Source organism: Bubalus bubalis, chromosome 9, assembly GCF_019923935.1.
Source record: "Bubalus bubalis isolate 160015118507 breed Murrah chromosome 9, NDDB_SH_1, whole genome shotgun sequence".
NCBI classification, from domain to species: Eukaryota; Metazoa; Chordata; class Mammalia; order Artiodactyla; family Bovidae; genus Bubalus; species Bubalus bubalis.
The window spans coordinates 107,760,039-107,865,055 of record NC_059165.1 but is presented as its reverse complement, the minus strand read 5'-3'; the positions used below and the strand labels follow the sequence as shown (position 1 = coordinate 107,865,055).

The 105,017-nt window shown below is 42.4% G+C and overlaps 2 protein-coding genes across 21 annotated transcripts; both read right to left on the bottom strand.

Moving 5' to 3' along the window:
• Positions 1-955: 955 nt before the first annotated feature.
• On the bottom strand, positions 956-50,060 carry ZNF454 (zinc finger protein 454). 20 transcript variants are annotated; one of them, XM_044948479.2, is made up of 8 exons: positions 30,423-30,494; positions 28,978-29,048; positions 21,670-27,299; positions 21,277-21,577; positions 20,924-21,025; positions 18,540-18,666; positions 18,049-18,138; positions 956-4,229 (listed from the first exon to the last, which is right to left on the bottom strand). In XM_044948479.2, exons 5-8 carry the CDS (start codon positions 20,954-20,956, stop codon positions 2,896-2,898), a joined length of 1,584 nt encoding a protein of 527 aa, XP_044804414.2. In that variant the 5' UTR covers positions 20,957-21,025; positions 21,277-21,577; positions 21,670-27,299; positions 28,978-29,048; positions 30,423-30,494; the 3' UTR covers positions 956-2,895. The 20 variants fall into 20 exon arrangements, 18 of the variants coding, with proteins under 18 accessions (XP_044804414.2, XP_044804415.2, XP_044804417.2 ...); XM_044948480.2 differs by having other exon boundaries at positions 20,924-21,022; XM_044948482.2 differs by having other exon boundaries at positions 20,924-20,975.
• ZFP2 (ZFP2 zinc finger protein) lies at positions 27,482-28,971 on the bottom strand. Its single transcript, XM_044948489.1, has one exon. The coding sequence runs from the start codon at positions 28,969-28,971 to the stop codon at positions 27,577-27,579; it is 1,395 nt and encodes a 464-aa protein (XP_044804424.1). The 3' UTR covers positions 27,482-27,576.
• Positions 50,061-105,017: the final 54,957 nt, after the last annotated feature.

Sequence of the window (105,017 nt, the reverse complement as noted above, 5' to 3'; positions counted from 1 at the left end):
AGGAAAGCACTGGTATGGGAGATGTTCTAGGTCTGCTTCTGTGTCCTTTTCCTAGAGTCCAGGTGAACGGGATGGGTACACTGGCTCAGCACTTCCTCTGCCACATGTTCAGACTCATTATTTCGAGATGGTATAGACGTGGGTGTGCTGGGAAGTGTCTGTGCCACCAGGGAGTAGTGAGGGATGGGCTGGATGTGCTGAGGATGGAGGGTCTCAGTGATCCTCATCTTCTGCCACAGTGTCTATCAGCAAAACTAGAAAAGCAAGTTGCAGAATGAACTGCTCCGTCTAGGAGGCTTGGGTAAAGAAAAGTCCCTGTCAGTAACTGCTCAACTCTTTTCTAACGCCATGCAGACTGGCTGGCAGAAGTGAAGGTGGCTGAGAGACTCTAAGTCAGAGTTCTCAAAAATGCACTTTTGGGGTTAAGCCAAAGGCCAGACTGCTGGCGTGCAGAGTCAGACTACTTCAGATTTAAAAAGTACAAAATAGCACCCAGGCAACTTTTGGCTCCCTGAGTTGAGAAGGTCATACATAAGGTGTTAATAATGTGGCAGAATAAAGTCACTGCTAATAGTCAGGTCAGATGAAGTATAAATACATCCAAGTCGGTTTGGGAATTTTTAATAGGCCATTTATTTTTGCCTTCCCAGACAAGGGAGTGACCAGTCATCTCAGAGGTCTAATTTCATGAGACCCAAGCCTAACAGGAGCGGTCTCAGGGAAAATGGACTGTCATTGGATGGAGGGCCATCGGACTGCACTAACGCTGGTAGGACAGCTGCTGCCGCTGTCGCTGGGGTGAGCGGCAGCAGGAACCTTAGCCAACACCAAGGGGCAACAGCTCTTATTAAAAACAAAAGGAAGAACTCAGCTGAGAAATGTGTTGCTTGTGAGGGATTCAAGGTAAGGCGGTGACAGGACCAGTGGGACACAGGGATAGTACTGAAAGCAGATGTGAGCAGTTTTCCAAGTTTATTGTTGGATCTGGGGTTGCCAGCCATGAGAAGCTACAGATGAACATGTATGGGCCCAGGGCATGATGGGTTCCAAGCAACCTCTTGAAATGCCGCTTCACCTGCAGCTCATCCAGGGAGAAAGGATGAGTTGTTGATCACCTAACAGGAGATAGCAACCCAAGTAGGTGGCCTTTATTAGGTGGTAGCTGAATTTAGAGAACTTGGGGCTTTAAAGCTACTGGAAGCCTCCAAGTCTATGTTCAACCTGAAGTCCTGATTCCACCATCACAAAGAATATCCTCTCCTGTAACTTGGAGCTGAGGTACAGCTTTCATGGGTGCTGGCATGTCACCCAACTTGATGGAGAGCACTTTCACAGACCAGGAACCTGCCACACTGCTTCCCAGATGACAGCTGACTTGCTCTTCCACCTTCATGCCTTAGCATGCTCCAGCCTGCAGCAGTGTGGGCTCCTCATTCTTTGTGATGGGGAAGGGGAGGTGCCATGAGGGGCTGTGTTTGAAGGCACATGGATGTTATTTTATCTGTGATGTCTACTGACAGCAGTAAAGAATTAAAGATAGTGAGGGAACTGTACCTGCAGGACTAGAGTATCACTCCAACTTCTGGGAGCGGCCCCTGCCAGAGAATGTCACTCCATGGAATTACTCAACATGCTGCTCACTACTGTCAGAATGGGGTAATCTTTACATGGTAGAATACCCAGGTGGTGGAGAGGAAATGGCAACTTTTAAATGCAAAATCAGAAATTCAAAGCTCTCTCCATCTTCCGTGAACAGAGTTGATACCTTCAGAAAAGTAGACAACAGGAAGGCAAGGAACAGGATCCAGCAGTTCAATATTCTGGGAGCAACAAATATACTCTAATGCAGTGGACACAGAGGACTGCCCAGCCAAGGGAAAGGGTGGTTAAGAGCATTCTGACAACCTGCCTGAAGCTCTAACCTCATCAGTTGCACATCATGAAATGGCAAGTCACAGAAGCAGAGGTGGCCCAGAACACCTCTGGGTTTTAGAATCATCACACCCAAAGTTGAGCATGCCCCTGACTGCCATGTGTGGAGTACTACAATGCAGAACAATTGGAAGGAAATGTCTGCATAGACTATGTCCCTAGTTTAGGGATTATCCAAGGGTGAGAGTCAAGCTGAAGCCCAGAGGAACTGGGTAACTGAGGAATTTAGATCAACCTCTGCCTTCCAGACAGGGGTCCCGTGTTCTGAAAGCTGGGTTTAGTGCAATATCCAGAATCATGGGCTGTGTATGAGGTCAAGTCACCAGTCCTCAAGAGCAAACTGGGTGGTAGTAATTGATGTGATGCCACCAATTAGGAGTTGCTAAATCAAAAAAGGACACACCGATCAAATGAATTATCCCAGGAGGAGAATACAAGTAAGAAGCCAGTGGACGTATGAACCAGGGAAGTGTGACAAAAAGTGGTTTGAAGCAGAAAGCAGGAAGCATAGTTTAACTCCTGGGCCAATGCTTAGATAACTGTACTTTCTTTACGCTGGTGTCAGCAGTAGGGGGTGAGGAAAACAAAGGGTTCCATTAAAGGTAGAAATCCTCCTACAAGTAAAGTAAAATGCTTATAGACCATTTTCTTTTTTGTTCCTTTGCTTCTCAACCTTAATTTTTACAATTTTATACTTTCTCTTAATGGTGAACTAATTTCCATGTGGTTAATGAAGGTCCATTCTGGTTCTGATACTTGGTAATTCAGACTAATTACATATCACTGCTATTCAACCAAGATACTTCCTGAAGTATGAAAAGTATTTGCCATTCTTAAGGTCTCAAAACCCATACTAGTGTGAACCTTGACTCTCAGTAAAAAAATGACTATCTTCAAGTAAGCTTTCATGGTTATTCTCCTGCATTCAATAATTAATACACTCAGTCTCAAGGCTCTTCCATGTCACTTTTCTCCTATATGATGTCTCTGATGCTGAATGAGGTTTGCAGTCTGGTTAAAAGCTTTCCCACATTTATTACATTTATAAGGTTTCTCTCCTGTGTGAATCCTCTGATGTTGAGTCAGGTGTGTACTTCGGATAAAGGCTTTCCCACAGATTTTACATTTGTAAGGTTTTTCTCTAGTATGAATTCTCTTATGCTGAGTGAGGGCTGAATGGTCGCTGAAGGCTTTCTCACATATATTACATGTGTAAGGCTTCTCCCCAGTATGAATTCTCTGATGTTGGGCTAGGGCTGATTGGTCCCTGAAGGCTTTCTCACACAAACCACATCTGTAAGGTTTCTCCCCAGTATGAATTTTCCGATGTCGAGCAAAGGATGAATTATCCCTGAACGCTTTTCCACATTCATTACATTTATAAGGTTTCTCTCCGGTATGAATCCTTTGATGTTCGGTAAGGGAAGAGTTCACCCTGAAGGCCTTTCCACATTCATTACATTCAAAAGGCTTCTCTCCAGTGTGAATTCTCTGATGCTGAAGAAAACTTGTACTCTGATTGAAGGCTTTGCCACATTCTTCACATTTGTAGGGTTTCTCTCCACTATGAATATTCTGGTGTTTGGTAAGATGTGCCCTACACACAAAGGCTTTGTCACATATATTACACTTAAAAGGTTTCTCTCCAGTATGTATTCTGTGATGGTGGGCAAGGTGTATGTTTCGGATAAAAGCTTTTCCACATAAGTTGCATTCAAAAGGTTTCTCTCCAGTATGAATTTTCTGATGATAAGTAAGTGAGGAGCTCACTGAGAAGGCCTTGCCACATTCTTTACATTCATATGGCTTCTCACCAGTGTGAATTCTTTGGTGATGGATGAGGTGTGTGCTCTGGTGAAAGGCCTTCCCACATTCTCTACATTCATATCGCTTCTCTTTAATAACAATTTTCTGATTTGCATTAAGTTTTTCACTATGAATCTTCTGATGTTTATTGAGGGTTGAACTCTTAGTGAAGACTTTTCCACACTCACTACACTCAAAGGCTTTTTTGCTAGATTGAAATCCCTGACTTTGAACAAAAGATGAGTTCACGGTGCCGTGTTTCCCAGATTCATCACATTTCTGGTCGCCAACCACAGATGAAGTTTTCTCATGAGCAAGCACTACTTGCTCCAAGTTTATCTCCTGGCCTCCATGCTGCCATTCCAACAGGTCATCATATTTCCAGCAACTATCTCTAGTGAATCTTTCCTTTATCATCCACTGACCCAATTCTCCTTCAGGAATATCTGCCTTGAGAATAGATTTCTTATTCATAGGTGTAATCACCCAGTCTGAAAGACATTAAAAATAAACATGTCTGTTTTATCATAGTAAAACATCTAGTTGGGATAAGAACATGACCTTGTTTATAATGCTAACAAAGAAGTTGCAATTTTGAAGACTTCTTGAAATGAATATAGAAAAAGGGGAGAAGAGATGGATAGAAGACATGGCAGGACCGGATTGATCAAATATACTATGTATGAAGCAGGAAAATTTGGAGATGGCATTCAGAAATCATAGGCCTGAGTAAAATATTTATTTTCTTTGTGATTACAGAGAAGTTACCTGAATTTTAAAGTCTCAAAAAACCTATACAGACTGCAATATGCTAACAGATAAGGAAAGAAAAAAAAAACATGCATCTTATCTATTTTAGTGATATAGGCTTTAAAATAACCTGGATGTGGCCTTAAGAAACCACTGCAACTAGAGGTCAACATCTGGTAGAAAAAAAGTTCAGCTTTCAGAGTAACTACTAAAACCAGCATTTATGTTTTGTAAACTCATTTCAGCATTCAGATGGAAAACAGAAAGTTAGGCTGTGAAACCCTGATATCTACTAATAAAGTTAGGACTTTCTGCTGTGGTAAGGCCTTCCCAGGTGGCACTAGTGGTAAAGAACCTGCCTGCCAATGCAGGAGATAGAAGTGATGCCCGTTTGATCCCTGGGTCGGGAAGACTCCCTGGAGGAGGAAATGGCAACCCACTCCAGTATTCTTGCCTGGGGAATCCCATGGACAGAGAAGCCTGGTGGGCTGCAGTCCATAGGGTTGCAAAGAGTCAGACACGAATTGAAGTGACTTCACACATGCACACTACTGGTAAGGAAGCAAAGTCTTCAAACCTATATGAATGTGACACTGATATGAGGAAAATGTACCATGATGATATATATGTGAGCACAAAAAATTAGGAACAAAGCAGAAAATCTGCCAGGATACATCCAGTATGTCTTGGAGGCAAGGCCCTGAATTTGAGGAAAGACTATACTAGTCATTAGAAATGGGACTCTGCTACTGGGATATAGGCCATGGTCTCATGAGTTGTCTGGTAAGATGATTCCTCTCCCCACAAACAAACTCCACACTTACTCAACAACATTCTCACTTGGTCTCATAGTAGCCTGATATTAACAAGCAGAATTCTGAATGCACATTAGTTTCTGGTACATATTTGTGATTTCTGGTACATATTTGTGGATGTCTTTCTTTTGTCTATTTAAGACTTTGTACCAAGAAATGCAATGATAAGCACCTGATATTAACAAAGATGATACAAAGATTCCTGGGAAAGCCTATCAAGAACAAGCCTCCCTCAACACTTTTTTCTCCTACTCCCTCCAGAAAATCTATTAAGAGCTATAATCATTATCATCATCATCATCTCCTTGTACTCATCTGGAAAAGAAAACAGGTGCACTTCAAGGCTAAAATCCTTGTGAGCTTAGAATAACATATCTTCACTCAAAAGAAAGAATGTTTAAACACCTGTTTTGCCAAATCTCAAAATCTTAAGAACTGACTTTTGCTTCTGGACCTGATAGAGTGGCCCTGTGGCAGACCAATATTATTGCAAAAAAATAACTGAAAAAATCTGCATGGAAAAAAGAATCTGTCTAAAGTCATCAGATATAACTTGAGGCCAAAGTGATAGTCTAACACTTGAGAGAGAACAGAAATGCAGAAAGGTGATCCAGTTTTTTTCCTCACAGAATTTTATGAATTCTTAAGTTTCTCAAGGTAAGAAACTAAGCTAAGTAGAAATTCAGAATTCTCTATAATTCTTAAGTTTCTCAAGGTAAGAAACTAAGCTAAGTAGAAATTCAGAATTCTCTATAGTCTTATAGTACCGTTGAGCCAAAAAACTGGAGTTCAGGACCTTCTTGGGGTGGGATGAGTGGTGGTCACAGTAAACATATAAAGCTCTCAGCTGGGACTCCTGGAGGGCTACAACTCAGTAGCAAGGGTTTCATGAACATTCAACCCAGTCTCCAGCTAAAGAGTCCCTGGATGGATTAGGAAGGTTTGCTTTCACTCCTGCTATCTACCAGAGGGAAGGCAAACTTTCTCTGGAGGGAAAATAACATCATCCAGAGCCTATTCACTCCTTCATACATACTGTCTAGGATTCAGTCTTAAAGTACCAGCAGTACTAAGAAATTATTGAATCAAGATAAAAAGCAAATATTAGACAAAGATCCTCAGAACTCAGATACCAAAGTTATCAGACATGGGTTTTAATAAGTGTGAATACTATGTTCAATAAAACAGATAAGAATGAGAATTTTAACAGTGAACTAGAACAAAAGAATCAAGTGAAAATTCTAGAACTGAAGAATATAATAAATGAAATAAAGAACTCAATAGATGGATTTAACAGTATATTATCGGATATAACAGAAGAGAGGAATGTGTGCTGTGCTTAGTTGCTCAGTCGTGTCCGACTCTTTGTGACCCCATGGACTGCAGCCCGCCAGGCTCCTCTGTCCATGGGGATTCTCCAGGCAAGAATACTGGAGTGAGTTGCCATGCCCTTCTCCAGGGGATCTTCCCAACCCAGGGATCGAACCCAGGTCTCCCTCATTGCAGGTGGATTCTCTACCGTCTGAGCCATCAGGGAAGCCCAGAAGAACCTATGCACCACAACTAAAGAATAGCCCCCACTCCCTGCAACTAGAGAAAAGCCTACACAACAAGGAAGACCCAGCACAGTCAAAATAAAAATAGATAAACAAAATCATTTAAAAAATATTATTGCACAAAATAATACTAGAAATGTCTTGAGAGGTTGAACATATATACATAATTAAAATACTTAAGAAAAGTTAACACAAAAGATGAAAAAAAATAGCATTGTTTCAAGTTATTAGCATTGCCTGGGAATTACTTATTTTGGATAGTAACCTGGTTTTATTTACTAGACTTAGAAATAAAAGACAGTTAAAGAAGATACAAGCTCTTATGGGGGAATATAGAACAATAAAAATAGTTGATTCAAGAGAAGGCAAGGTAGAAGACAAAAAAGGGATTTAAAGCTAGTGAGTAAAATTGAAAATAAATAATAAAATAGCAGACAGCCACTACTATATATATATTAGCAACTGGTCTAAATTATCCTATTAAAAACTAAGGTTATGAAACTGTATTTAAAAAAATAAAATCCAACTATAAGCCACTCATGAGAGTATTACCAGAGATATAGACCCGTAAATAAAAAGAAAGAATAGAAAAGGATGTATCAAGCAAGCACTAACCACAAGTAAGCTGGTGTACCTATACTACTATCAGACAAATCTCATTTAATTAGAGAAAACAGACTTTTAAATTGTTCACATTGACTAAAGGTTTGTTCAATTATCTAGGAATATATAAGAAATCTATAATTTTCATGTAACATAACTTCAAAATGTATAAAGTAAAAACTGGGACAATAAAAGGAAAAAAGAAATCTTAACAATGATAGATGTTTGCACACCATTCTCCAAAACTCAATAATCAAACCATTAAGAATAGGGATGATCTGAGCTATAAGATAAACTTGACCTAAATGATATACTGAATATTCGGAATACCCAACAATGACAGAATATATATATTTAAGTCCATACATAACATTAACCAAAATGGAAAAGGAAATGGCAATCCACTCCAGTATTCTCGCCTGGGAAATCCCACGGACAGAGGAACCTAGTGGGTTACAGTCCACGGGCTCGCAGGAGTAGACACAACTTAAGTGATTAAACCACCACCACCAAAGTAGGATAAACACATTTCACAGGACACAGATCATTCAGAATGTGTACTCTGAACTCAGTGGAGTTACACCAGAAATAAATAGCAAAATACCAAAAAGGTAGTTAGAAAATCCACAGATATTTTAAAACTAGTCCATACATTTTAAAATAACTGATAAAACAAAGAAAAAATCACAACACAACTTGAAAATACTGTAAACTGGTAACAGAAATATGAAACATAACAAAATCCAGCTACAGCATGGTTAGAAAGAAATGTATATCTATCTATCTATATCAATTATAAATCTCAAGAAATCAGAAAAATAGAATATTAAATACAAAAGAGAAAGGAATAACAAAAATAACAGAAATCAATAACTTAATTAAAAATCGAAAGACCTCTATCAAGACTAATGGAGAAAGAAAGAAGGCACATATTACCACTATCACGAATGATATAGCAATAGAGACACAGACATAGAGAACAGACTTGACCCAGTGTGGGAAGGAGAGGGTGGGACGAACTGAGAGAGCAGCATTAAAACACAAACATTCCCATATGTAAAATAGATAGCTGGTGGGAATTTGCTGTATGACGAAGGGGGCTCAACCAGGTGTTCTGTGACAACCTAGAGGGGTGGGATGGGGTGGGAGGTGGGAGGGAAGTTCAAAAGGGAGGGGACATATGTATACCTATGGCTGATTCATGCTGCTATATGGCAGAAACCAACACATCAATGTAAAGCTCCAATTAAAATAAATAAATTTTATTTATTTATTATCCTCCAATTAAAAATAAATTTAACAAAATAATGATAAAGGTGACATCAAAACAGATTCTAAAGAGATTTATAAGATAATAACATAATGAGTAAACTTTATGCCAATAAATTAAAAGACTAAGTTCTAGGAAGGTATAGTATACCAAAACAGACACACACACAAACAGAAGATCTGAACGGTCCTATATCTAATAAATAAATTGAATCTTCAATTTAAAACCTTCTCACAGGGGCTTTCCTGGTAGTCCAGTGGTTAACAATCCTCCAGCCAACGCAGGGTATACAGGTTTGATCTTGGTCTAAGAAAATCCCATATGCCTTCAAGCGACTAAGCCCACGTACCACAACTGCTGAGCCTGTGCTCTAGAGCCTGAGAGCCACAAGAGAGGCCACTGCAATGAGAGGCCCATGCACCACAATGAAGAATAGTCCCCACTGGCCACAACTAGAGAAAGCCCATGTACAGCAGTGAAAACCCAGCGCAGCCAAAAACAAAACAAATAAAAAAAATTCTCATAAAGAAATTTCCAAGCAGATGGCTTACTAGTGAATTCTTCTAATCATTTAAGGAAGTACAGTCTGTATACAAATAGGCCAATGGGACGGATTACAGACCCAGAATCAGACCTGTGCACATGCAGTCCCCATATGTATGACAAAGGTAGGCACACTGCATACAATGGGAAAAAAGATAGTCTTTTCAGTAAATGATCCTGGGTCAACTGAATACCTATATGGAAAATCAGGAAAATAAATCTTCCATAGAGGAAAACACAGACGATCTCCATGACTTTAAATTAAACACATTTACTATAAGGGGAAAATACCCTGATTAACTGGATTATCTTAAAAATTTAGAACTTTGGTTTATCAAGTAACACCATTATTTCAGATGTGAAATAATATTTACAATATACCTATATGACAAAGAAGCAAACCCCAAATATGCAACCCTACAATATATCAATGAGGAAAGATTAGCCAACTAAATAGAAAATAGGGGAAAGACTTAGAGAAATTTTACAAAAGAGAATATTAAATGATTAATAAAAAAGTTAAAAGATGATCAACTTCAGTCATAAGTTGAGATACAATGAGATACTCCATGCATCTTCTGCTGCTGCTGCTGCTGCTAAGTCATCTCAGTCGTGTCCGACTCTGTGCGACCCCATAGATGGCAGCCCACCGGGCTTCCCCGTCCCTGGGATTCTCCAGGCAAGAACACTGGAGTGGGTTGCCATTTCCTTCTCCAGTGCATGAAAGGAAAAGTGAAAGTGAAGTCGCTTAGTCGCGTCCGACTCTTAGCGACCCCGTGAACTACAGTCCACCAGGCTCCTCCGTCCATGGGATTTTCCAGGTGAGAGTACTGGAGTGGGGTGCCATCGCCTTCTCCACATACATCTTCTAGAAGGGTGAAAATATTTATTGACAATACTAAGTATATAAGAGGATATGGAACCCTCATATCCTGCTGGCCAGAGTATAAACTGGTATAACCACTTAAACTATTTGGTTTAAGTATATTAAACTTGCATACTCAAGAACTTAGTACCCCTAGCTATATGCCCAAGAGAAATGTACAATGTATGTTCCCTAAAAGATGTACAAGAATGTTCACAATAGTTTCAGCACTACTGATAGCTCCACGCCGGAAATAAAACAAAGGTCTAGCAGCAGTGGAATGTACAAATGGTGGTAGGTTACGCAGGGAAATATCATACTTCAGTGAGAGCCAACCAACTATTGCTGCATATGACAACATGGGTGAATCTCAAACATACACCATGGAAGGGAAGAAGCCAGACACAAAAGAGTAGAAATGTTTGATTCCATTTATTAAACGTTTTAAAACAGTCAAAGCAAAGCTATGGTCAGGGTAGTAATCATCTTTAGGACAAAAGAAACAGAGAGGATGGGAGGCGGTTTCTGGTATTCAAGTAACATTCTATTTCTTGATATAGATGCTGGTTATACTTATACTTTTTATAGTATTTATATTGTAAAAATTATGCTTATAATTTATGTATTTTCCTGTGTTAGAACTACTTCAACAAAAGCCTACTTTAAAAAATCTGGGAGCAGCTTTCAAAAATAATAATAATTATAAAATAATTATACATATAATTATAATATTTATAAATAGTAATAATAATAATCATCTGGTTCAATAAAAACAATTGTTAACTTTCCTTTGTAGCAGCTATTAGACAGCTATGTCTATTAAAGCCTTTCCTTGATTGTGATCATAAAAACTTCTCACCTATATATATAAGAGAAAATTGGCTTTTTAATGTTTTGTGTTACGGGAAAACACTCATCTAATTGTATATCAACAAGGGGTCAAACACACCCTGGTTCTGGCACACTGAAGATGAACTGAGATGGGGAAAGACTGGATCCTCAAGTCAGTTCTCACTGGGGCCCAGGTCACTTCATGGGGGCTGAATTAGGAGCAATACCCATAGCTGCATTGACCCAAATTAAAAAAACAAAGTATGGTTTTAAACAATTAATATATAACTTGAGGATATTAAGCAAGTCATGCAAGTAGTATGATCCAAACCCTATACAATGTAGTCAAGAGGTCACACCCAGAGAGGGACCAGAAACTGACCCAATTTCCTCCAAATCATCAAGAGTTTTAAGACCTGGCACCATCAGGTACATCTGAGAGTGGCAGTGGGTAAAATAAGGAGTATTGGTCAGTTTGTGTGTGTTAGTTGCTTCAGTCGAGTCCAACTCTTTGCGACCCTGTGGACTATAGCCCACCAGGCTTCTCTGTCCATGGAATTCTCCAGGCAAGAATACTGGAGTAGGTTGCCATTCCCTCCTCCAGGAGATCTTCCCGACCTGGGGATCGAACCCAGGTCTCCTGCACTGAAGGCAGATTCTTTACTGTCTGAGCCACGAGGGAAGCCCAAGGTCAGTTTAGGAAGACTTTATTGCCCCCAGGTCTTCTCCAACTCAGAGAAGCGAGAGAGCTTCTCTCTCCCAACTGAGGAAAACCTCTTAAAAAGAGGTTTTTAAGCAATCAAAGAGAAAATCTGAGAACACAGTGCCTATAAAGGGAGATGAAAGTGTTTTTGAAAAATCATTATATTTAGAGGTAAAATGTTTTAATTGTAAAATGTGAATAAGAGCTTACAAATAACACAAGAGTTCTTGGAAATTAAAAACGATAGCAGAATTTGAAACCTCAACAGAGAATTCCCACCATAAACAACTGGAAAACCAGGGGAGAAAATGAACCAACTATTTTTAGGCAATGGACAAATGACAGGGAAAGACTGATTAAGACATGTTAAAAATGGCAATAGATGAAATGGAAGGCACCTGTCAAAAAGACACCTGTCAAAACGGAAGAAACCTGTCAAAAAGTAGAACAAAAAAATTCATAAAGATGGAAATTTTAATAAAAAGTTAAAATTATAAGACCAGTCCAGGAAGTATCAGGCATACCATCAAGAGCAAATAGAGAAAGCTTAAGGTGGAAATTAAAAAATACTAGAAGAAAATGTCCTAGATCCACAAGGCAGAAATTCAGATGAAAGGCTCACCAGTGCTTAATGGATCCAAGCATAGGACCATAACAGGGTCCAACACTGAGAAACACTGGAGTAAATGAGGAGATCCTGCAAGCTTTCCGAGAGGAAAAATGGATCACAAACGATGAAGAACCTGAATGATTCTGGATTTCTCAATATCAGACTGAGGACTACAAAATACTAGAGCAATGTCTTCAGAATTCTGAAGAAAAAAAGACATCCAATGCTGAATTCTACCAGTGTTATGGGAGAAAAAAAGACATTGACAGATGCTAGGTTACCAAAAACTTGTTCCCATGCATCCTTTCTTTGGAAGCTACTGGAAGATATGTGCCACAAAAGGAAGAAAGAAGCCAAGAAAAAGGATGACATGGGACATGTGGGCCAGGAAAGATGGGATTTGTAGGAGGATGATAGCTAAGGCCCTGCGAGAACAGAGCAGGTCAGATTGCTCCAAAAGAGAATTTTCCAGGAAAATGGAATTGTTAGGATGACTGCTGATCTAAACTTCTTGAGAAGAGATGCAGACAATGAGGCAAGGTCTGAGATTAAATTAAACTAAATGAACCCCATGAAAAACTGCTTAGGAAAGCAAAGGCAAAAGTCAGAATTACTACATGGGTCAGCTGTGAATGTAAACACTGACTATTTCTCTGACCAAAAATATACTATACTGGGAAGACAGGGAATGGAAAAGGTAATAAGATGAACAGCTGGGGAAGTGAGTTTAGTCCTCACTTTTTAGAGGAGGAATTCAGTAAATAATACCTAAAACCGAGGTCAATAGGTAGCAATATAAACACATTCCTTGAAGACACAGAAGCAAATACACCAAATAATCTGCTGAAAGGAGAGAAAATGGTTATTTCTAAAGAGGAGAGAATGGGGATAAACAGGGACAAGAAGCCATCAGTTTTCATAATGAACACTGTAATTTCATTAAACTAAATGTATTATTGTGATGAAATTTAATACTGAAAATAAAGAAAAAGAACAAACTCCAAAAAAGTCAAAGGAAAGAACTAATGAAGAGCACTATTTAATGAAATAAAGATAAAATAGAAAGTATCAATAAAGTTAAAAATGTATTTATTAAATTTATTAAAAAAGGGAAACTTTGATAAGATTTATACAGGGAAAAAATGGAGAAGGAAATGGCAACCCACTCTAGTACTCTTGCCTGGAAAATCCCATGGACGGAGGAGCCTGGTAGGCTGCGGTCCATGGGGTCGCTAAGAGTCGGACACAACAGAGACTTCACTTTCACTTTCACTTTCATGCATTGGAGAAGAAAATGGCAACCCACTCCAGTATTCTTGCCTGGAGAATCCCAGGGACAGAGGAGCCTGGTGGGCTCCTGTCTATGGGGTTGCACAGAGTTGGACACGACTGAAGCGACTTAGCAGCAGCAGCAGCATACAAGGAAAAAAAGACAAAAGTAAATATTATTAGAAAACAATTATGCTTTGATTCAACAAATACATAATGGGACCTGGTGAGCTGAAATACAAGAGCAAACATGATCAAGTCTTTCTCTCATGGATATAAGGGTAGAAAGGATCATTTTAAAAGGACACAGAAAACAGTAAAATAAAGATCATTAAGACTAAGACTGATTAAGAACTTCAGCCAGTAAAGAAAAAGAAAAGATAAGCTATAGACTGGCACACATATTAACTGATAAAGTATTAGATTCCTTAATATCTCCTACAAGCAAATAAGATAAACTAAAAGAGAAGTGGAGAAAGAATATGAATATTTCACAGAACACAAATAATCAACAAATGAGAAGATGTTCAATTCCACTAGGAAACAAGGAAGCGCCAATTAAAATCACAATGAGATAACATTTCTCAGGAAGTTTGGCAAGTTCATGTTACTCTGGCAAGTAACAGAAACTTGCATCAACTATTAGTATAATTAGGACCAATTAATTTAATCAGCAATCTGGAACCATCTAGTAGAGCTGAAAAAGTATATACTCTTAAACCCAGTATTTCTACACCTATGAATACACCTAAAGAAACTCCCAAACAAGGCCCAAATATTTAAGGAAGCATGTACAAGAATATCCAGTCAGCAGTATTCAAAAAGCAGCAAAAAGTCTGGAAACAACCTACAGTCTGTCAACAAAACAGATTAAGGTATAGCCATTGAAGAAGTATCAAGTGCAGTTAAAAATGACTAAAGCTACACATCTCAACAAGGATTTTTAAAATGTAAGCTGTGAGACTTCCCTGGAGGTCCAGCGGTTAAGACTTTGAGCTTCCAATGCAAGTGGCTCGGGTTTGAGCCCTGGTGGGAGAACTAAGATCCCCATACCATATGGCTTGGCCAAAAAGTTTAAAAAAAAAAAAAAATCAAGCTGTGGAAAGGTATCTATAGTACAATACATATATATCAAGCTTTAAAGCATGCAAAGCTAAACAACATTGCTCAGAGCTATGGATAAATGTGGGCTTCCCAGGTGGCGCCAGTGGTAAAGAATCCTCCTGCCAACGCAGGAAACACAAGAGATGCAGGTTCGATCCCTGGGTCGGGTTTGATCCCCTGGAGTATGAAGTGGCAACCCACTCCAGTATTCTTGCCTAGAGAATCCCAAGGACAGAGGAGCCTGGTGGGCTACAGTCCATGGTTTCGCAAAGAGCTGGACACGACTGAAGTGACTTGGCATGCGTGCATGGATGGATAAATGTGGTGAAGGGCATGAAGAGACAGCACTGGAGCTAATGTACAATTCACGCTAGGGGCTCTCTGGTATGAAAGGAGGAAGATTTGATGAGGAGGGACATATCAAACTTCACAGGTACAGCTGTGTTCTGTTTCTTAAGCTGGACCATGGAGTGTGGGGGCTGTTTGTCTATTCTTCAGACTGCTCAAAATACACCAGTATTTTTGGGCTTTCCTTGTGGCTCAGCTGGTAAAGAATCTGCCCACAATGTGGGAGACCTGGGCTTGATCCCTGGGTTGGGAAGATTCCCTGGAGAAGGGTAAGGCTACCCACTCCAGTGTTCTGGCCTGGAGAATTCCATGGACTATAGGGTCGCAAAGAGTTGGACACGACTAAGCAACTTTTACTTTCATGCAGTGTGGGGGCTGTTTACCTATTTTTCAGACTGTTCGAAATAGTACATGTTCTGTTCTGTAGACAGGATTACAGTATCAAAATACATCTGTCTGAAGTTAAAAAAAAAAAAAGGAAATGATAATGCTAAGTGTTAAAATAAAATAATAGAATGAAAGAGAAATAAGAGCTAATTCTCTACAAAATGTCTCAACATATTTTAGAGAAAAAAATGCAGATAAAAATGAGAAAGAGGATATAATATAAAATGTTAAAATTATAGATGAATACCATGCACAGTTGTAAATGAATACATTTTATAGCTCAAAAAAAGGTAATTTAAAGCTAAAGGGAAAAATGTGCAATTTATATAACAAAAAGAAACAAAAGATATAAACAGATAAATAAATAAGGAAAAAATGTAAAAAGTTACTAGCAAACTACTTAAATTAAGGGATGAGGCAGTTTTCTTCAGGTTTACTGAGAGAACAACTTCTGTGTAAGTAAAGCTATTTTGGAGAAGGGTGGAAAATGACACAGTTTGAGTGGCATGCTGATTTAACCCACATCTTGCCTTGCATATGTTGAAATTAACCACACAGAAGCTTGTTTTTCTTTAAGTAGAGTTAATCATCTTTGCCTTACAGGTTGTTAAGGTTGAAATGGGCTAACACATCTCCAGAGATCACCCAGCAAGGTGCTGATCCACAAGGGCTCAAAAGTCAGCTCCCTGTGTGTACTAGCTCAAAGCCCAGGGAAGAGAAAAATTTTAAAGGAAAGCTACCAGAAGGACTTTTTCTTACTATGAAGAAAATTAAGTATCTGTCTAAACCAAGAGTGACTGATGCAACAACAGAAAAGTTCTAGATCCTCTCCCTTGAAAAGTCATAGATAAACCTCTTATCATTGTTCTATATGGTCTTTTAAGTCCTAGCCAGTAATTAAGAAGTGAAACAGAAAGAAGAAAACCTAAAACTAAAAATGATTCATTGAATAAGAATAAGAATTGGAGAGTGACATGAGGGGAATAAATATTTGGAAATGACTACCACTTTCTTATAGCAGCAATTTGCAGTTGAAAAACAAAAGGAAAGAGGTTATATTAAAAAACAAAAATATAACTTTAACAGGAAATTGAAGGAACTTTATTGGGATAATTCTCTGGTGGTCCAGTGGTTTGGTCTCTGCCCTTCCACTGCCGGGAGCCTGGGTTTGATCCCTGGTCAGGGAACTAAAATCCCACAAGCCTCATGGTGCAAAAAACAAACAAACAAACCCCAAAACTATATTGGGAGATATAAAACAAGATTTCTTTCCGTGTCTGACTGGCTGACCACTAATCATCCTTCATGAATCAGGCTCATGGTTTGGGGTGTCGAGGAAATTCAGAAACAAGAGGTGCTGGAGCAGAGGTTTGTGAAATGCACCTGGGAAGGGCTGAATCATGATCCCCTGGATTTTCATGTTATTACTCACACCTGACTCTAAAATCCCTTCTAGGCATAAAAGTCCTCTTCAGTTTCACAATTGCCCCCACAGAAGTACAATAAAGAATTTGTGTCAATGATGAATAATGGAAGAATAAAAAAGAATAAATGATGTTATTATGTCAGAGTACTGGGAGAGTGGATTCATTTCTTTTAATTCCCACCCCATCTTTTTTTGTTATAACACTGCTTGTATAATAGAGTGAAATACTAAAAATGCCTTAGTTTGGCTATAATAAACAGACAAACTCAGAATACTACTGAGGCAAGTTAAAAGATTTTGATAACTGAGTTTTGGAGTTCAGACATTTAAATTCTGTAACAGATTAAATCCTAGACATTCTAGGTAAAGTTATTTACTGTAGGATACAAAGTCCTCCCTACTTCATTGGGTTTCTGTGAAAAATCAATAACAAAAGGTTTTTAAAAATATTTTGCAGTTGGCAAAATGCTGGTAGAAAGTGAAAATGTTGTAATGTCTTAGATAACGCAATAGCTCTCTGGAGTATTCACGGATTTGGGGAGAGGCACCCCTGCTCCTGCTCTTGAGCTGCCACATCCAATGGGTTCCTCAAAACAAGTAACAGCCACTAAACTAGCATGGTCTCTGTATCCCTAGGCAACAAGTCTTTGGCCCTTACTAGGTGCCAAGCACTTTGCTGGGTATGAGCAAAACAAAACATGCAATAAATCTGGCTATGCTTGTGTGGTACTTACAGCCCAGCGCAGCATCAGCAGAAAGTGGAGAATAGTACAGTGCTGGGTGTAGGTACAGGTGGATGAACAAACATGGAGGTGGTGGAAGAAATCTGCGATGTCTGTCTGGAAGAGCTGCCTCAGTGGGCACACAGTGACTGGCCCTGAGGACCAGAAGCTGCTCAGCTGTGTGTAACCCAGTGCTCTCCCTCCTCACTGGAGGAGTCTGAGCAGAGACTGCATGCTCAGGTGCTTAGGGAACACCAGGACACACAAGCACAGTGCCTGGCACAGAGCTGCCCATCTGTGCCAAACAGAGAAAGAAGAAAACTCACAGAAAGGACGGTCCGGAGAGGCACAAACTGCCACAAGAGAGGAGTGCCAAATGCACATGGGGACAAATGTGGCAACAAAGCATTTAGGTGAATGTGAAGGGAAAAGATACTGGTTTCTCAGTCCACAGGCCCGGTGCACATGCTGAGTTGCTCCCAATGCCTCCCACATGCAGGATGCTTACCAAGACAGAAGCCTCCCAAGGAGTCCTCTGGCATCCACTCTTCCCCTTTTCCCAACTGGGAAAACATATCTGGTTTGGGTCCTAAGAGTCCTGTTTTTGAGGGAAAAAAAAAGGGGGGAGCCATTTCTGTTCATACCAGAGATAAAATCACTGCAAGGGTGAGACCTAGAACTTCCTGGAAAAGGTGACGTGATAGGGGCCCAGGGTAGATGAGAGTTCCCAGGAGGAGGAAAAGAAGGTTCAGGGGTGACAAAGGCAATCTGTTCCTGTCCTTCTCCGTGCTGGAAGGGAGGAAGGATTTGACTTCTAGTCGCCTTCGAGATATCTGCACTTAGACTCCAAAGAGCCCTGTGCCCAGGACACAAAGGAAAGGCACAGACATAACATCCTTAGAACAGCTCACTCCCAATCCAAACTGCTGTATGGAACCAGTTCAAGGATTCCAAAGAAACCTCCCATTTGAAGACGAGCCTCCAGAGGCTCCCACTTACCCAGGGACACCAGGTTGCTGTAGTTCTCGAGCATGACATCCCTGTACAGGGCCCTCTGGGCAGGACTCAGCTGCGCCCACTCATCCTGGGTGAAAAGCACGGCCACATCCTTGAAGGTCACTGATTCCTGTAAGGGCAAACCCATCCCCGTTGGCTGGGGGCTTCTCCCTTATGTGGCTCTCTGGGAAAGGCTTCAACCAGGAGCTGGCTGAGACCTGCGGGACTGTTAGCACAGAGGGAGCTGGTTTTCTGTGAGAAGGGAAGCATTTCCTCAGGGTCTCTAAGGGTCGAGCTTTTATCAGACTTTGTTTCCCACTCTGAAGAAAAAGACCTCGTGGAAAAGATACTCTTCCTCTGCCCTGGGATTTCACAGTAGCTGCTCATTTTGTCCAAAACATTTTCTCCCATCTCCATCAAACTGCCACAGCCCTGCCTGTATCCCCACCCCTATGACCAATCATACCCAGGTCTTGGCTTCAGTATTACGTCTTCAGCACCCCTCCTCAACTGTTCCCATATCATCTATGCAGGGTCATTCGGGCACTGCCTCACTTTACTGAGTTTTGGTTTACTTTCTATTTCCCCCACTGGACTGTTAACTCCAAGAAGCTATGGACCATTTCTACTTCTCCCTTGTCTTGCCATCATGTCTTCTAGAGCATGGCCCATGTACCCAGAGCCCACTGTATATGTATTACTCAGCAACTCCTGTTTTTCTTCAGCTGTTCACCTGCTCACCCTCAGTACACACATACCATTCCCATGAAACAGTCCTTCTGAACAATGTGACCTTATTCCCTCTGATCACAACTCATCCCTTCTGTGGAAACTCTGGACAAGAGGCCAAGGGAGCTAGTGTGCACTGAGAAAGAAGAGTTAAGTGGAGGCCCAGAGAAGAAAGCGAAGGGTCCAAGAGAAAGGACTCTCAGATTATTCTAGACCTTCTCTGCAGAGCTGAAGTACAGCTGCATTTTTGCCTTGACTTTGGGTGATATCCAGTATCCTTCCAATAAAGGCCTGCTTTTGCTTAGTCTGAATTGGGTTTCTGTTACCTGTACCCAGAGCCTTGCACAAAGCAGGCTGAACCAAGGAACACTTGTTTGACTGAATCCATGAACCAGTCTGTCAAGACCGTTGTTCACCTTTGTATCCCAGGCATGGGACATAATATTTGGCACATTTTACACCCCTAACATAGGTTTTTTGAAAGGCAACCAAAAGTATAGCAGCCTGTAAACCCAAGACAATTGTGTGACACCAACAACGAATTTGAGGAAAAGTCTAGGGAAGGGAAGTATCACAGTGGAATGGCACCGTGGAGAAAGGTTTCAAAGGAAAACCGGTGCTTGAGATGGGCTCCAAAGGACAAGCTGGAAATCAAGGAGAAGGGTGAACAACCAATAAGCTGGGACTGGGTTGACACAGTACTTTCAGTCAGCGGCTCAACTCTTCCAGTGACTTCTGCCACAGATTCCTTCCCTGGACAGGTTTACATGTGAATGAATTAGAACAAATTCACCAAATTCATCAGAATTTATACACTCAAATGAATGTTGTCTCCTTCAAAGTGGAGTCCATATCCTTATTCTAAAAAAGCTAGCACTGCTGAAAGTTTTTTAATAATTTACTGAAATTGAAAACATACCATTTGAAAGACTTCACTGATAACCAACATTCCTCTGAAGTAAAAAGCCAAATATCATTGGAAAAAAACTGCTACTGTTGCTAAGTCGCTTCAGTCCTGTCTGACTCTGTGCGACTCCATAGACGGCAGCCCACCAGGCTCCCCCGTCCCTGGGATTCTCCAGGCAAGAACACTGGAGTGGGTTGCCATTTGTTTCTCCAATGCATGAAAGTGAAAAGTGAAAGTGAAGTCGCTCAGTCGTGTCCGACTCTTAGCGACCCCACGGACTGCAGCCTACCAGGCTCCTCCATGGGATTTTCCAGGCAAGAGTACTGGAGTGGGGTGCCATTACCTTCTCTGTAGGAAAAAAAAGTGTCCAGTAAATCCTACCTTCCTAAGAAAGCATTCCAATTTCACTCTTCTATCACTGTGTTAGGCATTGCCTTTATCACTTTAGACCCTTAATTTTAGTTGTTAGTGGAAAGAGTGCACGTTTCCCCTCTGGACCAATCTGGGTTTCATGTCCAGTTGTGTCTTTTATATGACCTTTAGCAAGTTCCTGAGCTCTGACAACCACCAGAATGAACCCAGCAAGGAGGGTAGAAAGCATGGGAAAGGAAGCAAGTGGGTCAGGCTCCTGAGTGAGATGGACTGGGAGAAAAGCTTCTGGTGAGGAGAGAAACATGCCCACCCTCTTCAACCATTATATTCAAATCTAAGGCCATTTAGAGGGGGAAGCCCACAGTGAACCCTCACTCACCTGGACCATGGCGGGCAGGCACCTGACTGCCATTCCTTCTTCTCTGATGAGCCTTTTTAGAGACAAGCAGAGTGGAAATCCTCAGGCTGGAAACACCTTCTACTGTTCATGAGGAGAGGACTGGGTCAAAAGATATCACACAGCAGTCCAAAGGGGGGCTTTGAGCATTCACACCCTGGGAATCCTCCAATACCCCAAACAGTGAATTCTTAGTCCCTGTTTGCTCCCAATCCTCTCTCCTCTTCGGGGATATTTCTGCTGGCCTCCACTGTAAAGGGAATAGCTCATCTTGCTGCTACTCCCACTATTCCCCATCAATTTCCCCCTAGCAACTTGAGTCAAATTCTCAGTACCTTTCCTTCAGTATCTTGACTTTTCCTTGAAAAAAGCATCCTCCAGCCCGATTTCACACTTTTTACACACCCTCTGGCCTTTTGCCCTTAAATTATGCTGAGAGATCTCAAGAAACGTGTGACTCCTGCCTGGACACCTGCCTAATCCTGGGAGGGGAGTAGAGGAAGTAAGGAAGGAGGGTCGTCTTCTTTCTCCTCAAAAAAGAAGCTAAGAAGGCTGCATCTTCACTGTCGAGACGTCTCTCAGGCTATGCTGTTCTCTAGCCTCAGGCCTCCTTCTCTGGGACCCGGTTTGGGTGACCTGGAGAGAAAAGGTGGGCGAGAAGCAGTGTATCTGTGGGGGTCGGGTGGGGGTGTTGGGCGCAACGAATTTTAATCGTACAACCGACCCACCGGCCCTCTGCCTCTCAGCTAGGTCCCTTGGGGAGCTGGTGCAGTGGTTGCGCCGCTGCAGACCCGGCCTCAGCGAGTTCCAGATACAGGGAGCCGAACCACACCGGGAGCATCTACCACCGAGCGTAAACGGGATTACCGGAGTTGGTTCCAAATCACAAACCAGTGACCCTGACCGTATCTTTCTCCACATGCACCCGCGGATTCGGACCCTAAACCCGAGCCCACACTTGGCCTTTTTGTCTTTGGAATCTAACCTTGGCCATACATCCAGGGAAGTTTGGGGCGTCAGATCAGCGTCCTTCAGAACGGACCACTACCCAGACCGACTCGGTTTTCAGCCGCCCTTCCCACCAGCTCCACCACCCCAAGGCTGCTCCCGCTCTCCCGATACGGCTTTGGCCACCGTGCCTAGTCACCGCTGGGTTGCCCTTCGAGGAGCCTCTGCCAGCGGTGAGATCCACACCGCCACATCGCAGGCAGAACACAATGAGCTGGGCTGCAGTCGGGGTCGGAACTGCGCTTGCGCGTTGCCGAGGGACCTGCTTCGCCGGATTCTCACAGGTCCGAGAGCTGCCGCGCTCCTGCTTCGCAGACTCCACTTCCCAGAAGGCATATCGGCAGCAAGCGCCGGCCTCCGCGCTGGGCGGAGAAAGTGACGTTGCGCGCCTGCGCAGGTAGGCCCCCCCCACCCCCGAGCCCGGGCCAGAGAGGGTTTGGTGCCGAAACTACATTTCCCAGGGACTCGCCTGGTGGTCACGGTTCCCCAGGCAGGTGACCCCCCAACACGCTGATCCTCACGTGCGGATTTGGTTCCGTTCTGGTCAGCATGACGAAGATAGACACCAGCGAAAAGTTGACAAAGGGACACGGGAGGTCATGCCGGGGGAGCGGCGCCTGATCCGACGAGGAGAGCGGAACCGGGACGCGCCTCAAGTTCTCAGTAGGAGACAAGTCGAAAAGGAGCGTTCCCGAGTGGAGGACCGCGCGATTACTAGCGAAGGCAGTGGGGCCGTGCTTCGGCCACGGGAACGCTCAAGATGCTAACAGTGGGTCCTGGTGTTTGGGCCGGAGCGTGGTTCGGGCGATGAGTGGGACGCGGGAACCAGGTCGACAGAGGTGCGGGCAGATGACTGAGGAGGCTGCTGCGGTAGTTGAGGATTCAGCGGATGCTGGCTGGGAACAGGATGGTGGCCACAGGACAGAGGGCATGGTGCGAGAAACGTCCACGAGGTAGAATAAATTTGGTTCTCCACGTCTTAGCAAGGAGCCTTGATGCCCAGGAGTTTGTATTGTACAATTGGGTGCTGTCTAGAGAGATGGTATTTATTTTTGTGGACAGTATCTTGCAGAGGCGGGCAAGGATGAGATAAAGTATAGAAAACTCCAACTGGAGATATTTAGTTGCCTTTGAATATGTATTTTCTGGGAGCTCGGAAAGTAAACACGAAAGGGTTTTATCTCCCCCCAACCCCACCCCGCCAAAAAAAAAAGTCAATAATGAGACCTGAGATTTGTCAATTAGGGAACTGTTGGCCACATCTTAGAAAGCAGTGTTTACTTACGGCATTCTGTTTATGTTTTTATTGACTATTTCATTCTGTAGACACCTTTGGAGTGTCTGCTTGTGTCAGGCACTGTTCTAAGGACCGGAGAAATAGTGAAACCGTGGCATGCTGCAGTACATGGGGTAGCAAAGAGACACGACTGAGCGACTGAACAACAGCACTGTTGCAGGTTGAATTCTACTAGAGGTAGTACTCAATAAACAGAAAATGTTTTATTAGGCAGTGACGACACACTGAACGACTGATGCCGAAGCCCCAGTACTTGGGCCACCTGATGCGGAGAACTAACTCACTGGAATGATGCTGGGAAAGATCAAAGGCAGGAGGGGACAACGGAGGATGAGACGGTTGGATGGCATCACCGACTCGATGGACGTGAGTCTGAGCAAGCTCCGGGAGTTGGTGATGGACAGGGAAGGCTGGCGTGCTGCAGTCCCTGGGGTCGCAAAGAGTCGGTCACTACTGAGTGACTGAACTGAACGGATGACACACTTAGGCTGTTAGGTTTAGAGTGTGACTGGGTGGGGAAGTGGGGATTATTTTAAGTAGTACTTTGAGTTCTCTTTGAGGAGGTAACATTTGAGCAGAGATCTGAATGCAGTAAGGAAGGAAAACATTTGAATATTGGGAAGAGAACAGAAATGCTGACCAGAGATAGAGGTGTTGTTGGTGAGTCTGTGGTTTAAGAAGGCCAGTATGACAGAAGAGGGCACAGTCAACAAGGGAGAGTGGGAGAGGAGATTAGAAGGGACTAGAGGGCTTGAAGGCCATGGTAAAAAGTTTGGGTTTATTCTATACGTTATAGGAAACCATCAAAGGGGTTTAAGCAAAAGAGTGGTGTGGCTGAATACATTTTGACAGAATCAATGGTCTGCTTTGGGGAGAAAAGGCTGTGGTGGGGCTAGAGCTAATACAGGGAAAGCAGTTAGAAGGCTGTTACAGCAGTGGGGTAATAGAAGGAGGAGAGAGCCTCCTACAATTATATAACCTTCCTACAAGGTATTTGCTTTCAGAGCCCAAGATAATTGAGATAATTAAAGGCTCTGGATACCATGCTAACAAGTTTGGATATTGTTCATATATATGAAAGTGATAATATTTATTTAGCACTAAATATGTGTTGGGCACTAAGCATTTTACATTAGTACTGAATGTAATCCAAAGCTATAAGGTCTGCACTGTTAACAAATAAGAAAATTGAGACAGCGATATATTAAGTGCCTTGCCCAGGGTCTCTCATGTCTAGGGACCAGGAATCCTGCCCCTGCTGGGAAGAAAGGTGCAGAAGTTTCCTCTTTCCTTGTTGCCCAGGATGGCTGAGCACTGACATATGAGGACCCGAAGCTTCCAAAACTCCTGAAAAAGTGAAACCTTCATTTATCTGACCCATTTCTCCTGCTGCTCCCTCTAAAGGTTAACATTTTACCAATTTGGGGTTATCACATCCATCTTATAGGCTTCAGTACATTTTATTCTTCCTCTCCTTCTCATCCTCTGCCTCCCTTTGAGCCTTTAATTTTGCTACTTTTTCATTTTTCATCTATTTTCTGCCTCTCTGCTTCCTTCTTCCATTCATTTCTATCTTTTGAGATCAGGTGGGGAACAAGAAAAACAAATATATAAAGGGAAAGTAAGAAGCTGGTGTAAGGGAGAGACATTATTTAAAATCTAAGTTTCTGAGGTTATAATTAATTCAGTGTTTCATTCCCCCTTAGTCCTTGCCTTTTTTTTTTTAAACTCTGTAGAGGTCCTGTAGCCCATAGAGATCAAAATGATGTAGTTCTAAACACTCAAGAGTCCATGGGAAACCTCCATTGCTATCCAGAAATATCTTCTGTACCCATTGTTTCTTGTTCACCCCTCTCCCAGTGGAAAGTTTCCTTCCTCCTGTTGAAAAAGATCCCTGTGGCCTCTGCCTCTGTCCTAGATCTGATTTCCCCACTTTGAACTGCACATTCCCTCCTCTCTGCACTTTCAGACTCTCCCATGCAGTGATAAACATGCTCAATTCTTCTGCCTTAAATCATACAAATGCTCCTGGCAGATTATTTGTTGGCTAAATCAACACCTTTCTCAATCCCCCCCTTTGCTTGCCTAAACTCCACTATAGAGGCTGGAAGAGCTAAATATTTTTTTCTGATTCCTTTGCTCCTAGCCTCCATGCAACACAGCAGCTATGGTCAATAAGATGTAATCAGAAGTCTGCTGAGGGTTTCTGGGAAAACCCTTTCTGATAAAAGGCACAGATGTTGCTGGTCCTACCCACCCCTTCTTCCTGCTTTGAATGCAGATATTTTACCTGAACTATGGGAGCCATCCTGTGACTTGATGAAAAAGTCATGACACTCAAGGCACTGAATTATTTTGCCTTTGAAACAATGCCAAGCACCTCCAGATTAGTTATGGGAGAAAAACAAATCCCTCTTTGCTTGCAAGCCATTGTTATTTGGGCTTTGTTATTTGTAGCCAAAAGCTTTCCCTCTCTCAACCACAGTCTCCCTCTAGTTACCTTCCTAAATCTCTCCTTTGTCAATCAAGCTATTAAGTCCTTTTCAACCTTTAACTCAGTCTTCAACCCGCTAAAAGTTAGAGATTATAAAAAACCAAAGGCTATTTTCTATTTTTACCTTACTGTAGCATTTGAAAATCTATCTCTATGCTAAAATTCTTTTACTTCTATGCCACCACCTTCTCCTGATTTTTCTGTTTTTCTTTTTTTTTGCCTGTTTTTTTCTCCTCAGCTTCTACTAATTTGACATCTCCCACTTGTGTGTGCTAATTTATGTCTGACTCTTTATGACCCCATGGACTGTAGCCCACCAGGTTCCTCAGTCCATGGGGATTCTCCAGGCAAGAATACTGAAGTGGGTTGCCGTGCCCTCCTCCAGGGGATCTTTCCAACCCAGGGATCAAACTCAGGTCTCCCTCATTGCAGGTGGATTCTTTAACAGCTGAGCTACCAGCAAAGCTTCTTAGTTTAGCCTTCTACTTACTGCATTTAAAGACAGTACTCCCAGAATCCCCTTTTATCACCACCCTTCTACTTATTCAACTGCCTATCAGTAATCTTCATTTGGATACTACTCACTCATAAAATGCCCCCAGACCAAACTCATCATTGCCTCACAAAGTCAGTCAACTTTTTGTGTTAATTATGGCAGCCATCCACCTAAATAAATCTGAGTGCTCACACTTAATTACCACTATACCTAGATTCTGCCTTATCATTGCTTGAATTCTTCCTTTTCTCTCCCATCCCACTGCTAGTTTCTTAGTTTAGCCCTAGGAAAACAAAGACTATCTTTTTCAGTTTGATTTCCTAATCATATTTATCACCTATAAATGAAATTGCTTTAACTACTCTCATAACTATAGATCTATAAAATCTCTCCCTATGACTGTTTTGAATATTTTATGAGTTGTAAAGATTTTGTTAATAACATCAGATATTCATGTCTGTTAGTGTTTAGCTTCCTCTCCTTTCCACTTTGATAGTTAAGAGTACAATCCAAAAATGTGTTTGAATCCTATGTACTCTAAGACTATATTTGTTATATTGTTTTCTAAATAATTAGCTTATTAACAATAGTTTAATGACTGTTATTGGAGAATTAAAACAGCATGCTATTGTGTTAAGATCTGTACAATTATTCTGTCATCTGGTAGCAACCAGCCAATATTTCAGAGGAGAAAGTAAAAGGGTGTAGAGGAGGACATGAAACAATCATAGAAGTTGGTGGAGGTACAAAATTTTGACTGAACAGATTCAGGGAAACCAGATTGTGGAATAGGAGCATCTAGATAACATATATAAGATGGTGAAAAATCAAGGATTTTCAAGCATTCATTATATTTATGGGATTTTAACACTGTAGCAATCTTGGAGCCTTCTAAATCTAAAAATCCCTCATTTACCAAATAAGGACACTGGGACCTGGTGAAACTAAGTGACTTGTCCAAGTTAGTAGCAGATCAGGACTACATACCAGGTCTTTGGGTTGTCCAGTTAAGCACTCTCACATTTTCTCTCCAGTGTGAAGTCTCTGATGTCCAAAGGAGAATCTGCAGTATAATACAATAGAACTTATCTTCAGCATGAATCCTCACTGCTTAGAACATTAGTTATTTAAACGTTCTGGTATAAAGTAAGTTTTACTTTCTGAATCAAGATTTCTCTCCACTTTTATGTGGTTTCTCTGCAGTGGTCTGTATTTTCTGACATGGTATATTATACAACTAAAAAATTACTGGAATCATTACATTTATTAGGTTTCTATATTACATGATTTAACTGATTACCACTGAAGAGTTAATCATGATGAAGGGTCCCATGTTTTCCTCACGTATGAGTTCTCTGATGCCGTGTAAGATTTGTACTCCGACTGAAGGCTTTTCCACATTCATTACACTGATAGGGTTTCTCTCCTGTATGAGTTCTCTGGTGCACTATAAGCGATGAATTCTTAATGAAGGCTTTTCCACACTGATCGCATTCATAGGGCTTCTCACCAGTATGAATTCTTTGATGCTCAATAAGGTATGCACTCTGGCTGAAGGCCTTTCCACATTCACTGCATTCATAAGGCTTCTCTCCAGTATGAATAACCTGATGTACAGTAAGGGATGATCGCCCAGTGAAATGTTTTCCACATACCATACACTCATAAGGTTTCTCTCCAGTATGAATTCTCCGATGTTGAGTAAGAGATGAATTCTTACTGAAAGCTTTCCCACACTGATTACATTCAAAAGGTTTTACTCCAGAATGAAGTCTCTGATGCTCTATAAGGTATGTACTTTGGCTAAAGGATTTCCCACATTTGTTACATTTGTAGGGTTTTTCTCCAGTATGATTTCGCTGATGCAGGGTAAGAGCTGAGCTCTTACTAAAGGCTTTTCCACATTCACTACACTCATAGGGTTTTTCTCCAGTATGACTTCTCTGATGTACAGTAAGATGCATACTTTGACTGAAGGCTTTTCCACATTCATTACATTCATAGGGTTTTTCTCCTGTGTGAGTTCTTTGATGCACTGTGAGATTCATACTTTGGGTAAAAGCTTTACCACATTCATTACATTTGTAGGGTTTCTCTCCAGTATGAATCCTTTCATGTTGAATAAGGGATGAATTCTTGCGGAAAGCTTTTCCACACTCTTTACACTGATATGGTTTCTCTCCAGTATGAGTTCTTTGATGAACAGTAAGGTTCATACTCTGACTGAAGGTTTTCCCACATTCATTACATTTGTAGGGTTTCTCTCCAGTATGGATTCTTTGATGTACAGTAAGTGAGGAACGTTCAATGAAGTGCTTCTCACATACATTACACTTATAGGGTTTCTCCCCCGTATGAATTCTCTGGTGCTTAAGAAGAGACGAACTCTGGCTGAAGGTTTTCCCACACTCATTACATTCATAGACTTTCTCTCCTGCAAATATTCTTTGAGTTTTAATTAATTCAGCATTTTGTTTAGTGTCTTTTCCATGTGAATTCCAGTTGTGAGGACTTTTCCCCACAGGAATAGTTTGTTGTATATCAATGATTGAACCCTGACTGGAACATCTTTCAAGTTCATTACCTCCACATGTCCTTCGCTCAGTGAGGGTTTCCTTATGGGTAATGTGCACTTGGCCCAAATGTCTATCCTGGTTTTCCTGTTGCCCCTCTAACCAATTATCAGGTTCCCAGGTTTCCCCTAAAGAAGAATGCCAGAGACCTTCCCTTTCCATTATTACCCCATAAGATAAATCTTCAATAACTTGGGCTTCGTAGTTGACTCTTTTGTTTCAAGTCTTGGTCTTCCAGTCTGAAAAAAATAAAAATTCAAAATTGTTTCTATACTAGATTGAAAACTGTATAAGATGGGAATAAGAGAATGCAACTGAGAATAACTATATGGCACATTTGAGAGCTTCCAAGGATGTCCCTATAATTAGGAAGAGAATTGGAAGGTAGGGAAAGAACAGTGAGCCACCGATAAATAACAGAGGAACTAGAAGCAGGTAAGTAGAGGAAAGAGTGAGCGTATATGCGGGAGGGACAGATACTGAAATCACCAACTGTTGGACAAGGCTAAAAAAGGAAGATGGAACTAAGAGAAGATATACAGACAAGTTGGGATTAGGAGAGGCAGATCAATAAGCCATAGCAGATTTACCAGCAGTTTCTTCTCTTCTGCAGGCTGCCTATAATTCTGATATTAAATCCTCATAAAACATAGTAGTGTGACATAGTGAAAAGATTGTTTACACTGGAGGCAGACAAACTTGGGTTTAAACACTAGCTGTTAACACTTAGCATCTTAAGTACTTACTTGTTTCTCTGAATCTGAGTTTCACAGATATAAAATGAGGATGCAAATAATCTCATAAGGACTAAGTAAATTAATGTATATAAACTACCCTTAGGGTACATATTTGTCTGGAAGATAAAGTATCAGAACATACTTGAAACTTAAACTCTCAAAGGAGGATGGCACAATCTCAAAGTGCTCCGCCCTTCTGCCCAAGGAGCCTGTGATTTTCTCACTCTGTTTAGGGAAGAGAATCCTAAAGGGCCCTACCCTTTCCTAAATACCCATTCCTTGAAGATAAGAACTAGTGGTAGAGGCAGGTAGGGGAGAATCTGTTGAACTGCTTGAAATGGGGCAGGAGGAAAGGCCTTGTAACCACTCAGACTTTGTTTTCACTGATCCCATTTCTTATCCTAGATAAAATGGCCTGGAAGCAATGAGAGGCAGAGGACAGGAAACTACAGTCTGAGAATCCACTTGTCAGGTTGATCAAAATTACCAGAGCAGAAATAACAGTAAACCAAGAGATCAAAGGCCTATGGGCAGGAAGCTTTACTGTGAAAGCAAAAGATATGCATGAACTGGACTTTATCCTTCTAATCTGACCCAGTTACACAGAAGAAGAGAAAAAGTGGAAAGCCAAGCAGGGTCCACCTGTAAAACACACACACCACCAAGTAACCTCAAAGAAGGCCTATCCAGTCAAGTGTGAAGTACCAACAAGTGCTACCCAGTAACAACACAGAGGACATAGGGTATATATTCACACTGTTAGACAAATACAAACACACAGCAAATGGTACAGGTCTCAAGAGACTCAGGGACCTCTGAAGTGGTTTCTCCCCAAGGTGACACTCATAAAACAAGTATTTGCAGCCTGATCCTTACCTGGGGAGATGCACCCAGGATGTTCTTTTGTCATCAGGTTCAGTTCTCAACCCAGCTGAGAACTCACATTAGGTTTGGAAAGCTGATGTCCTGCTTTGGAAGAAAAACACTACATTTGAGTTCTGAACTGAGCATAAAAATCACTCCCAGTATGTCTTATCCCTTCCTCTTCTGGGCTTCTGAGAGTATGTGGCTTCTGAGATTTCCCATTTTTCCATTCTCTACAGAAAAGACCTTTCACCTTGAGAGGACACCAAGGAACTACCCTAAAATAATGTCCTGTGGTATCAGGATTTCAAGTACAAATTCAAAAATTCCACAGGCTGTACAAGCTGTCAGTGGTAGGAAAGATGGTACTAGGTAGGTTTTGAGTTACAAGGAGAAGTCCTTACCCAGTGAAACCAGGTTCCTATAGTTTCTCAGCATCACTTTCCCATACAGGTTCCTCTGAGGAGAATCTAGATGGACCTGCTCCTCCCAGGTGAAGTCCACAGACACATCCTTGAATCCTGAAACTATAAATTCCTGCTTAAAAAAAAATTATGCCAATAACACCTCTGAGGGAAGTAAAACAAAAATAACAAAAAACAAGCAGCATTAGACAGGATAGGATAAAGAGATCTGTGAGAGAAAATGTTACCTTCCAAAAGAAACTGAATATCTGCAACAAAAACAGACATTATTATGAAACAATCAGGGACAGACATAAGGAGTAATAGGGAGAGACATTGAAGGCTGCTCTAGATTAGCAGTGGAGAAGAGTAGATGGTATTCTGATTGTATCCTATTTACCCCACTGATGAAAGGATGGATTCCCCACCCTAAATAGCGTAAGATGACCAAATATATGACACACAGCACTGGACAGAAGAGACGGACAGCAATTATTAGTCACATATTCTCACAACCTGGGGGAGGACACGCCACACATGCAAGACCATGTGGTGGTCATACTCAGTGAGCCAGCATGGGCTGTGGGAGGCAGGCTTATACTGACAGGAGGGCGATGTGACCCTTGGCTACCATGGGAAGATATGATTGGCTTGTTTAAACATTTTCAAGCTGGTAGGAAGATAAAAAACCATTAGGTTGAGGATTAGTACAAGTGTACCTGGCCAGACTGACGGGAGCCAGTTGGGTGGGGAGCCCTTCCCACTAGGTGGGAGCATATCCAGTGAGAGCAGGGGAACTCACAGCTAGGTCTCTAGAGCTCCCTAAGGCTCAAAGTTGTAGAGACAGCACATGGAATTTTAGGCTTTACAATAACTGGGTGGAAACTCCAGTTAATGGGGGGAAAGCATGTATAAATAGGATAAATCTAGAATGTGGCTGGTCTGTGAGACAACCAACAAAACACCCAGCTTGACTTGAAAATGGCATTTCAAACTTAAAAGCCCATTTGGGCCTTGTTTTCCATCTCTTAGATGAGGAAATAAAACTGTAAGAAATCACTATGTTTGATAAGTGTGATGGTTAATTTCACATGTCAACTTGACTGGGCTAAGGTATGATCCGAGAGTTGGTAAAGCATTATTTCTGAGTATTTCTGTGAGAGTGCTCCCATTTGAATAGGTAGATTGAGTAACAAAAAGGTGGAAGGGCATCATCCAATCCACTGAGGGCCCACACAGAACAAAAAGGCTGAAGAAAGATGAATTTGCTCTCTCTGCTTGAGCTGAGATGACCAACTTCTCCAGCCCTTAAACATAGCTCTCTTAGTTCTTGAGCCTTCAGACTCAGACCAGGACTTGGATCATCAGTCACTGGATCTCACACCCCTTGGTTTGGAGTGGGACTGAAGCACTGGCTTTCCTGGGCCCTCTGCAGTGCAGATGGAAGGTCATGGGAACTCTTCATCCTCCGTAACTGTGTGAGCCAACTCCTCATAACCTCTCTGTATATCGACATATATCCTATTGGTTCTCTTTCTCTGGAGAACCCTAACTAATACAAGAGGGAACACTAACTGAGTGGCAGTTACACTAAATGATAACTCACCTTGTACTCAGTTTTGTACCAAGAGGAGATTCATATGCCTCAGCTCATTTAACCCAAAGGACAACCTGCCAAAGTGATAGAATTAAAGTCATCGTTTTACCGATGAGGAATCTGAGGATCAAAAAGGTTAGTACATTCAAATCATACAGCTTGAACCCAAGGCCATCCAACTCCTCATGTTGTAAGAAGGCCAAGAAAAGATCCCAGCAACTCTCAGCAAGCGTAAGAGCGAGAGAAAGACAGAAAGGGAGATGGAAGGAGACTCAGGACTGAAACTTGGGGGGAAAAGGGTTTCAAGGAAGAGGGGCTAGTCAACACTATTAGAAGTCAGGTGGGTCAAATAGCATGATGGTTGAAAAGAATGTCTGATTTGAAAATTAGCTAATTTCAGAAAAATGATGAAGGAAGAAGTCAGCTTACAGTGGATAAAAGAATAAATGGAAGATAAAAAGAATAAATGGAAGAATCAGAAGAAGCCAGATGAAATTACTTCCAACTTTTTGTGAAGATGAGAAAAAAAAAAAAGACTGTATGAAAAGAAGTAAGGAATAAGTTGTGGAAATAAAGCAATGGAAAAGGTTGCATTTAAGGACAGAGAGCACTGCAATATATGAATAGGCAAAAGAGAGAAAAGGACTGATGAGTTCAGAGATGGAGTGGAACCAATTTCCAAGCAATTTGGATATTTTACATCCTACTGGCTATGAACTCTAGAAAAAGTGTCAACCCTGAGGCACAGAGTTTACTATATTTCTTTCTACCTCATTATTTATTTTCTCCTAGTACTTTTAAATCAACATATCAAAATAACAAAAACATGTTAAAAATTATTGACAAATATTGTCAGAAAAGTAAAAGTAGCTATTTGTTGTTCAGTTGCCAAGTCATGTCGGACTCTTTGCAAACCCATGGACTGTAACATGCCTGGCTTCCCTGTCCTTCACCATCTCCCAGAGTTTGCCCAAGTTCATGTCCACTGAATCAGTGATACCATCCAACCATCTTACCCTCTGTCACCGAAAGTTGCTACTAGTAGTATATAAATACATGGCAGAAATTCCATTTTATGAAAGGAAAAAAAGAAATGAGAAAAATCATCAGTTTGGAAAATGTTCTAAAGAAAGGAGAAGAAACAAGAAAGCATAATAATGATAAATCATTAAATAACAAAAGAATGACTCAATACATGTATAACAACAAATGTAAATGGGTTGGCTTTATCTATTAAAAGAGAAAAGCAGTAAAATTGGCTTAAAATACAATTATATGGCACATACAAAAGACCCTGGATAATTACATGGACAGAGGAGCCTGGCGGGCTATAGTCCATGGGGCTGCAAAGAGTCAGTCGCAACTGAACAACTAACACATACGTACATATAAGAGACACACATAAAACAAAAACTAAAAAGTTTTAAAAAGTGGGGATGCTAGAGAAAAGACATGGGCTTCCCAGGTGGCTCAGTGGTAAAGAATCTGCCTGTAATGCAGGAGATACAGGAGATGCAGGTTCAACCTCTGGATTGGGAAGATCCCCTGGAGGAGGAAATGGCAACCTACTCCAGTATTCTTGCTTAGAGAATCCTATGGACAGAGGAGCCTGGGGGGCTACAGTCCATTGGGTAACAAAGAGTCAGACATAACTGAGCAACTGAGCACGCACACACACAGACAAGATACAGCAGGCAAAAGCAAATAAAAAACAGGGAGGAGACCATATCAATAACAGATAAGGTAGAATATATGTGGAAATAAAATATAAGCCCCTTTGTGAAAAAGGTAATAGATCATAAATACGATACCCTCTTTCTGGGCTTCCCTGGTGGTCCAGTGGTTAAGAATCCACCTATCAATGCAGGGGACACGGGTTCAATCCTTGGTCTGGAAAGATTCCACATGCCGTGGAGCATCTATGCCCACACGCTGTAACTACTGAGCCCAGGCACTGCAACTACTGAAGTCTGCATGCCCTAGAGCCTGTGCATGGCAATGAGAAGCCACCATAATGAGAAGCCCACGCCCCCCACCTAGACAGCAGACTGTGCTCACCACAACTAGAGAAAGCCACGTGCAGCCACAAAGACCCAATCCAGCCAGAAAAAAACAATGCATTAAAAAGCAATAATATGATATTCTTTCCAAAAAATTAACCTACTTTCAATTTTAATAATAAGGCAAAATTAAAAGCCCAAATTTAGACTCTGATGGGTTATGTTGGTCTTCTCTACCTTCCTAGATTCTTCCCATTCCCTAAAGTGCAGAACCTACTACCCCCTCCACTCCTGCCACAGGCCGCAGAGCTTGCCCCTACTATGAAGCATACTATGGAACCCTGGGTAGATTAGTATAGAAAGCCATTTTAAAAAGCTAAAGTGAAACTTAACTGTACCAGTCATAAAATGTATTTGTTGCTAATCTCTTAAGATGTTTTCTCCCTTTCTCCTTTCCACTTATTGGTTTTTTTCTCCCCAGCACTACATTAAGCTCATGGTAAATCATGGTATTTGAAATAAGCAGCTTCATGGGTTTATCTCCTTCATGCAGAGGTTTCCTCAAATATAAAACACTGAGTTTTTTGATATTGTTATTCTTTAAAAAGGCCAAATATCAAATGGAATAAATAGGAATATTTTAATAATGAAAATATACTTTATAAAGAAGACACAATAGTGATAAAGTTTTAGACACCACGGTAGCACCATGTTTTCAGATATAATTCTCAGCAACCCAGTCTTAATTTTTTTTAACCAAGTCATAACTCTGGTTAAATTACAGTCGCCATAGAACAAAAATTGAAACACCTCAGAATACACTTACGAGGAATAAGCAAGATCCTCATGATGAAAGTTAACAAAAACCATAATGAAAGATCTGAATAAAAGGAAAGGTAATTTTTTTTTACTCAATAGGAAGAATAAATATTGTAAAGATGGTAATCTTCCTCAAATTTATATAGTTAGTGAACCCAAATCAAAACTGCATATTTTTTAACAATTTCTGTTGAACTTGAAAATAGTTAATAAAATTTGACCCTAAGGATAAATGCAGATGAACAGTACAGTAACCAAAGGAGGTTGGGATGTTCTTTATAAACTAACAAAGAAAATTCTAAAACAAATAAAATAGAGTGGTACTACAGTAGAACTAGAGCAACAGAACAGAATTCAGAAAAATAAACTCAAGTGTGTATGTAAATGTATCTAAATTTGTTATATGTAAACATTTTATATACATATATAAATTTAGTGTGTTATCTAATTTAGTATATCTAATTTAGTGTAAATTTAGGTAGTATCTCAAATTTTTCAAGAATAAGCAGATTACTCAATATATTATTTCAATAGGTGTACAACAGTTTGAATGCCATCTCCTCAAACATGCCAACCCAGTTCTGCCTAGCTAAAGCAGACACCGTGTCACACTCAGCCAGGCCACCCTAATGTTTGGTGACCACAGCATGTAACAACATCCTCAGTAGTATTTCTTCTTTTTCACTGCTGCCTTCTCTTTCTAGAAGAGAAAATCAAGGAGGAAAGGGCTTTGTCTGTTTCATTCTCTACTACCTTCCCATCATCCAGAACATTGCTTAGCACATGGTAGGCAGGCGTTAAAAATCTGTTTAATGAAAGAATGGATGATGAAATGCCTCACCACACATTAAATGAAGTTAGATTCCAACCTCACATGTGTACAATAAATTCCAGATAGCTCAAGAAACTAAATTTAAAATGATAAAAACCAATAGAAAATGTAAAACAGTATTTCTATAAACTTAGGCTACAGAAAACCTTTCATAGCAATAATTCCAAAGCCAAACAAAGGAAAAGAAATGTTAACTGCATAAAACTTGATTTGTAGCTGAAGATTACAAAAAAATTTTAAAAGAAAGCTGAATGACAGGGAACAAGAATGGCGATTTATGGCAAAGGACTAATATCCACTTCTTTTATATATAAACAACTCAACATAAAAATGGACAAAGGACACAAAAAGGCATCTTAAAAGGCTAGAAGAATGTACATCCACAGTCATTTTTGAGGATTTGAGACCTAGAAGTATATCTTATAACCTTATCACCTTAATTTTTTTTATAACTATATGCTTAATATTTATATTCAAAAAAAGAGGATAAAACTTAAAGGCAAATGCAAGTTATACTTGGGCAATTCAAAGTCACATAACTGGTTAATATAGGACAGATGGATTTATTAGGAAAGATGAAAGAAGGAACACAGCTCTAACACTGCACTGATACATCCTAAATCAATCACTATACTCTTAAAGTGTCAAGGTCATCAAAGACAAAGGCTGAGAAACGGTTCCAGATTCAGGGAGACTAAGGAGACAGGACATTTAGATGCCACGTGAGAAGTGGATTAGTTCCTGGATCAGATAAAGGACATTTGTGGCAAAACAGGACTAAGGTCGGCAGATCAGCTAACAGTATTGTATTACTGTAAGGACATAAAACAGGGTCCTTAACTTTAGGAAACAAATACTTAAGTATTTAGAAATCAAACCAGTGATTGCCTGGGATGGGAGTTTTGTGTAGGAACCTGGGATGGGAGCTGTGGATAGGAAACAGGTGAGGGTACTTTCTGGAGTGATGACAATGTTCTATAGCTTGACTGGGGCACTGGTGATGTTGGCGCACAAATTTGTCAAAACTCAGTGAACTGTATGCTTTAACTGGGTTATTTTATGTAAATGATACCTGAAAAATAAAGTTGACTTAAAAATTTAGTTAGCACTATTAAACTAAATGGGCTTCCCTGACGGCTCAGCAGTAAAGAATCTGCCTGCAACGCAGGAGTCACTGGAGACACAGGTTTAATCCCTGGGTCAGGAAGATCCCCTGGAGGAGGGCATGGCAACTCAATCCAGTATTCTTGCTTGGAGAACCCTATGGACTGAGGAGCCTGGGAGGCTACAGTAGTCCATAGGGTTGCGAAGAGTCAGATATGACTGAAGCAACTTAGCATGCTGCATGCATGCATTTTAACTAAATAAAATCAAATCAAGGCTATTGACAACCAAACTGAAGCCTTTGTCAACTAAAATCTTCTGAGTGCTTCCCCCTTTAAATCTTCCTCCTTTCCAGAAATTCTCTGATAGTACCTATGTTTGTGAATTATGTTTCCTTTTAAAACTGAGCTTGATAACACTGAGGAGAGAAAGTAGTACAAAGAGAAATCATGACAGTCAACGCTTGTCTTCATGAAGTCTTTAGACTGGCTCCTTTTATAAATAACCAAGTGACATATTCAAGAGACTCCTAACATATGACCTTATAACTAGAGAAAACACCACAAGTCCTTTAGGATGGCAGACAAGGTTAACTATACCTAAACTTAAAAAGTAAAACAAAAAAACACCTAAGAACTTAAGAGTTTCCTGGGTCAAATCCTCCTGATGTCTTACTTCCTTTTCCAGAGAAGCAACAACTTCAAGTTCTAGCAAAAGCTAGTAGCATCCAATTCAAGCAATGTCTCACAGCAAAACTAGCCTAGGCTCCTAATTCACCTTTTTCCTCTGATTTTTTCTGCTGCTTCTCAGAAAAGCTTTCATCATGCCAACTCCCTTATTTAAATTCCTCTGACTCCTCCTCTACTCTCAGGCCTACTACCCCACCCAACACACAAACTCCTCCTTCCTGGTATTTGACCCCAACTTTGTCTCTGATGCCCTCTTACTTCCAGTCCCTTGCTACCTTCACTCCACCTGTAAAACTTGTCACCTACAAATTGGTACTTGCCATCTACCACTACACACAAGCTGCTGCAACTGCTGACCTTCAACACCCCCTGAGAAGAGTTCAGGGTGGAGATCAGGAATGAAGCATCTGTCTTCTGGGAAAACTGGCAGAACAGGTCTTTAGACAGGTCTTTATTTTCAGGAGACAATATTATGAGCCCAGTTCTTGCATCCTGTCATATCTAGAAAAGCACTAAAATCCTTCATGGTGACATCTGCTCCTTGTGACTAGCAGTAACCTTCTGCAAAAAAAAAAAAAAAAAAAAAGAGTGCTTGATTGCATGTACTCCCCCTTCCCCAAAATCACATACATATTAACCTTCCCCCCTACCTCTTTGGAGCAGTTTCTAAGAGCTTTATGAAATGCTGCCTTCAGTCCTCATTTGGCCCCAAATAAAACTTAACTCACAATTCTCATGTTGTGCATTTTTTTTCAGTTGACAAACTCTAAAACACCTAGTGTCTGGAATAATGCTAAGAATGCCTACAACTGAGCTAGTACTTTCAACATTCCAGGAACCAATGCTGGGCTCTTTTTACTTTATTTCATTTGAACTTTCACCACACCTATGAAGTAGGTATTACTAAATGAAACAAGTCCAGTGAAATTCTTATCACTGTCAAGTATGTGGCAAGCATGCAGTTAATGCTGTTATTTCCGTCATCACCATGAGGAACTAATGCTTAAGGAAGTCACGTCACTCACCCAACACAGTGCAGCTGTTAAATAATATGTGGAATTTAAACTTCAGATGCTCTGACTTCACTATAGCAAATCCTCTCTACATATCCCTACTCAACCCTTCTTCTGGTCACCACACTGATCTCTTTCTCCTGAACTGTGGAAAACCTGGGTCCTGGAACTCGGACAACCTGGGTACTTAACTGTACTTGTTCTTATTATCATTCAGTTCAGTTCAGTTCAGTCGCTCAGTCGTGTCTGACTCTTTGCGACCCCATGAATCGCAGAACGCCAGGCCTCCCTGTCCATCACCAACTTCTGGAGTTCACTCAAACTCACATCCGAGTCAGTGATGCCATTCAGCCATCTCATCCTCTGTCGTCCCCTTCTCCTCCTGCCCCCAATCCCTCCCAGCATCAGAGTCTTTTCCAATGAGTCAACTCTTCGCATGAGGTGGCCAAAGTACTGGAGTTTTGGCTTTAGCATCATTCCTTCCAGGACTGATCTCCTTTAGAATGGACTGGTTGGATCTCCTTGCAATTCAAGGGACTCCCAAGAGTCTTCTCCAACACCACAGTTCAAAAGCATCAATTCTTCGGCGCTCAGCTTTCTTCACAGTCCACTCTCACATCCATACATGACTACTGGAAAAACCATAGCTAACTAGACGGACCTTTGTTAGCAAAGTAATGTCTCTGCTTTTGAATATGCTATCTAGGTTGGTCGTAACTTTCCTTCCAAGGAGTAAGCATCTTTTAATTTCTTATTATCGTATATATGTGCAATCATCATGACTGTTCCCTGAAGAAATGTGACCTCTTTTATGTTCCTGGAGAGTCCATAGCCCTATAAGCGCCTATAAGGACCATCTCTCACATGATTTCTGTTCCTTTTTTGACCCCTGAACTGCACCAACAAATTAACAGGCCAAGGCATCCAGGTGAATAAGGAACCGGCAGCTGAGAACAGAACTGAGAGACATTGAGGAAGGGTTTTGTAGAAAACATCCAACATTCAGAGATCTCAATCGTTCTGTTTTCTGTGGTGAGGCCTACCTACACTACAGGAGCAAGGAATAAGAGTGAGGTTTGAGAGAAAGCTGAGCTTACCTGAACTCCCCAAAGTAGAGGCCCAGCAGCCATCGCCTTCTCCTTCCTTCCTGTGGTGTCCTTCCCAGGGGATGGGCAGGATCCAGAGAAGATGGAGCTGAGGGAAGGAAAAGACGTGAGAAACAAGACTCCTGCAAATAAAAAAATTACTGAGAAATGGAATATTGCCTGCCGCATCAGTAAACAAAGGATGTTCTAGTAATCAGGGTTGCATCCACCACCAGTGAGCTGGGGAATCCCGAGGGGAACTCAGGAAAGAAAGAATGCCTGGCATCTAGCAGACATCAGACTTCAGCCCCTCCCCACAGTGAGCCTTGAGGAAACTCAGGCTGTGAAAAGACAGGACACTGGCCCCAGGCAGCCGAGGAGCATATCACATCTTCCCATATACAGAAAAGTGCTCAATTCCTTGAGATATCCAGTTTTCTTTAATTAACAATCATCTTTTGACATTCAGACTACCTGCCCTTTGTTGCAAAACTCCTATATAGCCTGGCTCCTCCTCAGCCTCCTCAGAGCAGTCCTCTCAGGGTTACTTGAGATAGACGCTGCCTCCCAGGCTTGAGCTTGAGGTCATAAAAATTTCTGCTGAATAAAACATAACTCCCAACTTTTAGGTTGTGAATTTTTTTTTGTCTACAATATAATACCTACAGATAAGCCAAATAGGAAGTATATGGTATTTATGTGAAGAATACCATAAAAAAATACCATTTTAATTTACTGATTAAACTTAAAGAAAGCTGAACAAAGAGAGCCATACCATCTTCCGGGATAAGATGTCACAATATCCTAAGTTGTCACTTCTTTGAAATTAATTTATGAACTTAACACATTCCCAACCAAGTTATACCTAAATAATAATCTTGTGAGGTTAACTGCGGAAAAGATGATTTTTTTTAAAAGTTAACTGTGTTATTAAACAATAGCCAGGAAATTTCTGAAAGGAAATAGCAAACTTGCCCTCCAAATATTATACAATTCCCTGGAGGAGGAAATGGCAAGCCAATCCAGTATTCTTGCCAGGAAAATCCCATGGACAGAGAAGCCTAGCAGGCTATAGTCCATGGGATCACAAAGAATTGGACCTGACTGACCACATACACAAAATTAGAATACAGTGTTACTTCACAGGGAGAGTCACTCATTCACCAGATATATTGTTGACCACCTACTGTGTACCAGGCACCTGTTCTTAGGGCAAACAAAATAAACTCTCTACCGTCATGGATGTTATAGTCTAACAGGGAAAAGGGCCAATGGAATAAATTAAAATCCTAGCAATACAAACAGTTCAGAAAAAAGTTTATACATAAGAATTCAGGATATGAAAAAATGTGACAGTTCACATCAATGAAGAAAATGTCGTGGTGTGAGCACAGGTTGGAAAAGAATTTCCAGACATGAGACAGAATGAGAGGGAAATAAAGTTTATTAGAGTGGGAGACGCTGTTAGAACAGTGGCCCAGCTCAAGGGAGAACCAACCTTGAACAGGGGTCCTTAGTTCACTTTTATACCCAGGGTGCAAGGTGTGGGACGGGGGTCTTGTGGGTCATTTGCTGATGGGATGAGGCGCATAAACTGGGTGGGTGGGTGGGGGGAGAGTAAGGCAAATACCCTCTCCCTATGGGGTAGGAGGGGAGACAGGTTATACTGCTCAGGAGGACCTGAAATCCATGAATAGTTACAACATGGGAAGGGAAGGACGATGAGGGTCTGGTTTTTCTGTCCCTGCACCCAAGACCCTCCTTGGTTTTATCTGCTCTTTCGTCCCTGGGCCACCACGTTCTCCCTCTCTTTATTTTTAGGGCCAATTCTTTAGCCCCTGTTGATACCCTGCTCCATCTAACTATCTACCTATTTCCCTTCTCAGGCGTTTTGGAAACCAGTCTCAAAGGAAAAGAGGCGATGACCGCTCTGACTTCCTCAGGCTGTACAGGGGCGTCATGGGGCTCTGGGTTCCCTTTTGCCTGCTCTCTGTCAGGGTGCATTCACAGAGGGAGAGGAGCGCCCATGGACTGATAAGGCGGCTTGTTTCAGCATTGTCTGGGTATTGGTCAGGGTATATTCTTGTCATACTATCACTTGGAGATGTCTTGTATTCTAGAATAAACAAACTTAACATGGAAGTTAGAGGTACGTGGCCCAAAGATTAATAGAAGTAGAAACGCTGCTGAGGAGCTAGCCAGGAGAGACAGGACTAGGCACTGGTTTGTGACGTTCGTGTTTCTCTGGGTATGAGAAGATGCAAGAATTGGGGCTCATAGAATCTTTACCTGAAAACATCCGATTATCTGAAGGCCGGGTCTTCTGGGCTTTTCCCAGAGCACAGTGCCTTATTTCTGATCTCCACCCTGAACTCCTTTCAGCGGGTGTTGAAGCCTAGCAGCCTGCAGTGGTCATGATGTGATCTTTGTAGAGGCAGCTGGCAAGTGCCAACTTCCAGTCAGCAGGGTCCCTTCATGGCCACATATTTGACTATGCTTTGGGAGCATTTCATGGCTGTTGTGTCCCGCGGTGCTGGGAAAGCTCATTCTCAAGTCTACCAAAGATTCCATGGACAGTCTGCCGGGAGCCACCACGGGAGATCCCACCCATGACAAAGGTCATGCGGAAGAGACCTGACAGGCAAAGGCGGATCAGGCCTCAAGGGACCCCCTGAATCTGCTCGAGCATCTACCCCAAAATCAGAATCTGTCTGTCTTACTATTTTGTGCCTTTCACCAACTCTTCTGACATTAACAGGGGGCTATCCCAGACCACCTTTCTCTGGAAAAAATCAACTTAGGGCTTTGGTTAATAAGTCTCCTGAGCATGAAAGGAATATTTCTATTTTAACCCCTCTGTTGGCATTCTAGCTTGCCTGACAGGTTTATCCATACTCTTGCAATTAACACACATGATTGTTCACAACTCCCAACCTTGAAAGGCACAGGAAGTCAAAACATTCTAAAAGTCCTAATGAGCATAGAGCCCTTTGAGGGATGAAAAATTATTAGAATAGATAGTACTGGTAAAGGGCTTCATTATTGGGCCAATGCTTGCTGCCAAGTTCCCATATCTCTTATCCATTGTGCACCTGGGAGTGCATTAGTTAACATAGTTGGAATATAAGAAAAACAAGCAGCAGCCTTGGAATTAACCACATCAGACCTTTGAGCTGATTGGTTCTTTCTTTGTTGTAACTCACTGCACCTTTGCTCCGTGAGAATGTAACTCTGTTTAGCACTTTCTGAGGCTGACATAGATTAGAAATATAAAGAAAAAACACTTCAAGGGAAAATAAGTTTTCTGAGTGAGCAGCCTTTATCAAAAAAGGGTCATAAAATGTCCACAGGCCTCCAAGGCCAGAAGATATTGTACACAACATTGTTTATGGGAAAGGTGTGCAGAAAAAATCCTGGTTTTGATAAAGACAAAACATGTAACGTTTGGGCTGACTCTGTATGACTTTGCATCTTTCATTTCCCTCTATGTACAAGTCAAGGTATAAAAGTTCTTTTGAAAATAAAGTTATGAGCCTCGCTCACCGAAGCTTGGTCTCCCCGTGTCATTCTTTTTTTCCTTTTCTCTCCTTTTCTCTCTCTGTTCTTCTTTCAGGGTGACTCCTTGGAACACAGGAGCTTTATTGGCTTTCTGTGTTAATCAAGGAAAATCAAGCCTCTTTTTCTCTCTTTTTACTTTCCTTATCGCCTAGGTCGTCATCCTGAGGGTACCCCTGCATCCTGCTGGGGCTGGACCCTGGCAACAGTCCACTCAAGTGTGCTGTTACAGGACCAGACCTTGCAAGTAGCAAAAGTCTCTGGACCATACCTGTCTTACTAGCCTCTTGGTCCAGGAAATGATTCCCTCGTGTTGCTTCTTCCCATATCTAGAGTTACATTATTATAATCATTGATCTTATATGGAACTGCATATCAGCATTTAATCACAGGCTCAGTCACACATTTAGTAATGTAAGAAACATTCATCTGAAACAAGCAACATAGAAAATAACAAAGCTAGCAGTTATTAGTAAGGTCATAAGTAAGAATTATAAGTCAAGAACTTTCGTTAGGTAGAGTCCAGTATACCACAGGTCATCTGACTTAGTTAAATAATTATAGCCAGGTGTGAATCTCCTGGTTGTACATCATGGAGCATCTGACCTTTATCCAAAGATTGGTTACTGAGATAAGCTTTAGAAACAAACTTAGAGTGTCCTTTTTAATAACTTAATTAATTAAACCTTTTAGCAATATAACATAACAACAAGGAACTATCTCGGAAGTAAACACAGACCTTAATTAACAAAACTAGAACTTAATATTAAGTGAAATATAATTTTTTTTGTCATTGTGAGGGCATTAGCCCTGTAGGCAGGGAAGGCTTTAACCCATCAAATAAAAATGAGACTTGTCAGAGAGCCTCAAAAAGCAGCCGTCTTGGATTTCCCATAGCCCTGACTCTTTGATTTACAGCTACTGTTCACCCATTTTCAATCCCCCGATTTAGGAGTAGACTGTTGCCATGTTTTAAGGACATCCGGATAGCAAAAGTCTAACCGTGAGGGCTTATTTTTTGTAGAAGCAGAATGAGCTTTGTCTACATGCACCGTAATCTTAAATAATGTTTATTTACCAAAGTAACAAAAGATTTTAAAAACAAATATAAACCACTTAAAGGCAAAGAAATTGATAATCTGTTACCAAAAACTTCATTCTAGGAAAACTTTTTTCTCTTAACATAGAGAGTAGACTAAATTCCAGTCTGTTACCAGTTTACCAGATAACAAACAAAATTTGTTTATCGCTTAATCTTAGAAAAGTCTTTTCCATAAATCTTGAAGTAGCAGGATTCTTGCAAAGGCATCAGGATGAAACCATAGAAGGCATGTTTAAAATCTGATTAAATTGCAATTGACAATGGAGCCTGGTCATTGCTGTGACTTGTAACACTTGTAACATGATAACTTGAATTATAATGATACTTTATCAGGACATATCAGATTTTCATGAATTTCACTTAATTTCTAGGATATCTGTATTAGTAACATCAACCATACAATATAACCTGAGATGATTCATCACTCTTCTAGCAATACTTCCCATGTAATTTAACATGTCAAATGAACTCAAGTAGTTTAATATCTCTCTTTGGGATGTCTCAGGGGCCCTCTGAAGCATCCCAAAGTTAGCTAGAGTCAAATGATTTAGGAAGTGTTTTCAATAAATATCATGGGATCATATAAGTCACAGTGAAACAACAGTTATTCACTTAGCCAAAGTTAACAAAAGATTTCAAAGGTAAACATAGAACAGATCACTTCAGGGATAAAGAAACTTAAAATCCATTATCAAAGGCAGTTTAACATCTCAAGAAAACAAAACTCTTCCCTTGGGGTCCACTTTCCATAAAACCTTATCACTTTCTGTACCCATTACTTTGTTCTCCCATCCTGAAACAGTCACCAGTAAGTCAGAACTACTTCCTTTTCCCTTCATAAAATGTAATTTCATTCCTCACACCTTCTTTACTGAAAACACACATCCTACTTTCCTTAAGCAACCAAGAACTGACCTTTATATTAGCATGCTATAGATTGGTGAACATAAATACCAGTGATAAATTCTAAAAAAAATTCTAGAGAACATCTCAGGATGGCATCAAACATTATTCAATAAAAGTCCAAAATCACTAGTTTCTCTGTAAGAGGAAGTTAGTGTTCAGTAATGAATGTTTCAGAATCTTAGTTTATTTGGAAATGACCTAGCTATTCAATAAACTTCCATCACTTAGTTTAGCACAACCCTAGAAATTCAGGTTACCAAAATCTAGAGGGACTACTGTTTAAGACAGACATTTCTAAAGTTTAATTATTCTTACTAGTTTATTTAAAAGCTCATATCTCATTTACATTTTTCAGGATTTTTTTTTTCTACAGGTACTTTTCTTGTTGACAAACTTGTAACAGATACAACAATATAACAATATTTAATTTATAATAAACCTAGGCACAAAGGAAATATTATGCTTAATGTTAATGACTCTTGGATATGTCTATATCAGATTAGCAAACAAACATTAATACTAGATATTTAATATTGCATATTTCCCAGTTCACGTGAATCTGAAATTCATTTAAGTTAATTTCCCTTGTATTTAGAATTGTTTGATTTGTAAGTGCTTACTTTTCTTTAGGCCAATTAAATTAGAACTCATTTACAACTTCAGCAATATTATCAAAAAAACCCCAAAGACACACACTGAGACATACATAAATACAGACAGAGATTGCAGTTTTCCGCTTGAGATTTAAAATGTCTCTTTGACTTCCTCCCCCTGCCCCCCTTTTTTAAAAATTCTAATTTGCCCAAGGTTGAGGTCTCAGGTAAAGTGGGCTGTGTATTTCAAGGACATGGAAAGAGTTAACTTCAAGCTTTTCCCTAGGCAGGCCTTTTAATAAGCTGCTGCTGCTGCTGCTAAGTCACTTCAGTCATGTCCGACTCTGTGTGACCCCCATAGACGGCAGCCCACCAGGCTCCCCCATCCCTGGGATTCTCCAGGCAAGAACACTGGAGTGGGTTGCCATTTCCTTCTCCAATGCATGAAAGTGAAAAGTGAAAGTGAAGTCGCTCAGTCGTGTCCAACTCTTCGTGACCCTATGGACTGCAGCCTACCAGGCTCCTCCATCCATGGGATTTTCCAGGCAAGAGTACTGGAGAGGGTTGCTTAGTCATAGTTTTATAGCTAAAATATAAACCAAATAGTGCTCAAATTGACTTTGATATCAGGGGAGGATCAGATGATAAAAATGTTGGATTGTCCCTCTGATGGGAAGTGAGGTCTTTGTCCCATAGAAGAATCTGAAGGGTTAAGGGAATTTGCAGGGGGGAGGCTTGGTCCTTCCCCATCCTGAGAAACCCGAGTAGTTAGAAGGGAATTCTTTAGGATGTTCAGGAGTTGGGAAGCTTGGTTCCCTCCCCACCTGAGAGATAAGTGTAGTTAGAAGGGGATTCTTTAGAATGTTAGAAGAGTTTTTGATCCTTCAGGCTTTTGAATACAGGGAAAGACCTGGACCAAAGGGAACCTCAGAATCCTTTCCAAGAGGTCATGTGGATATGAAAGGTCGAGTAGGGGTCATCTAGGAAATCTGATGGAGAGAGGCAGAGGGGGACAGGAGACAGGGAGGCAACAGAACATAAGGAAATTCTGAGTCCTTTCCCTGCTTTTGGCAAAAGCTAGTGTGCCATTCAGAGGCCATATTTTTTTTGGGTCCCCCAGTTCGTATTGGGGCCAGGTTTTCTGCAGGGTCAAAATTTTCCAGTTTCTGAGAATGTAGCCAAGGGGTGAGTCTGAGAGAGGATCCCAGATGTACAGAGATTCCTGGGAGCCACCAGGTGACTCACTGGCGATTCCCTGAAACATGGAAGCCACTCTTGGGATAGCTCAGAAGCAACACCTAGGCTCCTGTAAATCAATCTGGACTGAAAGGGAAAGAAGTGAAAGTGACAGGAAGAAGGCTGAGGAGGAATCTGCCTTACAATCCTATTGGGGAGGTGGTGGCCAGGGGACAATGGTCTCTGTTTTCCTTCAATCACTATGTGCCTGACATGGCACATGGAAATTGTCTTGCTGAGGGCGGATGCCCTTGTGGCCTGATCCGTTCCGTGTCCCCCTTATCCTCACATGCGAGTCTTCATGTGACAGGCGCCCTAATGGCTTTTAAGTGCCTGACCCATGCACACAATATTCGTTGGCCTAGTCCTCAGTTGGAAAGAAGACAAAGGAGAGACCCTCACCCATTTGGGCAGCAGCTACTGGGGTGCAGTGAACAGTGGGGCCTTTGTAACACACCAGAGGGTAACCCTGGCCAGAGTTCCTCAGTTGCTTCCACTGCACTTACCTGTTTGCAGAGGGTCCCTATGAGAAAGAAGAGAGGAGGTGGGGGAAGAGGCCCCAAGGTCCACATACGGGCCACCAAAACTGTCATGGGCCAAGCGTGGGTTGGAAAAGAATTTCCAGACATGAGACAGAAAGAGAGGGAAATAAAGTTTATTAGAGTGGGAGACGCTGTTAGAACAGTGGGGCAGCTCAAGGGAGAACTGACCTTGAACAGGGGTCCTGAGTCCACTTTTATACCCAGGGTACAAGGAGTGGAATGGGGTCTTGCGGGTCATTTACTGGGTGGGCGGGGGGATGGAGAGTAAGGCAAATACCCTCTGTCTATGGGGTAGGAGGGGAGACAGGCTATATTGCTCAGGAGGACCTGAAATCCATTATTAGTTACAACATGGGGGAAGGAAGGACGATAAGGGTCCGGATTTTCTGTTCCTGCATTCTAAGACCCTCCTTGGTTTTATCTGCTCTTTTGTCCTTGGGTCACCACAGAAAGGATGAATGATTCAATAACTCAGAACAAGAGCTTACCATTTGGAAAAGAATAAAAATTTGCACATAAAGTGAAACTCAAGTACTAGAAGAAAATGCAGATGAGTATCTTGTGACATATGGAATAAAAGACTCCCTAACAATGATGTCAAAGACCCAAACATGAAGGGAAGGTTTGCACGTCTAAACATATAAAAATGCAACATTTCTGCATAGAAATTGAAAATAGATTTGTGTATCAGACACATGATTTAAAAGCACAATGCAAACTGCATAAAAATATTCACTGGCTTTCAAAATGCAAATAGGTGATCCGTATTGTTTGCACGTCTCCGGAAGTTAGAGAACAGTAACACTGAGACTTAACTGTGTCAGGAAGGTACCCTGACCTTGCAATGTTTATAAACTACTACTGTTCTAGAGAGAACAGGGCAGAAGCGATCAAAAACTTCACAGTATGATTTAGAAATTTCACTTGAGAAGATTTACAGAATGAGATAAGAATGCAAAGATAAATGAAGCCAGATGGCCTCTATTGTTTATAATACTAAACCAACAATCAAAAAAAAGCCCACAACAACCCTGAGAAAGAACACTAAGCCCTACAGAGAGGATTAAGCATGGCACGGACATACTTTTCCTCATATTCATTAATAAGCTGACTTAGCTGTTCTTAAAAACTAGTTTAAGTAGACGGTTTCAAAATATTAAATTAAAAAAACTTTATTTCGCATCTTAAGTTGTACTACACAGATAAAAATACTTACTAAAAAATCGCGGAGCTTAAGATTCGCGCACATGTATTTCATAACTCATTTTGTAAAGTAAACGGAGAAAAGGATACTAATATCCACATATTTGTTTAGAAAGCTTTTCTATGTACATAGACATGCAGATGTTGACAGTTTTCAAATGATTTTTCCCTTTTTGCTCCTCTGAACCTTCTAGTTGTCCTATACTGAACTTTTTTATTTTTGGTGAGAGGAAAAAAAACTGCTTTAAAAGAAAGAAGAAAGAAAAGGATTCCCTCAAGTAGAAATCTGCATAGGATGGCCCTCCCCATTCTTACGGAGAGAGGAGTGAAGCGGGGCCCGCGCCAGCGCCCCAGGAATCCGAAACCACTGAGCGCGGTCCCGAGATGCGGTTTTCACAAAGGGCAGGAACTGGAGCCCCGAGACCCGCACCTTGGTCGAGAATCGCCCGAGATTTTCACGGCGGGTCCCGGGGACAGCTCGCGACGGGGAGGAACCCAGGGTCCGAGCGACTTCCAGAGGCTTCGGCCCCTCACTTGCCCTCCGACGCTGGGCCCCTGAGCCGAGCTCTCTGCCCTCGCCACTCGGGGGGCAGGTGGTCGAAGAACCGCGCCCGACCGCTCGGCTCTTGGTGTTCTCACCGGCTGGGCTCCCAGGGCGAGAGGAGGCACACCTGGAGTTAAAAGCCCGGCGCCGCGCTGGGTCAGAAAGGTCGCGGCCCATCAGCAGCCCGCCCCACCCCTAAGGGGCCTCGCCTGGCTGCGCTGGACGCCTCCCGCCAAGGCCCCGCGCACCCTCCGGAGCGGGCGCTTCCCGCCGCGGCCCCTTCACTCACCCTCTCCCAGAAGGAGCCAAGGCAGCCTGCGGACTGATGACGCCCCTCGCGGCACCGCCACCCCAGGAAGTCGGACTACATTTCCCACAAAGCTTCGGGGAGGCGTAGAGAGGGCGTAGGAATGCGCAGACGCGGCCCGCAGCGGGGCGGGACGATTCCACCCCCTGGGGTGGTGGCTCCCAGAATGGCTGCTTCGATTTGGTGGGTTTGTCGTTTGTCAACCCAGGAGTCAAAGGCGCGGTGGCCTTACCCCCGCTACCCTGAAGAAGCCCCTTCATTAGAACTTCTGGAGTCCTAACCCATGGGTAGGGGAGAAGGGGCAGCCATCCTTTGCTAAGCCTCACTTTTCCTTTTCTGAAATAAAAGGAGCCTAGTGGAGTCCCTCGGAGAAGGCAATGGCAACCCACTCCAGTCCTCTTGCCTGGAAAATCCCATGGACGGGGGAGCCAGGTGGGCTGCAGTCCCTGGGGTCGCGGAGTCAGACAAGACTGAGCGACTTCCCTCTCACTTTTCACTTTCATGCATTGGAGAAGGAAATGGCAACCCACTCCAGTGTTCTTGCCTGGAGAATCCCAGGGACGGAGGATCCTGGTGGGCTGCCGTCTATGGGGTCACACAGAGTCGGACACGACTGAAGTGACTTAGCAGCAGCAGCAGCAGCAGCAGAGGAGTCCCTTGCCAAGTTGTGAGAAGAAAGGGTAGATTGGTAGTTAACAAACCAGAGGCGTTTTTCCACGAACGGGGAGAAGGGATGGTTTCGCGATGATTCAAGTGTATTACATTTGTTGTGCACTTTATTTTTACTAGTATTACATTGTGATATATAATGAGATAATTATAAAACTCGCCGTAATGCAGAGTCAGTGGGAGCCCTGAGCTTGTTTTCCTGCAACTAGATAGTCCCATCTGGGGATGATGGGAGACTCCGCCACCTGAAGTCTGTTGCTTGTGCCCAGTCTCGGTAATCTTGTTTCTGTTGCTGTCACTGAAGAAGACCCTACTTTGCGAAGATATGATGTTGGAAATGGAAGCAGGCTTTTCAGTGCTCTTGTGGCAGTCTCAGGATATTCTGCCTGAACTTTAATCCAGAATGTATGGAGATCTGAAATTCTCCCAAACATACTTTCAAGACCACAGCCATTTGCAACCTCAAGCGGTTGATCCTCTTCTAACATAGACAAAGTTGATTCACAGATGGGTCACCGATCCGTTCTTTCCCCGTTCGGGGGTCTTTTGTGATTAGGAAGTAACACTCATCACAAACTCTTTTGAAAGCTGAGATAGGTGATCATGCACCAACTAGGAGAAAGAAGGCCCTGGTTCTCTCTTTCAAGATCTCTGTTAACGTTTGAAACCTGCCCAAAATCCCAATGTTCATTCATCATCGCCACCATCCCAGTTTGGCTTTGAATCCGGTCACTTTATCTGCTGACCTTAACAGCTGTCATTCTCCCCTGAGGTGAGAGTTGGAGTTCGATGAGCAGGTTGACTATGTCACACAAGTAAGCAAGTTTTGCAACCCATTCTCTGTCACTGAAATATGCTACCAGTAATGACTGTTTTTCTAAAAGAAATATCTGAAACAGCTCTTTTAGCTCAAAAATTCTGGCCAGTGATCTGCCTTTAGAAAGTCATCTCATTCTATATTAGAGGAGACGTGTGCTCTGCTTCCATCTCCTCACAGAGCTTTGTGAACAGACGTGAGTTAAGGGTGTGTACATTAATGTGGTTGATAATTTTAAAACCTTGTTAAGTTCAGGTGACATTTTTTGGCTAATCAGCATTTCTCTGTGGATGACACAGTCCATAGACTCACATTCAGAAGCAACCTCTTTGACTTAAGTCGTGATACCAGGAAGCCATCCAGTCATGGCAGTCACTCCATCTGTGCACATACCAACACAAAAATGACCAATTCAGTTTCCCTGATACGCAATCATTCAGAGACTTGAATAGTTCTGCAGCAGTGGTGTTGATTACCAAAGAAAGTGCTCACAACATATCTTCATGCACATCCTCCTGAAAAATAACTTGCACGAAAACATGCCCTGATGTCTTGTTGTCAACATCAGTAGACTCATCAACCTGGATTGCGTACCATAGTGACTCATTAATCCTCTCTAACAACTGTGCCTCAGTATCCTCTGCTGTTTCATCCATTCGTCTAGTTACGATGCTAGCTAAAAGAGGAACACATGCCACCTTTTGCACTGCTGCTGCTGCTACTGCTGCTAAGTCGCTTCAGTCGTGTCCGACTCTGTGCGACCCCATAGACAGCAGCCCACCAGGCTCCCCTGTCCCTGGGATTCTCCAGGCAAGAACACTGGAGTGGGTTGCCATTTCCTTCTCCAATGCATGAAAGTGAAAAGTGAAAGTGAAGTCGCTCAGTCGTGTCCCACTCCTAGCGACCCCATGGACTGCAGCCTACCAGGCCCCTCCATCCATGGGATTTTCCAGGCAAGAGTACTGGAGTGGGGTGCCATTGCACTGCAGCCTATCCTAAAAGTTCATGACAAATGAACTTTAGCAGCAGACAGGATCAACTCTTCACAAATAGTAAAGGACTTCTTAGATTTAGCAATGCTGTTTGCCACTACAAGTGATCCTCTCAGTACAGACATAGTTGATAACATTGTGGCCTTCAGTAATTGCTTCTGTTCTTCATGTCCACATTTTTATTTTTCTCTTGAAAAACTCTGAAGACTTGTCTTTTAAAGCAGGGTGCCTGGTCTCACTGTGGTGAAGCAGTTTGGAAGGTTTCACAGCTTCATTGGATAGCCAGTTACCACATACTGTACAAAGTAGGCTGGGGGAATGTAAATCACCTGCTGCAACAACACATAAGTAGAACTTTTTTTTTAAAATACAGCTTTCCAGCACTGTTTACAATAGCTAGGACATGGAAGCAACCTAGATGTCCATTGGCAGATGAATGCATAAGGAAGTTGTGCTACATATACACAATGGAATATTACTCAGCTATAAAAAAGAACACATTTGAGTCAGTTCTAATGAGGTGGCTGAAACTGGAGCCTATTATACAGAGTGAAGTAAGTCTGAAAGAGAAACACCAATACTGTATACTAACACATGTATATGGAATTTAGAAAGATGGTAACGACAATCCTATATGCAAGGCAGCAAAAGAGACACAGATGTAAAAAACAGACTTTTGGACTCTGTGAGAGAAGGTAAGGGTGGGATGATTTGAGAGAATAGGCTTGAAATACTTACATTACCATATGTAAAATAGATGACCAGTGCAAGTTTAATGCATGAAGCAGGGCACTCGAACTCAGTGTTCTGGAACAACCCAGAGGGATGGGGTGGGGAGGCAGGTTGTGGGGGGCTCAGGATGGAGGGACACATGTGCACCTGTGACTGATTCATGTTGATGTATAGCAAAAACCATCACAATATTGTAAAGTAATTATCCTTCAATTAAAATTAACTAATTTTTTAAAATGTAGAAGTACAAAAAAAAAAAAAAAGATGCAACTTTCCTTTTGTTGGAAGTCTTAGAGTCTTCTGGTGTCTCATCATTGGGTCTTTTCCCCTTTTTCAAAGAAGCTCTCCAGTGACATTTGGTTTTTACTCATTTTGGCTAGTCTTAGCTTCTGGGCTTACCAAACCTTGACTGAGACAAGTGTGCAGTGCCAGACAAAGGCACGGATGCAAGCGGTAAATAAAATAATGAGCTGGCCACACATGGACTAAATTAGGTGTCAGATTCTGAGTTAAAAACTGCTACCAAATGCAGCTTAATTTTCACTTGCCACTCACTGATAGGGTTTTGATGAGTCTGTAAGCAATTGGTTTATTATGGTCTCAGAGTCATACCTCTCTGCTACTGCTAATCTGTATTCACAGCCACTCCTCAGTGCTAAGCCACTCATCACTGCCTTAGTGCCACCTCAGATCATCAGGCATTAGATTCTCATAAGGAGTGAGCAACCTGGATCCCTCATATGCACAGTTCACAATAGGCTTTGCACGCCTATGAAAATCTAATGCCACTGGTGGTCTGACAGGAAGTGGACCTCAGTAATGTGAGCAATGGAGAGCAGCTATAAGTACAGATTAAGCTTCACTCACTTGTCTGCTGCTCACCTCTGCTGTGTGGCCTGGTTCCTAACAGGCCACAGACTCTACTGGTCCATGGCCCAGTGGTTGGGGACCCCTGCTGTATAGAAGGGCTTCCCTGGTGGCTCAGTGGGCAAAGAATCTGCTGCAATGCAGGAGACCTGGGTTTGAAGATCTTCCTTTCCTGGGTCAAGAAGATCCCCTGGAAAAGAAAAAGGCAACCCTCTCCAGTATTTTTGCCTGAGAAATCCCATAGACAGAGGAGCCTTGTATAGAATTCTACAGTATAGAATGCAGCTGTATAAAATGCAGACAAAATCTCCAGTTTAATTTGTAGGCAGAATAGTCAGTTAAGCTGGATCTGCCACTGGAATCCAGAGAAGTATATGACATTCAGGTCAGATCAACATAGTGGCTTGGACTGTAATATTTGTTTTTCTAAAAATAACTGCTAGCTTCATATGCCTCATTCTGTTGAGGTGACAAAGACTTAACCCAAACTTTAGGAAGGTTCCTTTGAGCCTTCTTTTCTACTAGGCTTCCACCTTGAGCCCTGTCCTTGGCTTGTGGAGCTCAGTTTGAGCAAGAATACTGCTAATTTAGGTACAATCACCCATTCCTGATATCTGATCAAATCCTTCATACCCTACTCTCAATGCCTAAGTCCTTGGCCTGCTTTTACCAAGAATCTCCCAAATTTGCTGTGTGCTTTTTGGCGCCACTGACCCCTTTTACCCTGCTTGTTGGAGCTGTAAATCCCCAGCTGTCTTTGCTGTATTGGGAGTTGAGTTCAGTTTTACTGAAACCCCTATTGCAGTAGTACTGAATAAAATATGTCCTCACTGTGTTTATTAGTGCTCAGCTCTTTCTCTTGAGAGCTGTTTGGACTATATCATAATATTTGATGTTGAAAGTTCAGCTTCTCTGTACACCAGTGCCAAATCAAATCTCAGAGACAAAGTTCTGGGTGAAGTAGAAAGGATAGCTTCATTGCTTTGCCAGGCAAAGGGAGACACAGTGGAATGTGTCATGCCCTCAAAACCATGTGTCCCAACATGGGGAAGATAGTAAGAAGTTTTATAGTAATTATTCAAAGAGGGCATGATCCGTCCATGGACATTCTTCCAATGGGTGGATGGTGAGGTGAGTAGAAGTTAACATCATCAAGCTTCAGGTCCAACTGGTCTGGGGTCTACATCCTTATGGTCAGTGTATCATCATTAATCATTAACTTCTTCCACCTGGAGGGGATTTCAGTATCTGTGAAAGAGCTCAAAGATATTATTGTGTGTAACTGTTGATGGGGAAGCACAAGGCTGCTCTTGACTGTTTCCCCTGGTCTCACATCCTCTTCCTTCCCTAATTAACAATTGCTTGAATCTGCCCATTGGAACTCAGGGAAGTGACCTTATGAAGGAAGCCTGAATGAAGGTTTTTCCTTATAATCAAAGAAATGGGGACAAAGAAATTCTGTGTGCCCAGGAGACTCACAGGGCTCTGCATGGTATCATATTGAAAAACATGGAAATCTTCACAGTTCATTTAATCAAGTTAAGGTAACCCAGATGGCAACAAAGTAAAACTCAACCACTGTATTTTTTTATTCAAATACCTTGAATCAAAGAGTTGCTTCAGAACTACAAAGTCATTCTTACATTAAAAATTGCATGAACATCTTCTGGTAGAGAAATGGCCCTTGATAAAACCCATAACACAGAGTGTGCAGTTTCAAAAAAAGAAAAAAAGCAGACAGAGAATGTAGAATGGGGAGAGGGAAAAGGAACAAAAGAAACCAAACTTCCTTCACACCCAACAGTCCACTAATATAAAAATTCGGATAAATAAAAAAACACATAAGAAGAGGACAGCAATAAATACAAGTCTATTAGTAATTACTGTATTTGCACATGAACTGAACTTTCAATGGAAAGAAAAATACTGTCAGACTTACATTCTTATAAATCTAAGCTACATTTTAAAACATCAGATCAGGTCACTCAGTCATGTCCGACTCTTTGCGACCCCATGAATCACAGCATGCCAGGCCTCCCTGTCCATCACCAACTCCTGGAGTTCACTGAGACTCATGTCCATTGAGTCAGTGATGCCATCCAGCCATCTCATCTTCTGTTGTCCCCTTCTCCTCCCGCCCCCAATCTCTCCCAGCATCAGAGTCTTTTCCAAGAAACGTAAGAATACACAAACTTTGAAAGTGGAAAACTGGCAAAAGATATACCTGGCAAATATTAACCCCCAAAAGTTAATGTGTGTGTGTGTGTGTGTGTGTGTGTGTGTGTGTACTAATGCTCGCGCACGCACACACACACACACATAGAAATTAAACCAAAAAATATCGCCAGAGAAAGAGAAGGTAATTACATAACAATAAAAGAGTTACTTCATCAGGAAAAGAAAATATTCATAAACTCTCATACCCACTCCAGTGCTCTTGCCTGCAGAATCAAAGGGACGGAGGAGCCTGGTGGGCTGCCATCTATGGGGTCACATAGAGTAGGACACGACTGACATGACTTAGCAGCAGCAGCATAAACTTTCATATATTTAATAATGGAGTTTAAAAATAAATACAGCAACAATTGACAGAACAACAAAGAGAATTGACAAATTCACTGAGTTATTTTTAAACTATCTTTTTCTATAATTGATAGGAAAATCTACCCCCACACTCACCAAAATCACTAAAGATATATAATATCCGAAGAGCAAAATTAACCAACTTTGATTTAACTGACAAACGTAAAGAATGTTGCACGCCAAAGTAATGAAAACACATTTTTAATCACACAGTTATGAAAAATGACTTCGAGTTAGTCTACAAAAGTAGCCTCAACACATTTCAAGGAACTGGTTTCATAAATATCACATTCTTTGACAACAATGCAATGAGAGATTTTTTTAAAGACCAGAAACCAGAAAACAAATTTATGGATATCAAAGGGAAGGACAGTAGGAGGAATTGGGAGATTGGTGTTCACATATATACATCACTGTGTATAAAATAGATAACTATAATGAGAACCTTCTACTCCTCCATCTTGGTATAGCACATAAGAAATTATCTAAATCCAGATCAAATTCAAGGGAAGTTGTGATGCTCATTGCCCTTGTAGGAGTCCACATTTATGAAGAAGCACTGTGGAAAGAGTCATAGTAGCCACTATGCCTTGGGTCCTCTGGATGACCTGCAGTGTGCGACCCTCCACTTGGTGCTCCGATGCCACTGGGGTGCCAGAGACCCATGGCTGGGTCTTTCCTAGCCCCCATGTGCTGGCTCCAGGGACTCCCACACGTTGCTGCAGCCCATGGCCATACAAAGATGGGCACAACAAAGGACAGAAACGGTACGGACCTAACAGAAGCAGAAGATATTAAGAAGAGGTGACAAGAATGCACAGAGGAGATATACAAAAAAGATCTTCATGACCCAGATAACCATGATGGTATGATCATTCACCTAGAACCAGACATCCTGGAATGCCAAGTCAAGTCAGCCTTAGGAAGCATCACTATGAACAGAGCTAGTGGAAGTGATGGAATTCCAGTGGAGCTATTTCAAATCCTAAAAGATGATGATGTTAAAGTGATACACTCAATATGCCAACAAATTTGCAAAACTCAGCAGCAGCCACAGGACTGGAAAAGGTCAGTTTTCTTTGCTATCCCAAAGAAGGGCAATGTCAAAAAATGCTCAAACTACCACACAATTGCACTCACTCAATGCTAGCAAAATAATGCTCAAAATTCTCCAAGCCAGGCTTCAACAGAACATGAACCGTGAACTTTCAGAAGTTCAAGCTGGATTTAGAAAAGGCAGAGGAACCAGAGATCAAATTGCCAACATCCACTGGATCATTGAAAAAGCAAGAGAATTCCAGAAAAACATCTGCTTTATTGACTATGCCAAAGCCTTTGGCTGTGTGGATCACAACAAATTGTGGAAAATTCTTCAAGAGATGGGAATACAAGACCACCTCTCCTGCCTCCTGAGAAATCTGTAAGCAGGTCAAGAAGCAACAATTAAAACCAAACATGGAATACCATGGTTCCATGTCCATTGGTTCCAAATTGGGAAAGGAGTAGGTCAAGGCTGTATATTGTCACCCTGCTTATTTAACTTATATGCAGAGTACATCATGTGAAATGCCAGGCTGGATGAAATACAAGCTGGAATCAAGATTGCTGGGAGAAATATCAATAACCTTAGATACACAGATGACACCACCTTTATGGCAGAAAGCGAAGAACTTAAGAGTCTTTGATGAAAATGAAAGAGAAGAGTGAAAAAGTTGGCTTAAAACTAAACATTCAGAAAACAAAGATCATGGCCTCTGGTCCCATCACTTCATGGCAAATAGATGGGGAAATGATGGAAACAGTGACAGACTTTATTTTAGGGGGCTCCAAAATCACTGAAGATGGTGGCTGCAGCCATGAAATTAAAAGATGCTTGCTCCTTGGATGAAAAGCCATGACCAACCTAGACAGCATAGTAAAAAGCAGAGACATTACTTTGCCGACAAAGGTCTGTCTAGTCAAACCTCTGGTTTTTCCAGTAGTCATGTATGGATGTGAGAGTTGGACTATAAAGAAAGCTGGGCACGAAAGAATTGATGCTTTTGAACTGTGGTGTTGGAGAAGACTCTTGAGAGTCCCTTGGATTGCAAGAAGATCACACCTGTCAACCCCAAAGGAAATCAGTCCTGGGTGTTCATTGGAAGGACTGATGCTGAAGCTGAAACCCCAATACTTTGGCTACCTGATGTGAAGAACTGACTCATTGGATAAGACCCTGACCCTGGGAAAGATTGAAGGCGGGAGGAGAAGGGGACGGCAGAGGATGAGATGGTTGGATGGCATCACTAACTTGATGGACATGAGTTTGAGCAAGCTCCGGGAGCTGGTGATGGACAGGGAAGCCTGGGGTGCTGCAGTCCATGGGGCCGCAAAAAGTCGAACAATACTGAGTGATAGAACTGAACTGAATGAGAACTTACTTTATAACACAGGGAACTCTATTCAGTGCTCTGTGGTGACCTAGGTGGGAAGGAAATCTAAAAGAAGGGGGATATATGTATACTTGTAACTGATTCACTTTGCTATACAGCAGAAACACAACATTATAAAGCAACTCTACCCCGGGTTAACAACAACAACAAAAAGACCAGAAACCTTTTAAAAAGAGAATATTTAGAGATTAGGCTTGTCACACTCGAATCAGGCTCCTCTGAGCTCCTTTTCAACTAGGCCTCAACTGATGGGTTCTCGTTTTTGTTTCTGCATTGTCAAATTTTAGCAAGAATCCTACTGAATTAGTGTAGCCAGAATCCTCCCTCCCCCATATCTTATCACTCTTGGTGGTGGTGGTGCTGGTGGTGGTTGAGTTGCTGTGTCATGTCTGACACTTGCGACCCATGGACTGTAGCCTGCCAGGCTCCTCTGTCCATGGGATTCTCTAGGCAAGAATACTGGAATGGGTTGCCATTTCCTTCTCCAGTGGATCTTCCCAACCCAGGGATTGGACTGGGGTCTCCTGCATTGCAGGCAGATTCTTTACCAACTGAGCTAATCTGGGAATTCCTCCTCTACCATGCCTCAGGTGATGTCTGCTTTCAGTAAGTATTCTTTTACGTTGGGCTTCCCTCACCCCTGACATTTCCTCCTCTAAGGAATTTTCTGTTCTCTGACCACCCACCCCTTAACTTGGTTCCTTAGCCAAAAATTCCTACTTGTTCATGTTGTGTATGAAGTTGATCCCAATCCTTCTTCCCCACTGCTAGATTCCATTGCAGTGATCCCTGTACCCAATCACAATGCCCGCCCCCCCACCCTTGAATAAACTCTGTCTTACTGTTCTTTATTGTCATTCAGTCGCTCAGTCACTTCCGACTCTGTGACCCCGTGGATTGCAGCATGCCAGGCTTCCCTGTCCTTCACTATCTCCCAGAGTTTGCTCAAACTCGTAGTCCATTGAGTTAATGATGCCATTCAACTATCTCATCCTCTGTTACCATTAACAGCTTTTTTTTTTTTTAACAGGAGGGATAAAATTTTTATCTCTGATAATACACCAAATTTTGTTCCCTTCTGAAACCCGGTGGTTTAGTCGCTAAGTTGTGTCCAACTCTCGCGACCCCAGAGCCTGTAGCCAGCCAGGTTTCTCTGTCTATAGGATTCTCCAGGCAAAAATACTAGAGTGGGTTGCCATTTCCCTCTCTGCTTCTGAAACCTAGCAAAGCCAAAATTAAGGTATTATTTGAAAAGTTAACTCACAAAGTCAGGAAAAATCAGACAAGGACACACCAGCAACATTTTAGACCGGAAAAGCAGATAGATGTTATATTCTTGGTAAATCTTGAAAAATGCCAGATTCCAGACAGCTATAAGAAAAGCTAAAAGCCAGTCTGACTTTATATCTCAGAAACCTCAAAATGATGTAAGAAAGATATGGCCTTTTCTATCAGGGGAGAAGCTATAAGAAATAAAGAAGTGATTCTTTCTTAGAATAGTTGAACAGAAAGGTATATAGCCATCTTGTGAATAAGATTCCTAAAATGGCAGCTCTTGCCAATCCTTTGCTCTTTTCACTTCCTGATTGTCCTTTCTCATAAGAACATTTGGGTGGGCTAATTTCACAGGCTTTATCCTGGACATGAGCAAAGAACTGAAAGGGTGAGGTAAAGAGTTAATATAATCTCTCCAATCAGGAACTTACAAGTACTACTTGTAGTCCTCATGGAGACCAATCGTCCAATAAAAAACTTAGGCGACATCCAGGAAAGAGCGAAACTGTGGCCATCAACCTATGAGGAATCAGAGGAGGGAACCTGCGTCTTAGGGATAAAAACCAAGCAGACTTCCCACTCAAGTGTGCTCGCTCCCAGGCCTTTGTCTGAAGCACATCCTTCTGCAGAAATAAAGACTGCCTTGCCGGGCCATTTTTGATTGTCTGTTTTATTCCTGTGACACCGTTTGAGAGCATTTCCAACAGTGGTAAATCAGATACTTCTGGAACTGGAACTGAAGGTGGGGGCTAAAATAAAAAAGATACAGAGGGCAATGAGAAAACTCTTTGAGGCAGATCTTCAGATCATCTTTTCCAATCAACATTACAGGCAATTTCTCCTCCCCACCAAGTAGATGGGCTTTCTCTGTGGCTCAGTGGTAAAGAAACTGCCTGCAATGCAGGCAGATGCGGGTTTGATCCCTGGGTCAGGAAGACGCCCTGGAGGAGGGCATGGTAACTCACTCCAGTATTCTTGCCTGGAGAATCTCCTGGACAGAGGAGCCTGGCAGGCTATGGTCCATAGGGTCGCAGAGTCAGACACAATTGAAGTGACTGAGCATGCACGCATGCACCAAATAGACATCTAGGTAGTTAGTCTTTGGAGAGGAAATCGGGGAAAAGCAAGTAAGACAGAGGCCAGCCATGTGGCAAGAGTGTTACTGAATCTAAACTTGGTCTGCTTGCCACACAACAGGCTAATAATTGGGAGACAAGTTGTTGAGGCAAGGAATAATGCCTTTATTTGGAAAGCCAGGCATCTGAGAAGATCTGTCCTAGAGTACCATCTTATCAGGGTCTGGACGCCAGTTTCTTTTCTAGAACAGAGATGGGGATGAGGTAAGGAACTAAAGTAAAATGGCCATTGGTCTTGCAAATATCTCCTGGAATGGCCAGCATCATGGAGGAGATATGCTAAATTTTTTTTGCCTTTTCTGCAGACTTTTACAGGTGGGCAGGGTCAGAATGTCTCCCTGTGAGCTGTGAGCTGAACAATGGCACTTCAGTTTAACTTTCAGGCAGAGGGGCAGGGCTCCCTGAGGCAGGCCATTACATATGCTTAGAGTTATAGACAGCATGCTTTCAGAGATTATAGAAACAAAAGCAATGGAAAGCAAAGGTTTAAAGTAAAAGAAACAGATCCAACATGGAGTCAGATTCTGTTTTTCCTTGTTACGAGAGGTTGAAGCTTTCAAAGAAAGCTGTTCAGTGAGGAATTCTCAGGAATTTAGAGAAATCTTGGGGAACAGTTGAGAAAGCTGATCTCTGTATTCTCCATGCTTTAATTTTATTTTTTTAATTAACTTTTAAACAATTGAAGTACAATGTACATACTGAGAACTCTTAAGTGGTGTAAAAGACTGTGAAATGAACCAAAAGATTATTTGCTGTCTGCAGGAGAAAACTGTGTGTCTAGAGCAAGCCCTTCCAGGTCATCTGAGTCTATAAGCTATTGAAAGACTGCTGCTGCAAGCTGGGAATGACCCTGGGATTCATGGCCTGTGGAGGAGAAGAATTTGATCCAGGGCCATAGACAAGCCTTGATCATTCAGAGCTCTTTGTATCATAAAGTTTTATTAAAGTATAAAAAAGATAGAGAAAGCTTCTGACCCAGACATCAGAAGGGGACAGAAAGAGTGCCCTTTTGCTAGTTTTTAGTAAGGAGGTTTATACCTATTAGCAAGCTGCTAACTAGAGAAAGGAACTGCCTCAAAACTGAAGGCTGCACCAGGCCCTCACCCACACATGCGCCTTGAGATAGCATTGGCTCAAGGTGAGTCACCCCGGGTCATGGCTGAACTCAAATCAATCTTGAAGCAAGGCACGTTTCCGAGCAAATAACATAGCTTAAGAAAATATTTCCCTGAGAAAAACGCATTGGTTAGCTCAAGTTTGAGATCAAGTTCAGGTGGAACCAGGTGGTGCCATGACAACACAGGATTAGAAAAGAAAAAAAAAAAAGTCTGCCACTTTCCTCCTGCTGCTTGGAGACCTCTGGCCTCCCTACTGAGCCTATTAACACTCTCACTATGACCATTTCATTATCTTTCAGCTATTTTAAAAGTTTCTAAGTTTAAATATCAGTAGACAGCTAAAAACAATGCAAATTATTCTTTTCTGTAGATTTGCAAATAAATTGTCTGATGGAGGGACAACTGATTTCCCTCCAGCCAGCCCCCACCACAAAAACCAGTTCTGAATCTGTTTGTAAATTCATTTCATGTCTTTTACACCGTTTGTAACTTTTTGCTTGTTCCCTCGCTAAGTAATTTAAAATCTGTGCATTTTGTATCTATATGGCAGTCATAATTTTACCTTAAAAAAAAAACCCTGCTCTTTAATAGTGTACTGATTAAACCCTCCTCTTTAATAGTGTACTGATTACATACATATTATATACATATATAATATATATAAAATAAAAACAAAAGTTGATCCTTTCTTTATTCACAGACTTACTAGTGCTGTCAAACCCTAGTTTGTGTGCTCAATATACAGTGAGGCCAAACAAACCAAAACATCAGAGTTCGGTGTGCAGAGAAAGGTTTGTTGTAAGGGCCAAGCAAGGAGAATGAGTGGCTTGTGTTCAAAAAGCCCAGATTCCCCAGTACTTGTCAAGGAAGAGTTTTTATAGGAAAAATTTGAGAGAAGGGTGGCAGGGGTGTATAAACTTCCTCTGATTTGGTTGGTGGTGAGGTATCAGGCTGGTGTTGCAGGAATCACAATCATCAGTCATCTAGTTCCAACCAGTCTGGCTCCATATGCTTGTGCTCAGACTGAAGTTACCATCTTTCACCTGGGTGGGGACATTACTTTGCCGACAAAGGTTTGTATAGTCAAAGCTATGGTTTTCCCAGTAGCCACGTACAGATGTGAGAGTTGGACCATAAAGAAGGTTGAGAGCTGAAGAATTGATGCCTTCAAACTTTCTGGTGTTGGAGAAGACTCGAGAGTCCTTTGGATGGCAAAAATATCAAACCACTCAATCCTAAAGGAAATAAACCCTGAATACTCATTGGAGAAGGCAATGGCACCCCACTCCAGTACTTTTGCCTGGAAAATCCCATGGATGGAGGAGCCTGGTAGGCTGCAGTCCATGGGGTCGCTAAGAGTAGAACACGACTGAGCGACTTCGCTTTCACTTTTCACTTTCATGCATTGGAGAAGGAAATGGCAACCCACTCCAATATTCTTGCCTGGAAAATCCCAGGGACAGAGGAGCCTAGTGGGCTGCCGTCTATGGGGTCGCACAGAGTTGGACACGACTGAAGCGACTTAGCAGCAGCAGCAGTCATTGGAATGACTGATGCTGAAGCTTCAATACTTTGACCACCTGATGCGAAGAGTCAACTCATTAGAAAAGACCCTGATGCTGGGAAAGATTGAAGGCAGGAGGAGAAGGGGATCACAGAGGATAAGCTGGTTGGATGGCATCACCAAACAAGAGTTTGAGCAAGCTCCGGGAGATGGTGAAGGACAGGGAGGCCTGGCGTGCTGCAGTCCATGGGGACGCAAATAGACACGACTGAGTGAATGACAACAATAACCTGGGTAAAGGGCATGGCTAATTCCTATAGAAGAACCTAGAGACATATTATTATGTATATGCGTTGAGGCGGAACCAGGACCCTGCCCCACACTGCACTCTTGCTTCTTTCTGCATTTCCTCACTCCCCTAATTAGTATCTATTTGATTATGCTCTTAGGGAACTCAGGGAAGGTCTAGGAGGCGGAAAGCCTTTTTTCCTACAGATAAGAAATGAGGGGCATGAAACGACTTTGTGTCTAGGAGAGCCCCAAAGGGGCCTGCTCAGTTTCAGCCTCTTCCACTTTTCTTTGATACTCCTCAACCTTGAGGGAACAGGTGCTAGACAAGAAAGGGAATAACATTTTGGGTAGAGAGGTTAATCATAAACTTGGCAGAAGAACTCAGCTTGGCAAAAGAACTCAGCTTTCAGTGCAGTTCAGTTCAGTCGTTCAGTCGTGTCAGACTCTTTGCGACCCCATGAATCGCAGCACGCCAAGGCCTCCCTGCCCATCACCAACTCCCGGAGTTCACTCAAACTCACGTCCATCAGTGATGAGTGATCACTCAGTCGGTGATGCCATCCAGCCATCTCATCCTCTGTCGTCCCCTTCTCCTCCTGCCCCCAATCCCTCCCAGCATCAGAGTCTTTTCCAATGAGTCAACTCTTCGCATGAGGTGGCCAAAAGTACTGGAGTTTCGGCTTTAGCATCATTCCTTCCAAAGAAATCCCAGGGCTGATCTCCTTCAGAATGGACTGGTCCCTTGCAGTCCAAGGGATTCTCAAGAGTCTTCTCCAACACCACAGTTCAAAAGCATCAATTCTTCGGCACTCAGCTTTCTTCACAGTCCAACTCTCACATCCATATATAGGGGGACTCAGTTTCAATAGCATGTTGACTTTTTAAAAATACACATTGTGAGAGTTTCAAGGTGAGTTTTATTGGGGGCAAAGTGAGGACTGTAGCCCAGGAACAGCACCTGAGATAGTTCTGAGAAACTGCTCCAAAGAGGCGGTGGGGGCGGGGGGGTGGGCGGTAGTGGAGGGTAGAGGTCAACCTATATGTTATTTTGCTGAAGGGAGAGTTCATTTGATCAAGTACTTATCTTTGCAAAAGTTTTCTGCTAGTCACAAGTAGCTGATGTTACCTTGAAGGGATTTAGTGCTTTTCGAGATATGAGGAGGACTTTCCTGGTGGCTCAGATGGTAAAGTGTCTGCCTACAATGTGGGAGACCTGGGTTCAATCCCTGGGTCAGGAAGATGCTCAGGAGAAGGAAATGGCAACCCACTGCAGTATTCTTGACTGGAAAATCCCATGGACAGAGGAGTGTGGTAGGCTACAGTCCATGGGGCTGCAGAGAGTCAGACATGACTGAGCGACTTTACTTCACTTCACTAGATATGAGGAGATGCAAGGATTGGGCTCATAAAATCAGTTCCTGAAAATATCTGACTTCTGAAGATCTGTTCTGCCAGTTTTCCCAGAGGACAGAGGGCCTCATTCCTGATCTCCACCCTGAATTCTTTGCAGGTATATTGAAGGTCAGTGACTATAGTGATTCGTGATCTAATCTTTGTAGAGGCAGATGGCAAAGGACAATTTTTAGCTGACACCACCATACATTAGGATTAGAATTTTCTGTTTATGAAAAGATAGTTAAGATAAATCAAAAGCAAGTGACGTGCCGGGAAGAAGTCTTTGCAGTACACTTTCCTGCCAAAGGATTCATTCAGAATATATGAAAAACTCCTAAAAATAAAAGAGAAAAAAAGCAGAAAATCCAAATTTAAAATGAACAAGTAATTTGAATAGAAAGATATCTAAATGGCCAATAAACTTTTTAATTATTGGGGAAATTAAAACTTTAATCACAACACAATACTACAGAATAGAAAACATTAAAAGCCTGACAAGAGTCAGTGTTCATGAGGATATGCAGTAGCCAGCTGGATACTGATTGTGTATTGCACAACTCCTTTGGAAAACTCTTCAGCTGTAACTACTCAAAATGAATATTTACATCCTTATGAGCCAGGAATTCCATTAAAAGTTCTTTAAGTCTCTCTGATTTTTAATAGTATGAATCTATTACCAAGAGTAAGCTCATCTTTATATGCTGTCAGAAAGTCAGTTTGTGAATCTTGAAGAGAACTGGACTCAAATCTGGAAATGCAGTTGGAAGTCACCTCTAAGAGGGCCTTCAGCAACAACCAGCATCCCTTCACCTGCAGTCCTCAAAAATGTAACCAACTTGGTAGTCAAGGAGGTAGGGAGACAACTGAGAGAAATTTAATATGACTGATGTAGATTTAGTTAGGATCCTGAGTCCTCGGTGAAGCTTTCAAGATTCACAGTAGGTTTGAGACAAGTGAAATTTGTATCACCTAAATGTATAACCAGATACTATAAAACTCTTAGAGGAAAACATAAGCAGAACACACCTGGACATAAATTTAAGCAGTATCTTTTTGAATCCTAAAGTAATGAAATTAAAAGCAAAAATAGTAAATGGGACCTCATTAAACTTAAGCTTCTGCACAGCAAAGGCAAAAAGACAACCCACAGAATGGGAGAAAATATTTGTTAAGTGATGCAACCAACAAGAGATTAGTCTCCAAAATATACAAACAGCTCATGCAGCTCAAAAACAACAAAAACCCAACCAAAAAAAAAAAAAAAAAATGGGCAGAAGATCTAAGAAGACATTTCTCCAAAGAAGACATATAGATGGCCAAAAAGTATGTGAAAAAATGCTCAACATCACTAATTATTAGAGAAATGAAAATCAAAACTGCAATGAGGTATCACCTCATACTGGTCAAAGTAGCCAGCATAAAAAGTATACAGACAAATGCTGGAGAGTATATGGAGAAAAGGGACCCCTTCTACACTGCTGATGGGAATGTAAATTAGTACAGTCGTTATGGAGAATGGTATGGAGGATCCTCGAAAAACTAAACATAGAATTACTAGCAATCTCACTCTTGGGCATGTATTCAGAGAAAACCATAACTCAGAAGGACGCATGTACCCTCATATTCACTGCTCCTGCTGCTGCTGCTAAGTCGCTTCAGTCATGTCCGACTCTGTGCAACCCCATAGACGGCAGCCCACCAGGCTTCCCCGTCCCTGGGATTCTCCAGACAAGAACACTGGAGTGGGTTGCCATTTCTTTCTCCAATGCATGAAAGTGAAAAGTGAAAGTGAAGTCACTCAGTCGTGTCTGACTCTTAGCGACCCCATGGACTGCAGCCTGCCAGGCTCCTCCGTCCATGGGATTTTTCTAGGCAAAAGTACTGGAGTGGGGTGCCATTGCCTTCTCCGCATACTCACTGCAGCACTATTCATAACAGCCAGGATATGGAAGCAACCTAAATGCTCATCAACAGAGGAATGAATACAAAGGATGTGGTATACATAGACAATGGAGTATTTGTTGTTGTTGCTTAGTCACTAAGTTGTGTCCAACTCCTGAGACCCCATGGATTGTATAGCCTCTGTCCATGGGATTTCTACTGGAGTGGGTTGCCATTTCCTCCTCCAGAGGATCTTCCCAATCCAGGGATCGAAACCACAACTCTTGCATTGCAGGCAGATTCTTCACCATTGAGCCACCAGGGAAGCCCAAAATGGAATACTAATAATACTCAGCCATAAAAAAAAAATGAAATAATGCCTTTTGCAGACACATGAATGGACCTGGAGATTGTCATACTGAATGAAGTAAGCTAGAGAAAAACAAATATCATGTGATATCACTTCTATGTGGAAACTAAAAAAAAAAAAAAAAGATACAAGTGAAGTTATTTACCAAACAGAAACAGAATCACAGATGTAGAAAACAAACCTATGGTTATTCGGGGGAAAGGGGACGGGGATAAATTGGGAAATTGGGATCAACTTATACACACTATTATGTATAAAATAGAAAACTAATAAGGACCTACTGTATAGTGCAGGGAACTCTACTCAATACTCTGAAACAACCTATATGGGGAAAGCATCTAAAAAGGAGTGGTTCTAAGTACATGTATAACCGATTCACTTCGCTGTACACCTGAAACTAGCACAACATTGTAAACTAACTTCATTTAATCTAAAATTTTAAAAAGCAGCCTAACTGGTCAACAAAGGAACATTAGAGACTAATCACTCTAATAAGCTTACATTTAAAAACCGTCAACACAATATTACTACTGAAATGATTACATAGCATAGTCAAGTGAAGTATATTCCAGAAATACAAGGGTGGTTCATCCCAGGTGAAAAATCAATGTAATTCACCACATGAACATGAAAAAAAGGAGGAAAGATATATGATAATTCCTATTTATTCAGAAAAATCATCTGGTAAAATTCGACATCCATTCATAATGCATTTTCTGAAAATCCCTCTTAGCAAACTAAAAGAGAAATTCTTTAATTTGATTTGACGTATCTGTTAAATGGACTTCTCTGGTGGCTTAGACAGTAAAGAATCTGCCTGCAATGCAGGAGACCAGAGTTTGATCCCTGGGTCTGGAAGATCCCCTGGATAAGAGAATGGCTACTCATTCCAGTTATTCTTGCCTGGAGAACTCCACCAACAGAGGAGCCTGGCATGCTAGTCCATGGGGTCCAAAAAGTTGGACATGGCGGAGGGACTAACTTGATAACTGATCTGTTAAATACCATAGCAAATACCATACCTAATGTGAATTACTGAAAGCTTTTCCCCTAAAATCAGAAATGATGCCCACTCACAAATCTAGATGCCCACCCACACAACAACAAATGGCATAGAAAAACATCATTATGACTTTGTGATCCACAAAACTTTCCTAAACAGGATATAAATCATGCTTCCCATAAGAGAATGTATTGATAAAGTAAACTTCACTAAAAAAAACTTTACCAACCTTTACTGAAAGATATTCTTTTAAGAAAATGAAAGGCAAGCAGATGAGTGGGAGAAGGTATTTGCTATACTTAAATGTTCACAAAGACTTGAACTCATGAAATAAAAGGGACTCCTTGAAAAACAAAACAAAATAGGTAACCTAATAAAAGGAAGGGCATGAAACATGGCAATCAGGACATCAAAATGAAAAAAAAAAAAAGTAGGATATCCAAATGGCTTATAAACATAGAAAAAGATGCTCAGCTTGATTAGACCCCAGGAGATCATAAGACAAAACCACAATGAGGTACCAATACACACCTCCCAGATTCACTGAAATGACAGGCAGCACCTTGTCTTCATTGAAGAGGGAAGTACACACTGGTATACTCACACTGTTACATTTTTTTGGCAGTATTTATTAATTATTAAAGCTGACATGTACCTACCTTCAGTTCAGTTGACTGGTGTCTGACTCTTTGTGACCCCCATGGACTGCAGCACGCCAGGCCTCCCTGTCCATCACCAACTCCCAGAGCTTGCTCAAACTCATGTCCATTGAGTCGGTGATGCCATCTGAAAGTTTGTCCTGAGCCATGAAAGACACCGGGATTCTTGGCCTCTGGAGGAGAAGAATTCAATCCAGGGCCAGTGATGACCTTTTGTGTAATAAAGTTTTATTAAAATATAAAAGATATAGATAAAGCTTCTGGCATAGACATCAGAAGGGGGCAGAAAGAGTGCACCCCTGCTAGTCTTTAGCCGGATGTTATATAGCTACGAGCAGGCTGTTAATTGGAGAAAGGAAAGGTCTCAAAACTCAAAGACTGACACCAGGCCCCTCATCCACAACATGCATTTTGAGATAACACTGGCACAAAGTGAGTCATCCCAGGACATAAAATGATTGACATGAATCTTGAAGAAAGACAGGTTTTTAAGTAAATATGTAGTTTCATTAACATAGATTAGGAGAACAATGTATGAATAAAATGTACCGATTTTTTGACCCCTTATCGGTTCAGAGTCTTAAGCAGAATCAACTTGAAGACAGACAGAGTCTAGGATAAATGCATAGTTCACTAACATAGCTTAAGAAAAACATTTCCATAAGAAAAATGCATTGGTTAGCTCAAGGTTTGAGAAAAGTTAAGTTCAGGTGGAGCCAAGTGTCATCATGGCAATACAGAATTTTAAGAGAAACCTTTTAAATTTGTATAGAGAAGGGGGGGTGGGGGAATCTAACACTTTTGTTTCCTCCTGCTGCTGCTTAAGAGAGAAAAAATGTCTGACACTTGCAGCCTATTTCCTCCATTTGGAAACCCCTGGCCTTCCTGCCTTTTACCCTCTCACATCCAACCATCTCATCCTCTGTTGTCCCCTTCTTTTCCTGCCTTCAATCTTTCCCAGCATCAGAGTGTTTTCTAATGAGTCAGTTCTTTGCATCAAGTGGCCAAAGTATTGGACTTTCAGCTTCAGCATCAGTCCTTCCAATGAATATTCAGGACTGATTTCCTTTAGAACTGACTGGCTTGATTTCCTTGCAGTCCAAGGGACTCTTCAAGAGTCTTCTCCAACACCACAGTTCACAAGCATCAATTCTTTGGCGCTCAGACTTTTTGGTCCATGTATGACTCTCACATCTATGCATGACTACCAGAAAAACCATAGCTTTGACTAGACGGACCTTTGTCAGCAAAGTTAACATCTCTGCTTTTTAATATGTTGTCTAGGTTGGTTATAGCTTTTCTTCCAAGGAGCAAGGCTCTTTTAATTTCTTGGCTGCAGTCACCATCTGCAGTGATTTTGGAGCCCAAGAAAATAAAGTCTGTCACTGTTCCCATTGTTTCCCCATCTTTTTGCCATGAGGTGGTAGGACCAGATGCCATGATCTTTGTTATTTGAATGTTGAGTTTTAAGCCAACTTCTTCACTCTCCTCTTTCACTTTCATCAAGAGGCTCTTTAGTTCCTTTTTCACTTTCTGCCATAAGGGTGGTGTCATCTGTCTATCTGAGGTTATTGATTTTTCTCTGGGCAATCTTGATTCCCGCTTGTGCTTCATCCAGCCCAGCAATTTACACAATATATTCTGCGTACAGGGTTTCCTTGGTGACTCAGATGGTAAAGAAGCCACCTGCAATGCAGGAGACCCGGGTTCAATCCCTGGGTTAGGAAGATGCCCTGGAGGAGGGCATGGCAACCTACTCCAGCAGTCTTCCCTGGAGAATCCTCACGGCCAGAGGAGAACTGGGGGTGGGACGAGCTATAGTCCATGGGGTAGCAAAGAGTCAGACACAACTGAGCCACTAAGCATAGCATTCTGCATGTTAAATAAGCAGGGTGACAATAAACAGCTTTGACATACTCCTTTCCTAATTTTGAACCAGTCCATTATTCCACATCCAGTTCTAACTGCTGCTTCTTGATCTGTGTACAGATTTCTCAGGAGGCAGGTCAGGTGGTCTGATATTCCCATCTCTAAGAATTTTTCACAGTTTGTTGTGATCCACACAAAGACTTTGGCATAGTCAGTAAAGCAGATATTTTTCTGAAATTCTCTTGCTTTTTCAATGACCCAACAGATGTTGGCAATTTGATTTGTTTCCTCTGCCTAAATCCAGCTTGAACATCCGGAGTTCATGGTTCACATACTGTTGAAGCCTGGCTTGGAGAATTTTGAGCATTACTTTGCTATCATGTGAGATGACTGCAATTGTACGGTAGTTTGAAATATTCTTTGGCATTGGCTTTCCTTAGGGTTGGAATGAAAACTGACCTTTTCCAGTTCTGTGGCCACTGCTGAGTTTTCCAAATTTGCTGGCATATTGAGTGTAGCACTTTAACAGCATCATCTTTTAGGACTTGAAATGGCTCAGCTGGAATTCCATCATCTCCACGTCCAAAAAAGGTGATGCTGTGTATATATTGGAATTGGAAGGGAGTCCTCTAATATAAGCACCTTCTGGAAAACCAAACGAGTAATTCTAATAAGTACTATTATTCCCAATTATACCAAATGAGAGCAGCACTCATTGACAAGCATCTAGAAACGGAAAACACATCATCTTCTATCAGGATAATGCAAGACTGCATGTTTCTTTGATGACCAGGCAAAAACTGTTAACAGCTTGGTTGGGAAATTCTGATTCATCCACTGTAGTCGCCAGACATTGCACCTTTGGATTTCCCTTTATTTAAGCCTTTACAAAATTCTCTTAATGGAAAAAAATTCAAATACCTGAAAGATTGTAAAAGGCACCTACCTAGAACAGTTCTTTGCTCAACAAGATAAGTTTTGGGAAAACGGAATTATGAATTTGCCCGAGAAATGACAGAAGGTAGCAGAACAAAATGGTGACTATGTTGTTCAATGTAGTTCTCGGCAAAAATGAAAAGTGTCTTTTATTTTTACTTAAAATCTGAAGGAACTTTTTGGTCAACCTAATACAACTCCACCAACAGTGCACATGGGTTCCCTTTCTCCACCTCCTCATTGCTGCTGCTGCTGCTGCTGCTAAGTCGCTTCAGTCATGTCCGATTCTGTGTGACCCCATAGATGGCAGCCCACCAGGCTCCCCTGTCCCTGGGATTCTCCAGGCAAGAACACTGGAGTGGGTTGCCATTTCCTTCTCCAATGCATGAAAGTGAAGTCGCTCAGTCGTGTCCAACTCTCAGCGACCCCATGGACTGCAGCCCACCAGGCTCCTCCGTCCATGGGATTTTCCAGGCAAGAGTACTGGAGTGGGGTGCCATCGCCTTCTCTGCACATCCTCACTAGCTCTTGTTATCTCTTGTCTCTTTATTATGGTCATTCTAACAGGTGTGCAGTGATTTCTCATTATGGCTTTGATTTGTATTTCCTCAATGCTGTGTTTCTTTTCATACACCTGTTGACCATTTGCATATCTTTGCCAAGTTTTTAATTGGGTTATTAGTTTTTATTATTGAGTCATTTTCTGGTCTTTAAAAAGAAGGAAATCCTGACATTTGGGACAATATGGATGGACCTGGAAGAAACTACGTTAAGCGAAATAAGCCAAACACAGAAGAACAAATATTCCATGCTTCTTCTTATGTGAGGCAATTAAAACAATCAAACATACAGCAGTAGACAACAGAATGATAGTTACAGGTAATAGAGGGACAGGGAAATGGGGAGCTGAACTTCAACAGTTTGTCACACAAGATGAGTAAGTACTGCCCAAAATAATGCCTACCATAAACAGTACAATCAATATAGTTAATTCTGCACCTAAAAATTGATTGAGGGTAGATCTCATCTATGTGTTCTTACTGAAATTTTAAAAACACGCAACAAAGGCACAGAGGAAAGTTTTGGATGTGATGGATGTGTCTATTACCTTGATTGTGGTGATGGTTTCAGAGGGGTAGACATGTGTCCAAACTCAACAAATGTGTACCCATTAATTATGTGCATTTTTTTGTGCATCAGTTATACCTCAGTAAAGCTTGAGGGTGGAATGTATTTGACTACAGTGTCCTTTCTTCATGTAATGCCTAATAAACTTTTCCTGAACCTAGCTTTCTCAGAATCTTCCCGTGGGAAACATGACCTCAGCCAACAGAGGCCTTTTCATTTCTTGAACAGTGAAATGAAGGCCAGCGCTTGAAGAACACACATCTTGGCAGAATTACTAAAACTATGGTGCAGTCAGACGGGAATGGAGAGTCGGATCTGGTGGTGATGTCCACGACAGAAAAAAAGGAAGGATGAGGCGGCCTACTGGGGATATTTTGATTATGATGGTCAAAGGAACAGACACTAAGGTTCACTGCCTTACTAACAGTGTGATGCTGGGTAAGTGACAGAACCTCTGTGAGCCTAGCAGCTTCATCCATAAAAAGGAAAGAAAAACTAGAATTTACTTATTGGACAGTAGTATGATCAAATAAAATAATCTGAGTAAAACTGCATGAAACCTAGTAAAATCACAATCACTACAAATTACTGGGACTTTCAGTCCGTTCAGTTCAGTCACTCAGTTGTGTCTATTTGCGACCCAATGGACTACAGCACCCTAGGCTTCCCTGTCCATCACCAATTCCCAAAGCTTGCTCAAACTCATGTCCATCGAGTCGGTGATACCATCCAACCATCTCATCCTCTGTCGTCCCCGTCTCCTCCTGCCTTCAATCTTTCCCAGCATCACGGTCTTTTTCAATGAGTCAGGTCTTCACATCAAGTGGCCAAAGTATTGGACATTCAGCTTCAGCATCAGTCCTTCCAATGAATATTCAGGACTGATTTCCTTTAGGACTGACAGCTTTGATCTCCTTGCAGTCCAAGAGACTCTCAAGAGTCTTCTCCAACACCACAGTTCAAAAGCATCAATTCTTTGGCACTCAGTTTTCTTTATAGTCCAACTCTCACATCCATGCATGACTACTGGAAAAACCATAGCTTTGACTAGATAGACCTTTGTTGGTAAAGTAATGCCTCTGCTTTTTAATATGCTGCCTAGGTTGTTCATAGCTTTTCTTCCAAGGAGTTAATGTCTTTTAATTTCAAGGCTGCAGTCACCATCTGCAGTGATTCTGGAGCCCAAAAAAACAGTCTCACTGTTTCCCCATCTATTTGCCATGAAGTGATGGGATCAGATGCCATGATCTTTGTTTTCTGAATGTTTAGTTTTAAGCCAACTTTTTCACTCTCCTCTTTCACTTTCATCAAGAGGCTCTTTAGTTCTTTGCTTTCTGCCATAAGGGTGGTGTCCTCTGCGTATCTGAGGTTACTGATATTTCTCCCAGCAATCTTCATTCCAGATTATGCTTCATCCAGCCCAGCATTTTGCATGATGTACTCTGCATAGAATTTAAATAAGCAGAATGACAATATACAGCCTTGATGTACTCCTTTCCCCATTTGGAACCAGTCTGTTGTTCCCTGTCTGGTTCTAACTGTGGTTTCTTGACCTGCATACAGATTTCTCAGGAGGCAGGTCGAGTAGTCTGGTATTTCTGTCTCTTTAAGAATTTTCCAGTTTGTTGTGATCCACACAGTCAAAGGCTTTGGATAGTCAATAAAGCAGAAGTATATGTTTTTCTGGAACTCTCTTGCTTTCTCAATGACCCAGTGGATGTTGGCAATTTGATCTCTGGTTCCTCTGCCTTTTCTAAATCCAGCTTGAACTTCTGAAGTTCACGGTTCACATACTGTTGAAGCCTGGCTTGGAAAACTTTGAGCATTACTTTGCTAGCGTGTGAGATGAGTGCAATTGTGCGGTAGTTTGAACATTATTTGATTGCAATAATTATGATCACCCAATAGGGAACAGGGCTTCACCAGTAGCTCACTGTTAAAGAATCTGCCTACAATGCAGGAGCCTCATGAGACATGGATCTGATCCCTGGGTGGGGAAGATCCGCTGGAGGAGGGCACAGCAACCCACTCCAGTACTCTTGCCTGGAGAATCTTCATGGACAGAGGAGCCTGGAGGGCTACAGTCCACAGAATAACAAAAAATCAGACACTACTGAAGTGACTTAGCATGCACGCACAAGGCGTAACATCCCCAACTATTGTGTATATAAATCTGATACTCATGGAGATGTGAGTTAAAATTTTCCAGATCCTAAGGATGTGCCTTCTTTTTGCTCATGCCCCGTGTGTCCATCCAAGACCATCACAGGGCAACAGTGGCCCCCTCATTCCAAATTTCAACATGGTTCCTATCCTCATTAAATAATGCAACACATATGCCTGGGCAGTGGACCCGAGTTTTTGAGGCCCATGATATTGTTTTTCCATTTTCACCTCCTTATCACTGTCAACTGCCAGCCTTCTCCACATTCTATTCATGTATTATCTACTTTGCCACCTGTTTTACAACTTTTTTTAACCTACTGAATTTTCTATGTGATATCATTCCATCCATTATTTATTTTATTCCATCATTTCTTCATCATCTGATTTATTTTTTCTTTGAGAGTATTAAATAGACTCCTTCACCAAGCCCAACATGCTTCAAATCAGTTGTATCATTTTGTATCTTCTATTTATAGTAATCACCATGAATCTAGTCACTCAAGTTAAAAAGGTTGAAGTTATTCTGGCCACCTTTCTGTCCTTCATTAATTCACAATACCAAATAAATGCCCTACACCACTCACTTTATCTCCAAAGTATATGGGTATATATAAATATTAAATGTACCACTTATAAATCAATATGCTGCTGCTGCTAAGTCACTTCAGTCGTGTCCGACTCTGTGCGACCCCATAGACGGCAGCCCACCAGGCTCCCCCGTCCCTGGGATTCTCCAGGCAAGAACACTGGAGTGGGTTGCCATTTCCTTCTCCAATGCATGAAAGTGAAAAGTGAAAGTCAAGTCGCTCGGTCGTGTCCGACTCTTTGCGACTCCATGGACTGCAGCCCACCAGGCTCCTCCGCCCATGGGATTTTCCAGGCAAGAGTACTGGAGTGGGGTGCCATTGCCTTCTCCGATAAATCAATATAGATACATGTAAACATAATGTTTCGGAGAAGGCAATGCCACTCTACTCCAGTACTCTAGCCTGGAAAATTCCATGGACAGAGGAGCCTGGTAGGCTGCAGTCCATGGGGTCGTTCAGAGTCGGATACAACTGAACAACTTCACTTTCACTTTTTACTTTCACGCATTGGAGAAGGAAATGGCAACCCACTCCAGTGTTCTTGCCTGGAGAATCCCAGGGACGGGGGAGCCTGGTGGGCTGCCATCTATGGGGTCACACAGAGTCGGACACGACTGAAGTGACTTAGCAGCAAACATAATGTTTAAATGCATAAATAATACATTCAGATTCTCCTTCCTCTGTCATTAGCCCAGTTTATGTCCTATCTTTTCTCAACTGAACTTCAAGTCTCCCCGCTCACCTCCCTGTCCCTGCATTTATCTCCTTCACCTCTTCCCCCCACAGAATCTATAGTGCAAATCTGAGCCGTCACTTTCTCACTGACATGATCCAATCACATCTCGCTGACCACAAAAGAACTGATGTCCCTGGACCTGGCCCTACAAACCTTCCTTGCAGCCCTGGGCACATCCCCAGCCACTTCCTTATTCACAATTCACTGCAGGGCTCTCAATTCCATGGTGCAATGAACTTGAGGAGAAAAAAAGACTTTTCAAGTTCACCAGCCTGTAATAAGGTGTAGCATTTCTTTGGTTATGATTGTAAGCAGCAAACTGCAATAAGATTAGCAATACCTGTAACTTTGTCACCCACAGAAACCATATTTTCATACATGATTTAAAATATAGTTTCCACTGAGATCTAAAAATATCATTTATATATATTTCTGCTGCAAATCATGGTGATAATTAGTCCTGAAATACCTTGCACATGACTGAGTCTTCCTATGTTTGGGAGAACATGCAAAACAGCAGGCCAGCCATGGGTAGAGCTGTGCCCACCAGATGTGAAGCTACTTGTTCTCAATTGCATGGCATATCTATGCTTTCTGGTGTCTCTTGTCTATAAAGTTCTCTGTACACATATTTGAAAATGGAGCTTTGCAAATACTTGGAAACACCTTAGGACTCTGAAATTGTCTTCATGGCATCAACGTTGTGCCATGAATCTACTGCGCATTTATCACATGGTATTGATGATGGTGATGGAGTCAGACATGAACTCAGTCTCAGAACTGAATTCTTACCGCTACTGGAGTTCAACATTTGTAACCATCAAATCAAAATATGAACATGAAGGATAGCCAACATGGCATGAATTGTCATGATGATCTTCCCACACAAAGCTTAATGGTCTTCTTCAATTAAGCAGCAACTGTTCTCACAATTTTTTAAAATGTGAATTTTAAATTGCTTATGTATCAAATGTGCATGCATGTTCAGTCAGTAAGTCACGTTCGACTCTTTGGGACCTCATGGACTGTAGCCCGCCAGGCTCCTCTGTCCATGGGATTTTCCAAGCAAGAATACTGGAGTGGGCTGCCATTTCCTTCTCCAATATATGAAATGTATGTCCTTGTCATTTACTGAGTTAACCAAAACATATATTATCATAATACAAAAGCTTTTAAAATGTATTGCTGATGAAAATGTGTCTCAATACAGTTGGTTTCTCTTAAAATATCATGTATTGTATTTTAGGCTTTGAAACATGCTTTTTTGGAAAGTAGTCTATGGGCTTCCCCTCAACACCAAAGGGTCCATTTACACACATGAATGGAAGCCCTGCATGACTCCATCTGGTAACCGTAATAACTCAAACTTTTGCTCACTTGGTTCTTTCTAAAATGGGGGCTTTATATTGTAGGGAGGGTTCCTGGACCCTCTTTCCCATCTGAACAGAGAACTATTTCTCCATCCCCATAACATCCTGTCACACAGCCCCTGCTGTTGCACATAAAACAATGTCTTTTAACGATCACTTTGTCAACGTTGTCCTTTATATCAGGGTTGGGACAACCTGTTCTTTCTTCTTCATCTTTGAACATACAACACACAGACCAAACCTGTCATATTGTAGCGGCTGGGTGTTCGCTGACAAAAGGGCACTCAGTTTCAACATAGACACAGAGCAAAACACACCACAGCTTCCTGGAAATGTATGAAGCACTAACAATCAGGGAAGGACAAAGTCTGATTGCAGCAGTGAAGGAAGGCCTGAGTCAGATTTTGAGCTAAAATTGAGGGAATTGTCTTAGTCCATTCAGGCTGCTAAAACAAAAAAACTATAGCTTGGATAGCATATAAACAGATATTCACTCACAGTTCTAGAAGCTGGAAGTTCAGCATGGTTGGGTTCTGGTGAGGACTTTTCTGAGATGCAAATAGTTGATTTATCACTATGTTCTCACATGGTGGAAGGCTATGGGAGATTTCTCTGGAGCCTTTATTATAAGGACACTAATTCCATTCATGAGGACTCTGCCCTCAAAATCTAGTCACCTCTCAAAGACCTCACTCCTAATATCACCAGGTTGGGGGTTAAGGTTTCTACATATGTGTTTTGGGGAGACACATTCAGATGATAGCAGGGATGATCAGAATTTGTCATTCTGACAAGCAAAAGTTGGGCAATGTACGTACAAAAGGCAGTCTGTGAATCAGGTGTAGGGGCATGAAAGAGTAAGCATGAACATCCCAAACGTGGTCAGAGCTCAAACTAGCTGAACAGCTTCAGAGATAGGCTGTAAAGAAAGGGCAGAGGGCACTGGATGCCAAAGAAACAAACTTCATTCCACAAGAATTTTTGAAAATCCCTTCTCTATTGTGTGGATTGATTGGATGGGGGCTAAAACAAAGACAGAAAAGTTAGGCTATTAATACAATGCAGTGAGCTCAAAAGGGCCCCAAATGAGATGTTGTCAGAGGGTGCTAAGCCAGGATGCAAAGACAGGGCAGTTGCTACACACTGAACAACTGTGCCTTAGGAAACTACAACATGTGTGATGGTTAATTTCTAGTTGTTAACTTGTCTGGGCCACAGTGCTCAGATATTTGGTCAAATATCATTGTGGATGTTTCTGTGAGGGTGTTTTTAGGTAAGATTAACAATCAAATATGTAGATTTTGAGTAAAGCAGACTACTCTTCCCAGTGCAAGTGGAACTTATCCAATCAGTGCAGGTTCTAAATAGACTAAAAAGGCTGACTTCCTCCAAGCAAAGGAGAATTCTCCAACAGACTGTCTTCAGGATCCACACACGACATCAGCTATTCCTTGTTCTATGACAGATGGCTTTTGGACTCAAACTTCCAACTCTTTCCTGAGTCTTCAACCAGCAAGCCTTCTTCAGACTTTAGATTCACTAAGCTTCCACAATCTCATGAGCCATTTCCTTACACTAAATCTTACATAGATATAGTGTAGATATAGATGAAGGTATAGATGTATATATTTCTTTAAAGAAAATAGGGGAAATCCGTAGATCAGTCAAGTGCAACTTAAATCAAATCCCCTATAAAAACACAGTGGAGGTGATGAATAGATTCAAAGGATTAGATCTTGTAAACTGAGGGCCTGAAGAACTATGGACAGAAGCTCGTAATACTATACAGGAGGCAGCAAACAAAACCATCCCAAAGGAAAAGAAATGCAAGAAGGCAAAGTGGTTGTCTGAGGAGGCTTTACAAACAGCTGAGAAGTGAAGTGAAAAGCAACAGCGAAAGGGAAAGTACACCCAACTAAATGCAGAGTTCCAAAGAATAACAAAGACACAAGAAGGCCCTCTTCAATGAACCATGCAAAGAAATAGAGGAAAACAACAGATGGGGAAAGACTAGAGATCTCTTCTAAGAAAATCTGAAATATCAAGGAACATTTCATCCAAGCACTGGCAAAACAAAAGAAATGGTAAAGACCTGAAAGAAGAAAATATCAAGAGATGGAAGAAATATGCAGAACTATACAAAAAAACAAAACAAAACAAAACAAAACAAAACAAAACAAACCTTAAAGGCCTGGATAACCATGTTGGTGTGGTCACTCATCCAAAGCCAGACATTCTGGAGTGTGAAATCAAGTGGGCTTTAGGAAGCACTGCTGCCAATAAAGGTAACAGAGGTGATGGAATTCCAGCAGAGCCATTTAAAATCCTAAAAGATTTTATTGACTCTTCTATTAAAATGTTGTGCTCAGTATGTCAGCAAATTTGGAAAACCAGCAGTGGTCACAGGTCTGGAAAAGGTCAATCCCCATCCAAATTCCCAAGAAGGGCAGTACTAAAGAAGGTTCAAACCACTGGACAGTTGCACTCATCTCCCATGCTAATAAGGTCATGCTCAAAATCCCCAAGCTAGGCTTTACTAGTACTTGAATCGAGAACCTCCAGGTGTTCAAGCTGGATTTAGACGTCAGAGGAGCCAGAGATCAAATCGACAACATTCGCTGGATTATGGCGAACGCAAGGGAATTTCAGAAAAACACATACCTGTTTCACTGACATTAAAGCCTTTGTGTGGATCATGACAAACTGTGGAAAACCCTTAAAAAGATGGGAATAGCAGACTATCTCACCTGTCTCCTGAGAAACCTGTATGTGGGTCAAGAAGCAACAGTTAGAACCTTGTATAGAACAGCTGTTTCACGATAAAGGAGTACAAGGCTGTTTATGGTCACCTTGTTTATTTAACTTACATGCAGAGTACATCATGCGAAATGCCAGACTGAGTTATATGCTGAAATCAAGATTGCCAGGAAAAATATCAACAACCTCCCATTTAATGGCAGAAAACGAAGAGGTACTAAAGAACCTCTTGAGGGTGGAGGAAAGTGGAAAAGCCAGCTTAAAACATTAAAAAAAAAAAAAAAACAAGTCCAAAAACCTAACATCACAGCATCTGGTCCTACCACTTCATGGCAAATGGAAGGGGAAAAGGTGGAAGCAGTGACAGATTTTTCTTTTTCGGTTCTAAAATCATTGCCAATGTTGACTGTAGTCCTGAAATTAGAAGACGATTGCTTCTTGGCATGAAAAGTTATGACAAACCTAGACACTGTTTTAAAAACAGAGACATCACTTTGCCAACAAAGGTACGTAGTATATATATAAACTTATGTGTATATTGTATACCTTAACATATATAGTCAATGTTATGGTCTTAACAGTAGTCACATACAGATGTGATATCTGGACCATAAAGAAGGTGGAGCTCTGAAAAATTGATGCTTTTGAACAGGAGAAGACTCCTGAGACTTCCTTGAACAGCAAGATCTCATCTAAAAGAAATAAACTCTACTCATTGGAAGGACTGATGCTTAAGCGCCAATACTTTAGCCACCTAATAGGAAAACACCCTGTGGCTGGGGAAAATTGAAGACAGAGGAGATGGTTGGATGGCCTCATGATTCAACAGACATGAACTTGCGCAAACTCTGGGAGATAGCAAGAAACAAGGAACCCAGGCATGCTGCCAAAATATGGAACAAAAGTAGTTTACAGTGTTGAAAGATTGGTTTATTTTCTTTGGTGCTTGACACCTCATATCAAAAGATCTGGAAAGATGTACCACTTACGGCTCCAACACAGAAATCTAGCAAGTAGGCACTAGGCAGTACTCCCAACTACAGCTCAGATGTTCACTCGCTAAGTGCTAACCCCAACTCAATTGGTCAGTGACTTAAGTACTGCCCTTTACAGCTCTCAAAATACAATGCAATTCTTGTCCGTTCAGTCGGTGGTGGCATCTTCGCTTCTCTTCAGTTCGTCACCCCTTCTCCTTGCGAATAACGCCCAAGCTCAATTTTCCACCTCAGGTGTCCAAAACATAGGACCCTCACCCACGGTATTTACGAAGACGCTTCACAGTTGATCTTTAAATACAGCGCCGATAAACTACAACTCGACAACATTGTAATTCGAACATAATACAGTACACTTGGCTTCCCTTTTTATACTTTTTGTCTCCTCCCCCCTGGAACCTGATTGGTTCAGGCCTATGCAAAATAGGACTTGTACCGACCTACCCTCAGGGCCAATCAGGGAAGGGGGATGTTTGGGGCGTGTTTTCCTGCCAGAGGTTCTCACTCTGGTCCTCCACAGCGTCTCTCTGAGGCTTTTGTTGTTCACATATTTCTGCCTTCTTGGACTCCTTTTTCTACTCTTATCTAATGGTGTCTTTGCATGTTTCAGTTACTTTTGTGGGAGTCAATTGTTGCAGGCAAGATTTAAACTAAGTAATGGCATTTGGCTCTCTCCTTCTTGGAAGTGAAGAGCGGAACACAGCTGGGGAAAAAATTGTTCCTAATCAGGCCAGGTGCACCTATAAAGGCAGAATGTGTCACTTGCTGACCTCATCCATAAAATTCGTCTTCTGGCTGAGCTTTCAGTTCAGTTAAGTCGCTCAGTCGTGTCCGACTCCGCGACCCCATGAATGGCAGCATGCCAGGCCTCACTGTCCACCAGCAACTCCCGGAGTTCACCCAAACTCACGTCCATGGAGTTGGTGATGCCATCCAGCCATTTCATCCTCTGTCATCCCCTTATTAGTTAATAAAAGATTTCCAACTGATTCAAAGAATATTTCTTTTAAACTGAAATGTGAAATTAAAATATGAAACAAGCTGAGTTACATCATTTTCATTTCTAATGTTACTCGGGCCACATTTTTGGTTTTCTAAAGCCAGATATAAATTGTGAATCTGAGAGCAAAAAACATCCTTTTGTTCCAGAGTTTGAGCCAAATCTGAAGGATGGCATTTGTCAAGGAAATCGGACCTTGAGTTTGTGGTCTTCAATCCGGTCCGATGTCTGCTTATACAGTATTCGGCATAAGCGGCTGGCTTTTAGTATTTCCGTGTTTCGACCACTGTGGTCTCTAAGCATAGATATTCTGTTGGGGGTGGGGGGGCGGTGATATTTTGGAGGAAATCTGGGTGTTCCAAAGTGGTCGCCCAGTGCGCTGCTCTGCAGTGAACTTGGTGGAATGTCATCGCTTGAGGGAGAATTGTGACGGCCGTGTGGCGGTGCTTGGTCAATGGGCACACGTTTTTCTGGCCGCCCGGTGGGCTGCACAGGATGCAACATCCCCTTCAGGGCCTATTCATATAAGGGAGGCTAGTGGGCAGACTGTCAGGAGAGAGGGGGAACCCCACGGGTTGAAGCACCATGGATGCGCTTTACGTGAGAAGAGTTGCTACAAGACATTTTTTTGTTGAAGACAGCACTTAAGCTTTGGGAGTTTATGCGTGTTTAGCAGGTTATGTTCTGGGAGTTAATTCATTCTCAGTTGGATAAGTCGCCTGCAGTTCAAAACACAAAATAACAGAACCTAGGCTGTGGTTTGTGCTGTTTAATTTGTATTTTTGGCTAGTCATGAACACTTCTATATCCAGTGTTTATCTTATAGGGATTACTCCCCGCTGTGACCTGTGCCCGTCCTCAAAGGGGCTTCTGACCAGACATTGGGTTGCCAGTGGGAATGCGCAGGCCGGGAGCAAATCGCTGTGGTAGGATAGATCAATCCTAGGATTCTTACAATCTTAATGAAATCGGTGAAAATGGAAATAGGGTTTGAAAATGATGTTTACCCACCAAAGGCAAAAGCAGCCTATTCAATCTTTCTACCCGGAAGCGGGGAAATCTAGATTGGAGTCGGGCTGACTGAACTTCCCCAGAAACGGAGTTACCAGTGAACAGCTACAGTTCAGGGTGGGTGAAGCCAGTGAAAAACAAAACAGTCAGAAGCAGAAGTCACACCCAAGGACTCTGTTTAGAGCTGCTTTACATGTCACATTAGGAATTTTGCACACAAAAAGTCGCCTGGAATAGGTTTTATATATAAGCAGGGGAATTTGGCTGTTTAAAGGTCGTGTTGAAATCCAGCCTCCTGAAAGGCGCTAGTGAGGAATTTGTCGCGATGTCAGTGATATGGAGTGTATACGTGAGAGAGGGGATCTGAGAGTGCAACGCTAAGAGTCTGCATATGCTTGGGCAAGCACGCAGCAACTATGTTCTATGAGGAAGAAAATATTAAAAGAATCAATTAATAATTTCTTCCAGATCAACACTATGACACATTTTGCATTCCAATAACTAGATGTTTTGCTTTGCATCTGGAAAACCAAATCACTGGAGCTGACAAATCAATGTTTTAGTGAAGAAAAGTCACAAATAATCGGAAATTATTGCAGACTTTGGGAAACTTGTCCCCCAAATATAGACCTAAAAGAACTTCAGATGTGGGCTAACCCTGACTCCATTCAAAACAAATGTCTTTGTCTAGGTCAGATGCATAGGTTCTGCAGAGAGGAAGATATGAGACCCAAGGCATGGAATTTATTGGTCCATCAAAATAAAGTTTATTGGCCTATCTCCTTCAGCCATCAGCAAGCAGAAGCAGAGGAGAAGATACCTGCAGGCCATCCTGTGAGCTGGAGGATGGATGGATCTGGCTGTGCGTGCGTGCTCAGTCGCTACAGTCATGTCTGACTGTTTGCCACTTCATGGACTGTAGCCTGCCAGGCTCCTCTGTCCATGGGATTCTCCAGGCAAGATTACTGGAGTGGGTTGCCACACCCTCCTCCAGGGGATATTCCTGACTCAGGGATCGAACTCACATCTCTGGCATTGCAGGCGGATTCTTTACTGCTGAGCCACCAGGGAAGCCCAGATCCAGCTGTATCCAACCTTAACCAGACATGGGAAAGAAGAGGGAGGTACTATGACATTTCCCTCTGCTGGTACATCTTTACCATCTCTTTGGCCTGAGAATGTGGTCATTCCCCTGGTTACAAAGACTCCTTCCTAGATAGTCTGGGAGACGGTGATAGTTCTAACATACTTGAGCATACCACCATGCTCCAATTAAAAACCAGGAAGAAATCATAGGGAAAACAGTAATGCATAATCTTGATGATACTTTGCAAGTGAGTTGTGCAGACCTATCTTGGCCACCAGGAATGAGGGTGATCAGAGGGCTCGTGTTTCTAGCAAGAGATTCACAGCTGAAGCAGGATTCCCCTGGAGCCTGGAGGGTGGATTCAAGTGAGTGAACATTTTTTATGAAGCAAATACTAGGAAATGTGCCCATACTGTTCATTACTCCTAGGACATCCTTCCTTTTCCTTTCCCTTTTATCAACACACAGCTCTTTTTATTCCTCATCGAAAATTTTCCTGACTTTTCTAGACATGAGGCAGTAGCCTCTTCTGAACACTGGAAGTTCCATGCTCCACTGGGGATCATGTGGTGGAGGGGTAATTGCTCTTCCTTCTGCTGAGTGAGCATTCACACCCCGCCCTCCCATTTGACTGTGAGATTGGCACAACACAGATTCTCATTCTTGCATCTGTGTTTCTCACTCACTATGCTGAGCACTCTGATAGGCACAGAACAGGGACCCCCTGCAGCTGTTTGGAGGGAAGCTGGGCACTTGGACCTTTCCTGGTCTGTCTCACTTGATGCCCTTATAGGAATCCAACAAGCACCCAAGGGTCACATCAGCACTTCTCTGCTTTTAAAGACTAACAAGTCAATTCTTTGAGCAATGCAGGATATTCCTGGCCCTGTAGTTAGTTGGAGTGCTAGTTTGCATGGTTATTTGTTTCTCTAGGAAGGAAATAAAAAACTTTTCCAGTAATTTAGAGCAGAGCTCTGGAACAAATATCTTCATTGATAATGTTTCTAGCTTCATACCATTTCTCAATCTCTCAAACACATAGTAAAATACGCACCTTTTTTTCTATTATTGTTATTGGCATAATCATAATGCAGATTGTACACACAGGACAAGAGTTGTAACATTAAATAATATGGCATTTCCCATGAATGTTAATTTGCTAATGTTAAATTAGCAAAATCAAACTTTAGTCTGTGGAAAAGTGACTTGTGCAAACAAGGCGAAAAGGAAGGTTGTAATGTGTGTGTAAGTGCAGAGAGGGCATGAAATGGAGGGGTTACAGAGTTGGCAAACAGAATGTTCACAAAAGTGGCCCCACTGAAGAAAGATGGAGGACGCAGTAAATCAAATCAAGATGGCAGGTTTGCTGTCTCAAGCAAGATAAAAATAGCTTGTCCTATCAATTACTAGGAGGGACTCTGGAGCAAGATGTTCTGAGAAGACAGGAATGTTGGTTCTTAACCAAGAAAGTAATATAAAAATAAGTGTGTGTGTGTGTGTGAATGATCGGCTTGCCTCTGGGGCTGTCAGTCCACCCTCTGCTGGTTTTCAACTCAGGAAGCTCTGAGAGAATGCAGGCTGTCTACAGGCAGGAACAGCTGACCAGACAGGAGCCCTGACACCCGGGAGTAGTAAGCCAACAGGTGTAAGTTTGGTATCCAAGCTGCTGCCTCTGATTCTTCTCAGGCTTCAGACCAAGTTACCAAAGACAGTTTGCTTATTTCCTAGTAATGGAACAATTTTGTTTTCTTTGACACTAAGTATAATCCATAAACTTCTTGACAGTGTGCCATCAAATTTGCTCATATTTGGTATGAATCTCATATATGCGGGGCAGCCTGTCATTCTCAGCCAGGAAACAAACCAATTTCATGGTTTTCCCTTGAAATATTTTAGCCTTTCATTCCATCTCCAGTCCCTCCTATAAACAGAAGATGTGGAGCTTCCAACCTCTAGTGTTCTAGCCCTTTGATGTTTAGAGGCCCCAGGGGAGCCTGATTTAAAAACTCATCGTGCAAGATCATATTCCGATCATTACAAAGCAGCTTCACATACAATAACTCAGTAAAGTTGGTAATATTATCCCCACTTTTATCAAGACCTAGAAGTTTGGAGGAGAGGGGAAGGAAAAGGGTGGGCCACGGGAACAGAGAACCCAATGTTGAAAGCTTGTGTTCCAGGCCCTGTATGTGGACAAAAAAATGAAGCCTGGGTCTCCTACTGAGGTGGGCTCTCCACTCACATACACGGTAGCTCCCTATTTTATCATGGCAGCTAAGAGTTCATCAAATACGAATTCCAAGCTGACCTTGAGTATGTGGCTTCAAGGCCTTCCATCTTTCTGGGCCTTTGCTTCCTCCTCTGTAAACCAAGTGGATTATGCAAATATCATCTTAGGCTTTGACATTTCATTTAGTCATTAAGACTTTTTGATGAGGCAGGCACGAGGGACAGAACAACAAACAAAACATGCCAAAAAATAATTTTTTAAAAGCGTTGCTCTTATCCTATAGATAGGAGCTTTAATAATTGAATTAAGTTTGTTTGTAAGTAAAGTATCAAGTGGTGTTAACTGCTGTAAAAATGCATAGAATGGAAGGAGGTGGAGAACATGGAAGGTAGGAATTTCAGTGGGAACGTCACAGAAGGCCTTATTGATGGCACCTGGGCACACATCTGAAGGAAGTGAACCCGAAGTCTGCCAGAAGGAAGCTAGAACAGAAGAGAACCTCAGAGGATTTGGGATTCCAAAGGACCTAAGACTGGGTCCATAGGAGCTATGCGAGGTTCCCAAGGCTATGATAAAGCCCCACGTGTCCCCACTGCCTTGGCAGCTAATCAGCTTTGCATGCATGTGTGCATGCTCAGCCATGTCTGACTCTTTCTGACCCTCGGGGTTGTAGCTAGCCAAGCTCCTCTGCCCACAGGATTCTTCAGGCAAGAGTACTGCTGTGGGTTGCCATTTCCTCCTCCAGGGGATCTTCCTGACCCAGGGATTGAACCCACATCTCCTGCATCTCCTGCATCTCCTGCACTGGCAGGCATATTCTTCACCACTGCACCACCTGGGAAGCCCTAATCAGCCTTAATTAATCCTTGTTGAATCTCGCAGCCTTGCCTGACCTTCCTGCTGTCCCTGGAAAATCAGGCAGGCTTTGTGGATGAAAGAACCAAATACTTCAGTATAAACCTAAGTCTCAGACTGGGAAGTCCCCTCAGCAGAGCTGTCCCCTCTGCCCTGGCAGGGACCTGCGGTGGAGCCAGATCTTCAAGAGGACTGCACACCTGTCACCCCACCCGCCCTCACCCCAAACCCTTAGTCTTTCTTGTACTTCTTTGCAGGTGTGCAGCACCCACCTCCCCGCTCCCTAGCCTCCCTGGCCCCACTGGCCCAGAGAATGGGAGGTCTGAGGGGCAGACAGGGCCAGCCATGCCAGGACACTAGTAGTCCTAATCTCTGCCTGGAAGCCCATGTCCAGGACGATGGCAAGGTGAGCACAGTGGGTGGTGGGCTCTGGGTCTCAGAGGTCAGAACATGGGAGGGGGCTGATCTCTCTCTGGGGATCATGCCCACAGTGGCCAGTGGGTAGAGGGTCCAAGGGTGGTGTCCTGTGTGGCAGGGTCTGCGTGCAGCTGGGTTTCTGTTGAGATCATCAGGGTGAGGTGGAGACTTGAGATGAAGAGACAGGGGTCAGAGGCTGGGATGGAAGGGGGCTGGACTGTCATGAAGACTAGGTAGGGTTTGCATTTCACGGTGCATATCCACATGAGTCTACAACCAAGAATGATCCTGCCAGGCTCTTGTAAAGTAGGGGAAGCAGAGAGCCACGTCTAGGCTAAAGCTATTCCGAACTTATTGTGGGCCTCTGGGCTCCTCTATAGAAGACTGACCAACCACCACTGAAATTCCAGCTCAGGATCTGGCCCTCCCTTCCTGGCTGGTCATGGCAGGGTCTGGTAGACCTGAGTGTATGAGATGGGAGCCTGGAAGAGGCCCCCACACCTCTTTCCTTGGGTCAGCCCCCTCCAGGAATGCTCAAAGAACTGGCAGCCAAATGGTAGAGCACGCATTCAGTCTGGGGTCTGGGTTCCTGCTCCAGAACGAGTCTGTCATGTGTAATCTCTCAGATTCTGAGTCACGGTGTTTTCTTTCTTTTTTCATTCATTAATTAATATTTTTTATTAAAATAAACTTTTTATTTCATTTTAATGAGGAAACAATGAAACATGGCAACAATGGAAGCTTTAACAAAGAGATTTCTTTCTTCTCCTTTTCCCAGCTTTCTGAATACCGAGGCCCTTAGACCTGCTGACCTTCATTCCTTATGATGGTTAACTTTATGTGTCAATTTGGCCAGGCCATGGTGCCCAGATATTTGGTCAAATATCAGTCTAGATTTGCTATGAAAGTTTTTTTTTTTAAAAGAAATGATTAACATTTAAATCAGTAGACTTTGAGTAAAGCAGATGACTTTCCGTAATGTGGGTGAGCCACATTTAATCAGTTGAAGTCCTTAAGATCAAAGACTAACGTTCCCTAAGGAAAAGAGAATTCTGTCTCCAGAAGGCCTGTGGACTTGAGCTTCAACTTAGACTCTTCCCTGAGTTTCCAGCCTACTGATCTGCTCTGTAGATTTCAGACTTAACAGCCCCACAATCAAATGAGTCATTTTCTTAAAATAACTCTCTGTCTCTCTCTCTACGCAAATACACACACACACACACACACACTTGATCATTCTTTTCTTTTCCAGCCAGGTCCACATCATTCAGCCATCAGAGCAGGGTTTTAAGTCCATCTGGGTTTTAAAGCACTTTATAGCTAAAATATGTGTCCACATGCTTGATTTTTGTTGTTGTATAGTTTCTCAGTCATATCCAACTCTTTTGTGATCTCATAAACTATAGCCCAATAGGTTCCTCAGTCCGTGAAATTCTCCAGGCAAGAATACTGGAGTGGGTTGCCGTTTACTTTTCCAAGGTATCTTCCCAACACAGGTATTGAACCTGTGTCTCCTGCATTGCAGGCAGATTCTTTACCTCTGAACCACCAGAAATGCTTGATTTAGAAATGTATAATCAAAGTGTTACTGCTGATTTCTCTGCGATCCCTAGGCAACATTCCCCTTCCAACCCATTGGTCTCATATGACCTGTGATAGCTTGGTTAAGATTCATCCCTGGGGCACGCACTTCTGAGTGTGCCCATTGATCTGATTCTAAGCTCCATGGAACCTGGAGAACCCTTGGCACAGTGGCATGCGATAGTCACACAAATAAAATTAAAATGTCTCTCCATCCCTGACTTGTACTGACAGCCTGTGCATCTTTCCCTACAGCCACTAACTTTCAGCCTGGTACAAAGCTCCAAGATTTTTATGCCAAGTTCAGGGACTTGTCCCAAAGATCCACAAGCAGACTAGACTTTCCTTCAATGGCATTCTTTCAGACCTTCTTCCTTTCTTCCCAACTGTGAAATAATAAGAAAATACACATATTGGTTTTTGCTCCACATTCCTGACCCCTGTAAATAGAGGTGCTAGGAGAATTTTTTGCTCCAACATTTAGTCTTTGACCTCAGTTCCTGACCCAGCATTCCTAAATCCCTTGGCATTTCCTGGGTGATAGGAGTATCTTTTGTTCTAATGAGGTGACTCTGGGTGGACTCCTGGATTAGGGCTGGTTACCAGAAAGACAAAATCATTAGAAGCTTGGAATTTTCAGTCCCAGCCTCCTTCTTCAGAGAGGGGAGAGGGGTTGAAAATGGAGTTAATGATGTATCATGCTTACATGACGAAGCCTCCATTAAAGTCTCAATAGTAGGCGGTTGGGGAGCTTCTGGATTGAGGAACACATCCACTTGCCTGGAGGGTGGTGCATCCCAACTCTATGAGGACAGAAGCTCCTGGGCTTAGATCCTTCGGACATTGTCCCATGTACCCCTTCATCAGTGTCCTCTATCACATCCTTTATTATACAATAAAAAGGTAAATATAAGTGTTTCCTGAGTCCTGTAAGCTCTTCTAGCAAATGTTGGAATGGGACCCTCTGATTTGCAGGCAAGTCAGATGGAAGTTGTGGGTCACATGGGGCCTTGCTATTTGTGATGGCATCTAGAGTAGGAGCAGTCTTGTGAGACTGTGCCCTCGCTCGTGTGGTCTGCACCAACTCCAGTTAGTGTCAGAACTGAATTTTAGGACACCCCTCTGGTGTCACAGACAGTCACCTGGTGTGGGGGAAACCCTCACATATCTGGTGTCTGAAATGTTGAGTGTGGCATTTGTGGAGAATAAAGAGAAACACACAGGGAGTGCTTTGCCCCACTCACCAGCCATTCTTATGCTCATTTTCTGGAGCTCTGAATTAGTCCTGTGCATCAGGGTGCTTAGGGAATGGCTCACCATTTCGTGAGCGCTGTGTTTAGATGGTTTGCTGGGTCACTGTGCACTTTTCCTCTCACTTCATCCTCATGGCTACGTGGTAGACTTGATGAGCAGAAGTTAGTGAAACCCGCTCTGAGTGGGGACATACAAACATTGTCTGCAATATTGTAGACTAAATGTATGTCCCCAAAAATCTTATGTTGAAATCCTAATCCTCAGTGTGATGGTGTTTTTTGAGAAGTGATTACGTCATGGGGTGGAACCCTCATGAATGGGATTAGTATCCTTATTAAAGAGCACATCACCAAGCTTTCTAACCCTTTCCAGGAGAACACAGCCAATAGATGGCCATGAAGGGAACTGGCCTGTCTCTAGAACCTAATCTGCCAGCATGTTGACACCGGACTCCATAAGTGTGAGAAGTAAGTATCTATTATTTATAAGCTGCAGTTTGTGGCATTTTTGTTATAGCAGCCCAGGTGGACTATGACAATACATATATATATATGTATTTCTCATTTTCTATATATGAAGATTGTATCTCTACATATATAAATATTTTATAGTATTTTCAGTATGTATTTCATATGTAAGTTATCTATGTATAAATTATACATATATATAATATGTAAGTTATCTCTACAAATTATATACATATATGCATATATATAATCTCTCTACATACATATATATAAATTCTATGTATATATACATATATAACCTCTATATATAGATTTTCCCTCTCTCTCTCTCTCTCTATATATATATATACATACATACATATATATATGTATAAATTCTTTCTATCAGTTCAGTTCAGTCTCTCAGTCATGTCTTTTTGTGACCCCATGGACTGCAGCACCCTAGGCTTCCCTGTGCATCACCAACTCCCAGAGCTTGCTCAAACTCATGTCCATCCAGTCAGTGATGCCATCCAATTGTCGTCCCCTTCTCCTCCAGCCTCCAATCTTTCCCAGCATCAAGGTCTTTTCCAGTGAGTCAGTTCTTCACATCAGGTGGCCATAATATTAGAGCTTCAGCTTCAGCATCAGTCCTTCCAATGAGTATTCAAAGCTGATTTCCTTTAGGATGGACTGGTTTGATCTCCTTGGAGTCCAAGGGACTCTCAAGAGTCTTCTCCAACACCACAGTTCAAAAGCATCGATTCTTTGGCACTCAGCTTTCTTTATTCTCTCTATGCATATGTCTAAATATAAATTCCCTGTATATATATTTAAAAATTCCCTCACTATATAAATTATATATATATAATTTCTCTATATATAATATATAAAATAGAATATAAAAGAATATAAAAATTCTATCTATATATACAAATTCTCTCTATATTCTATATATAAATTCTCTCTATACAAACATATATAAATTATGTATGTATAAATTCTCTGTCCATGTACCTATACATGTGTTTGTATGTATTATATATATATATATATCTAGTGGGAATTTCAAGAGAAATCTGCCTTGTTCATGATTAAGCTGAACAGGCTGATGCTCGTGCATCCAAACATACAAGGGGCTTTCTGCTGATGTCCTGAGTTGCATCTGCCCTCTCTTTTGCAGGCAGATCAGAGTAGCTTACTCCCTAGAAGGCAGGACACTTAAGGCCAGTTGCCTACAAGTCCTTGAAGATGGTGAGGGCCTTGAGCAGCCGCCTAAGGGATTTCTGTCCCCGTGGGCATCAGATGGGAGGAACTGTTTCCCAAGCAGACACAGGGATCTCTTTCCCAAGCAGACACTGGCTTCTTCGTGACCCAGAAGGAAGCAAATTTCTCTTCATACAAATCCACAGTACATTTCCATTACTGTATGGGCAGAAGGAATCTAAGGCTCCCCAAATGACCTAGCAAGTAGGTTTAATTGTTTTATCTCAGATTTAATGAAAACACCACCTGAGGACACTCAGTGTCTGAGACCAAAGCAAACCTGAATCTCTCTGAATTAGGATGAAACCAGAATGGGGAAAATACCGCCACCTGGAGAATGCACATGGGACACTGGGCCGTTTGCAGCACTCATTCTGACTGCTTAACAGCCTTGCATGTGACCATCAGGGTCACACTTGTACAGATAAAGAGCCCAAGAAAGCCAGGCTTCATGACAGTCTAGCTCAGAGACAAAACAATTGACCTCAAATTTACCTACTTTGACTCTGAGCATCCACCCACCACTGGCCATGCTGCTCCACATAATCTCAAAATGGGTCCTGGGACTTATGCAAATACATAAGTGGTATGAGATGAAGCTCCCAATCCCATAAGTGAGATCTTTTCAGGCAGCACTTTCCTCATACACACACACACACACACACACACACACACACACACATATATATGGCAATTCTTATTCTGTCCCATGCATTCTCAGTGAGAGCAATACATCCCTCTCATGGGGGCAAAGATCAGATACACAGTGGTTTGTGGCCCTCCAAAGGCCCGGCACATAAACAGATAGATACCCAGTGTATCTGTGGTGTGATATGGCATATTTCACAGCGATGGGAGCAGTTAGAAAACATAATGCCTAAAAAGTCTTAGAGGGACAAAATGATATAAAGGCTGAGAAGAAGTGAAGTGAAAGTTGCTCAATCGTGTCCAACTCTTTGCAAGCCCATGGACTATACAGTTCATGAAATTCTCCAGGCCAGAATACTGGAGTGGGTTGGCCTTTCCCTTCTCCAGGGGATCTTCCCAACCCAGGGATCGAACCCAGGTCTCACACATTGGGGCGGATTCTTTACCAGCTGAGCCACAAGGGAAGCCTAAAGGCTGAGAAGCACCACCTTATACTATTACTTCTTTTCCTCTGTGAATCTCAGCTGGAATGCAGTGTTTCTCAGAGTGGATTCCAGGGACCAAGGAGCATGTGTAAGGCAATTTAGAACCTGGGTCCCACCACAGACCTACAAGATCAGCTCCATGGGAAGGAGCAGGAATTTTCATTTTTAATAAGTTCTTGTATCAGTCAGCTTGGGCTGCAAAGCAAAATCAAAGATTGAGTGGTTTAAACAGTGCATTTATTCTCTCACAGTCCTGGAGGCTAGAAGTCGAGATCAAGGTGTGGGAAGGCAGGTTTCTCCTAAGGCCTCTTTCCTTGCTTATAGCTGGCCATCTTCTCCACACCTCAGACAGTTGTCCTTCTGCCAGTATCTGTGTCCTAATCTCCTCTGACTATCAGAATGGGAGTCACATTGGATTAGGGCTCATTTCATCTGCATCACCTCTTCAAGTCTCCATGTCGAAACACAGTCATATTCTGAGCTCCTAGGGATTAGGGCTTCAACATATGGATTGTGGGGAACACAGTCAACCAGTAACAATTCTCAGGATGTTTCTCATGCACTGAAAGTTTAAGACCTGCTCTGAGGGGTAAGGAGAGAGATACTGCCGTCACCCACCAGGGTGAGCATATGGGGTCACTTGGTCACTCATCAGTGTTTATTGACACCCCCTCCCAAATGTGGAATACAGAGGAATGAATGAATTATAAAAATGAAACCTGGACTTGGAACACCCTCAATGAGCCTATGATATCAGAGAATGAGGGCAATCCCAGTAAAATAAGGTGTGTCTCAGAGCCAGAGCTGGAGGTCCCTTTGTCCAGAATGCTCCATCAGGGAGGGCACATCCTGGTAGGCCTGAGGGCTGCCATATTTATGATGGGGACTGCTACTCATCGTTAATCAGTTTTCTCTATCCAAGCATGGCCCCCATGGTATTTACTAAGGGTATAGTGTTCCTAGGGTTTCCCTGGTAGCTCAACTGGTAAAGAATCCACCTTCAATGCAGGAGACTCCAGTTTGATTCCTGGGTCTGAAAGACGCCTTGCAGAAGGGATAGGCTACCTACTCCAGTATCTTGGGCTTCCCTGGTGGTTCAGATGGTAAAGAATCCACCTGAAATGTGGGAGACCTGGGTTTGATCCCTGGGTTGAGAAGATCCCCTGGAGCAGGGCATGGCAACCCTCTCCAGTATTCTTGCCTGGAGAATCCCCATGGACAGAAGAGCACGACAGGCTACAGTCCATGGGGTCACAAAGAATCAGACATGACTGAGTGACTAAGCACAGCACAGCACATAGGGTTCCTAAGGTTTGATTTGAGGGCACTGTGTATACAAAGTCAAAGCCAGGGAAAAGCATTTCAGATGGAAGGAATAGAAGAAACAGATATGCAGGACCATAGTAGCTATATGTGTCAGCATTGCCTTGGTCTCCTAATCTGTAAAATGGGGGTGTTAGGTACATATACCCTCCTCAAAAGATAACCAAGAGGATTGGTATCAACACCCCCATTTTGTGGGTTGAATGGTGATTCCCCAAAATGACATCCATGAGTCTGGGAAGATGACTTTATTTGGAAGAAGAATCTTTGCAGATATGATTAGATGAGGATCTTGAAATGAGATAGCCTTGGATTAGGGTGGACCCTGGATCCAATGACAAATGTCCTTATAAGAAAAAAAAGGAGACACATGGAGACAGCCATGTGATGACAGAAGCAGAGTTACAGGTGACTCAGCCACAGGCCTGAGAATACCAGGGCTATCATAGTCAGGAAGGATCAAGAGCCAGGAAGAATCCTCCCTGCAACTCTGAGGGAGCATGATCTCTCTCCCTGACATGCTCTGTCCCAATCTCCTTTCTGTCCTGTTGAACCACATGTTGCTTCCGGAACATAAGCCAGTAAAACCAACTGCAGAATGAGTTGAGACTGAGTGTTCTGGACCTCCCAAAGGGTCTCTCCTTGCCCACTTCCCTTAAGCAGAATTTCCCAGACATAGATGGCAGCTCATTAGTGGCTTCTCAAATCCATATAGTGGATAACGATCAACATTTTTCTAAATGGAATAGAAAACAAGATGTTTCGTTTGAACGAGATGAACTTTTCATGCATGGACTGGACCATAGTAGCTTTCTCCATTTAGGCCAGCTCTGCAGGCCTGCCTAGTCCTGGGCTCAGAGAAGATCCCCATCCCCACCACACTGTGTCTGCAGTGCCCCTGGGAACCACCTGCATACACTTCAGAATCAGCTTCCCATCAAACCCAACCCAAAACGTGGGTCATGGAGAAGAACCTTGAAATGCATCTTGTGGCAAAAGACGCATTTTGCCATTTCACATTTCATTGTGCCACCTTTATTTTATTGAAGTAAAATATACATAACATTTTTCTATTTTAACCATTTTTAAGTATACAATTCTACAGCATTAAGTACATTCACACTGTTGTACAACGATCACTCCATCTATCCCCAGAATGTTTTTATCTTCCCAAACTGAAACTCTACACCCTTTTAAAAATGACTCCTCCTTCCCTGAGCCCCTGGGATCTTTCTGTGTTTATGGCTTTGACTACTCTAGGGGCCTTATTCATACATGTGGAATCATACAGTATTTGTCCTTTTGTGACTGGCTTATTTGACTCAATACACTGTTCTCAAGGTTAACCTGGTTTGTAGAATGTACCAAAATTTCCTTCCTTTTCAAGGATGAATAACATTCCACAGTGTGAAAAACCCTAGGCCCCCTCCTTATCCAACTCAAGTCTACTAAGTAATGGCCGGGTGCTGTGGGAGACCACTGCTCAGGTCAGCAAGGGAACAGGCACATCCACAAATGAACTCCAATGGATGCAAGGTTCAGGTGTCTCCAAGGTCCAGGCATATGTGAAGGACAAACCAAGTGCCAAGCAGGGAATGACATGGGGACTCTCAATGCCTATCAGCCTATAGGCTATTAGGGAGGGGAGACCGACAGGAGAAGTATATGTGTAGTGGACACTCCCATAGCAGAGAGGACAACAAGAACCTGGAGCCAGGGATCCCTGGGCAACTGTGAGGAGGAGTTTGTGGTGTGGTGTGGTGTGGTGTGGTGTGGTGGAGAAAGTGCTGGGAGCGGGGCCCAGAAAGGCCTTTGAAGGCTCTCTCTAAGCAATAAGACACTGTGGAAGGGCTAGTGGGGAGCGGCCCTATGGAGAAAGGAACAGGAGAGAGGGGCAAGCGACTATTCTAGGGGTCCAGGGAGAATGGATGCAGGTCCCAACTGTGTCTATAGGAGGGCAGAATCATGATATAATTCACGCAGTAAAACTTTTATGTTAGTTTTAATTTTTTTTCCTAAAAGAGCACAGATAATTTGCAAAGAGGAGTATAACATTATAAGAACTATATATTGGTCTCTGACCCTCAGTTTGTAACATAGAGCTCCCAAAACCCTGAGACTTTCCTGTGATGAAAAGGGTAAAGGTGTTAATGAGGTGACTTTTGGAAAGCACCAAAGGATTGAGTCTGGTTGTCAGACTCAATGGCAACCATGCTTATTAGAGGGTTGGAACTTTTAGCTGCACCCCTTGACTTTCAGGGGCTTCCCTGGTGGCTCACCAGGTAAAGAATCTGCCTGCAATGCGGGGGAGACCTGGGTTTGATCCCTGGGGTGGAAAGATCCCCTGGAGAAGGGAAAGGCTACCCACTCCAGTATTCTGGCCTGGAGAATTCCTGGAGAAGTCCATGGGGTCACAAAGTGCTGGACACACTGAAGGACTTTCACTTCACTTGACTTTCAGGGGAAAGGGGCTAAAGATAGAATCAATCACCAATGGTCAATGATTTAATCAATCATGCCTATGTAATGAAGCCTTCATAAAAACCCAAAAGACAGGGTTCAGAGAGTTTCTAGGATGGTGATGTTAATGAAAAAATAATCAACCTTATTCAAGCCAATCTAAGGATTATAACCTGGGAGTCAGTCTCTCAGAAAGTCCATCAAAGCACAGTTTTTGAGATAAAAGTTTATATGTTAAATGATATAAAGACAGTTTACACAATCCAGATCTGCAGATACAAAGCAAGAAGTGGGTTGTTGTGATCCCTTAAGAAGGAATGCTATCTCCTAAAGAGGTAGAGTTAATACAGGTGCATAATACACATTGAATGAGACAGAGGAGGCCCAAAGGGGCAGAAAACAAATTTTACGTCTGATTTTTTCTTGTCTTTCATAAAATAGGCATTTTATTTCATCAGTGAACACACATCCACATGCCATGCCAGAGGAGGGTACACAGCAAATTCTACGGGGACAGAAGTTCCTGCACTCAGGACACTTCCAAAGTTCAGAACAGCCAAGTGTTTCCTAGAGCCAGGCTTATTCGCAGACCTAAGGAATTCCCCGGGAAATGACTGGTGTTTGGACAGGCATGCAAAGTTGACATAGTGCAGACAGCTCAGGTTGAAGAAGGCAGAAAGCTGAGTCCTGAAAGCTACCCTCCCTGTTAATGAGAACACAACTGAACAGAACAATAATCATTTTCTGAGACCCTCAGGGTCATGCTGTGAAGCTCTGGGTTTTCTGTCCAGTGCTCTCCCTTTTGAGCGATTTGAGCTTCTTGGAACATCTCCAGGAAATAAAGGGTTATTGAGTTCTAACCTTCCCATGTATCTTGGTCTTGAGAGGGGAGTGGAGTGTGACTGCTCCTTCTGGGGTGATGAAAATGTTTTGGAATTAGAGGTGGTGGTTGCACAACATTGTGAATGCGCTAAATGCCACTGAATTGTTCCCTTTTAAATGGCTAACTTTATGTTATGTGAATTAGACCTAATATACACACACAAATGGTACAGCAATCCCGTGCTCCAGAGCTCAGCTTGCAGACAATACGGGATAGCCAATTGATCATGAATCTTCATGTCCAGGAGCTCTTTGGTTTTTTTCACCAGCCCCTTTTCCACGGGCTGGTGAATTCCCCTGTGTTCCTAGATGTCTTAGCTAATTCCCAGCACTGGCAAACAAGCACGTACAAACTTCTCAGGCTCTGTCAGAATCAGCCAACACTTATCCCAAGTGAGGAGAAGATTTGGGAAGAGCTCAGACACTTGTGTAAGCAGGGGCTGGAAGTCAGCAGTACAGAGGAAGGTTGCCTGGACAGTAGTGTCTGTATCCTAGTAGAAACAGTTGTGGTCCTTCTGCACAGAAGATCATCCTGTTAGTTCATGCATTTTCTGTCTTTACTTTTCTCTCCCCTTGCTTTGCCTCCATACAGGGCACACGGGCTCCACAGGCAGTGCTAGGCCAGAACTCCAGGAGACTGGATTGGTCTCACCTCTTAAGCCATTTGTCTTAGACTTCCTTCAGGCCACAGCCACTTTGAAGGACCAGTAGCTTTGCCTACTTAGGGTTCTTAGTTGTAATTTAGATGGCAATGGAGAAAAGAAGGCAAGTGAGTGAAAGGGGATGGAAAGGTTTTCCTTAGATTTGAATATTTTATGCTGTTTGATGATGAGTTGTGAATAAATACGACAGGTAGGGAGGGTGAGGTAAGTATAGTCAACAGCAGGAAACTTAGCAAAGCCTGTGTGTTCAGGTTCTTGTCAGAGTTCCCTTGTTCTCAGACATAAGTGAGAGAGTCAATTCCTAGGCAGATTGATAAGAAGTCCAGGGGTCCCCAAGGAGAGCAGGGTCTGGAATTCTCAAGGAGGAAACAAGGACAAACTTTTTTGTCCCTCTACATTCCTTAGGATTATATGACAATAATGTATCCTGCTTGAGGACAGTCTCTGGAAAAAACCTTCTGGCTAATCCTGTTATCTTAAGGGGTAAATTATGGGAGTAGGTCTAGTGAGCCTTTACAACCTCCAGACATTCTTTTGATTCACTGTAATAACTAATTAGTATATAATTCCATTGCTAACACTAGCAAGGGGGTACTCTTTCTGCCTATGTCACATGCTTTCTCTATCTCCTTTATACTTTAATAAAACTTTATTACACAAACCTCTGAGAGATCAAGCCTTGTCTCTAGCCCTGGATTGAATTCTTCTCCTCCAGAGGCCAAGAATCCCGGCGTCTTTCCGTGTGTCAACAACCTTTCATAAGGATTCTCCTTTCTTCTGGGTATTGGGAGGATATGATTCAAGTAGGGCCCATGGGAGAAGGGGGAAGTAGGGGGAGATCAGAGTAACCTTCCTGTTTCTGCCATTTTCTCAAACCCCTTCAGCTTAAAATATTCAATATGTCAAGCTGCTATGATCAGCTATAGCATATCCTGAACCCCATCACAAGCTAACAGAAAAGTTCTATGTTCTAGATGGAATCATTGGAAAAAAAAAAAAAAAAAACAACTTCTGCAGTAAAGATCTGTGTGAAGCAGTAGGCAGGTAGAGCCCAGACTGAGTCTGGTACTAAGCCAATTTCTTTCCTGGGGATGACTTCAGCCCAGGTGTACCGGGCCTGCTGCAAACCAGAGGACCCTAAGCCATTTTGGGCTGCATCCCCAGGGAAACCTGTTCTTTATCCCGAGTCCCAACTATACGTGCCTCCAATCCCATGCAGCATTCTTGTCGAGTCTGAGTGAACTCCGGGAGTTGGTGATGGACAGGGAGGCCTGGCGTGCTGTGATTCATGGGGTCGCAAAGAGTCGGACACGACTGAGCGACTGAACTGAACTGAACTGAAGGCACAAAATGAGCTCCAATGGCCAAGGCCCAAAGTGCTTGCTAAGGCCGATGATGATACACAATTTTCCTACTTAAGGGCCAGGGGCATTGCCAGCTGGTGCACCAATCTTTCAGCTGCACAGAGGCTAGGAAACATAAGGACAGAGGAAAGAGGAAGTGATATTTCACAGCTCTTCTCCTGGCCATGTGAGTGGCTTTGAGAAGAGCCTTTGGTGTCACAGGGCCCGTTGGCGTTGCAGCAGCACGGCCTGGATACTGGAAGGGATACTGTGCTGCCCGATGACCGTGTGTCTTTAGCAGCTTGTTGAGCTCCTCGCCTCTGCGGAAGGCCAACAGCAGGTGGCGTGCGCCGCCCCTCCTTACTTTGACAACCAGACTTCTCTAGGAGTGCCGGTGGCCAATAGGTTTCATACTCCCAGAGTATGCCCTTGCATGCTGCAACCGCCAATAGGATGAAAGCGCTCTGCAACTTCGTACCCCACTGGCTCCTCCACTACAAGCTCTAAGGCTTGTCCAATCAGACGAGACCTAAAAGTCACCTCATTTGCATACGGCCTAGGGGATAAGTCGCGGAGAGTCAGTTTGTGTGCGCCATTCCTTACCTGTCTGCCTCCTCGGGGCCTAAAGGGCAACCCAGTTGTTTCTGCCGGCTGGAAGGTGGGGTGGGCGTTTTGCTCGGCTACACTCCTTGGATTCCTATTCGGTCTCCGGTTTCCTCCGATGCTGTTGGCCCCAAGGGGACAGATGACCGTGCCCGAGCGGCCTGAGAGGGGCCTTTCAGGAGCCTCAGAAACTCCGAGCCCAAGACCGACTGGTCTTGCCATAGAATGTCGCACCAGACCCCAGGAAGAGGGCGGGACACGCAGGTGGCTAGCTCTCCGCAGAAACACGGGCAGCCATGAGCTCAGCGTAGCCCTGGGTGGAGGTGCGGGGGAAGAAGCCCTTGCAGACCTGCTCTGTCTCTGGAGACAGATGATTGGTGTTCAGCAACCTAACCGTGAGGATAAAATCTTTAAAATTAACAATAAAGGAGTCTGAGGCAAAACCAACCAGGAGAGAGTCCTTGTGCGGAGGAAGAGACTTCTCCGCACTGAACGAATTCAGTGGTTGATCCAAGATGTGGGCTTGAGAAATGTTAGATGATAGTCTTGTACTCTTGACAAATAGGAGACATGAGTCTTTGTGTATATAACCAATTTGTTAGGTGTTCTTTTGACTTCTCAGACCTGCCTATTCTTTTTCACAAAACATGAGCAACTTCTCTTGGCTGCCTTTTCCGTAGACTCCTTTCTTCCTTACTTGATACCATCGCCTGCCACAATTTAATTCTGACTGAAGGATTATTCGATCATTCGTTGTATTGATGACAATGTTTAACGCACATTCATTTCTAAAATAAATAGTTTTATAAATATTTGAAAGACTTATCAAGTGGAAGTGATTCACTAGCACATACTTCTTCAGGAATGAAGGTTTAATAACCTCAAGAGTCCAAAAGGTTATTTTTAAAAACAAAAAGGCTTGGAGGCCTGGGGCGCTCCAGCTGCCAACCGTGAGCTAGCCGTCGGCCCGCGGCAGGCCGGGTCACCGCTGTGTCAGCCTGTTACGATGCCCTCTCCTACCAACCTGGCTACTGGAATTCCCAGTAGCAGAGTGAAATACTCAAGACTCTCTAATATAGTTGATGGCTACATTGACCTTCAGGGAGAAACTTAACTACTAAAGTCAGCAGATTGCGGGAATCTTCCTTCTTTCCTGATGTAACGAGATCCAATTTATTAAAGGTATCCTTTGTGGCAAACATTTAAGAAAAGCCCTCCCAAGATCCCATATAAGGCCATTGTGCTTGCTACAGTGCTGTTTTTGATTGGAGCCTTTCTCATTATCATAGGCTCCCTCCTGCTGGCAGGCTATATCACAAAGGTGGGGGGGGGGGGGGGTAAGGGGGGGGTGGGAACGGCGCAGACCAGGCATTTCTGTTCTGATCTTTGGCATCCTGGTGTTCTTGCCAATATTTTACCACCTGTGCATCGCTTACTATGCATCCAAAGGCTACTGGGGATACTCCTACAATGACATTCCAGACTTTGATGACTAGCACCCACCCCAGCCCTGAAGAAAAGAGTCACAGATGGAACTAAGCTCAGCTTTAAGACATTGAGCAGAAACTATGACTAAGGGCTAAGGCGTTCTGCAATTTGCAGATGTTTAACAAAACAGTGGTCAGATTTTAGGGGTCCATCCTAAAAGATGTTAACTAAGCTCACAAGTAACTGTCATCAGCGCATTATCTATTTTTCATTTCCTGGCCCTGGCAAAAGCTCCTGACAAGTTTTTCCACATGAATGTACATCATAGCAGTATTAATTGTATGGGAAAGTGGGAGGTTATTCTGTAGTGGAAAGTGTTCTGCCACCACCCTTTTTAGAGTTGAGCATTCTTTTAAATGGTCCTCGTGGTCAATATGTTCTTGTGGCAAAGGGAAGAATACACTATGTCAGATTTCTTATTACTATTTTGAAGTGTCTTATCCCCATACTTTGTGTTCTAGTGGAAGACGTTGGCAAAATCAAATATCAGTGTGGTGCATCTATAATATTTCCTACTTGCTTTCTTTTTAACAACAACTAGGAATGTTTTAAATCTCAGAGCAAATTTTCAAAATACTGTTCACCAATCCTCGGCCAGCTCTGACCTGGCTCAGATAGGTTGGCCAGCATATAATTTGGATCCTTCTGTCCTGTGTGGATCAAGATGTTCTGTATATCATGCCCTTACGGACTAGACTTTTGGCTGTTTCCTAAGGAAAAAATATAGGCGAATGGTTATTATTTAGAGTTTATAACCCTGTTGTTAGCACCTTGTATTATGATGTTTTTAGCGGAAGCACACTGACTGAAACCGCCCACCCCGGCCAGGCTTTCTAGTAACCTATTCACGAACTGTTTTACCGTAGGAGGTGTTGGTAAGGGATAGGGAACTAATAAGCCATCACTGACCGGAAGAGTTTGGGAAAGGTCGAAAGGAGACACCGCGTGTCCATCCACCTCCCAGAATCCCTCTCACCAGCATCCATCTTGGTTGAGCGATGCGTGCACCACCAGGAAGGACTCCGAGTCAGAATGATTGGCCAAAGACAACCCGGAAACTACCCCCATCACCATAAAACCCGAGACTGCAAGCCATGTGGCAGAGCAGTTCTCCCGGGTTCCCTTGCCCTGCTGCCCTCTGCCCCGGTGCCTTCTTCCAATTAAGTCTTTTGCTTTGTCAGCACATGTCTCCTCAGGCAATTCTTTTCCAAGTGTTAGACAAGAGCCAGCTCTTGGGGCCCTGGAGGGCCACTCCCCCCCCCCCCCCACCCCTTCCTACAACGTCATTCTGATGAAGGTTTTAAGAATTGGCCTGGATCTCTTGAGGACTGGACTGCCTTAGCTTGATCTGCCTCTTAGCTTGCAAAAAGTGACTTGCATTCAAAAGAAATTAAAATGTCAAAATCTATAAAAAAAAAAAAAGACTTAAGGCTCTTTATCTTCAAATTGATCAAGATTCTGTTAGGAAATGCAACACCTCAAGTCTGTACCACCTGACTTGGCAAAAAGTAGGGGTGCCTCAACTGTCAGCCACTTTGTGCCCTTCATCTCCTCCCAGGCACCAGCCTTCCTAGAGAAAACATTAGGTGTGCCCTGAGGCCATCTTTGAACCCCAGGTGAGAACTGTTGATGCCACTCCTCCCACCCCTGAGGGTGAATGAAGCTCAGACATCCAGAGCACAGGGCTAAGGCCATCTTTGAACCCCAGGTAAGAACAGTTAACTCCACTCCTCCCACCCCTGAGGGTGAATGAAGCACAGACACCCA

What these genes read in the sequence shown, in the direction of transcription:
- ZFP2 (XM_044948489.1), bottom strand. Translation starts at nt 28,971, where the DNA reads ATGGAAAGGGAAGGTCTCTGGCATTCTTCTTTAGGGGAAACCTGGGAA.
- ZNF454 (XM_044948479.2), bottom strand. Translation starts at nt 20,956, where the DNA reads ATGGCAGTCAGGTGCCTGCCCGCCATGGTCCAG. An exon ending in GCCTGCCCGCCATGGTCCAG is followed by an intron (nt 18,667 to 20,923) that starts GTGAGTGAGGGT and finishes TTGCCCTTACAG; the next exon opens with GAATCAGTGACCTTCAAGGA. An exon ending in CAGCAACCTGGTGTCCCTGG is followed by an intron (nt 18,139 to 18,539) that starts GTAAGTGGGAGC and finishes CCTCAAAAACAG; the next exon opens with GACTCTTAGGACCCAAACCA.